This window comes from Rhinatrema bivittatum, chromosome 9 (genome assembly GCF_901001135.1).
Source record: "Rhinatrema bivittatum chromosome 9, aRhiBiv1.1, whole genome shotgun sequence".
Lineage (NCBI taxonomy): Eukaryota > Metazoa > Chordata > Amphibia > Gymnophiona > Rhinatrematidae > Rhinatrema > Rhinatrema bivittatum.
The window spans coordinates 55,609,108-55,753,286 of NC_042623.1; the positions used below are offsets into that span (position 1 = coordinate 55,609,108).

Below are 144,179 nucleotides of genomic sequence, written 5' to 3' on the forward strand. Positions count from 1 at the left end.
ACTTCAGGCCATTACTGCATCATCGCTAAGGACCCTCACCCGTGTCTCTGCACCTCGGACCACTACTGTACCATCTCTAAGTGAGGAATCCCTTGGTGTACCCGGCGCTGCAGGCCACTACCGCATCACCACTATGGAGAGAGTTCTTCGGTGTACCCCGCTGTACAGGTCACTACCAGATCTCCATTCTGAGGTATTCCCTCTGGGTATACCCTTCTACTCTTCTACTTCTCCTGCACCTCCCGTTCCACGGGCTGTGCCTTTTCTAACTCTCTAATAAAGACTCTATTCCACAGCTGTGTCCGACATCCACTGAGACCACGCCTTCCGATGGTGAGGCTCACAGGCCTCCTCCCTGTGGGTGGTACCATCTTTCATCTCGGCCCAGGGCCCACACACCTACAAGTCATAACACAGTCCCTTTAAATAAAATAATAAAAAACTGATATATGCATGGTATATATAATTATCCAAAATTGTAAGAAACCACACACTTGGGAAACTTATAACTCTTCAAAAAGTGGACGAGACCTCATATATAAGCGATTGGTGGTACTCTGTTTTATTAACGTTCAATTATTTGGTGGAATACTATTTTTTTACATCACCAAAGTGACTCCACATCTGCTTCATGATATAATCATAGGACTCCCCACTTTTTCTTTTCTTAACGCTACAAATCTTATTTTATTTATCTCTAATAAAGAACAAAAGACACTTATCATTTCAAATGGTTCATAATACACTGACCAACATGGCTCATGTTTCGAAAACCTTCCTCTGGGGCCTCAAAAATAAATGTTTTCCAAATTCTAAAACTTAAAAACATAATGAAACATTATAAGAATTGTTATGTCCAACAAACCAAACACAATCTACTTATCTGCGTACATACGTGTCTTAGTTCCAAAACCCATACCCGCATTTAAAATGTGGCCATAGCATTTCCCTGAAGGATCTACCATTTTACCTATCCTGGTTTTTAAACCCTCATTGTCTTAATCTCAACCAATCACTGACCAGAAAACATTACTACAACGACCAATAGGACAACACTTCCTTCTCTTTAAATCAACGACATCCACTCAATAATGTCATTCATTTCATGAGGAAATTGTGATGATATATTATAAATCCAACATTGCTCTTTATAATTTAAATGAGACTGTATGTCACCCCCTCAAATTGATGTTTGTACTACGTCTAATACAGTACAACGTAACTGCTCAAATGTGTGTTTATTTTGTAAGCAATGTTTAATGATTGGTGCTTCTACATTCTGAGTATGAAGACAAATCTGATATTCTCTCAAACGTATCCTGACTGATCTAGATGTACACCCAACATATAATTGGGGACAAGTGCACTGCAATAAGTAAACCACATTTCGAGAATTGCAATTTGTTTGAAATTTCTTCATATAAATTCTCCCAGTCAGAGGATGTTGCCATGTATTGCCTTGTATCGTATATGGACATATATCACAACTGCCACATGGTTGATGGCCAAAAATGGTAGTTGACTGTGCAGCAGAGGTAAGAGCGGCACGGACAACTTGTTTTTTAAATATTGGGACCTAAGAACATGCCATACTGGGTCAGACCAAGGGTCCATCAAGCCCAACTTCCTGTTTCCAACAGGGGCCAATCCAGGCCATAAGAACCTGGCAAGTACCCAGAAACTAAGTCTATTCCATGTTACCATTGCTAGTAATAGCAGTGGCTATTTTCTAAGTCAACTCAATTAAAAGCAGGTGATGGTCTTCTCCTCCAAGAACGTATCCAATCCTTTTTTAAACACAGCTATACTAACTGCACTAACCACATCCTCTGGCAACAAATTCCAGAGTTTAATTGTGCGTTGAGTAAAAAAGAACTTTCTCCGATTAGTTTTAAATGTGCCCCATGCTAACTTCATGGAGTGCCCCCTAGTCTTTCTACTATCCGAAAGAGTAAATAACCGATTCACATCTACCCGTTCTAGACCTCTCATGATTTTAAACACCTCTATCATATCATCCCCCCTCAGTCGTCTCTTCTCCAAGCTGAAACGTCCTAACCTCTTTTAGTCTTTCCTCATAGGGGAGTTGTTCCATTCCCCTTATCATTTTGGTAGCCCTTCTCTGTACCTTCCCCATCGCAATTATTAGGCATGTGAATCGTTTTAGGACGATTAAAATTATCGTCCGATAATTTTAATATCGTCTTAAACCGTTATGGAACACAATACAATAGAGATTCTAACGATTTATCGTTATAAATCGTTAGAATCGTGAGCCGGCACACTAAAACCCCCTAAAACCCACCCCGACCCTTTAAATTAAATCCCCCACCCTCCCGAACCCCCCCCCCAAATGACTTAAATAACCTGCGGGTCCAGCGGCGGTCCGGAACGGCAGCGGTCCGGAACGGGCTCCTGCTACTGAATCTTGTTGTCTTCAGCCGGCGCCATTTTCCAAAATGGCGCCGAAAAATGGCGGCGGCCATAGACGAACACGATTGGATGGCAGGAGGTCCTTCCGGACCCCCGCTGGACTTTTGGCAAGTCTTGTGGGGGTCAGGAGGCCCCCCCCAAGCTGACCAAAAGTTCCTGGAGGTCCAGCGGGGGTCAGGGAGCGATTTCCCGCCGCGAATCGTTTTCGTACAGAAAATGGCGCCGGCAGGAGATCGACTGCAGGAGGTCGTTCAGCGAGGCGCCGGAACCCTCGCTGAACGACCTCCTGCAGTCGATCTCCTGCCGGCGCCATTTTCCGTACAGAAAATGGCGCCGGCCATACGCGTATGGCCGGTGCCATTTTCCGTACGAAAACGATTCGCGGCGGGAAATCGCTCCATAACCCACTGTCTGGACTGATCCATGGTACTTCAGGAACGAAAATTAGCAGGTAAGTAATAATTTTCTTATTTAATCCTACTCTGTTTCCTGTCTTTTAGCCAGTTTGTAATCCACGAAAGGACATCACCACCTATCCCATTACTTTTTACTTTTCCTAGAAGCCTCTCATGAGGAACTTTGTCAAACGCCTTCTGAAAATCCAAGTACACTACATTTATCGGTTCACCTTTATCCACATGTTTATTAACTCCTTCAAAAAAGTGAAGCAGATTTGTGAGGCAAGACTTGCCTTGGGTAAAGCCATGCTGACTTTGTTACATTAAACCATGTATTTCTATATGTTCTGTGATTTTGATGTTTAGAACACTTTCCACTATTTTTCCTGGTACTGAAGACAGGCTAAACGGTCTGTAGTTTCCCGGATCGCCCCTGGAGCCCTTTTTAAATATTTGGGTTACATTAGCTATCCTCCAGTCTTCAGGTACAATGAATGATTTTAATGATAGGTTACAAATTTTTACTAATAGGTCTGAAACTTCATTTTTTAGTTCTTTCAGAACTCTGGGGTGTATACCATCCGGTCCAGGTGATTTATTACTCTTCAGTTTGTCAATCAGGTCTTCCACATCTTCTAGGTTCACTGTGATTTGGTTCAGTCCATCTGAATCATTTCCCATGAAAACATTCTCCAGTACTGGTACCTCCCCAAAATCCTCTTCAGTAAACAACGAAGCAAAGAAATCATTTAATCTTTCCGCGATGGCCTTATTTTCTCTAAGTGCCCCTTTAACTCCTCGATCATCTAATGGTCCAACTGTCTCCCTCACAGGCTTTCTGCTTCAGATATATTTAAAAAAGCTTTTACTGTGAGTTTTTGCCTCTACAGCCAACTGCTTTTCAAATTCTCTCTTAGCCTGTCTTATCAATGTCTTACATTTAACTTGCCAACGTTTACGCATTATCCTATTTTCTTCTGTTGGATCCTTCTTCCAATTTTTGAATGAAGATCTTTTGGCTAAAATAGCTTCTTTCACCTCCCCTTTTAACCATGCCGGTAATCATTTTGCCTTCTTTCCACCTTTCTTAATGTGTGGAATACATCTGGACTGTGCTTCTAGGATGGTATTTTTTAACAATGACCACGCTTCTTGCACACTTTTCACTTTTATAGCTGCTCCTTTCAGTTTTTCTCTAACAATTTTTCTCATTTTATTAAAGTTTTGCTTTTGAAAGTTTAGCACGAGAGCCGTGGATTTGCTTATTGTCCCCCTTCCAGTCATTAATTCAAATTTGAGCATATTATGATCACTATTGCCAAGCGGCCCCACAACCGTTACCTCTCACCAAATCCTGTGCTCCACTGAGAATTAGAGCTAAAATTGCTCCCTCTCTCGTTGGTTCCTGAACCAATTGCTCCATAAAGCTATCATTTATTCCATCTAGGAACTTTATCTCTCTAGCGTGTCCCGATGATACATTTACCCAGTCAATATTGGGGTAATTGAAGTCTCAGATAAACTGGTGCAGGAAAGGATATAGAGTCTCATTCAAAAGTTCAAGCAGTTTTATTATCAGTCCAAAGAATCACAGTTCATTTCAGTAAGGCAACTCTATTCAGGGTGAAACGAGGTAATTTAAAGTCCCCCGACACGGTCCGTGTTTCGCGATGGCTGCATCGGGAGGGACCAGGGCATATTCTAATCTTTATAGATAACATCAGGAGTACTTGCGTATGTGCAAGGTTTGCTTCTGTGGATTATTGGTAATTGAAGTCTCCCATTATTACTGCACTACCAATTTGGTTAGCTTCCCTAATTTCTCTTAGCATTTCACTGTCAGTCTCACCATCTTGACCCGGTGGACGGTAGTATACTTCAATCACTATAGTATTCCTCGACACACATGGGATTTGTACCCATAAAGATTCAATTGTGCATTTAGTCTCATGCAGGAAGTTTATCCTGTTGGACTCTATGCCATCCCGGACATAAAGCGCCACACCGCCTCCCGGGTGCTCCTGTCTGTCATTGCGATATAATTTGTACCCCAGTATAGCACTGTCCCATTGGTTGTCCTCCTTCCACTATGTCTCTGAGATGCCAATTAAGTCTGTCATCATTCACTGCTATACATTCTAATTCTCCCATCTTACTTCTTAGACTTCTGGCATTAGCATACAAACATTTCAAAGTTTGTTTTTTGTTTGTATTTTCATTCTGTTTTTTAATTGATAGGGATAAGTTAGAATTTTTTAGCTCAGGTAAATTTTTAGTTACAGGCAATTGGACTACTTTTCTTATTATTGGAACCTCACTGTCGGGATGCCCTAATTCTAGTGCATCATTAGTATCCTTTGAAGATACCTCTCTCTGAACCATGCGCTGCTGAGCGACTGTCGGCTTTCCCCTTTGTTCTAGTTTAAAAGCTGCTCTATCTCCTTTTTAAAGGTTTGCACCAGCAGTCTGGTTCCACCCTGGTTAAGGTGGAGCCCATCCCTTCAGAAGAGACTCCCCTTCCCAAAAAGGTTCCCCAGTTCCTAACAAAACTGAAACCCTCTTCCTTGCACCATCGTCTCATCCACGCATTGAGACTCCGGAGCTCTGCCTGCCTCTGACCTGCACGTGGAACAGGGAGCATTTGAAATGGTTCCTCAGAGAAAGCAGGATACAACTGAAGAATGTTCCAATGATGATAAATACTTTGAACAATCGCTGAAGAGTTGTCAGTATGATTTAATACACAAACATTCTTAGCAGAAGGGCGTTTGGCCTGATATTCTAATAATGAGAACCGAGGTGAATATAGAGCCCTTTTATAAGCTGTATGCACTACCAACAATGGGTACCCGCGTTCAAGAAATCATATGGCTAAATCATAGGATTGCTTTTTAAATTCCTCAATAGATGAACATAATTGGCGTATCTGAAAAAACTGACTTACTGGGAGGCCATTTTTAAAAGCCCTAGGATGGAAACTATGATATATCAGTAAGTTGTTTCTATCTAGTCATTTTCGATAGAGCGTGGTTTTCAATTTAAGATCTTAATGATCAAAATATCCAAAAATGAAATCTCATGAAAGTCAACTGAAAAGAAAATTTCAGATCTGAATCAATAGTATTTAATCATTCCAAAAATTGAAGCAGGGCATTTTCACTTGAGTCCCAAAAAAACCCCAAATCATCTATATATCAGATCCAAAATGTAATTTTATTGAAAAATGGTGATTTGTAAATATGAGATGGTTCCAATCGATCCATCACTAAATTTGCGATGCATGGCAATATATGACACACATTCTTAAAAATTTACAGGATGTTACATTGTCATTGCATCAAACAATTTTGGTATCAATGGATGTTGTATCATTATATACTAATATATTGCATGCTGTAGCTTTGAACACTATTTTGGGAATGTTTACTTCCAAACCATATACACATCATGTACCCATGACTTTTTTTTGTTATCTTTAGCTCAACTGGTGTTGCAACATAACTATTTCATGTTCAATGATCATTTTTATTTGCAAATCCATGGCATTGCTATGGAGTCATCTGTTGCACCATCCATCACAAATTTAGTGAAGGATCGATTGGAACAATCTCATATTTACAAATCACCATTTAAGAAAAGAAAAAGTGGGGAGCCCTACGATTATATCATGAAGCGGGTGTGGAGTCACTTTGATGTATAAAAATAGTATTTCACCGAAATAAGTGAACTTTTATAAAAAAGAGTACCACCTATCACTTATATATGAGGTCTCCTCCACTTTTTGAAGAATTATAAGTTTCCCAAGTGTGTGGTCCTTTTAATAAGGCAAGAACCACTTGAGAATTTATCTTAACTAACAGAGCTTTTTTTTTTTTTTTTTTTGCATGACAAGTCTGTTTTCTTCAGTCAGCATTCCCAAAACAAGTCCCACATCCACAATTATGCTTCAGTTGGGCAATTCTCTTTCTGTGTATTCTGATTACTTAACTTGTCATCAGCTGAAACTTGGTTCATCTGCAGTTTAAAGGCAGTGCTAAGGAAGTAGGCAGAATGTTTTCTCTCATACACAATGAAGAATATTGTTTTCCCAATATACAACTGCTAATGTAAAGAACATTTTTACTCCAGTGCAGTTTCTTAATGCAAAAAGTGCTTTACTTTCATGTAATTCATCAACAGTGATTGTTAATTTTACACATCTTTATGCTGCTGCAGTGCAATACCCTCCTTTCTGTCTCTCCTAAAATTAGACTCCCCTGTTAGGGTCTTCTAATAAACAGCTTCGACCATTTCATCCAAGTTAAGTGTCATGGTTTCTTTGAGTGTGTAATGTTGTAGTATCTAGCTGGGTTGGGTGGGAGTGGAAGTAGAAACATGGGTGTCCAGGTTGCCCGATTACTACATTTCTCATTAGCTCTCACTCACTAGCATTGAGAAGTTGGGAGGAGAAGGCGCTGGGTGGAGATTACTTCTGGGGAGTCACTAAACCCCCACACAGATTGGCTATTAGCTGTATAAGGATGAAGGCTTTTTGCAGTCAAGGGAGAGATCCAGAAACACAACAGGAGGTGGCAAGTGTGGCCAGCCTCAAGAGCAGAGCAGGTTGGAAGACTCTCAGGATGAGGCAGAAGAACCAGCGCCAAAGGTTACCAGAGAACACAAACATTAAGCTAAGTGGATTTATTTATGCTTCTGAAAGAACCCTGAAAGATTTCACTGCTAGCTTGTGAGAGGAATTATCTTTAATTAATTAGACAAACTGTGAATTGACAGAGCAGTCAATTCACAGTTTGTCTAATTAATTAAAGATAATTCCTCTCACAAGCTAGCAGTGAAATCTTTCAGGGTTCTTTCAGAAGCATAAATAAATCCACTTAGCTTAATGTTTGTGTTCTCTGGTAACCTTTGGCGCTGGTTCTTCTGCCTCATCCTGAGAGTCTTCCAACCTGCTCTGCTCTTGAGGCTGGCCACACTTGCCACCTCCTGTTGCCACCTCCTGTTGTGTTTCTGGATCTCTCCCTTGACTGCAAAAAGCCTTCATCCTTATACAGCTAATAGCCAATCTGTGTGGGGGTTTAGTGACTCCCCAGAAGTAATCTCCACCCAGCGCCTTCTCCTCCCAACTTCTCAATGCTAGTGAGTGAGAGCTAATGAGAAATGTAGTAATCGGGCAACCTGGACACCCATGTTTCTACTTCCACTCCCACCCAACCCAGCTAGATACTACAACATTACACACTCAAAGAAACCATGACACTTAACTTGGATGAAATGGTCGAAGCTGTTTATTAGAAGACCCTAACAGGGGAGTCTAATTTTAGGAGCCGAGTCCTGTCACCATTGCCTACTCTCAACCAAAGAGCTGGTGCAGATATCTCCAATTTTCTCCACCCAAGTGCAACTGAGGGGTCTCGCTCCCTGCAAGCCTCCCCGACAGATGTCATGTCCATCTTCACCAGAGAGGTCCCGGGCAGGCCGCCATCCAGCATGCCCCACTGGAGCCCCTCCCACCTATGTCCGGCCATCGATTCATCGAGGCCCAATCCCCAGGCCTGACATTAATTGTCCATGAACAAATGCCGAGATGTGGCTCCAAGGCCCCTCTCTTCCTTACTGGCACCTCCCTGCGGCTTCTAGTGCCTTCTGTGTTACAATAACCTCTCCTGTCTCTGTCACCACCACCATGACAGAATAATAAATGATCAATAACCTGTTAACTAGCAATTTATTCTAGCTAATGAAAAGGGAGGGTTGGGCAGGGAATTGCACTGCATCTGGCCAAGGAGTAAGAGGTTGAACAAAGAATCTGGCGGGCTTTAAATTCCCCGCCAGCTGCCCCCCATGATTGACATCATCGCGCTGCTCCTCCAATTCAATCAAATGGTCCGGCGTAGGGATGCGTTAAGATAATGTCACCAAGCCCGACACCGGACCAAACAGGAGGAGTGGCATCATCAAGCAGCGCGGCCCATTGAGGAAGGAGTCCCCCCCCCCCCCCCGGAGCACATGATCCCATGATGCGGGCACCATAATGGCAGGTGGGTCCCCTGTGCCCTAGACAGGTAAGTTGCGGTGAGCTGGGGGCGATTGTCCATATGGATGCATCTGGTTACTAGCAGCACATGCACATCCATGCTGAGGGGCTGCCCATTAACCAGGCACCCAGACAGTAGACACCCATGGTTCTTTTCTGGCTCCCACCCAACCGGGCTAGATACTGCAACATTATACACACAAGAAAAATCTGACACTTAACTTGGATGAAATGGCTGCAGTCATTTATTAGAGGACCCTAACAGGGAAGTCTAATTTTAGGCGCCAAGTCCTGTCACCTACTCTCAACCACTGGACAGGTGCCAATATCTAAGATTCTCTCTGCTGAAGCAGAACTGAGGGGTCTCACTCCCTACTAGACCCCCCTGACAGGTATCATGTCTGTCTTCACCAGAGAAGTCCCGGCAGGCCGCCACACAGCAGGTCCCACAGGAGTCCCTTCCCAGACATGTCTGGCTGTCTATCCATCAAGGCCCAATCCCCGGGCTTGACGTTCCTTATCCATGGCCAAATGCCGAGATGTGGCCCCAAGGCTCCTCTTTTCCTTACTGCCAACTCCGTGGTCCTTTCTCTTGCCTCCCATGTTACAATAGTCTGCCCTGGACTCAGTCGCTGCTGCCACAGGGATCTCATCATACATGGGCCAGGAATTACCCTTCTGCCCACACACGATGAGCTTCTCCCATACAAAACATCTATGGCTCTTGCATCCAAGCAAATGATCGACCTCTGAACAGCCTGTAAAAACAGATCATTTCCCATATTTGACAAATACATTCCATCTGGAGTGTACAATTCTGCACAATGCATGTCCACCCACTCATGCCTCAAATGATAACCACCCATGTGCTGAAGGGCCTTGGCTACTTGCCGATTCAACTTGACACAGTATCTTCCCCACCATCTAATGCCCACCATTTGCTGCTGAGGTATGATTTCAGACCAACAGATTTTTAAGGCAATGCAGCTCAAGTTGTCCTTGATTGCATTCAGCAGAACGAGGCCTGTGCCATTCCCCAAATCATTGCCCCTGAGGAGTTTGATAATGAAGTCTGGTGGTACGGGACCAGCTCTTCCCAACTGTAACAGGGGCCAAAGTTGATGCCAAAGCATGCCTCCTTGACCCAACCACTTGATGGTCCAGCCTTTTCCTGACAACCCGAGGTCACGCCCAAATTTCCTGCTTGTGGCTCTTTTAAGGGTGTGCATGATGAATGAGTGGCCGACAATCCACATACAATGATGACAAATGGCAGCTGCACTTGAGAGGAAAATTTAAGTTTTGGTACGCACCCTAGCTGGCTCCAGTGCAGGGGAACTGTCATCATGCCTGATGTATGACGCGAAAGCTCTGGACCTCTATCATCCCATCTGCTGTATGACAGCCTGTGGGAGGCCGGCAGTGGTGGCACAGGAAGCAGCTCCAATGCAGAATGAGTGAGTGCCAAAGCTTTCACTCTGCAACCCAGCCTTCACCAAAGTCTTCTTGAAGACTGCCAAGAACTTGTATCTGCTTAACGGGGTTTTATCCCAGTGAAGGAAGAACAAACCATCCCCTTTTGGGCGTAAGGTTAAGTATAGAGACATGGCCACAACTGGACATGTTACTAAACCTCTAACTGACCATGTTCGAGACCGTAGCTTCTACCGAAGTGGAAAACATTATCCGAAAGATTAACCCAGCAGCACACCCCCTAGACTCCATCCCAACTAAATCCCTCAAGCTGATTCCAAACTGCCTAGCTAGACCCATCGCGGACATCACCAATCTTTCCCTTGAACAAGGAATACTCCCGGATTCCCTCAAATGTGCTATAGTCAAACCCATCCTAAAAAAATCACAACTCGACCCGACCATCCCATCCAACTATCGGCCCATCTCGAACCTTCCATTCCTGGCGAAGATCATCGAAAAGACGGTTAACCACCAACTCTCAGAATTCCTGGAAAATCACAACATTCTAGCTCCCGTCCAACACGGCTTCAAAAAATTTCACAGCACTGAATCTCTGCTACTCACCCTCACAAATACCATACTACGAGGATTTGACAGAGGCGCATCCTTCCTCCTAATCCTACTAGACATCTCCGCTGCATTTGACACCGTCAGCCATAAAATTCTAATTCACAGACTAAAAGAAATAGGCATCACCGGCACCATTCTACAATGGTTTCAATCATTCCTCACCAACAGAACCTTCAAAATAACCCTTGGAAATACAACATCAGAAAGAATACCCCTCTCACAAGGAGTCCCCCAAGGCTCATCACTATCCCCCACCCTGTTCAACGTCTATATGCTGCCACTATGCAACTACCTAGACAAAACAGGACTCACCTACTTTCTGTACGCCAATGATGTACAAATCCTGCTCCCTATCAGAGACAACATCGACAAGGCACTAAACCAATGGGAAACATACAGGACAAACATAACCACCATCCTCTCAGAAATGGCACTAACACTCAACCAGAACAAAACGGAAATACTTCACCTCACTAAAAACCCCTCAATACCCATAACAGATCCCTCCATCCTACCCAAATACAACATACTCCCGACGGTTAGAGACCTCGGAGTCATCTTGGACCAGGAACTGAACTTCAAACAGCATATCAAGACTCTGATAAAAGAAGGATTCTACAAGCTTCAAATCCTAAAGAAACTCCAACCTCTACTCCATCCCCCAGACTACCGGACGGTACTGCAATCCCTTCTTTTCGCCAAAATGGACTATTGCAACGCCCTCCTATCGGGCCTTCCCTCATCCACCCTCAAGCCCCTCCAGCTCCTACAAAATGCCGCAGCACGGTCTCTAACGAATAAGAAAAAAACAGATCACATCACGCCAGCACTCAAACAACTCCACTGGCTGCCTGTTCCTTACAGATCTCAATACAAAACACTCATGCTCATTCATAAAGCATTACATAACGACAAAGCCAGCTGGTTACAAAGACCTCTGGCCACATACATCCCTACCAGAAATCTCCGCTCTATCAACACAGGCCTACTCCCCACAAAGGAAGCACATAAAGTCTCCACAAGAGAACGCGCCGCATCCGTAGCGGGTTCTCACCTATGGAACAACCTCCCAACCGCTCTCAGAACTGACCCTTCCACACCTACCTTCCGAAAAAACCTCAAGACATGGCTCTTCAGGAAAGCTTTCACCCTAGACAAATAACACCCCCACAGTCCCCCCTCCCACCTTATTCCAGACCCCACCCTTCCTCTGTACATAGTTAATTTATTAAACTTTTTTTTTCCATACGCTATATTTATTAAACCTTTTTATATATGCCATATTAAGTTATGCCATTCAAGCATGTTATAATTGTATAAAACCGTTATTGTAACATAACCAGTTCTCAGTTAAGCTGTTGTAATGTACTATGTCATTACAAGGTTCGCCTTAGACATACTGTTAGATGTAAACCGATGTGATATACCAAATCGAATGTCGGTATAGAAAAGTAAATAAATAAATAAATAAATAAATAAATGTGCCCCCTGGTCACTCTTAGACTGTTTCAATTGCAGGGATAGAGTGCTGTTTGAGACACTGACATCCTCCCACAGTAAACCCTGTGGCTGCGATGCATTCTGCATTGGCACTGTAAATTCGCTAATGTGCAAGGCACCAAAGAATGCTAGCGCAAGAGGCATACTCTTGAACTCCTAGGCTGCTACTGACGGCAGAATGTGCTAAAGCAGCAATGGGAGGTTGTGGGTCAGTGGTCTCCAAGTGTCATGTCAAGGCAAGGACTCCCTGGGCAAGCCCAGCATCACCCTTTTAACAGCGAAATACTGTTCTGTGTGGCCCATTTTCAGCTTCAAGAAAAATGCTAGGGCAGCTAGGTGTGAGCGAACCATGTTCCTGGACAATCCCTGCTGTTTGGCGTGTATATTATATAGCTAATCAAAAGATCCTCTGGAACCCAGTGGCTGGACCAGCTGTTCCCAACAAGGAATGCCTTCATTTTTTTGTAGTTTCAGATGTAGGCATTCCATGTGGATGGAGTAAGTGATCTCTGCAGTATCTTGCACGTCGTCTGGTTACGAAGGGCCATAGCTGTTCTGGGACCTGACTGTAGATCAACAACACTTGCGGTGCCAGCTTTCTGAACAGGGACCATGCCTCACTTGCGCTACAATGTTGATGCACAAGCAGCATAAAACAAACTCCCTCAGCAACTCTGACACCAGGAGGCACTTAGAAGTATCTTTGTTTATTGATTGGACTACTGCTGCATTGTCACACCATAGCACCACCTGTTGACAACTGAGCGCTTTGCCCTAGATGTGCATGGTGATTATGATGGGGAAAACCTTGAGTAATGTGATGTTCTTGGTTTAGCTGCCTGTTGTGGTCTGGCCAATGTGCTGCACCCAAAGATTCCCTAAAATAGCCACCAAAACTGATACCTCCTGAAGCGTCCGAGTATAGCTGAAGGTTGTCGCTGCTAACCATCCTGGGAAGCCATGCTGAAACATCATTAAAGTCCTTGAGAAACTTCAACCACAATGCTAAATATTCCATAATTGGCCTGCTTATCCACAAGCAGTGGTGGTTGTGAACCAGACCTACCATGGACTGGATTCATCGCAAAGATCATAGAAAAACTAGTCAATAACCAACTGTCAGACTACCTGGAAGACCACAACATTCTTCAACCTACGCAATATGGATTCCACAAATCTTTAAACACAAAGACCCTCCTCATCTCCCTCACAGATCACCTTCTCATGGGGCTGGACACTGGTCACTCCTTCCTTCTTGTACTTCTTGACATCTCGGCTGCATTTGACACGGTGAATCACTCTATCCTCCTCAAACTTCTCGCAAACATCGGGATAACAGGAACAGCATTCAAATGGTTTGACTCTTTCCTCAATAACAGAGGATACAAAGTAAAAATCAATAACAAAGAGTCTCAGCGCATCAACTCCACAAGAGGTGTTCCTCAGGGCTCTTCCCTGTCACCCACACTCTTCAATATATACCTGCTCCCCCTCTGCCAGCTACTCACAAAACTAAAACTTAAACACTATCTATATGCAGATGATGTCCAAATCCTGATCCCGATAACCAAAACCCTTTCAAAAACACTTAAATTCTGGGACAACTGTCTTCAAGACATCAACCTCCTCCTAACGAACCTAAACCTAGTGCTGAACACATCTAAGACGGAACTGCTCCTTATTTCTCCAAACCTCAGTGATAACCTTCACCTATCCCATACCAACACCCTGGTCAGCCAAGCTAGAAATCTCGGCGTCTTAATTGATAACCAGCTAAATCTAAAGAGGTTCATCAACAACACAACCAAGGACTGCTTCTTTAAACTTCAGGTGCTAAAGAGACTCAAACCGCTTCTGTATTTCCAGGACTTTAGATCAGTACTACAAGCCATCATTTTTTCCAAATTAGACTACTGCAATTCAATTCTACTAGGTCTTCCCGCTTCCTCCACCAAACTGCTGCAAATGCTGCAAAACCCAGCCGCCAGAATCTTATCAAACGCCAACCGTAGAGACCACATCACGCCTATCCTAAAAAATCTGCATTGGCTTCCTATAAGCTTCAGAATCTTACACAAATGTCTCACCATCATTCACAAATCAGTTCACAACCAAACCCCCATCGATATCCCAATACCCACTCACTCTACACACGTCACTAAGACCAAACAGAGAAGCCTACAAGGGATCGCTTCACCCCCCCCCCACCCCAGCCAAATCCACACTCCACTCTGCCACTAAAGAGAGATCATTCTCGACAGCGTCACCGAACATTTGGAACTCCATGCCCCCTGACCTTAGATTAGAACCCTGTCTACTGACATTCAGAAAAAAAGTGAAGTCTTGGCTATTCCAACAAGCCTTCCCTTAATCTGGGACCTCCCCATCTACAGATTCACTCCAAGGCTCTCTAGTCTCCGCTTCCCCCTGGACCGCTTTTATAAATATTGCTGTATTGGCTACACTTGTAAATATTGCTGTATAGGGCTGCATTTGTAAATATTGCTGTTTATGGTTTAGTTCCGAGTTCTTCTGCCATCTGGCTCCTCTTATTCCCAGTTTTGAGTACCCCTGTTTTATTGTAACTTTTGTTTATTCTTGGATATGTTAATGTTATTCCCCCATGTTCCATGTAAACCGATCTGATTTGATCCTTATCAAGAATGTCGGTATAAAAAAACACTAACTAACTAACTAAATAAATAAATTAAATGGTACAGGAATATCCTGCCCATAGGAATACCTTGCATGGCAAAGGCCAGGCTACCTATGAGGGACCTCATGTTCCTCAGTATGACTTCCTGCTGTGCATGGTGATAGACACAAAATCAGTCAGTCTGGCTAACTTGTCGGCTGGGAGTCTGGATTCCATTCGTGTGGAATCGAGCTCAATCCCAAGAAAGTAAGAATGGTTGTCAGACCTCGAGTCTTGTTCTCTGTCAAAGGGACACCAGACCTGTGGGCCAACTCGTGAAAAGTGTCAAACAACTTAACACATTGGGATGTACTCCCCCTTCCTATAAACAGGAAATCATCTAAGTAGTGAATTAATGATCCTAGTCCAGATGCCTCCTCAGTTGTCCAATATAAGATGGTACTGAATGTTTCAAAGTAGGCGCGCGAAATCAAGCATCCCATTGGCAGACATTTGTCATAATAGAAAGCCCCCTCATAATGGAATCCGAGAAGTGGAAAACTGCACGGGTGTACTCATAGAAGGCAAAAATCAGACTCTATATCCGCTTTTGCCATGAGAGCACCCTGTCCACAGGACCTGAGTAAATTCAATGTGCTATCGAAAGACGCATACTGTACCAAGCAGTATTCAGAGGGACTATGGTCATTTACAGAAGTCCCCATAGGGTAAGAAAGGTTATGTATAAGCCTGTATTTCCCAGGCTTTTTTTGTGGGATGACTGCTAATGGAGACAAAATGAGATGCTCCAATGGGGGCTTGGCAAAAGGGCTGGCAATCTGCCCTCGCTGAGTCTCCTTTCTAAGTTTTCCCTGATGATGCTGGCCAACTTGCTTGCCGCAGGGGCACTGACCACCTAAACAGATTGCAGCTGACCCATGTGAGATATAACAAACCATCTTGGAAACTGCTCAGTAAGGTATTCACCCCCTCCCTATCCGGGTAACATGCCAACCAGGGAAGCATTGCCTGCCAAATTTATCGAGGTTTGGGCGATAACCCAGCTACGCCCCTTACTTTTCCTTTCGCTAACATTTGTTACCTGGATGAGGTGCTATGCACCGATTACAGATGTGCTTACATCTGCAATCAGTGGCAGAGCATGCTCCTCAGTTGTATCTCCAGCAAACATCGCTAGGGACATGTGTGCGCTTGGATTTCCCCCCACACACTTGCTCGCTGTGAAAGGACTACAAGTTTGCTTTGGAATCGAACACCAGCGCCATCTATTTTGTGAGCCAAAGGCTGACATCCTGCCGTCCCCAAAACACAGGAGACTTACTGGCCATTCTCTCATTCATCATAATTAAGCCATGCATACCTGCTATGCTCTTTATAAGCACCCAAGATAGTATCCAAGTATTTAAACAAGAGCTGAACGGCAACGGGTTCTGCATGAATGCGCACACCCAGTTAATAATCTCTCTTTCTGTGGGCTTGACTGCATCCAGTTTCCTCCTCCGCTTTCTTAATGCGCCCCTCTGGGGGCGCCATGCAATATTTAAATTTAAATTAGGGGGTCACATTAGCAAGGAGGCACTAGGGACACTTGCGTGCCCCTAGCGCCTCTTTACTAAGGAGAGCCCGAGTGCATCGGCCCTCTACTGGTTAGGAAAACTGATGCCGAGTTTATCGACGTCGGTTTTCCTAAACACCGCACATCCAGGAGGGTTCAGGAAACGGACGCTTCTCAATTGAGTGTCCATTTTCTGCACCTGACTGCCAGCGTTATTTTTTACTTTTTATTTTTTGGTTAAATTTATATACTATTTCCTCCTACTTAATATCGCAACGACATTAAGTAGGAGGCAGTACAGAAAAGCAGGCAGGCATTAATTTCTGATCACTAAATATGCGTCCTAGATGCACTTTTTTTTTTTTTTTTGCATCTGGAGTGAATGCCTAATAGCCTCAATCATATGCATTTGCATGTGATTAGCACTATTATATTCACTTTGCGCTGGATGTGCGTTGTACAGGCGCTAATCCCCTTATTGCATAAGGGGATTAATTAGCGCCAATACAACCCGCGTCCAACTTCGGGTTATACAGTGCGCTTGGTTGAGCGCACTGTATTTCACCGGCTTCTTAGTCTGGCTCAGCTTTCTATGCCCCTCTAACAACCTGTGTCTGATGTGATGTCAAGGGCCTTAGATACAGATTCCCAAAGTTTGTGATCTGCTCCAGACAGCTCTGAGAGCCATACAGTGTCCTCCTAGTCTAATCTTCTTGCTAAAGATGAGGAACACAAACATCTGGAAGAAGAGAAAGAAGACCTGGATGATCCATTGCATGAGGAAAATGAAGACTGCCTATGTCTCATGCACTTGCACTTATCCCTTTACTTACACTTCCTTTGAGAAAACTTATCAATGAGCCATGAAGAAGACTTACCATGCTCCTTGGTTAGCTGCAGCACTGGTGCGGGAATCTCTGTTGGTAGATTTGAAGCCTGGAGTCTGCTACCGGCATTGCTGAGATGGGGCTCAGCTGAGCACTCTAGTGATGTATACTGACTCTGATTGTATTTCTCATCCCACACAGGTTAATATGGGCTGCTTGGTGGTGCTGAAAGGGCATCCCTGTGTCCAATGTGCCTGTGCCTTTGGTATTATGGAAAGAAGTGACTGAACTCATAAGAGTCCCTACCACTACCAGGATATGTTGAGTAATCCTGGTAGTAGTGACAAGGAGATCTGAATACTGCTGGGAGATAATGAGGGCAATTTCCCACATGGACCGGGAATCAAAGTAGAAAGGGCTGTCCTTCAGATAATGCCTAAAACCATTTGGATCTCTTGGGAAATTACTGCTGTTATTTGGCCTCTTGTAGAGCCTATACCGTGAACTAGGACTTCCATGGAAACATTCGGAAGACGACTAGGAATCTGGCCAAGCTGGGGATCTGTGTCGTGGTTCTTCCCTTGGGCTGCGCATACTCCTAACACTAGCCTCACAAGAAGGTGTCAAGGTCTGTTCTATGCAGCCAATGGGGTTTTACACACCTGTTTGAAGCACTGGAGTAGGACAGAATGACGGGATGATTTCAGGTGAGAGAGCCAATTGGTCCTTGGTTGTGTCAGCTGGGAGTATCCTAGTGGTTAGAGCAGTGGGCTTTGACTCAGAAAAACCAGCATTCAAATCCCACTGTCACTCCTTCTGACTTTAGGCAAATCATTTATCCCTCTATTACCTCAGGTACAAATTTAGATTATAAACCCTGTGGGGATAGAGAAATACCTATAGTACCTGAATATAATCTGCTTTGATGTACACTATGGGGCGGATTTTCAGAGCCCTGCTCGCCTAAATCCGCCCAAATCCGGGCGGATTTAGGCGAGCAGGGCCCTGCGCGCCGGTGAGCCTATTTTACATAGGCCTACCGGCGCGCGCAGAGCCCCGGGACTCGCGTAAGTCCCGGGGTTCTCCGAGGGGGGCGTGTCGGGGGCGGGCCCGGTCGTCGCAGCGTTTAGGGGCGTGTCGGCAGCGTTTTGGGGGCGGGTACAGGGGCGTGGTTACGGTCCGGGGCGGTCCAGGGGCGTGGCCGCGCCCTCCGTACCCGCCCCCAGGTCGCGTTCCGGCGTGCTAGCGGCCCGCTGGCGCGCGGGTATTTACTTCTCCCTCCGGGAGGCATAAATCCCCGGAGAAAGGTAAGGGGGGGGGGGGGTGTAGACAGGGCCGGGTGGGTGGGTTAGATAGAGGAAGGGAGGGGAAGGTGAGGGGAGGGCGTTAGAGGATTCCCTCCAAGGCCGCTCCGATTTCGGAGCGGCCTTGGAGGGAACGGGGGTAGGCTGTGCGGCTCGGCGCGCGCCGGCTATACAAAATCAATAGCCTTGCGCGCGCCGATCCAGGTTTTTAGCGGATACGCGCGGCTCCTCGCGTATCTACTAAAATCCCGTGTACTTTTGTTGGCGCCTGGAGCGCCAACAAAAGTAGGCCAATTCGCATTATTTGAAAATCTACCCCTATGAAGTGTTGCAAAGCAGAATATAGAAATCTAATAAATAAATAAACCTTGATATTAAGTGCACCAGAACTGCCATTGCATCTCCCCTGTGCTTTTTCTCCTTGACCCCCCCCTCTGCTTTGTTGATTCAGCCGAATTCTGTTTTCTTTTCAGAGTTTTTACGACTGCTTCCCCACCTCTTCAAGACCTTTCCACATCCACCTTTGCTCCTTGAGGTGGCCCAGGTGCCCTACCTCCTCCCCGTTGGCTCTGGCTCCCATCTGGTCGGAAATGCCAGCAGACAGGGGAACTATAGGATCGGAATCTGAAGGGTCCAGCCAAATGGGCACCTCAATGATGGGGGCGCCTAGAACATCCATAGTGCACTGTGCTGAGGTCTGCCGAGCCATAGCCAAGGAGTTGGACCTCAGGGATATCTGTTTCAAATGTTGGCAGCACCTCCACTTAGAATAGGCATAAGCCTGTTTTGAATTGGCCAAATTGTAGTAAATAATGGGCAGCCTTGTCTGCGGTTCCAGCTCTCAGCTGGGTGGTAGGAAGGCTCTTTCAACCTTTGTATGGTGATGTGGAATGTAATATACTGAAATCTTAAATACTCCATTTGGAACATTGGATTTTTTTTCCTTTCCATTCAAATACAAAGTTTGTCATTTTCCAATAATTTCACCCCCTGTTGAAGCCTGTGGGGGTGAAACATTTGGCCTTTCTTGGGGTTTCTGATAGAGGGAAGATTTCTTAAGTGTACTATAGATGTTAGCATAGATTGCAGTAACAAGCCAGCTAAGGATCGATTCTTATGTGAAGACAGGATAACATCTGCATATTCAACATTAACTGTTATAAATAGTTCATCTAAGGATTGTTTTAATTGGACTCTAACTTTTTATGACATTTACACATTTTTATACTTGAAATTGTGCTATTTTGATATCTTGCATTTTTATATACTGATTTGAATTTTTTTAATATGCTCTAATAAAAGTTGCTTGATTTTTGCATAAGTGTTCTGCAATAATAATCTTTATTTTCATATGAATTTCTGAACACTTTAGGTTTTTGTTTGCTAGTTTCCTTTGCTTTACTATATATATATATATATATATATATATACCAACAAATTTCCCAACAAATTCTTGTTAGGATAGGGGATGGGATGTAATGACATCTAAAGGACATACACCACTAGTAGTCGATTAAACTGTTTATTAAGGAATGTGATTGAAGATACAACATTGAAGATAGTTGAAGTACTAAGTGGTGTATCTTTTCCATTGATCTGCTTTAACGTCAATGACAGAGGGGGGATTATTTAACTAATCAGGGTCAGCTTGAGGGTTATACTAGAATAGGATGGAGGGTTTATAAATATTAAGGTTTGTGGTGAGGTTTTTAGTAAATTGTATCTCATAATTTGTAAAACATACATTTGTTTGTAATCATAAATAAATTTTTATAGGATTAAAAATAGCCATATCCTTTGAAATATTTTATTACATGTTACAACAGTGCTTTATATCCTAACAAGAATTTGTTGGGAAATTTGTTGGTATATAAGCCTTAGCACTAGGGGAGACATTATTGCCAAATAATTTTTTGGTTTTATATATATATATATATATATATATATATACAGTAATATATATTATATATAATATGTATAATAATATATATATAATAATATATATATAGTAAAGCAATAATAATCTTTATTTTCATATGAATTTCTGAACACTTTAGGTTTTTGTTTGCTAGTTTCCTTTGCTTTACTATATATATATATATATATATATATATATATACAGTAATATATATTATATATAATATGTATAATAATATATATATAATAATATATATATAGTAAAGCAAAGGAAACTAGCAAACAAAAACCTAAAGTGTTCAGAAATTCATATGAAAATAAAGATTATTATTGCAGAACACTTATGCAAAAATCAAGCAACTTTTATTAGAGCATATTAAAAAAAATTCAAATCAGTATATAAAAATGCATATATAATTTTTTTTGGATGAGAATACAGCAGGACCAACCAGGAGGAGTGGCATCAACAAGCAGCATGGCCCATTGAGGAAGGAGTCCCCAAGTGGGGCACCATCATGGGGGGGCCAGCCTCCAGCTCCCCAAAAAGATAATCTATGGTAAGGTGGGGGCAACTGCCTACACGAATGCATCGCACGCCCGGTTACTAGCAGTACTTGCACATCTGTGCTGGGGAGGCACCCATTTCTTGAGTGCTGCCATTTCTTGTAGGCTATTCAGATCCTAATCACATCTTGCCTTCTACTTCTGATGTACCAATAATGGAGCAGGGACTAAGACAACTATTAGCGAATCCTCACAATTTCATTCACTTACATCAAGTGAGGGGAGTTAAATAGCATTCAGATATTCTATTATTTTAACCTTTTCCACCTCATCCTCAGAAGATTACAGGGATTTGTACTAATAGGGCCAGATTTTCAAAAGCATTTACTCGAGCAAAACTGGTTTTTGCTCGAGTAAATACACTTTACTCAAGTAAGTGGGCTTTTCAAAATTGCTACAATATATGCCATTGAATTGTCCATAGGATTTACTCAAGTAAGTGCACTTTACTCGAGTAAATAGCTTTTGAAAATTGCTACGATAGTATGTCACATTTACATGTGTAACTCCTTTGAAAATTACCCCCATAATGTATTTTTTCACCATCTTGACAGTATACACAGTGGGCCGGAGTTTAAAAGCCCTATGCGCACTTAGCTATTTTATAAAGGCCCAGCGACGTGCATAAAGCCCCAGAACATGTTTAAGTCCCTTGGCTTTACTAAAGGGGCAGTGCGGGGCTTTACTAAAGGGGCGGGACCAGAGGCTTCTGGTACAGCGGCCATTTGCTGCTGTGCCGGGGATTGCGCGCGCAACTTACTTCAGCCCCAGAGCTGAAGTAAGTTTTGTAGTATTAACGTGCCGCGGTATATAAATCACGAAATAATAAAAGAAAATTGAAGAGACAGGTAGGGGGAAAAGGGCGGGGGAGGGAAGGGAAGGTGGGGTAGGGAATGGGGGAAGGCAGCTCGGCTTGGCGCGTGCAAGGTGCACAATTGTGCACCCCCTTGCGCGCGCCGACCCCCGATTTTATAACATATGTGCGCATGTTATAAAATCGCATGTCCATGTGCACGCGCCGGGTAGCGCATGCACATGGGCACACTTGCGTACGTTTAAAAATCTACCCCAATAGTTTTATTGCCCTCTTTTAATTCTCTTGATAGCGAATAAGGGTTTTATTGGGATCAGGGCCTTCAGAATTTTATCACTAAAATTTAATTGAACATTGTGATGCAAATAAACCTCAACTTCCAGAAATACCCAAATAAAGCACAATTTTTTTTGGATCACATATATAACAGTATGGATCTGTGCACAATGAAGAAAATACTTTTATGAACCCAAACACAATGATCTTTGCCTAGAATCATCTACACACTGATCTGAACTTTTTGTATCCTGCGGAGGATTCTATAAGAATAATGTTTTTTCAAATCATGGAAGTATATTAATTTCTCTTTGGTATTCTTTAGCTTAACCTTCTGGGTCTTTTGTCATTTGTGGGTCAGATAAATAACTCTCACCTGGCCACTTATTTAAACTGGCTATTTGGGGACTTTTCTTATATGTAAAACCTGCTCTGTTCATCCGATATGTGAACAGATGAAAGACATTTTAACCTGTAAAGCTGATACTTGTTTATATTGAAGTAAACTTGGGTGAGTACTGCTTTCGTTGGTGTCAAGCTTTTCCTTTAGTCAAAAATTGTGACAAAGAGCCACGTTAAGATAATGTCACCAAGCCTGACGCTGAACCAACCAGGAGCAGTGGCGCAATCAAGCAGTGCGGCCCATTGAGGAAGGAGTCTGTGTGTGTCCCCCCCGGGTACATGATCCCACGATGCCGGCACCATAATGGCAAGTGGGTCGGCTGTGCACTTTTGAAAGAGTTTTCTTTTACCTCTATATTGTTCAGTGAAAGCTCTTTTAAGAAACAAGACAAGTTCCAAAGATGCAGAAATATTTATTTTTATTAATTTATTGGCAACAGTTAAAGTAAAGAGACAGCACTAAATACCCTGTTAGCAATGCAATCTCAGGTCATAAAGACTAATTAATCAAAATCTCAGGTCATAAAGATTAATAAATCAAAATGTATACACATAAAGTCCGTAAACGTTTATAATACACAACACACTTTAATTAGCACTGTTTGAGGGTAGAATAAAAGAATGAGTTTATAAATTATGGGGCAGATTTTAAAACCTGCGCGCGGGCGTAAATTTGTTCGTGCAACCCGGCGTGAACAAATCTACGTCCGATTTTATAACATTCACGTGCAGCCGCGCACATGTTATAAAATCCAGGGTCGGCGCACGCAAGGGGGTGCACAGTTGTGCAACTTGCGCGAGCCGCGCCGCACAGCCTGCCTCCGTTCCCTCCGAGGCCGCTTCGAAATCAGAGTGGCCTCGGAGGGAACTTTCCTTCCGCCCCCCGCACCTTCCCCCTCCCTTCCCGTACCTAACTTGCCTCCCAGCCCTACCTAGAACTCCCCCTTACCTTTATTGAAGAAGTTACGTCTGCCTCCTGGCAGGCGTAACTTACGCGGGCCGGCTGCGAGCATAACGGCAAATGGCCGCTGTGCTTGGAGGCTCAGGCCACGCCCCACCCCCGGACCGCCCTGTAACGCCCACTCCCCGCTCCTTTTTGTAAGCCCCGGGACATACGCACGTCCCGGGGCTTGCGTGCGCAGCCGAGCCTATGCAAGATAGGCTCGGCACGTGCAGGGGCAGGCAGAGGCAGCTTTTTGGGGGTTACGCGTGTATCTACGCACGTAACCCTTTGAAAATCTGCCCTATACCCTCTCCTCCCTTCCCCCAGCCAGTTTGGGTTAAAATGTTGACTATATAAATGTTTTTTTTTAATTTTTGCTTTTTATATCTGATTTTTGACTTATATGCTTGTATTGATTGGCAATCAACATTTCCCAATGCAAGGTTCACTTGTTCTAATATGAATTCTCAGAAACTGAAAGTTCAAACAATCTACTCATTTACAAACCATTCAGAGGGATCTACACATGGAATTCGTAAAAGTTACCAACACAGAACACACTTGAATCAGCATTGTTTGATTGCAGATTAATGATTTTAAAATGAGTTTGTTAATCACATTTGCAATTTAAATAAAAGTGATATGTGATTATAGCTTTACAGAAATAATGCTCTTCTTGGGATTACGGCATTGGCCAAACTGTGAGACATTTACAACTGGTAGTAATATTGTATTCATAATCATATGTGTCATTACTAGTCGTGTTTGTATTATTAAGAGCACATGATGTCTTTGTCATACTGGCCACTGTACAGCAATTTCCGGTTACCGATATCATTCTGGAATTGTAACTAAACCTAAAAAATAATGTAATTTATAAATAATATCAATAGCAAAGGCCATAACACATGATGATCAAACCTAAGATTATTGTTAACAGTGATAAAAAGAATTTGATATTCACAAACCAAGTCCTACATGAAAACAATAATTGGCTGATTTGTCATTAAAAGGAAACACATAGCTAAGGAAATTCAATAAACATAAATTAATAATCAATAATGCAATTGCAGAGTTGTGAGACTGATCAAGTGACACCATATACCAGAGGTGGCCAAACATTCTTTGCTAGTCTTTCTCTTTCGTCCATTCTGTTCCCATCAGTCTCTCTCAATCCTCCCAACAGTCTCTCTCTTTCTCAATTTTCCCACCCTGTCCTTGCCAGTGTCTCTCTCTGTTGGAGTCATTTTTTGTTACTTTTGCTGAGGATGTATATAGAGGGTAGACCATATGGATTCAGAGTTTTCATCCAGACACAAACTAGTTTGAAGGCCACAAGCCAACCTCGGTGTGAACTCCTATTTACTGTTTTGCACTGTGAAATGTTTATGAACAGGCAAGAGTCTGTTTAGTTATTAAGAACATAAGAACAAAAAAAAATGCCATACTGGGTCAGACCAAGGGTCCATCATTCTGCTAGGTTTATGATGAGAAAGCAGTTACATCTGAGATTTGATAAGAAATCAGAGGGAGGAAACATCAATACTTTCAAAAGCATTTTTAATGTATAAGGAGAGAGAGAGGAGAGAGTGGCTCCTGGACGTGATAGCACAGGCGGAGCTGTTGGAAACACGTAAGCTTATAAACTATCACGTCCAGGAGCCTCTCTCTCTCTCTCTCTCTCTCTGTATGCATGCATGCATGCATGTATGTATATATATATATATAAGGGATGTGAATCATTTTTCTGACGATTGAAAATATCGTACGATATTTTCAAAGTCGTCAGAAATCAGGGGCTCCCCGAAACCGATAGGAAAATCCCATGAAATTGTTCGTGGGGTTCTCTTATCGTTTTGGGGGAGGGTGGGAAAAACTGCACACAAAAGCAACCCCTAAACCCCGACCCTTTAAAAGAGATCCCTTAGCTTCCCCCACCCTCCCCCCCCCAAAACATTTTACAAGTACCTGGTAGTCCAGTGGGAGTCCCGGGAGCGATCTCCCGCTCTCGGGCTGTCGGCTGCCACTAATAAAAATGGCGCCGATGGCCCTTTGCCCTTACCGTGTGACAGGGTATCCGTGCCATTGGCCGGCCCCTGTCTCATGGTAGGAGCACTGGATGGCCTGCGCCATTTTTAAAGATGGCACCGGCTGTCCATGGTAAGGGCAAAGGGCCATCGGCACCATTTTTATTAGTGGCAGCCGACGGCCCGAGAGCGGGAGATCGCTCCCGGGACTCCCACTGGACCACCAGATACTTGTAAAAAGTTTTTGGGGGGGTTGGGAGGGTGGGGGAAGCTAAGGGATTTCTTTTAAAGGGTCGGGGTAGGTTTTTTGTTTATCGGCTTGGGCACAGCCAATTAAAAAAAACCCTGATGGCGCCGCATAAAAAAAAATTAACGATGTGAATCGGAACCGGAACGGATTCCGATTCACATCTATAATATATATATATATATATATATATATATATATAATTATTTTATTTGTTCTATCCTCCTATTGCTCAATTAAACTTACTTTCCTAAGTACCTGGAACTTTGATGTACTGAATCAAAGTTTGTGTGTGAATCTTTGTGTAGGGAATAAGCTCCTGGATTCAAGCCCCTCAGGTATAATTCCAGTAATTGTATGTTTTTATATTATGTAAGCCCCTGAGAAAATTCTGTGTGCATACAGGTAATAAGCCCCTCAGGTAGTACCCAGTGTAGACCTCAGTGAGATTAGCTCCCCAGGTCAGAGCCCCTGGGCAGAATGCTAGTGTGCACGGTCTGAACCCAGAACACTCTCTCTCTCTCTCTCTCTTTCTCTTCATCCTGTTGCCATGGTCTCTTTCAATACCATCCTGGTCTACTACTCTCTCTGCCCTACCACCCTGTTCCTACAAGTCTCTCTCTCAATTCCCCTAACCTGTCCTGCCACTCTGTTTCCACAAATTTCTCTTTCAATTCCACACCAGTTCTTCTGTCCTGCCACCCTGTTCCTAAAATTGTCTCAATTCCCCACCTGTCCCTATCTCTCACTCTGTCCTCACCAATCTCTCTTGTAGTCCCTCCACACTATACCCACCAGTGTCTCTCAATCCTAAATTGAAATACACACATACATCCTCCCACCCTGTTCTTTCCAGACTCTCTCTCCGCAGCACCAGCATAGCACCCCAAGGCTAATAGCAATATTGGGGGTTAGTGGTCCCAACATAATATTACATACCCACCCCTTTTTCCCTCTACTCCAAGCCTCTCTCTCCTCTCTGCCTCCCACTGTCCTCTCTCCTCCCCTACTTTTATGTCAAGCACCAGTACCCCATTCTCTGCTTCTCTTTTCTCTCTCTGCCTTCCCTTCATTTCCTCTCCCTGGCTATCTCTCCTACATCCTTGACCATCATCCCTTTTGGATCTCACCCCCCCTCCTTTCCATACCATACTGTGTGTTTCTGTCACTCACACACTCCTTCACAATCACACCTCTGACTTTCTCTCACACCTCCACCCCATTATACCTTTGATTCTGGCTCTATCATTCTCGCTCTCACTGTCTCATTAATTACCTCTGTCTCTCTCGCCCTCTCATACACCATTTTTGCTTTTTCACTCTCCCATAACCACTTCTGGCTTACTTTACCTTACAGACGCCCATTCTATCTTTCTTAACCTCTCCAATGTCTGTCCCCCAGTTCTTTGAAACCCCCTTCTAACCCCATTCCTGCCATTCTTATTTACCCTTGATTCCCCCCCATGCTACTTCACATATGGTCCCCCTTCAGACATGGCTCTCATGCAGCCACCTTAACCAAGCCCTCTCTCTGTCCCTCTGTTTCTTTATCCTAGCCTGGTCCTCTGACAAATGATGCAGAATATAAGTCAGCATGGACTTTGTAAACTTATACCTTCCCAGACTGTCCAATTTGCATTACTGGCTTCAGGGAGATGAGGAGGAAGATGACATTCACTCCTTCCTAACTTCCTCTATGGTATTTAGCTCCTCCTTGTGTTGTTCTCCAGCAATCAACATCTCCTCACCTCTTCCCAAAATGTATCTCTCTCCTCATCTCTCTCAACATTCACTCTTTTTCATGTCACTCGCATCAGTTTTGTTTACCTCTCACTTCCCCAAGCATTCACATCCCTAATCTCCCTAACAATTTGACAAAGTACCTCATGAGAGACTCTTGAGGAAATTAAAAAGTTATGGTATAGGAGGCAATATAATATTGTGGATTTTGAACTGATTAAAAGATAGAAAACACAACAGAGAGTGGGGTAAATGGTCAATTTTCTCAGTGGTGGAAGGTAAATAGTGCCGTGCCCCAGGGATCTGTACTGGGACTGCTGCTTTTGTAACATATTTATAAATGACCTAAAAATTGGAACAATGAGTGACATGATCAAATTTACCGATGATACAAAATTATTCAAAGTTATTAAATCACAAGAGGATTGTGAGAAATTACAGGAGGACCTTGCAAGACTAGGAGACTGGGCATCCAAATGGCAGATGTTATTTAAAGTGGAAAAGTGCAAAGTGATGCATGTAGGGAAGAGCAACCCAAATTATAGCTATATAATGCTAGATTCCACCTTGGGAGTCATCACTCAGGAAAAGGATCTAGACAGTTAACTATTCCTCTACCATTCACCCCCCCCCCCCTCTCCTATCCGTTCTTCTCTTCCCTCTTTTTCTTTCTTAGAGCAACTTTTTTAATCAATTAATTGTTATATTGTAACTTTTTTTTCCTAATTTCACTCCCTCTTCTTCCTTTGTTTTTATGTAAACTGATGTGATGTCCATACGAACTTCAGTATATAAAAGTGTTTAAATAAATGAATAAATATACATAAATAATATGTTGAAATGATTTGCTCAGTAAGTGGCGGAAGCGAAGAAAATAAATAGAATGCTAGGAATTATTAGGAAAGAAACAGAGAATAAAACAAAGGGTGTCATGATGCCTCTGTAACACTCCATTTTGAGACCACACCTTGCATATTGTGTGCAATTCTGGTCATCGCATCTCAAAAAGGATATAGTGGAATTAGAAAAGGTACAGAAAAGTGTTATCAAAATGATAAAGGGGATAGATGAATCCCCTATGAAGATGGGCTAAAGAAGTTAGGGTTATTCAGCTCTTGTCTTGCTCTGTGAAATGTTTATGAATAGCAAGAGTCTGTTAGTATAGTTGCATTCAAAAAAGGTTTGGATAAATTCCTAGGAATAAAAGTCCTTAAACAATTATTAAGGTGGAGTCTGGAAATCCACTGCTTATTCCTGGGATAAGAAGCATAGAATCTATCAATCTTTTGGGATCCTGCCAGGTACTTGTGACCTGGATTGGCCACTGTTGGAAACAGGATACTGGGATTGATGGACCTATGATCTGACCTAGTATGGAAAATCGTATGTTATTTCCCCCTCTTCCACAAAGATTCACTCTCTTTTCTTACCTCAAACCATTCTGGCCTGACTAAAGCTCTGGATGCTTCCCTCCTCTCTTCTGCTGTTAGCTGAATCCTAAGTCCTAAGAGCAAAGTGATCTGCTGGGCTTGGTGCAGTTTTACTCCATCCTCTCCCCCCCCCCCCCCCCCCAGACAGCAGAGCAGAGCAAAGCCCTCTAGTGCTGGTAGCGCGGGGTAGGAGTGGACAGGATGGGGAGGGCTAGAACAGATCTCGCCTCGCCCCCTCCATGCCATCCTCTAGTGCAATGATTCCCAACCCTCTTCTGGAGGCACACCTATCCATTCAGGTTTTCAGAATTGAAACAATGAATATGCATGAGACAGATTTACGAACACTAGGTCTCCATATCCGAAAAACCTGATTGGTTAGGTGTGCCTCCATGAGAGGATTGGGAAACACTATTGTGATGCTACTGGTTGTAGACAGGAGGGGAAGGGAGGGGCAGAGAGGAATGAGCATTGAAAAGTCTCTGCTCCAGCCCCTCCCTCCTGATCCCACAGTAGTCAGCAGCACTGGAAGGTGGTGGGGGAGGGGGGAGGAGCAGAAAGTCTCTTCTCATCTTTGTTTGCTATGTGTGCTTCTTGGTCCAGCTCCTCCCCTCTGCAGTGGTGCTCAGTTGCCATGGAGACAAGAAGGCAAGAGCCACATTTTGCACATGAAAGTGCCACATGTAGCTCTGAGTCATAGATTGGCCACTCCTGCCATATACTATGGTCATTACTTGTGGGTTTTTGTTTTTTTTTAATGAATTGTCATGTAAGAATGTTTCCAGATTTCTCCAGTCACCCAGAAAAATAGGAATCAGTTTCTTCTTTTGTAGCCAAGAATTTTAGACTTTTGGGGTTTAGTTTTCTTTTTGGTTTCCATGGAAATGTTTAATCAAGGAGTTAAATATTGTTTTTCATCCTTTTCAGTTGACTACTTTTGTCAATGATAATACCACAAATGAGCATCTAGTAGGGATGTGCAGCCAGAAAGTATTCGTTGCATTCGGGATATGTATTTTTTGGGGCCCAGATACGTTGCATTCGTTCAATGGCACCCCAATACGTTGATACGTACATTTGTTTTCCGGTTCCCATTAAAGTGAATGGGGGAAGTATTTGCAGCCTATTTTTGGCTGCGGAATTGGGGTTTTATTATCAATTTTGATGAAACTTCTGGGGAGCAATCATCAGAACAACAAAACAGCTCCAAGGTACTTAGAATGTGGCAAAGTGGCACCAAAGTGGCATGAATAGCCGAAGGTTCTTTAAAGGGGAAAAGGGGTACCAGGAGTGGCAAGAAGAGTGCTTTAATAGAGGTTCAAAGCAGCAGCAAGAGTGTCAAAAACACACCACAGTATCAAAAGAGAGCACCAATAAGAGATACATGAACCCTTGAAGGCAGCAGACAGGCAAAGCGGCAAGACAAGTGGCATCAACATCCTACAGCACAATGAAGGAGGAACATAGCAAGCAGAAAGACTAGCACCAACACACTGAGCAACCTTGTTAGTGGCCAGAACACCACAAGGAGTTGAGTGAGTCATCTGGTGTATGACAGCAAGGCACAGAGACAGAGGGTAGATACAGGCTGGCTACACCCGGGGAGAGTTCCCTTTCCTTTGTGCAGGAAAGGGCTCCCTAGAATGGGTTTGCTCCTAGAGTGGGGTGTTTCCGTTGGCATCTAGTGAGCTCTTGCTGGTCTTTTAAAATCTGGTAGAGTTAGCAGATATACAAAAGAGAATTTTCAAGGCCGAGGCGGAGGAAGTTACCATGTAAACAGCGATTCAACATGGGTCAGAGGGTAGATACAGGCTGGCTACACCCAGGGAGAGCTCCCTTTCCTTTGAGCAGGGAAGGGTTCCCCGGAATGGGTTGGCCCTTAGAGTGGAGCATGAGCCTTCAAAGTGTGGTGACCTGGATCAGGGTCTTTGACTGTGGCAAACAGAACACACTGGGGTAGATTTACAAAAAATGCGCGTTCACGTACTTTTGTTGGCGCACCAGTCGCAAACAAAAGTACGCTGGATTTTAGTAGATACACGCGTAGCCGCACGTATCTGCTAAAATCCAGGATCGGCGCGCGCAAGGCTGCCGATTTTGTGCAGCCGGCGCGCGCCGAGCCGCGCAGCCTGCCTCCGTTCCCTCCAAGGCCGCTCCGAAATCGGAGCGGCCTCGGAGGGAACTCGCTTTTGCCTTCCCCTCACCTTCCCCTCCCTTCCTCTATCTAACCCACCCCCCTGGCCCTATCTAAACCCCCCCCTACCTTTGTCCGAGGATTTACGCCTCCCGGAGGGAGAAGTAAATCCCCGTGTGCCAGTGGGCCGCTAGCGCGCCGAGACGCGACCCGGGGGCGGTTCCGGAGGGCGCGGCCACGCCCCCGGACCGCCCCGGGCCGAAACCACGCCCCCGGGCCCGCCCCCGAAACGCCGCGTCCCGCCCCCCAAACACCGACAAAAAATCCCGGGACCTACGCGCGTCCCGGGATTCTGCGCGCGCCGGCAGCCTATGGAAAATAGGCGCTCTGGCACGCAAGGCCCTGCTCACGTAAATCCGGGCGGATTTACGCGAGCAGGGCTTTTAAAATCCGCCCCTATGTGAACTTAATAGCAGGTAATGGACTTCTCCTCCAAGATCTTATCCAATCCTTTTTTAAACACAGCTATACTAACTGCACTAACCACATCCTCTGGCAACAAATTCCAGAGTTTAATTGTGCGTTGAGTAAAAAAAAACTTCCTCCGATTAGTTTTAAATGTGCCACATGCTAACTTCATGGAGTGCCCCCTAGTCTTTCTATTATCCGAAAGAGTAAATTGCCAATTCACATCTACCCGTTCTAGACCTCTCATGATTTTAAACACCTCTATCATATCCCCCCTCAGCCATCTCTTCTCCAAGCTGAAAAGTTCTAACCTCTTTAGTCTTTCCTCATAGGGGAGCTGTTCCATTCCCCTTATCATTTTGGTAGCCCTTCTCTGTACCTTCTCCATCGCAATTATATCTTTTTTGAGATGCGGCGACCAGAATTGTACACAGTATTCAAGGTGCGGTCTCACCATAGAGCAATACAGAGGCATTATGACATTTTACATTTTATTCACCATTCCCTTTCTAATAATTCCCAACATTTTGTTTGCTTTTTTGACTGCCGCAGCACACTGAACCGACGATTTCAATGTGTTATCCACTATGACGCCTAGATCTCTTTCTTGGGTTGTAGTACCTAATATGGAACCAAACATTGTATAACTATAGCATGGGTTATTTTTCCCCATAATCATCACCTTGCACTTATCCACATTAAATTTCATCTGCCATTTGGATGCCCAATTTTCCAGTCTCACAAGGTCTTCCTGTAAATTATCACAATCTGCTTGTAATTTAACTACTCTGAACAATTTTGTGTCATCTGCAAATTTGATTATCTCACTTGTCGTATTTCTTTCCAGATCATTTATAAATATATTGAAAAGTAAGGGTCCCAATACAGATCCCTGAGGCACTCTACTGCCCACTCCCTTCTACTGAGAAAATTGTCCATTTAATCCTACTCTCTGTTTCCTGTCTTTTAGCCAGTTTGCAATCTACGAAAGGACATCGCCACCTATCCCATGACTTTTTACTTTTTCTAGAAGCCTCTCATGAGGAACTTTGTCATACGCCTTCTGAAAATCCAAGTATACTACATCTACCAGTTCACCTTTATCCACATGTTTGTTAACTCCTTCAAAAAAGTGAAGCAGATTTGTGAGGCAAGACTTGCCTTGGGTAAAGCCATGTTGACTTTGTTCCACTAAACTATGTCTTTCTATATGTTCTGTGATTTTGATGTTTAGGACACTTTCCACTATTTTTCCTGGCACTGAAGTCAGTATGATAGTTTTTAATTTGTATAGATAGAATTTTTAAGTATTGTGAGGATTTGGAGATATGTTCATTAATAAATAATATTTAAATGGTGAATACAATATATTGATGTAAGAGAAAATATATTGTGCTGCCATTGTCATCATTACCATTTATCTTATGTGGATGACATTACCATTTATGTTATGTGGATGACATCCAATTTACTCTGAATTGGGAATGTAATGTAATGCTAGGCTGAAAAAATTGACAATGTTTAGTTTCAATAAATAAATGGATATCTTGCAATAGGCTTCTGTTAAACCCTCAAAAGACAGAGAACCTTTGGATTTAGAAAGCTTCTATGAATGTGATTCCATCCAAAATTTAAAAACTAAAGCCCCCACACCCCTAGGCTTCTGGCCTTCCTTCGCCTCGTATCTTATCCAGGATCCATAAGTCCAAATGAGCAGGAGTGATCCTTGGGCACTCCTGCCCTGCTGGATTAATACTTACTAATGGCACTGACCATCCCTGAAATTCTGCAAAATGGTACTGTCCTCAGGACTGGTTGGCTCCATTTTTATTGAAATACAATATTTTTACTGAAGTACAATAAAATGTTGCCAGAGTCAGGGCCAGCAAGTAACATTTTTAAATATTGACCTGGGAAGCTCCAGAAGCTCCTTGGGACTGGATCCCACAGATAGGGAAGATGGGTCCGGGTATATAAGGGGGATAAGGCTTAAGTTGGGGAGAGGGCTTTAAGTTTTAATTTTGGTGTGCCAGCACTGAACTTTTTTTCAGCAAGGCCTGGGCTCGGACTGAAGTCATCTTGTTTAAAAATGAAAGAAAATGAAAATAACTGAAACTTAATTTGTTCTACTTTTGTTTTCAAAATGAAATGAAACAAGTGCATCCCTCATGTGATGCAATCATTACGTTGGATGTGTGTGTGTGGAGGAGGAATTGGTGTTAAAAACTGGGGAAAGTTCTTGGGTAGCTGTGAATGAAGGCTCAATGTACTAACAGAAGCTGGTTCAGACTGCGCTGGAAGTTCAAAGGAGCAGGAGAAAAATAGCAGGCCAAAAATAATTAGAGGGCAACGTGTACTGAGTATGATAATTTAACAAATATAATCAAGAGGGTATGAAGGCATGGGAGTCTCAATGTTGCTGAGTGGTAAATTAACATTATATGAAGCTATCATGTAAAACACTTGAGCAATCACAAACTCGTGTTTCGTATCTGCTTGTAGTCAACATATTCTTAAATACTGTATTTATTAAAAAATATCCAAAGCCAGATTTATTTTTAATTAAAAATCAAATACTATTAATATGGAAGAAAAAATAGGTAGATATTTAAATTCTTACGTCAGTCCTGGTTTGCATGTACCGATACAACGTGCCAATGGAACATTTCCTTTATATTTGTTGTTTTCTTTTGTATTCTGATTGGAAACAGTAACCGTTGCCATCATAAGCATTGCTTCAACTCTGCAGGTATCATTACCTACAAAAAGTGAAACATCAGATATGAAACTTTGTAATGAAATACAGGATTGCTAGAGCTATGCTATTTCATATTTCTCTCTATTTCCTCACTGCTATCCCTTTCCTGCCTGTAATGGAATTACTTGGGCTGAGTCTGACTCCAAGGATTTTCTCAGACGTTAGGCCTTTAATGAATTCAGAATTTTTAAACAGACACATTTCACATGACTGTATCTTCTGTGAGAACAGAAGAGGCAAACTCCTGGTATGCAAACGAGCTCGGGGGGGGGGATTCTTGACTTGGACTGTGTTAAGGAAAACATCCTGCTTTTCTGCTAATATGATTCCATATATGCAAATGGAAGGGTATAACTGGTAGAGACAGGGAAAGAAAAATGTCAAAAGATACAGACAGCAAGAAAGAACCTTCACCGAAACAGAGAGAACAGCTTAGTAAAACAGTTATCTTCTCAGCTTATCTCCACAACACTTATCTTCACCACTTAGTAAAACACTTCTCTTTTACCCACACCCAACACAAGACAGTGTTTCGATGTCTGCTTCAGGGGTATCAGAGCATGGCATTTACTCATCCATAACGGCATGTCAGGTATGGGTGCAAGAACATTGTATCAAAGATAAATGTTTTACTAAGTTAATTTATATGTAATTCAAAAATAAGTACAACACTATATGCAACAAAATATGGCCAAATATGGAGACCGATGATTATAAAGAAGAACAAGTGTTTTGGTGATTTACCTTCAGGACTGATGGTCTCCTTGTAAACTATTTTGATATGTTTGTTTTAATGGTCATTTTTGTGAGATAGTCTACATTTTACCACTGTTGGTTTTTCTTTTTCACACTGAAAAAATATCCAACAAGGATACGTAAAATCGCCAAATCTGAATTTGAGTAGACATGCCCAATTTGCAGCATCTGCAGTAATCAAACTCAACACAGGTTGTTGTAGATTGGTAAATCCAAAGCAAATCCATGTTGCCTCTATTGGATTTCATCCAAATTCACTGGGAACAATTCTAACTCGTTTTCATAGGGATTCTGAAGAGAATTACTTTTAACTTGATAATGCTTATACTTTCCCTACTTTCTTCAGCTGGATCCTTCTTCCAACTGAAGAAAGCATTTTCGCTAAAACAGCCTCTTTTACCTCACCTTTTAACCATGCTGGTAATCATTTGACTTTCCTTCCACATTTCTTAATGTGTGAACTGTGCTTCTAAGATGGTATTTTTAAACTATGTCCACATCTGTTATATACTCTTAACCTTTGCAGGTGCACGTTTCAGTTTTTTTCTATTTTTCTCTCCAGTGCCTTTGAAGAGCCTCTAGTGTTATCGCCTGTGGGGAGAGCTGTATAGATTCTCTTTCTAGCCACAGTTCTTCCTCTAAAAGGGATTTTTCACTAGAATATGCTAGGTTTTTACACAATGTCTTCTGTGCTATACAGAGGGCCTGGTTATGGAGGGGGGGGGGGCCCTCTGGAAACTCGAGTTCAGGCTATTCAGCTCCTGGATGGCCTCAGTGAAGTGGAATAGATTATCAACAGTACTTAAAGGTGCTGAGAGTGTTTCTGAGAAGGTGTTCCCTCCTTTGGACCTGGAGGGAATTTTTGCTGACAGCTGTGGCTCCATGGAAGATGGCAATTGATCTTTAAAAAGGGAAGGTGATTCAAATATCTGCCTTTTTACAAGGATGAGATTTTTTCGCTCATATGTCATGCAGTGACCTCTCTCTGGATTTTGGATTCCAAAGCCGAGAAAGTTCCAGTGTGAGATTTTATCCTTCAAGGTATCAGAAGTTGACACCTTAAATACTTTCCACTTTATTTGGAAGTGGAAGGTATGCTCCTTAAAGAGTGAGAGATACCAGAGGCAAAGAGTGGTCTCAGAAGTGTCAAAGCTTTTAACAAGCTTTACCCCTTACTGCCAAATGACACAAAATGGCTTTTTCAGCTACTATGGGCTGATGCCTTGGTTTCAGTGACTTCCTGCAAAATGGCCATCCTAATGGAGGGCAGCATCTTCCATAAAGATCTCCAGAATATGAAGACTGTGGTGCTTCTGAAGCTTGCCTTTTTTTCCCCACAGCCTTGATGATGCAGATCACTATCTGTGCTGGTTGTGTGGCTTGTGATATTTTGTGCTGGGTTACAGGAGTTTTCCGTAGGTCAAGAAGCAACCAAGGTAAGATCAGGTGCTGCTTAGTAGACACTTTTTATGATCTTATTAGGATTTCTTCAAGGTCTGTAGCTTCTTCTGTGGTGACAGAGAGACTTTTATGGTAGCAACATTGGGCAGTGGGATTATCTACACCTTCTGTGGTCCATGGCAGCTACCTTAGCTCTAGTTCCATAAACCAGGGCCCACATCGAAGCACTCCCATCTTTCTTGTTGGTCCCTTCAACTTCAGAATTATCAAGTGTTGCTTCTGTTCCCAGCATTGTTGAGGTACAGCCTGCCATGTTAGTTGATGCCTTCAAATCTGCTTAGAATAATGACTCTGGGCTCACTCCAATGGGTAATCCTCACCTCAGGGCAAGTTTGGCAGAGAGGAGAGCTTATTGTCAGGATCAAATGACTCAAGACCTATGGTCACAATCAAGCTGGCACTAGTACACTTCCTGCTGTTAGTGAAAGGAATGGCAATCTGAGTACTTCCCAATAATGCCATGGTAGTGGCATATGTAAAGTGGCAGGGAGGCACTCAAAGCCCTGGAGTGTCCAAGAAGATCAATCTTCTCTTTTGATGGGTGGTGCAGAATCTTGTACAGCTAACAGTAGCACATACTATAATTCTTTTTTTTTTAATTTTATTTTTAATAGATTTTACAATTTAAACACAAGAATCCCTTGTACCAGAAAATATGAGAGATGTCATATCATATACACTAATAGTGTCATATCAACATGAAAAAAGAACACAAAATATATTCGTTCATTTCTCAAAGTCATAGCAGAAAAAGGAGAGACCAAGAAAGAAAAGGAGTGAGTAACACTGAAACAGAGAAAAAAGAAAAGCATTCCAAAACACCATCATTTCTAAATTGCCATACCATCCTAAAGAGCTAGATTAGGTGTACAAATCCAGGAATAATCTCAGTTGAGAAGGTTCTCTCAGTATAAACTGTGCATCTAATGACAAAACTATGGATCACATAGAAAGAAACTTCTTCCTGCGATCTAGGGTTACTCTAGTAATATCAGAAAATATCCATATGTTCTGACCATAAAATGGTAATAACCTGTTATGAAATAAAAATCTAAGAACTGAATTTCTATCATTCAAAAAGGCAAAAGAAACCAATAAAGTTCCCTTTTAGATACTAGAACTTCTTGTGATGATTCAAGGAGGTCCATTAAATTTAAAGAAGAATCTTGCACTTCATCTTTAGTAAATCCTGCCGCCTGCTGTGGCAAATAATATGCCTTGGTAATAACTGGCATTGCCTCCATTGGAATCTTGAGAACTTGTGAAATATAGTTCTTAAAAAAATACAGTGGTGAAATCAATTTGATAACTGGAAAATTAAGAACTCTCAAATTCAGATTTCTCATAGCATTCTCAATGTTCTCTAACTTCTTAAGAGTGAATCAGATCAGACTGAACCAAGCCATGTTGAATCTTTTCAACTGTAGATCCTCGGGTATCAAAAACTTAAATTTTTGCCTCAAGTGAAGCAACCAGTTTTTCAGTAGCCAATACACACTGATTAGTATCCAAAGAAAATTTAGTTAAAGAGGAAATAGAAACTTCTAATGAAACTAATGCATTCCAAATAGCTTCCAATGAAATAACTGCTAGCTTATTTAAAGTTACTTTTGGAGCCAAGCTTATTCTGATTTCCAGACTGCCTTCACTCCGTAAGGAGTTGTTTCTGGCAAAGTCCCCTCCAAATGCCATCAAGGGAGCAACTGATGTAATTTCCTCAACAGGAAAAGAAAAAACTCCTCCAATTGGTTCCTCCATTGAGGCCACAGAACTATGGCCTATGTCTGCCGCTGTAGTGGTTCCCCCAGGCACCAGGATTACTCAATTAACTACAGGGCTTACTGGTCTCGGCTCCACTTCCATGGGTGTTTTGCTGAAAGGATGAGATGGCATTGTAGGCACGCTGGGGTTCAACGATGTTTCCTCGGCCAGTTGTGTCGGTGTTCGCTTCAAGTTGGCATCCGATTTGGCCCTCATACCTGGCGAAATTATTGGTGTTGGGGCAAAAAAGCCCTCAATCTGAGGCTGAAGCCAGTCAGTTGAGGGGGAAGCCTGGGCAATATCTCTCAATTTGGTTTTTCTTTTCGTATAAGGCATTTTGAGAAATAAATGTGAGACAACGAAATAGAGAGAACTGTAGCCCAGATTCTTAGTGAGCCATCTTGGATCCCCGCTACAGTTCTAGAGAATGTCCAAATTGACTTTCACAGCAGAAATATATCAGATCCTGGTGAGTGGGATCTGAGTCAGGAAGCCTATCAAAAGATTATGGATCAATTGGGATTCCCTTACATAGACTTAATGACAATTTTCAGGAATACCAAGACTCCTCCAGTTTTTCAATCAACATAAAAAGTACAGCTTCAAGGGTATAGTTATTCATTTAAAATCACTTGTGTGGGGAACATCTTGTTTCCCTTACTAAAAGGACTATACTAACTTGTGGGGAGGTTCAGAGCTAAACAGAAAAAAGAGATTTGCGGTTTACTCCCAGATGTGGGAGCTGCAGATGATGTGTTCAAGCTGTTTATCATTCTCAAGCACCATCTTTATTTTTTCTAAAATATCCTATAAGGAATCTATGCTTTTTCCTTTTGTGGGTCAGCCTGAAGCCTGACCTACTTTGGATTATTGTTTGCTCTTTTAATCCAATTTTGGAGACTACTATTGTGAAATCCTTGTGTGAACTGTGCCCAGTAGATTGGGCCATCCCTGTACTTGGTTAAATCAAGGGTAGGGAAGACCTGCTGCTTACTATTCCTCCTCCAAGGTGTAGATTTGACAGTGACCCGATGCAGAGTAGTTTGAACTATAAATTATTAGGGATGTGAATCGTTTTAGGACGATTAAAATTATCGTCCGATAATTTTAATATCGTCTTAAACCGTTATGGAACACAATACAATAGAGATTCTAACGATTTATCATTATAAATCGTTAGAATCGTGAGCCGGCACACTAAAACCCCCTAAAACCCACCCCCGACCCTTTAAATTAAATCCCCCACCCTCCCGAACCCCCCCCAAATGAGTTAAATAACCTGCGGGTCCAGCGGCGGTCCGGAACGGCAGCGGTCCGGAACGGGCTCCTGCTCCTGAATCTTGTTGTCTTCAGCCGGCGCCATTTTCCAAAATGGCGCCGAAAAATGGCGGCGGCCATAGACGAACACGATTGGACGGCAGGAGGTCCTTCCGGACCCCCGCTGGACTTTTGGCAAGTCTCGTGGGGGTCAGGAGGCCCCCCACAAGCTAGCCAAAAGTTCCTGGAGGTCCAGCGGGGGTCAGGGAGCGATTTCCCGCCGCGAATCGTTTTCGTACGGAAAATGGCGCCGGCAGGAGATCGACTGCAGGAGGTTGTTCAGCGAGGCGTCCGGAACCCTCGCTGAACGACCTCCTGCAGTCGATCTCCTGCCGGCGCCATTTTCTGTACGAAAACGATTCGCGGCGGGAAATCGCTCCCTGACCCCCGCTGGACCTCCAGGAACTTTTGGCCAGCTTGTGGGGGGGCCTCCTGACCCCCACGAGACTTGCCAAAAGTCCAGCGGGGGTCCGGAAGGACCTTTTGCCGTCCAATCGTGTTCGTCTATGGCCGCCGCCATTTTTCGGCGCCATTTTGGAAAATGGCGCCGGCTGAAGACAACAAGATTCAGGAGCAGGAGCCCGTTCCGGACCGCTGCCGTTCCGGACCGCTGCTGGACCCGCAGGTTATTTAACTCATTTGGGGGGGGTTCGGGAGAGTGGGGGATTTAATTTAAAGGGTCGGGGTGGGTTTTAGGGGGTTTTAATGTGCCGGTTTTGCGATTTTTTAGATTTTTCACGATTTTTCACGATTTTTCACGATATTTTACCCCCCCAAACGGCAACAATACGATTCCCTCCCCCTCCCAGCCGAAATTGATCGTTAAGACGATCGAGGACACGATTCACATCCCTATAAATTATGTCTTTAGTGACTATCTCCTCAGTTGGAGGACAAGGAAGTTTTTCCACCCTTCTCTGCTTTGATTGTTTTCCTTTTTTGGAGTTAAATACAATTTTTATTTTTGGAACTGCATGCTCTTGGTACCAGGGATTCAGTTACCAATCCTTTGGGAGTGAAGTGTCTTTCATTCTGGAAGAACCTGCAGTGTGAAGGAATTCATCTGTGAGAAAAGGATCCCTGCCAATGGCAAGAGGGGGGAAAAAGCTAATGGTATTGTGTGAGAACTATATATGTTGCTGACTCAAGAGAAAGGTACTTGAGAGGACAGTGCCCATCTGGTACATCATAAGGAGATCTAAAATATTTAAGAAGACTTCAGAAGAGGTATGAGAACTGGGACTTAAGGTAACTGATAAAATATTGGGACTTCATTCTAACCTCTCCACAGTGGGGAGAAAACAGAGATACAAATTTGGGAATTGAAAAGAAGATTGAACTATCTTCAATCTGGATAATTTGAGTAACTGGGAAGAGAAAGAGATCAAGTGTTAAGAAGTGTGCTTCCAAAGGAATTAAGAGATCTTTGCTAAAAGAGTGAGGTCACAAGTTTATTGAATTTTCTGCTGTCCTTTTATTTATTGACTTCATTTAAATGCAGAATTGAGAGTTGTAAATATTCTTCAGTCATGAAATCAACTATCAGTAAAGAAGTTGGCAACCACATTGCTTCTCAGTGTGCTTTTTGGATATAAAGACTGTGAAGTAGATATTCAAAGCTGGCTATGTAAGTAACTTAGCTGGTGTTGCGGAGCACTCGGAGAGCGATCCCACTTCCTGAGAGAGGTGTGTCCTTGGGCCGCGGCTCGACCCCAGAGGATTCCGAAGAGGGCCGCGGGAGGCGTGACATGCCCGAGCATGGGTAGGACGGAAGCAAGACTGGAGTGATGACCAGGCGACAGGCCCTCCTCCGGACCTGCACGCTTCGGAAGACCCAACAACACAATGTTGGTCTTGTGAACAGTCCTCCAACCGTTCCCAGCCCTTTCGGACCTGCCGCAGGGTACGGCACGAAGCGGCAGGCCGGACAGAGGCCAGGACAACGAAGACTGGAACATAGATTCAGACGAGACTCAGGAACAGGGTACTGGAAGTGCAGACGTAGACTCAGAAACAGTGTACTGGGAGTGCAGACGTAGACTCAGAAGTAAGATACTGGAAGTGCAGACGAAGACTCAGAGACAAGATACTGGGCATGCTGACGTAGACTCAGAAGCAAGGTACTGGGAGTGCAGAGGTAAACTCAGAAGCGAGGTACTGAAGATGCTGAGGTAAGTTCTGAAGTGAGATACTGAAGGTGCAGATGTAGACTCAGGAACAAGGACTGAAGGAAGACATGAGCACAGTCCCTCAGGGCACCCTGCTCAGACCACTCCTGGGACTGAGTCAAGGGCCACCCTGTCCCACGTGTCCCCAACACTGCCTTGGAGGGCAGGTCACGGACCACGCAGAGAACGGGAGAATGCAGGAGAGATCTAGGCGAAGCGAACTCCGAAGCTGGGATACTGACATCCGAAGCCCCGTCGGCTGGCAGGAAGGGAAGCTCCAAAGCACAGGGACGAATCCCACCTGTTGGCCACTCCAGGGCCCAACAGGCCAGAAGGCTCAGGAGCCAGACGAAGATGAAGGGCAGAACATATGGGACTGGATCTGGAACTGGATCTGGCACCGACATCAAGGTAACAGGGAAGAAGCTGGTTTGCTGCACACCGGCAGCCAAAGCAGGATTTGCTGCACACCGGCAGCCAAGGCAGGAGACAGGGTCAGGAACAAGGACTTCTCAGAGACTTAGAAACGAGGTACATGGCTTGCGTCACAGATGGCCCTAATCAGCCCGCCCCGAGGGCTGGTCACGGACCACGGCGTGGCTTGCCACGAGATACCAGGACATTGGAGGACAAGGTGCTAGCTTTCAAGAGGTTCAAGGGCAAGGTACTTAGCTTTCAGGCGAGTTTCAGGAACAAGGTGCAAGGCTTGTAATATCTGGACTGGATCATGGATACCGGATAGGAATCAGACCTCAAGGCAGGAACAGGAACAAGCGAACATCAGGACTGGAACAACTAAAGACATCAGGACTGGAACAACTGGAAACATCAGGACTGGAACAACTGGACAAGAAGCTCCGACGGAAAACATAGAACACTTAGACCTTGCAGAAGGCTGGAACTCAAGGCAGCTCCTGGAACGAGGGGCTCAGGAGTGACCAACTCCTTGCGAAGGCAAAGACAGACTGAACGTTGAATCCCTTTGTAGAGCTGAGGTGGACAACGCCCAGGGAGGAGCCAGCAGGGGGCCACACCTGGCTGGCCCTTGAAGAACAGACGAGAGGCGCGCGCTCGCGCCCTAGGAAACTGGAGAGAAGAGTGCTGGAAGCTGGCGGCATCCTCGGCCACATGGAGGACCCATGGAAGCAGGCAAGCTGTGAAGCAGGCCTGCCCTGGAGCTGGAGAAGTGGCAGGCTGCTGGAGTGGCTTCCAGCTACGAAGACAAAAGCAGGAGAGCAGGAAGAGAGCTGGAGAAGGCTGACTGCAGGAAGAGCAGGTAGCTGTAGCAGGCTGCAGGCAGAGAGGTAAGGCTGGGTTGCAGGGGAAGCAGGGGGCTGTAGCAGGCTGCAGGTACTGCTCCACGCTGCAAGGCTGAAGAGAGAGAAGTGCTGGCTGCAGGCACCGGCAGGGACGGCTTCCCTGCCAGGCAAGGACCTGGGCTGAAGCAGGCATTGGGAGGGACGGCCTCCTCTGGCTGAAGGTCCCAGGATCGTAGCAGCACGTCGCGGAAGGCAGAAACAGGAGCAGAGGAGCCGGCCGCATAGCAACAGCTGTGGGGACGGCCCAGCTGATTCAGGGAAAGACAAGCAGCAGCGTCAGCAGCCCGACTGGCTGCGAGAAGGTAAGAGCCTGCCCGCGCTCCTCGCGGGCAGGATCGCAACAGCTGGTTATAACTTATCTGGTTAAGTTAGTTGCATATGTAGTGGCATAGAGAAGCCACTGAATATGCATGTATATATAATGCACTTAGCCGGATAAGTCTAACCAGCTAAGCATAAACTTACACAAGCGATAACTGAACATCGGGTAGTTAGCCGTACAAGTTATATAGTACGGCTAACTACTCCCTATCCACCCAGTACACTCCTACTTTTTGTGCATGTAACTTTGAGCTGTATAAGGTATTTATATGGCTAAGCGATAGCTGCTGAATGTAGACGTATATTCTAGGGGTGTGCATTCGTTTTCGCCATATCGGCGATCGGCAACGCATATGGCGATTTTCGTTATATTCGTGGGGAGGCGAAACGAATCGCGACTCCCCAAGAATATAACTAATCATCCTTTTGATGCGTTGCGCGGCGTGTGTTTTGAGGGAGGGCAAAATGGCACACAAAAATAAAACCTAAACCCACCCTGACCCTTTCAAACAAATCCTTTAGCTTCCTCCACCCTACAGACCCCCAAAAAACTTTTTAAAAGTACCTGGTGGTTCAGTGGGGGTCTAGGGAGCAATCTCCCGCTCTCAGGCTGTCGGCTGCCAGTAAACAAAATGGCGCCGATGCATCGCCCTTTGCTGTGAGTCACAGTGACTCACAGGAAAGGGTCAGACAGGTTGGCATGGATACCAGAATGCAACGTATCAGCGCTGACATTTTGTGAAATGCACTGAATGTAGCCAATCATGCTGTCATTCAGTGCTCTCTGAGTATTTTATTGATCAGCCAGCACTATATATACATCAGCAAGAGGCGTGTAATGCACTTTCTTTGCAGAGATGGTGGGGAGGTGGCTTTGTGGAAGGAGGCTGCACGGAGAGCAAGTTTGGCTAGTTAGGAAAGAGATAAAAAACTAATTATTCTTTATTTGGTGCAGTGTCTGTGCCAGCTAGCCCTGTTTGTGTTTGTTTGAAGTAGTTTATTTAGGTGATCTGACTGAGACACTGTGCCAGGGAGAGAAGAAGCTGCTAGCAGTGCCATTTTTTTTCATTCACCCTCTGGGCTAGTCTCTGCAAGCAAGGTGCTTTGTTGTGGCTGGGAGAGAAATATTTTCATCCATTTTCCTGGTGTGCCAAGAATTCCAGCTTTTTAAAGCAGAGTTTGTTTAATTCAAGTCACTCAGTCTCTCTGTGCACTGGGCTTCAGTGGGCAGTGGGTAGTTGAACAGACTAAACTTTATTATTGGGACGGTCTGTGCAGTCAAGTGCCCAGTCTGCCTCTTTTGTGCTTACAAGCAGGCTGCGTGTGTGTGCACACCACATGTTACATTATTGCATAGCAAGGCACCATGACAGAGGGCAGTGGGTAGTTGAACAGACTGAACTTTATCATTGGGATGGTTTGTGCAGTCAAATCCCCAGTCTGCCTCTTTTGTGCTTACAAGCAAGCTGCATGTGTGTGCACACCACAAACTTTACATTAGTGAATAGCAAGGCACCATGACAGTGGGCAGTGGGTAGTTGAACAGACTAAACTTTATTATTGGGACGGTCTGTGCAGTCAAGTGCCCAGTCTGCCTCTTTTGTGCTTAAAAGCAAGCTGCGTGTATGTGCTCAGCACACACGTTACGTTAGTGCATAGCAAGGCACCATGACAGTGGGCAGCCGGTAGGCACTAGGCAGAGATATTAAATCCATAATGTCAGGGAAAGCTAGATGTAGTCGAGTGATTGGGCTGGCAGAGGAGGCACTTCAAAAGACACTAGTGCCACTCCCCCATTAAAGTTAAAAAAGCACTTGTCGCAATCTAAATTCTTTGTAGGGGCAGGCAGTTCCATCCTGAAAGAAATGAAATCTGACCATGATGCATCGCCATCGCCACCACCTGTTTCTGGCCCTGTAGTTTTGGAGGTGAGGGAAGGGGAGGCTGAGTCATGCCAGACAAAATGTCGACACCCAAAAGCAGCAGGGGGACAGAAGTCTCGACTAAGACTTAGCATTGACAATGTAGCACAGTCACTGTTTGCTTCTGATTCAGATGAAGAATCATCTTGTGTGGGATTCTCATCCAAAATGGAAGAAGTAATAGTTGATGAATCTTTGGCAGGATCAGTTAGTCCTGTCTCAGCCGCCACCTCAGTGCAACATGGGAGAGATGAAACTGATGAGGAGGAGGAAGAACAGTCAGCGCAGCCGGAGGCACAGAGGGTGACTGAGGCCCCTGGCATTGCTCCTCAGGGTGTACCCACTACCTCAGCTCCAGTGCCAGCAACTACCCCAAGGCTTTAGAGAAGGGAGGATCACGAAAGACATCTGCGATCTGAAGCCACTTTAAAGTGATGGATGTCCCGCATTTTGCTCAGTGTAATTACTGTGGCAGGGATATTAGCAGAGGCAAGCAAATGGGACATCTATCTAATTTTGGCATGACACATCATATGAAGAAGCAATACCCAACAAGATTACTGCTATCTGGGGATGGTGGCAGTACCAGTCAGGGGACCCCTTCCAAGCAGCATAAAGTGGTTGAAAGACAGCAGAGTCAGCCCATGCCCTCATTTCCTTCTAGCAGTCAGGTGGCAGGCCAGCAACCCTCTGAAATTTGGCAGAAGCGACAAACCACCATGGAAGAAATGGGGTGGAGTGTGGTAACGCTATTCCAGGGTAGGAGGCAGGCAGCCTCAAATGTTGTAACCAGGACCATTGGGGAAATGATTGCCCTTGATGACCAGCCCTTGCAGTTAGTGGAGAATGTGGGTTTCAAGCGTTTACTGAAGTTTGTAGTTCCAAATTACAAAGTCCCCTCCAGAACCACATTTAGCAGAAAGGTCATCCCCAGCCTGTATAAGCAGTGTCGCAGTCACATGCAAGCGCTGCTAGCTAAGGCAGAGGGGAGAGTGCATTTCACCTGAGATATCTGGACCACCATGAATGCTGCACTCTCTTACCTCTCCCTGACAGCACACTGGTGGGAGCTGGCTGAGGCAGGGGCAGCCAGCAGCTCTATTACTAAACAAGTATCAGGGTGGAGGTGGGCTTTACTGCACACCCACCTGACAGACCAGGCCCATACCGCAGCCAATATTCTAGCATGCATCATACAGATGCTGGAGGGCTGGCAACTACACCAGCGAGACAGGAATCATCAGGCAGGGTTCTTTATCACAGACAATGGTGCAAACATGGTTAAGGCAACAAACAACGGGCGCTTTAAAAACATCCGATGTTTTGCACACACTCTGCACCTGGTAGTGAAGTCAGCTCTGGAGTTGGATTCCAATGACAAAGAGAATGAATACCTGCATAGGTTAATACAGAAGTGCAGGAACATAGCAGCGCACTTCCTCAGAAGTGTGAAGGTGGGGCAGGTTCTCTGACAAAAGCAGACTGATTTGGAGATGCTTCACAAGCTTCTCATGCAAGACATTGCCACCCAGTGGAATTCCACCTTTCTGATGCTGGAGAGGTTAGTGGAGTTGCAGATACCCCCTTCATGAACTTTCTGGTACAATGGACATAGGTGTGCAGAATCCCCTAGGGCATCATGATTGGTTAGTCATGAGTCAGCTGGTAAAAATCCTGCAGCCCTTCAAGGATGTCATGGAGCAGCTGAGTTCCAGAAGTGCCACCTTCGCTGACATCATCCCTATAGTTAATCTCCTGGATGAACATTTGGAGGCCTTTAAACGGGAAGAGGGAATGACAGTTGAGGTGCTGCAGTGTCTGGACATTTTGCAGCAGTAGGTGAAAGATAGATTAAAGCCTTTAACAGCACAGAACACATACATGCTCGCCACAGTCTGTGTTCCCCGTGTGAAAGGGAAACTCGACCTACAGTCCAATTGTCTCTCATTTGTGAAGGAGCCACTGTTAGCAAAAGTCTGTTAATAGGAGCACCATAGGCAGAGACAGATTAGCAGAGGTGGAAACAGCAGGCACTTCAGAGATTTGTGCTGCTAGCCCAAGAAGGAGCAGCACTGTGTCAGCGACAGATAGTACCTCATCCTCCACTTCAGAACGCCAAAGGCATGTTGCCCATAAAGATTCATCTGTTGTGCGACGGGCGAGAGAGAAAGCAGCTGGCATGTGTGACTCTCAGCCCACCCAAGCAAAGGAGACACCAGCACAGCTGTCAGTGACACGGTATCTCTCAGAGCCGATAGAGAACATGCAGACAGATCCGCTGGCATATTGGCACACAAGTCCACTGTCTGGCCACACCTAGTCAAAGTGGCTCAGCGATATATCTCATATCCACCAACCAGTGTGCCCAGTGAACGTGTTTTTCAATGACAGGGGATATCATGAGCCCTCACCGCTCAAGGCTGGCACCAAAGTTGATGGAAATGCTAGTGTTTTTGAAAGTAAACCTGCCTTTGCTTGGTTTTCCAAATTTTACCTGTGAATGGCAAGATGAATGAAAGCAATTGAAAGCCTTGCAGCAGCTCCAACTGCCTCCTATGTCTCAGATAGATAATATACGCACTGCAGCTCATGTACCTGACCTGAAACGCTGTGCCTGACCATCCACTGTCCAGGCCATACGTCCCTACAAGGGTTTGAACTCGACTGCTTTGCCTGCCAGTCCAGGCCTTATGTTCCTACAAGGGTTTGACCTCGATTGCTGTGTCTGTCAGTCCAGGCTTGATGTTCCTATAAGTGTTTGACCTTGACTGCTTTGCCTTTCAGTCCAGGCATTATATTCCTGCAAGGGTTTGACCTCGACTGCTGTGCCTGTTCGTCCAGGCCTGATGTTCCTACGTGGGATTGACTCTGTCCTCAACTGCTTTGCCTGTCAGTCCAGGCCTTATGTTCCTACAAGGGTTTGACCTTGATTGCTGTGCCTGTCAGTCCAGGCCTGATGTTCCTACAAGTGTTTGACCTTGACTGCTTTGTCTGTCAGTCCAGGCCAATTGTTCCTAAAAGGGTTTGACCTCGATTGCTGTGCCTGTCAGTCCAGGCCTGATGTTCCTACAAGTGTTTGACTTTGACTGCTTTGCCTGTCTATCCAGGCCTTATGTGTCCCTATGTGGGATTGATTCTGTCCTCGATTGCTGTGCCCTTGATGACCTGCCCTTGCAGTTAGTGGAGAATGTGGGTCTCAAGCGTTTTCCGAAGGTCGTAGTTCCATATTACAAAGTCCCCTCCAGAACTACATTTAGCAGGAAGGTCATCCCCAGCCCGTACAAGCAGTGTCGCAGTCACATGCAAGAGCTGCTAACTATGGCAGAGGGGAGAGTGCATTTCACCTGCGATATCTGGACCGCTATGAATGCTGCACACTCTTACCTCTCCCACTGGTGGGACCTGGTGGGACCTGGCTGAGGCAGGGGCATCCAGCAGCTCTATTACTGAACAAGTATCATGGTGGAGGTGGGCTTTACTATACACCCAGCTGATGGACTAGACCCATACCGCAGCCAATATTCTAGCGTGCATCACTCAGACAGATGCTGGAGGACTGGCAACTACTTACTTTGTGCCTTTATTGAAGCACTCTTCTTGCCACTCCTGGTACCCCTTTGCCCCTTTAAAGTACCTTAGGCTATTCATGCCACTTTGGTGCCACTTTGCCACAGTCAAAGTACCTTGGAGCTGTTTTGTTATTCTGATGATTGCTTCCCAGAAGTTTCATCAAAATTGATAATAAAACCCCGATTTTGCAGCCAAAAATAGGCTGCAAATCCTTCCCCCATTGACTTTAATGGAACCGGAAAATGAATGCACATATCAACGTATCGTGGCGCCATTGCACGAATGCAATGAAAATGGCCCCCGACGAATACGTATCCCGAATGCAACGAATACTTTCTGGCTGCACATCCCTAGTATATTCAGCAACCTCTGCTTAGCTGCACAAGTCCCTCGATTCTGGCTAAATAGCACTGAACAGTCTTTGAATATCAGGCCCTGTGATTTTTATTAGTGCTGTTTACAAGAAAAGAAAGGGGCTTGAATAAAAATAAGACAAATACAAAAGCAAACATTTGGACAGGGTGTATCCAGGAGCCTGATAATTATATAGAGATTCTTGAGAGGCATTAAGTGCCTGGGCTGGATTTTATTAGATCATGAAAGGCATTGTTAAATAGAACTGTTTTGAGGACTTTTCAGAAAAATTTTGGGTTATTAATGCTATGGAGATATATGGGTAATGAATTCCATAGCGTGGGACTGCAATTGTAAAGGCAGAATATCTGGTGGAGCCATGACAGGCCAACTCAGAAGAAGGGATTTCAACAACCTGCTAATTAGAGAAGCACAAAGATCTACTGGGAGTGTATATTTTAAGGGTAGTGTTTGTTCTTGGGAAGAGATATTAGGCATTAGGGATGTGCATTCATTTAATACGAAACTGCAAAATGCAACAAGTAAGGCTAATTCATTTCATTCAGGGGACCCTGAACTGAATTGGGGGTCCCCTGAATGAATGTTTGTTTCATTTTTTAAAAACACATCAGGCCTAGTTCTAGGCCCGAAGCTGGGACCTCGCCTAGGGCGAGGCCCAAAGCACAGGGGCTGTGGCCTATGCCCTAGGTAAGGCCCTAGCTTCGGGCCTAGGCCGAGGCACCAGCGTCATGTTCGGGCATAGGCTGAAGCCCAAAGGAGGGACTGTGTCCTAGGCCCAACTGTGACACTGGGATCTCAGATGAAGCCCCTGAAAAAAAAAACAAAACATAGAAATGAGGGCAGAAAAGGACCAAATGTTCCATCTAGTCTGCCCACCAAACTTATGCTACTAACTGCTGCATTGTGCAGGTTACCCCATGCTTATCAGTTTCCTAGACCATAAAAGTCAGGGCTTTCAGAGAGCAATGTTGGAGTTGCATCAAAAGTATCAGACTTAGGGCCAGATTTAAAGCTTACGCGTGTAAAACCCTGGGATTTACGTACATGCCTGGGCCTTACGTGCACCAGGCCAATTTTCAAAGGGCTCGGCCATGCGCATAAACCCCCAGGATGCGTGTAAGTCCTGGGGCTAGACAAAGGGGCAGTCCGGGGGGCGGGGCGGGGCTAGAGGTGCCCGGCACAGCGGCCACTGTGCGCTGTAACTTGCTCCTGCTTAGAAGCAGGAGCAAAAGGTAAGATAAGAAATTTGGGGGTATTTAGGATAGGGTTAGGGGGAGGGCAGGATAGGGGAAGGAGAAAGGAGGTTGGGAAGTTCCCTCCCAGTCTGCTCTTTAAATGGAGCGGACTGGGAGGGAATTGAGGAAGGCTCCAATGTGTCGCCATGTGTACTTGCATTAGTCTACTCCGTCTTCTGCGCATTGACCCAAAATTTTATGACATGTGTACACCATCGCGCGCATGTTATAAAATTATGCGTCCATGTGTGTGTGCATGTAATGTTTGAAAATCTACTCCTTTCGGGCCGATACAGTAAAATCGTGGGAGAGCGGGCATTCGCCCGCTCTCCCACGCAAAGGCCACTCTCCTGTGCGCGCGATACAGTAAATACATTTATTTAAATTAGGCCTGGCAGTAAAAAGAAGCGCCAGGGACACTAGCGCATCCCTAGTGCCTCTTTTCAGACAGGAGCGGCGGCTGTCAGCGGGTTTGATAGCCGACGCTCACTTTTGCTGGCGTCGGTTCTCGAGCCCGCTGACAGCCACGGGTTCGGAAACCATACGCCGGCAAAATTGAGTGTCCGGTTTTCAACCCGCGAGCCGCGGGCCTATTTCAAAAATTTTTTTTTAAACTTTTTTAAACTTTTGGGACCTCCGACTTAATATCGCCATGATATTAATTTGGAGGGTGCACAGAAAAGCAGTTTTTACTGCTTTTCTGTGCTCTTTCCCGGTGCCCGGAGAAATTAGCACCTACCTTTGGGTAGGCGTTAAATTCTGAAAGTAAAATGTGCCGCTTGGCTGCACATTTTACTTACTGAATCGCGCGGGAATACCTAATAGGGCCATCAACATGCATTTGCATTTGCATGTTTGCAGATCATCAGACACTATCACACCAAGGTCCCTCTCCCAGTTCATGCTCATTAGTCTTTCACTGCCCATTACATACAGCTCTTTTGGATTGACGCACACCAGATGCACGACCCTGCACTTTTGGCACTGAATCCCAGCTGTAAAATCTTCTGAAATCACTTTTCATTCTCTCCACTCCTTCAGACATGTTCACTCTGTTGCAGATCTTATTATCATCCGCAAATAGATAAACTTTACCGTCTATCCCTTCCACCAGGTCGCTCACAAAGATTTTTATTTATTTATTTATTTAACATTTTTCTATACCGAACTTCATGACAAGCTTCATATCAGGCCGGTTTACATCGAACTTAGGGATTAACTGAACAAAACCATATAACAGGAAGGCCGAAGCGCAGATACAAATAACAGGGAGAAAGAACTTGGGGGCTAGAGTAGCCAGGAAATAAAGGACAGAAAAAACTGGAGCATGAGAACGTATGAATATATAGTGGCTGGGTATATATTGAACAGATATTGAACAGAACAGGTTCCAAAACTTATCCCTGTGGCACTCCACTTAACACTGTTCTTTCTTCACAGTAAGTTACATTTACCATTACATTCTAAATCCTGTCAGTCAACCATTTTGAAATCCATGCTACTACCTTGCCATCCATTCCCAAGCTTCTCATTTTGTTCACAAGGCTCGTATTTGGGCCATATCAAAAGCTTTACTAAAATCCAAGTAAATCACATCCAGTGTTCTTCCTTATCCAATTCTCTAGTCACCCAATCAAAAAAATCAATCAGATTTGTCTGACAGGACCTTACCTGATCCATAGAATTCCTTCGAAGGCCAGGACCCAAGGCCAGGGCCTGATGCCACAACTGAACTTGGAGGATAAGACCTGGTGCTGAGGCCTCGGACCAGACCCAGGCCTGATGACGCAACCCGACCTGGAGGCTGGGTACAGATGATGGGACCTCGGCCTGGACCCAAGACCAATGTTGTGATCTGACCCGGAGGGCGGGTCGTGACACCAGGACCTCAGCCTGGAGGTTGGGTCTTGACACTGGGGCCTTGATCTAGGATGGGGCCCAGACCCAGGATCAATGCCGCAACCTGACCCGGAGGCTGGGTCCAAAAGCCGGGGCCTTGGCCACAATGCCGTATATCAAAATAGGTGCTGTTCGCTGGGGTGAATACGCCAGAATGAATTTCCAACAGTGGCTAATCCAGGCTATAGGGATGTGAAGAGGGACGCCATACGTTGCATTCGTGATTCGGATTCGTCAGGCAGCAGATATGTTACATACGGCCGTATGGCGCCCTGATGCGTTAATACTGCGATTTCTATTCATGTCCCAGCTAAAATTAAAATTAACTACAACCCCCCACCCTCCTGACCCCCCCAAGATTTACCAAAACTCCCTAGTGGTCCAGCGGGGAGTCCGGGAACCATCCCCTGCACTCTCCCACCCTCAGTACCGGTTTCATCATGGCGCCGATAGCCTTTGTCACAGGGGCTACTGGTGCCATTGGTCAGCCCCTGTCACATGGTCATCGGCGCCATCTTGTGCTCCTACCATGTGACAAGGGCTGACCAATGGCACCAGTAGCCCCTGTGACATAGTATGGGCAAAGGCTATCTGCGCCATTTTGAGTACTGGCATCGGATGGCTGGAGTGCAGGAGGTCGTTCCGGGACCCCTGTTGGACCCCCAGGGACTTTTGTCCAGCTTGGGGGGGCCCTCCTGACCCCCACAAGACTTGCCAAAGTCCAGCGGTGGTCCAGGAGCGACCTCCTGCACGCCGGCAGTCCGATGCCAGTACTCAAAATGGCGCCGATCGCCTTTGCCCTCACTATGTCACAGGTACCGACCCTGTGACATAGTGAGGGCAAAGGCAATCTGCTGCCAGTACTCAAAATGGCACCGATTACCTTTGCCCTCACTATGTCACAGGGGCCAACCGTCGGTACCTGTGACATAGTGAGGGCAAAGGCGAGCGGCGCCATTTTGAGTACTGGCATCTGACGGCCGGCATGCAGGAGATCGCTCCCGGACCCCCGCTGGACTTTTGGCAAGTCTTGTGGGGGTCAGGAGGCCCCCCTCCAAGCAGGCCAAAAGTCCCTGAGGGTCCAACGGGGGTCCCGGAGCAACCTCCTGCACTCCGGCCAGTACTCAAAATGGCGCTGATAGCCTTTGCCCATATAATGTCACAGGGGCTACCAGTGCCATTGGTCAGTCCCTGTCACATGGTAGGAGCACAAGATGGCGCCGATGGCCATGTGACAGGGGCTGACCAATGGCACCGGTAGCCCCTGTGACAAAGGCTAATGGCGCCATGATGAAACCGGCAATGAGGGTGTGAGTGCAGGGGATTGCTCTTGGACCCCCTGCTGGACCACCAGGGAGTTTTGGTAAGTCTTGGGGGGGTTCAGGAGGGTGGGGGGTTTGTTTAAATTTGTATTTAGGTGGCCGTATAATTCAGCGAAGATTTGTGTATTCGTGGGGAATCACGATACGTTTCGCTTCCCCACGAATACTACGAATAGTGCAATACACGTTGCGGATCGCCAATACGGCGAAAATGAATACACACCCCTACCAGGCTATAAGTATCTAGCAAGTACCCAAAAACTAAGTCTATCCCAATGCTACTGATGCTAGTAATAGCAGTGGCTATTTTCTAAGTCAACTTGATTAATAGCAGGTAATGGACTTCTCCTCCAAGAATTTATCCAAACCTTTTTTAAACCCAGTTATACTAACTGCACTAACCACATCCCCTGGCAATAAATTGCAGAGTTTAATTCTGCATTGAGTGAAAAAGAATTTTCTCAGATTAGTTTTAAATGTGCTACATGCTAACTTCATGGAGTGCCCCCTAGTTCTTTGGGTGAAGATCCGAAGAAAAACGATGTCAGATGGGGAATCTCCCAGGTCTGGACACTGAGGCCTGGGCCTGATGCCCTGGCCGAGACCCAAGCATTAGGACCTGGCTTCGGGCCTGGGTCTGGGCCTAGACTCCAGTGTAGGGACCTGGCCTCCAAGTCAAGTTGTGATTTTAGGCCTGGATTTGGGCTGAGGCCCCTGTATGGGGTCTTGGCCTCTGGGTAGGGCTGTGGCTTTAGGCCTGGGTCTGGGCCAAGGCCCAGGTGTCCGGCCTGGGTCCAGCCTCTGGGCCAGGTTGTGGTATCAGGCCTGGGTCTGAGCCTTGCCCTAGGCTGAGGCCCTGGCATCTGGTCCCGGCCTCCAGATTGGGTCACAGCATCAGACCTGTGTCCGGGCCCTGGCATTGGGACCCAGCCTCTGGGTTGGGTCATGCGTCAAGCCTGGGTTTGGATCCTGGGCCTAGGCTAAGGTCCAGTCATTGGGACCTTACTTCCGTGTCAGGCTGAAGCCTCGGCTTTGAGTAGGCCAAGGATGTGGCAACCTAACGTGCCCTCAGCCTATGCAAGGCAGAGTCTTTGGCCTGGACCTAGGCTGAAGTCAGTGGATCTTCACCAGACCAGTTAAGTGGGGTCTGGGGGAATCCTGGCCCTGACATTTTTGTGGGTGGGAGGCCTTGGGAACCCTCGTTTTTAAATTTTGGTCATTTTTGTAGGTTTTTAAAAATTTTTTGATTCGTTTTTTCTTCATGAATGAAAATGAAATAAACAATCCACAAACCAAAATTTGTGGGAAAAAACCTGAAAACGAGCTGAATAAAAAACAAATTTTTTTTCTCTGCACATCCCTATTATGCATTAGGTTGTGGAAAATCAATACAAGCTTATATTGAATGCACCATTGTCCTGGCAGCCAGTGTAATCAAAAAAGTACTGGTGTAATATGGTCTCAGATGTTGGAGCCGGTTAAAGCTTTGCAGCTGAGTTTTGGGTGATCTGAGGGCCACAGCTAGTGTACAAAGAATTACTGTAGTTTAGAGAAGAGAAAATGAAGGATTGGCGGACTCTTCTGAAATTGGTAGGGTTGAGGAATTGTTTCAGGTGTTGCAGCAGTTTTAATTTAGTAAGAAATTTTGAGTGAGAAATGTGAGGTTTCATAAAGAGTAGTGGGTCAAGAATTACGCCTAGCTTCCGTATTTTATTAGAAATGGGGAATATCTAATTATAGTATGTGAAAGAATCTGGAATGCCAAATTTAATGCAACAACCCAGGATAATAATTTCAGTTTTCTTTAAATTTATGTCAAGGGAATTATGAGAAAAACAACTTTTGATGCTGGAAAGGCACAGTTATCTGTCGTTAATGGTAGAGTTCCAGGAAGATTGTAAGAAAAAGAAAAACTGTATATCTTCTGCATAAATCTTGTAAGAGAGTCCTTGTGTTGAATTCAAGCGACAGAGAGGAGCCAGGTAAATGTTAATGAGGACTGCAGAACGCCAGTGGTTATTGCGTGCCTTGAAGAATGAGAAGAGGCAATTCTGTCCTATTGGGTTCTGTAAGAGAGATAAGAAGAAAACTAGGCGAAGACCTTGCTAGCAATGCCGGTGTCTGAAAGGTGTGAGAGTAGTATATTGTAATTTATAGTATCGAAGGCAGAGCTGATGTCTAGAAGGATTAACATAACATGTTCTTGAATCAAAAACCTATAATATGGAGTCAAAACTGGAGAGTAAGAGGGTTTCAGTGTTATGATGCCGACAGAAACCAAATTGGTATTGATCAGTTACTAAGTGTCTGTCCAAAAAATGTCAGCTGGTTCAGGATACAGGATTCAATTACTTTTAAAAGAAAGGGAAATGAAGAAATGGGAGAAAAGTTTGATGGGTTGCATAGCAGTTTAGATCTGAAAAGTAGCATTTTGATTTTTTTTTTTTTTTTGCAGACTTGGTGGCTGTTCTGTACGGAGAAAATAGATCATGGTAGGTTTTGAGATTGAAAGTAGATGTGTTTTGTTTCTTTTTAGCTTCTGATCCATGAAGTGTTTGTTTCTGGTTTATGAGGGACTATGTGAACCATCTTGCTCATTGTGATTGCATTCAGGTGTAAAGCTTCAGTGGGGAGAGTGTATCAGTTAGAGTCTGAATTGATTTGTTCCAATTGGTGACCATGAGATCCAGAAAGTTATCAGGGAAATTGGTTATAGATAGTGGGAGATGTTCTTTAAACTTTGTGAAGTCAATATGAGCTTGCTTGACATTGGGAACAGCCATGGTCAAAGGATTGGCTGTTGTCTGTGTTTCCTGCCTGGCCATTAATAGAGAAGATCCTGAGAATGATTGAACAGCATGGCTCGCTCATCTTTCTGGTTAGTTTTTGGGTACTTGCCAGGTTCTTATGGCCTGAATTGGCCACTGTTGGAAACAGGATGCTGGGCTTGATGGACCCTTGGTCTGACCCAGTATGGCATTTTCTTATTTTCTTATGGTGGTTCCAGATTAGCCAATGAGACCTTGATATGCAAATCTAGTATGAATGCAAATTGGACCTCCAATTAATTTTCACGTAACTAAAGGCTCTTGATTCAGGTTCCGATTATCATGGAATATCTGGCTCCATTTTATATTATGGCCTGACTTTTGAAAGTAAATACAACATGCATACCCTCTGAAGTTACAAACTTCAGTATGTTATAAATCAGAGTCCCAAAACAAAATCTATGCCCTCATTTTATACTTTATTGTGTACATCATATGTTCAAAAACAACAAGTTTTTAGGCATAGGGACCACAAACAACATGTGACTTTCACACACACAAAAATTTATATCACTATAAACTTTATTACCATTTGTCATACCCAAAATGACTTACACCTCATATTCACACTCATGCTTTACCCTTCATTCACACAATCCATACCACAATGCACACACCACATTCCCCATGTTTAAAATTATCCCACCACATCTTTAAAACAATTCTGTCGTATTTGGTTAATATTTCTAATATATTGCCTATTTAAATGCTGTAACTATTACATTGAACTATCCCTTTAACTTTTATACTAAACTGTCCATTGAACTATCCCTGTTATTATTGTGTTGAACTATCTGATGAGAGCCTCGTTTAACCCCATGTCTCGGGGCTTCCTCAGGGAAATCAAGCGATAGTATTATTCTTCATTCATACCCCCAGCGCTTATTCTTATACTTTCTTCAACTTCTTGTCAAGATTTATTCAAACATGTTCCATTACTCCTGCTATCTGCTGAGATCCATTATGCGTACAGGCATCAGTGCATAAGAACATAAGAAAATGCCATACTGGGTCAGACCAAGGGTCCATCAAGCCCAGCATCCTGTTTCCAACAGTGGCCAATCCAGGCCATAAGAACCCGGCAAGTACCCAAAAACTAAGTCTATTCCATGTAACCATTACTAATGGCAGTGGCTATTCTCTAAGTGAACTTAATAGCAGGTAATGGACTTCTCCTCCAAGAACTTATCCAATCCTTTTTTAAACACAGCTATACTAACTGCACTAACCACATTCTCTGGCAACAAATTCCAGAGTTTAATTGTGCGTTGAGTAAAAAAGAACTTTCTCCGATTAGTTTTAAATGTGCCCCATGCTAACTTCATGGAGTGCCCCCTAGTCTTTCTACTATCCGAAAGAGTAAATAACTCTATTTATAGCTCTAGGAAATTTCATATCAGCTCATTTCCAGTATGTTTAAACGAACATCATATTCCCTTCTCAGGCTGACTTCATCACTCTCTTAAAGATATCGCATAACATTTCACAAAAAGATATCGTCTCTTCCTTAGTCATTTCAATACCAAGTCTTTATTCAAATCATTCAATAACCACAATACTCAGATTTTCTAAGGACGGCCACATGGTATCTCACAGACCCCACAGAGGACATACAGACAGATCCACTGGCATATTGGGCACACAAGTCCACTTCTGGCCACACCTAGCCAAAGTGGCTCAGAGATATCTGTCATGTCCACCAGCCAGTGTGCCCAGTGAACGTGTATTTTCAATGGCAGGTGATATTATGAGCCCTCACCGCTCAAGGCTGGCACCAGAGTTGATGGAATGCTAGTGTTTTTGAAAATAAACATGCCTTTGATTGGGTTTCCAAATTTTCCCTGTGAATGGCAAGATGAATAAAAGCAATTTAAAGCCCTGCAGCAGCTCCAACTGCCTCATATGCTCCAGATAATATCAACACATGTACCTGACCCCAAACGCTGTGCCTGTCTGTCCAGCCCTTACATCTCAACAAGGGCCTGACCTCAACTGATGTGCCTGCCTGTCCAGCCCTTACATCACTACAAGGGCCTGACCCCAAACGCTGTGCCTGTCTGAGTTTAGTTCTGGTATTTTTAATTTCAGTTTCATGTATTTTTGTATTACTTCTTTCCAGAAAATTCTTTGTCCTGTTTTGCAAAATTTGAATGTAAGAACATAAAAAGCTGACTTAAGATGTTTGGAGCTTGCATATTTCATATGCTCAATAGTTTTCATGACCTTCATAATATGGGCCATTTTCCCTAAATCTTTCTTAGGTGCCAAAATTAACGTTTCTAGTTCTATAGAAAATTGGTGGTAGTTGTACTCTAGTTCATCCTCTGCATTCCCATTGTTTACAGAGACACTGTGTAGGGTACAAAGTCAACATAGGTTGATATTGTAGATTTGGATTGAGTAGCAGTTTTCTTATTTCTGAGAGCTCTTCAAGTTCCTTTGTCATCAGCTGAAGTGCATAAGTACAATCAGTTAATAGCTTCTAGGTATTCACAAATAATCTCCAGCTCAGTTCTTGCTTCACAAATGGCAGTCTATATTGCTCTAAATGCATCCTCTGTTGAATTATCTTTCACAAATGAAAAAGATGCCATTTTCTTCTGGCTGTGAGCCAGTTCAGGAAGAAGTGACAGATCAAACCACAACATACCTACACAAAGAAAAGGGAACTCTCCCTGGGTGTAGCCTTTCTCTTAGTACCCGCTGACACATGTTGAAACAGAACCACTGTTCACATGGAAACCTCCTCCATGTCGCCACACTTTGAAGGCTCGTGACCCACTCTTGGGGCAAACTCATTTCAGGGAGCCCTTTCCTGCAGAAAGGAAAGGGAACTGTCCCCGGTTGTCACCTATCTCTTAACACCTGCTGACACATGTTGAACTGCTGTTCACATGGAAACCTCCTCCATGTCGCCACACTTTGAAGGCTCGTGACCCACTCTTGGGGCAAACTCATTTCAGGGAGCCCTTTCCTGCAGAAAGGAAAGGGAACTGTCCCCGGTTGTCACCTATCTCTTAACACCTGCTGACACATGTTGAACTGCTGTTCACATGGAAACCTCATCCACGTCACAACTCTTTCTGAGACTCGTGCCCCACTCTGGGGCGAACCTATTTCAGGGAGCCCTTTCCTGTGCAAAGGAAGGGGAACCTTCCTGGGTTTAGCCTATCTCTTAATACCCGCTGACACATGTTGAACTGATGTTCATATGGAAACCTCCTCCACCTCGGCCTTCAAACTTCTCATTTGTATATCTGCTTCATCCACCAGATTTTAAAAGACCAGCGAGAGATCACTAGATGCCAATGGAACCACCACACTCTAGGGGCGAACCCATTCTAGGGAGCCCTTTCCTGCACAAAGGAAAGGGAACTCTCCCCGGGGCTCTTGTTTGAATATTTGCTACTACCACCAAGATCTACACACGCAGCAGCTCCACCCCACCCAGGCATAGTTCAGCATGTTTAAGGTCCTAGCATGTGTGTTAGACTCCTTAGTCCGTGTTTCAAGATGGTTCGGGTGGACAGTACGCCCTGGTTGACAGTTGCGCTGCATGCAGGGGGCCCCGTCCCCCTTCACCCCACTCCCTTCTTCTTGGGTTCTATCTGAGAAGCTTGTTTGCTGTTTGAGCTCTCTCAGAGTGTCTCAAATCTTTATTCAATTGCTATTGCTAGTTTGCTATAATTAATTTTCTATTGCTGAAAAAGATATTTGTTCTTTTTTTGCTGCTGTGCCTGCCAGGCAGCTAGGCTTTTTTTTTACTGCACTTTTTATTATTTAACTACTTGTTGACTATCAGTCTTGTGCCGGTATTTAGCCTTAGATGGAGTTTACTACCCACTTTCGGCTGCATTCACAAACAACCCGACTCCGAGAAGACCTGGTCCTGGCGCGCTAGGAGCCACTACTACTGGCCTAGTAACATCTGTGGGCTGAGCCTCATCTTGTCTTGCCTCCTTGTCTTTCCTCTATCAAAACCACAGCGACCTGACTACCTCCGCTCTGCCAGCCTGTCTTGCCCCTATCAACTTTCTGCCACTCTACCTTGCTGCCATACACCAGATGACTCACTCTACTCCTTGTGGTGTTCTTGCCACCATCATGGTTCCTCAGTGTGTTGGTGCTAGTCTTTCTGCTGCTTTGTTCCTTTATCGGTGCCTTGCATTTTTTTCTGACACTCTTTCTGCTTGCTATGTTCCCCCTTCATTGTGCTGTAGGATGTTGATGCCACTTGTCTTGCCACTTTGCCTGTCTTGCTGCCTTCGAGGGTTCATGCAACTGTTATTGGTGCTCTCTTTTGAAGCTGTGGTGTGTTTTTGACACCCTCGCTGCTGCTTTGCACCTCTGTTAAAGCACTCTTGCCACTCCTGGTACCCCTTTGCCACTTTACAGTACCTTAGACTATTCGTGCCACTTTGCCACAGTCTAAGTACCTTGGAACTCTTTTCTCGTTCTGATGATTGCTCCCCAGAAGTTTCATCAGAATTGATAAGAAAACCCCAATTCTGCAGCCAAAAATAGGCTGCAAATACTTCCCCCATTGACTTTAATGGTAAACAAAAAATGAATTAAACTAATAAACAAATTGTTTTTTTCCCCTATGAAACTAATGAAATGAATTTGGGTCCCAGCAAAATGAAAAACAAAACGAAACAAATTTTTCCCTTCTGCACCTCCATAGTGTATGATGTGGTATGGATGGTGTGAATGAGGGTAAAGCATGAGTGTGAATATGAAGTGTAAGTCATTTTGGGTATGACAAATGGTAATAAAGTTTAAAGTGATATAAATTTTTGTATTTGTAAATGTCACATGTTGTTTGTGGTCCATATGCCTAAAAACTTGTTGTTTTTGAACATATGTTGTATACAATAAAGTATAAAATCAGGGCATAAATTTAGTTTTGGGACCTCTGATTTATAACTTAATGACTTTTGAAAGGTCATGGTTGCACAAAACGGGATTTTCTTCAGTAGTGATAACTATTCTATTAAAGGCACTTACTGTAAATTTTCCAACATGCTGGTTTATGTGCAGATTAGATGACTGTTTGAATCTTGCTGTAAAGATTGGTCTGTATTACTGTGGAAGTCAGATATCTCCAACATCTTGACTTTTCTTCCAATAGGATTGGATAAGAGTTTATTCTTCAATTCTCTAAAAGTTCAGGTGGCTGGTATCTCTTGCTATAGAGGCAGAATTGAAGGGGTTTCTGTTGCTGCCCATCTGGATGTATCTTGTTTTCTTTGGGGAGTGAAGCTTGAGCAGCTTTCCTTGTTAAGATCCCTCCATGGGATCTTAACATGGTCCTGAAAGTCTTAGTAGACTGTCCCTTCGAACCTCGCATGCATACTTCAATGAAGGACATTATGTTGAAAATGATTTTTTGGGCCATCCTCTCAGCTAGGTGTATTTTCAGGGATACTTTTCTGGTCATTACTTAAGATTTAGTTTTGCTTCGACTAGTTCCCTCTTTTTTCAATAAGATGATTTCAGCATTCTATTTAAATCAAATAGTTTCTTTTCCAGCATTTTCAGGGGGTGGGTATCATGGTGAACGAAAGTAACATTGGTTATTGGATGTCCGTCGTGAAGTAGCTTCTAAACAATCTTTATCTTGATGGATTAAAGAGATTATTTCTTCAGCTTATCTAGCAAAGGGTCTTCAGATTCCAGAGGTTCTTTGTGATCATTCAATGCGAGCTCAAGCTTCTTCTTTGGCAGAATTTTTGTCTGTCATTCCAGAAGATATTTGTAAGATGGTACTTGGACCTGGATTCTCTAAGGTCGCAGACCTTAGAGAATCCGGCGGTAACGGGGGGCAAAGCAGGGGGCGGGCCTGTGAAAGCCGGCAGCCATCGCATCACTGCGGTGCGCTGGCTGCCGGCTTTCGCATTGAATAACTACACCATAAAAGGTATAGTTATTCGGCGCAAAACTGGCGACGATAAGGGTCCTTACCTGTTGCCATCAGCGATGTCTTCATGGCGTCTGCCCCGGTGCCGCCCCAACTCCTCCCCTTCCGGTGCCAACACCGCCCAGACCCCGCCCCAATTTAGGTATCACACACGAAAAGGGACTTTACCCTCCATTGCCTCAGGTACAAACTTAGATTGTAAGCCCTCTGGGGATAAGGAAATATCTACGGTACCTGAATGTAATCCACTTTGAAGCGCTGAAAAAAGTGCGAAAAGCAGAATATAAATCTAAATAAATAAATAGAGAATGACCCCCTTGGTCTTCTTTACATTCTTTCACTAACAGGGTCATTCATAAAAATGCGTTATGGCATTAACGCATGCGGTAACATGTTAATGCACACATTAATGCCATAACGCATGTGATAATCGTATTATTGCATGGTGCGAATGCAAATTTTTTGAAGGGGTTGGATTGGGGAAGGGTTTGGGTGGGGTTAATTAAAATGAAGCGCAATATCCCACTATGTGATAGAATAATGCATTATAGTGCATGGTTTTAATGCCGAAAATAACTACACCTTTTTCCTGACGTTAAGCTGTACGATATGCCTGAAATGGCTATATTGCAATTTGTGATAAATTTTGCAAATTGCATTTTGGCCATTTCTGGACTTGGGGAGAGAGGGGAGGGGAGAGTAGAGAGAAAGAGAGCCTCTGGGCAGGATGTTACAGTATTCAACTATTTATATCACTATAGGAGGACCACCTATTAGCTCGCTGTGAGGTGTTGGTGGTGGCTTAGGGTTTAGGGGACAGTTTTACATGCAGAGTGAGACATACAAACAGCACAGTACACCTCAGTGAAGATTTGACGTCATTTGGAGTGCGGAAAGTCTCACAAAGATGAGATTTCTACTATGTTATCTCGTCCAAGCTTGATGGACTCTATAACAGGGTATGTCTCACTCTGCAGGTAAATCTTGGCTCTACAGCACCACCAACACCTCACCCCGAGCTATTAGCTGACCCTCCTATAGAGATATAAATACTTGACTACTATAAAGGCCTTATAGAGTGTCTTGCTTTCTCTCTTTCACGCTCTCTCTCTCTTTCCTCCCCAGGCATTGTAAGCTGCAAAATAGAGGTATTGCAGGGGGCAAAAACCTTACCATGCCCTACAATATACTAGGGATGTGAATCGTGTCCTCGATCGTCTTAACGATCGATTTCGGCTGGGAGGGGGAGGGAATCGTATTGTTGCCGTTTGGGGGGGTAAAATATCGTGAAAAATCGAAAAAACGTAAAATCGCAAAACTGGCACATTAAAACCCCCTAAAACCCACCCCCGACCCTTTAAATTAAATCCCCCACCCTCCCGAACCCCCCCCCAAATGAGTTAAATAACCTGCGGGTCCAGCGGCGGTCCGGAACGGCAGCGGTCCGGAACGGGCTCCTGCTACTGAATCTTGTTGTCTTCAGCCGGCGCCATTTTCCAAAATGGCGCCGAAAAATGGCGGCGGCCATAGACGAACACGATTGGACGGCAGGAGGTCCTTCCGGACCCCCGCTGGACTTTTGGCAAGTCTTCGTGGGGGTCAGGAGGCCCCCCACAAGCTGGCCAAAAGTTCCTGGAGGTCCAGCGGGGGTCAGGGAGCGATTTCCCGCCGCGAATCGTTTTCGTACGGAAAATGGCGCCGGCAGGAGATCGACTGCAGGAGGTCATTCAGCGAGGGTTCCGGCGCCTCGCTGAACGACCTCCTGCAGTCGATCTCCTGCCGGCGCCATTTTCCGTACGAAAACGATTCGCGGCGGGAAATCGCTCCCTGACCCCCGCTGGACCTCCAGGAACTTTTGGCCAGCTTGGGGGGGGCCTCCTGACCCCCACAAGACTTGCCAAAAGTCCAGCGGGGGTCCGGAAGGACCTCCTGCCGTCCAATCGTATTCGTCTATGGCCGCCGCCATTTTTCGGCGCCATTTTGGAAAATGGCGCCGGCTGAAGACAACAAGATTCAGTAGCAGGAGCCCGTTCCGGACCGCTGCCGTTCCGGACCGCCGCTGGACCCGCAGGTTATTTAAGTCATTGGGGGGGGGGGGTTCGGGAGGGTGGGGGATTTAATTTAAAGGGTCGGGGGTGGGTTTTAGGGGGTTTTAGTGTGCCGGCTCACGATTCTAACAATTTATAACGATAAATCGTTAGAATCTCTATTGTATTGTGTTCCATAACGGTTTAAGACGATATTAAAATTATCGGACGATAATTTTAATCGTCCTAAAACGATTCACATCCCTACAATATACTACCTATGCAAACTGCTATGTTACTGTGCAGTGTGGTAATTCTAAAATTACCATAAACACACCCTTTTTTCTTACTGCGGGCATTATCCATGCATTATTATAGCATTTTGATGAATCTACGGTTAAGGCTGAATGTACTTGGCAAGAATTATGCGGCTTTTGAAGCTGGCATTCTTCGAGCAGCACTAACTTCTTCCCAACCACAGTAATACAGCTTGGGTACTTCCTGCTTACTTGGACTGGTATAGCAGGATGATAAGAGAGGTGAAATTTGACTTACCTGGTAATTTACTTTCTAGTTCAGGACCCACCTGAGAAGTTTGGACTGCAATTATGATTTACTGGGTGATTTTTGGGTTTATGGCAGAAAAGAAATTACTTCCTTGAAGGGAAGACTTGAGATTCATCAAATTTGTATGTTTTGTTCTCTTATTGTTTATCCTCTCTACATCTGGGATATAGAGAGGAAGTTTCTTGAAGATCCTTTCCAGTTTTCTGAAGGTTATATATACATTTGGAAGCCCTTTCTTGAAGATCCTTTCCAGTTTTCTGCAGGTTATATATAAATTTGGAATGCCATCTAATAAAATTGCCCGCCCAATATGTGGAGAAAACTATGTACGTACATGTGCTTGCATATTTTTCCCAGTATATCAGAGAGGCTTTCCAAGGAGTGGAGTCTGGATAGGATCATACTTACACACTAAAATTCCACTGGGGGAGAATACTCACATTAGCAAATGTAAATGTGTATGTGTACTTTAGCCAGGGATTATTTTCAAAGCACACAGACTTTTGCTTTGAAAATTAGTATAGTCTGTGGGTAAAAAGAACTCACAGACTTTTCACTGGCTGAAAATTACTCCCTAAAAGTATTCCTTGGAGCTGAAAATGCTGGAACTTATGCTGAAGTTGGAGCTATAACACTGGTGACTCCCGTAAAGTATGGGAAACTATTAAAGTATGGGGTAGGGTTTATGAGAAGGTAATCCAGACCTGGTTTTACCCCATGACATGCATGCAGTCCTGCTTTTCCTGAGGAATATAGAACCAAAAGACTGTGCATGAAATAGGGATAAACCAGGACTAGTTCAGCTTGTCCTGAAAATATGGAGCCAGTTAACAACCCTAGAGTAAATTCATACTTAACTATAGTTGAGGTATAGAAAAGTGAGCATTGATATTTTATACAGAGCTGCTAAGTTACCCAGTTCCAGAAGAGAGACTTACATCCTGGAGCAGAGTGGTATTTCCAGTCTCCAGATCTAGTCCCTGAATTCAGTGCTAAAGGTCCCATAATGCATCAGGGTGGGGGTTGTCAGAAATCCAAGACTGGCCTGAAATCTCCCTCCCAGAATCATATAATTTGGCAGCTCTGCTTTACATAATAGCACTTTGTGCAAACACAAATAAATAATTAGCTGGAATGAAGATCAGCAGTAGCTTGAGTCCCATCGCTTTCTGCTTTGCCTTGCTGTAAAACTGTTATACAATTATAAAACAAATCAAATATACGTACAAGTATAGCAGCATTTTTGGGTATCATATGTTCTCACGTCCTGTATAAGAAAATAAACAAGAATTAATTGAGCATGCTGTTTTGTAATGATAAAATTACCACTTTATATAAATTTTATTTTTTCTCTTTATAGTTTTACATGCAAAATATAGAAGGCAAAATGATTTGGCTTAAAGAACATCAGAAACAATAATTAAGGTATAATATTCTTCATTTTAAAAAAGCCATGAAGCACTTGATGAATTTATAAATTAATGAAAATGTAGAAATGTTTTAACAATAGTTTCAACATTTAATTTAAAATGATCTTTTTAGACAAGTCAAGAAGATTAGAAAATAAGACATGCAGGGCTATGAAAATTGAAGATGGCTAGTTGGGTAAAAATATAATACATATGTATATTAATACTGAGATTGGAAAGATCATACTAAATGAGGAGTAGTAATACTACGAAGAACAAACCAGAGAAGGTAGAAAACAATCTCAAAATATTGACAATATCCTCCCACACTTAGGGCCTCATTTTCTAAAGTATCGCACGCCTGCGATACTTTAGGAAATGAGCGGCGGGGGGCCGAAATGGGGGGGTGCGATCGATGCCGGTTTTCGCACCCAATAGCGCCACCATAGAAGGTGTAGCTATTGGGCACGAACTTGGACGTGAAAAGGGCCTTACCTTTTCGTTGTCTGCGGCGTCTTCGCGGAGTCGGCCCTGGTGATGCCCCAACTCCTCTCTTCCGGGGCCGACTCCGCCCCCATTTCGGTATCGCACGCGATAAGGGACGTTTCACGTGTGAAACGTCCCTTATCGCGTGCAATCCGTTTAGAAAATAAGGCCCTTAGAGAAATGTTTTTCTGGAATTGAGTGACACCAATACAATTTCAAAGGTAAATACAAAAATAATTGCAAGATCATCATATATGGAATGCCATTACTTTTGTAGTGTATTGCTAGTGTAATGGTTCCCCAATATAATCATACGTCTTTCTTGCAGTCTCTTCTTTTGTTATTTTTTTGTTTGCCAATAAAACAGTTCAGCAAATAAAATGGGTTTTTTCAAAATTGACTGCCTGATATATGGGTAAAAGTAAGCGCATAGGACCTCTATGTGCGGACTTTAACCTGCAGCTTGAACAGGTGCTCTTGTGGGTAGGGAAGGGGATAACTCACATACGTTGCATTTTCAAAACTATGAACATAATTTTTCCCAGAAATGCTTTGGGCCTGATTTTCAAAAGCATTTACATGTGTAAAACTGGGTTATGTGTAAGTGGGATTTTGAAAATTGCTACACTACATGTCCATTGGATTTACCTGCATTACTTAAATGGCTTTTGAAAATTGGTACAATAGTATGTTACATTTACATGTGTAACTCCTTTGAAAACTCACCTGTATACATATATATTGGAGTGGAGGAGTAGCCTAGTGGTTAGAGCAGCAGGCTATAAACCAATAGACCAGGGTTCAAGTTGCTCCTTGTGACTGTGGGTAAGTCACTTTACCCTCCATTCCCTCACGTACAAACTTACAGGGTCATTTATTAAATAGTATTATGGTGTTTTTGTATGCTATAAACATCATAACGCATGGTGTGATGAAACATTTTAAAAGGGGTGGGATTTTCAGAAAAAGCAGGCTGACTTCACGAAGCATAGCACACAGTTTCAATGCTGAAAATAACTACACCTTTTTCAATTACATTAATCTATGCAATGTCATGTGTTATGCCCATAATGAGATTTGTGATTTTTCACAAATTCCGTTTTGGGCATGTTTAGTATGGGGAAGGGCCTGAGATGAAGGAGAGAGGGGGGGAGGAAGGGAGAGAGCGAGCCTCGGGGGGAGGGGGGGAGCACCTATTTATGCTACTATAGGAGGCCCACCTAGTAACTCAAGTTGAGGATAAGTTATAGTGTAGGGGGTTAGGGTCCAATTTTACATGCAGAGTGAGACATACGAACAGAACAGAATTGTGAAGATTTGATGTCCTTCAGAGTGAGGAAACTCACACAACACTCTGAAGGACATCAAATCTTCACAGGAGTATACTGTTCTGTTCGTACGTCTCATTCTGCATGTAAAAGTAGCCCCTAACCCCTAAACTATTACCTAAACCTCACCTTGAGTTTCTAGGTGGGCCTCCTATAGAGATATAAATAGCTAGCTGCTAGCAGAGCCTTGTCGATAAGCCTCTCTCTCTCCCCCCCCCCCTCCTCTCCTGTGGTGAAAGGAGCATGTAGGAAAATGCATACCATTATGTAGGCATTACTGCAAAGTGCAAAATGTTAACACACTTTGCAGTAACATCTACACATAGCACAGATTGTGATACATAGGCAATTACCATAAAACACATACCTTTTTCAATCCATGTGATATTTACAGCAAATTGATAAATCTAGGCCTTAGATTGTAAGCCCTCTGGAGATAGGGAAATACCTACAGTATCTGAATGCAATCTGCTTTAAGTGCGAAAAGCAGACTATAAAAATCTAAATAAATATAACGTTAGTAGTTGTAAATGCATGCAGGTAGTTTTGGAGGGATAATGTTCAAAGAGAAAGTAGATGTGCACTTTTCCTTTGAAAACTGGTGTAAAATCTGCAGGTAAAAAGTACTTTTTACACCAGTGTGGGCAATTACAAAATTCTCACAACAGAAGAAAATGTTCAGACAGATTTAGCTGGCTAACGTGAGATCTGTTAACTAGTTTATTTGGATTCAATAATAAATTTTTGCTTCCTTAATGGCGCCAGCACAGAGTCGTGGGAGCAGCCGCTTGTTTTTCACGGAGCTTCACAGACCGCTAAACAAACCTAACAAGTTGAACATTGCTGGCACAGTAATCAAATTCACTGTCACAACATCTAATGTTTCACTGGAATACCAGTCTCTCTTGCGCATATCCAGCCCTTGAAGAAGGAGCCAGCCTCCGAAACATCAGGATGTCGGCTGAGGCAAGACCGACTACAATTTTGAGATAAGTGAATATTGCAACAGTATCCACGTGATCATTTCAGCAACAATTGCACAGTGGACAGTGAGCACTACAAAAGTTTGCATTCCAACACTGGGGTACCTAATGATTTTTAAAGCCTACACATAGGCTTCACAGTCACGATAGCCGTATTTTTTTACAGCATCGTATGAAGGTACACTCAGATTATTGACATCCATATAACAGGTCTCTTTTTGAATTCATAATTTTTTCATGTTATATTGTTTGGGTTTATAAATTTAGCCGATAGAATGGATGGCATTTTGTGATTGAAGTTGGGAACTTACGTTTATATGGATTTTTATAAACAGTGAGCAGAGATAGTGCAATTAGAGCCTTTAGCGGGTTGTGATTTGGGTAGTCTCATTTTTAGGGACAGATTGATGTTGAGTATTTCTAATTGGTGGATAAATTTATTAGTTCTGAGTCTATGGGGTGATTTGGCAACTATTAATTGTTTAAGTGCTCATTTTCTGGTTATATAAGAGTGGGGAGCGTCAACGTGTTTAAGTCATCATTTGCAGTTTGATTTCGTCAGTTCCAGTTTTGATGTGAATATAGAGCCAGTCGGGCGTTTGTTCAGGTAAGGGTGCTTTTTGGTGAATTTTATTAAGTATTGTCTTTTTTGGTTGCAGTTTCTGCGACCGGGAATAATGATATGAAACATTGGATTTGAAGCAATCTTTACTATATTTACATTTTTGAAGTCATGATGTTACGTTTGAGACCGGCGTTTAAATGATCCAGCAGTGTGAAAACAGGGCTGCAATGTAAGGTATATTTTGAATTATAATGTGTTAGGGAGTGGATATGTGTATTCTTTAGGATTTTTTCATTGTTGTTTTTTCTTTATGTAGAATTGGTGGCGAATATAGCATTGGCGAGATTTTTCCCTGATGAAGCCTGGTGTGTCCGGGTGAAACAAGGATTCCTTGTCGGATGAGTCCATTGGACGGTGCCGATTCTATATGTGGATACCGGATATTGGAAAAATTCAGTGTGGGACCATGTTTTGAGGAGATTTAAACGCATTAGAGAGTGCTGCTTCTACATATATTTATTTGCTATAGGGGGATTAAGGATATTGTAGCTCCAGTAGTATCCAAATTGTACTTAGATATATACAGGTATTGTGCAATATATTGTGTGTTATTTTAGTGTGTGGGATTGAATGGTTTGGCTGTCATGGGATGTATGAGCTAGATAGTATTTATTGTCTAGATAGGGCTGTTTTATTATATGGTCTCATAAATAAAGAAAATATACTTGCATGGATTAAGGTGTGAGAAAGTTTGTGTGTTCTCTTATGTGGATGTGATTGTATAGGTAGAGAGAACCTATTGTATAGTTTACCCTCAGTGTGTATTACATTGTTTCTCAGAGTACACCCACTACCTCAGCTCCAGTGCCAACATCCAACCCCAAGGCTTTAGAGAAAGGAGGATCACGAAATACATCTGCGATCTGGAGCCACCTTAAAGTGACGGATGACCCACGTTTTGCTTGGTGTATTTACTGTGCCAGGGATATTAGCAGAGGCAAGCAAATGAGACATCTATCTAATTTTGGCATGACACATCATATGAAGAGGCAACACCCAACAAGATTACTGCCATCTGGGGATGGTGGCAGTACCAGTAAGGGGACCCCTTCCAAGCAGTGTAAAGTGGTTCAAAAGCAGCAGTGTCAGCCCACATCCTCATCCGCTTCTAGCAGTCAGGTGACAGGCCAGCAACCTCCTGACATGTGGAAAAAGCGACAACCCACCATGGAGGAAATGGGGTGGAGTGCGGTAATGCTATCTCGGGGTAGGAGGCAGGCAACCACAAAAGTTGTAACCAGGAGCATTGGGGAAATGATTGCCGTTGATGACCAGCCCTTGCAGTTAGTGGAGAATGTGGGTTTCAAGCATTTTCTGAAGGTCGTAGTTCCAAATTACAAAGTCCCCTCCAGAACCACATTTAGCAGAAAGGTCATCCCCAGCCTGTACAAGCAGTGTCACAGTCGCATGCAAGCGCTGCTAGCTAAGGCAGAGGGGAGAGTGCATTTCACCTGCGATATCTGGACCACCATGAATGCTGCACACTCTTACCTCTCTCTGACAGCACACTGGTGGGACCTGGCTGAGGCAGGGGCAGCCAGCAGCTCTATTACTGAACAAGTATCAGGGTGGAGGTGGGCTTTACCGCACACCTACCTGATGGACCAGGCCCATACCACAGCCAATATTCTAGCATGCATCAGACAGATGCTGGAGGGCTGGCAACTACACCAGTGAGACAGGAATCCTCAGGCAGGGTTCTTTGTCACAGACAATGGTGCAAACTTGGTTAAGTCAATAAATGACGGGCGCTTTAAGAATATCCAATGTTTTGCACACATTCTGCACCTGGTAGTGAAGTCAGCTCTGGGGTTGGATTCCAATGACAAAGGGAATGAATACCTGCATAGGTTAATACAGAAGTGCAGTAACATAGAAGCGCACTTCCACAGAAGTGTGAAGGCGGGGCAGATTCTCCAACAAAAGCAGACTGATTTGGAGAGATGCCTCACAAGTGTCTCATTCAAGACATTGCCACCCGGTGGAATTCCACCTTTATGATGCTGGAGAGGTTAGTGGAGCTGTAGACACCCCTTCATGAACTTTCTGGTACAATGGACATAGGTGTGCAGAATCCCCTAGGGCATCATGATTGGTTAGTCATGAGTCTGCCGGTAAAAATCCTGCAGCCTTTCAAGGATGTCATGGAGTAGCTGAGTTCCAGAAGTGCCACCTTGGCTGACATCATCCCTATAGTTAATCTCCTGGATGAACATTTGGAGGCCTTTAAACAGGAAGAGGGAATGACAATTGAGGTGCTGCATTGTCTGGACGTTTTTCAGCAGCAGGTGAAAGAGAGATTAAGGCCTTTAACAGAACAGAACACATACATGCTCGCCACAGTCTGTGTTCCCCGTGTGAAAGGGAAATTCACCCTACAGTATGATTGTCTCTTATTGGTGAAGGTTAGCAAAAGTCCGTGAACAGGAGCGCCAGATTAGGTGTGAAGCAGAGGTGGAAACAGTGGGCACTTCAGAGAGTTGGCTGCTAGCCCAAGCAGGAGCAGCACTGTGTCAGTGACAGATAGTACCTCCTCCTCCACTTCAGAATGCCAAAGGCATGTTGCCCATAAAGAATCATCTGTTGTGCGATGGGTGAGAGAGAAAGCAGCTGGCATGAGTGACTCTCAGCCCACCCAAGCAAAGGAGACACCAGCACAGCTGTCAGTGTCACTGTATCTCTCAGAGCCAACAGAGGACATGCAGACAGATCCGCTGGCATATTGTGCACACAAGTCCACTGTCTGGCCACACCTAGCCAAAATGGCTCAGTGATATCTGTCATGTCCACCAACCAGTGAATGTGTCTTTTCAATGACAGGGGATATCATGAGCCCTCACCGCTCAAGGCTGGCACCAGAGTTGATGGAAATGCTAGTGTTTTTTGAAAGTAAACCTACCTTTGCTTGGGTTTCCAAATTTTCCCTGTGAATGGCAAGATGAATAAAAGCAATTGAAAGCCTTGCAGCAGCTCCAACTGCCTCCTATGCTCCAGATAATATAAGCACTGCAGCACATGTACCTGACCTGAAACGCTGTGCCTGACCGTCCACTGTCCAGGCCGTATGTCCCTACAAGGGCCTGACCTCAAACGCTATGCCTGTCCATCCACTGTCCAGGCCATACATCCTGACAAGCGCCCGACCTCTAACGCTGTGCCTGTCCGTCCACATTTGGAATGTAAGAACATAAAAAGCTGACTTAAGATGTTTGGACTTTGCATATTTCATATGCTCAATATTTTTCATGACCGTGCCAACATTAATGATTCAAGTACTATTGAAAACTGGTGGTAGTTGCATTCTAGTTCATCCTCTGTGTTCCCATTGTTTACAGAGGCACTGTGTAAACCACAAAGTCAACATAGGTTGATATTGACTTGATTAGCGGTTTTCTTATTTCTGAGAGCTCTTCATGTTCCTTTGTCATCAACTGAAGTTTATATTTAAGTACAGTTCATAGCTTCTGGGTATTCAAAAATAAACTCCAGCTCAGTTCTTGCTTCATAAATGGCAGTCTCCATTGCTCTAAAAGCATCCTCTGTTGAATTATCTTTCAGAAATGAAAAAGATGCCATTTTCTTCTGGCAGTGACCCCACCCAGTTGAGGAAGAAGTGACAGGTCAAACCACAACATACCTGCACAAAGGAAATCCTCTATTGCTGTGCCTGTTTGTCCAGGCCTTATGTCCCTAAGTGAGATAGACCTCTGTCCTCGACTGCTGTGCCTGTCAGTCCAGGCCTTATATCCATACGTGGGCTTGACCTCTGTCCTCGACTGGTTTGCTTGTTTGTCCAGGCCTTATGTTCCTACAAATGTTTGATCTCGATTGCTGTGCCTGTCAATCCAGGCCTTATGAACCTATGTGGGATTGATCTCTGTCCTCGACTGCTTTGCCTGTTCATCCAGACCTTATGTTCCTGCAAGTGTTTGACCTCGATTGCTTTGCCTGTTCGTCCAGGCCTTATGTTCCAACAAGTGTTTGACCTTGATTGCTTTGCCTGTTTGTCCAGGCCTTATGTCCCTACGTGGGATTGACTCTGTCCTCAACTGCTGTGCCTGTCCATCCAGGCCTTATGTCCCTAGGTGGGATTGACTCTGTCCTGTATTGCTGTGCCTGTCCGTCCAGACCTTGTGTCCCTATGTGGGATTGACTCTGTCCTCGATTGCTGTGCCTGTCCGTCCAGGCCTTAAGTCCCTACAAGGGTTTGACTTAGATTGTAAGCCATCTGGGGATAGGGAAATACCTACAGTACCTGAGTGTAATCCACTATGAAGTGCTGGAAAAGCTTGAAAAGAGGAATATAAATAAATAAATAAATAAAAATTGCTGTGCCTGTCCGTCCAGACCTTTTGTCCCTATGTGGGATTGACTCTGTCCTGTATTGCTGTGCCTGTCCGTCAAGGCCTTATGTCCCTACATGGGATTGACCTCTGTCCTTGACTGCTGTGCCTGTCCTTCCAAGCCTTATGTCCCTACGTGGGCTTGACCTCTGTCCTCTACTGTTGTGCCTGTTCGTCCATGCCTTATGTCCAGTCCTAATGGCTGAACCCTCGTTGCAAAGGGAAATCTCAGTCTCTGGCAATTCAAACTAATAATGTTTGTCCCATAATAATCTCAGTCTCTGGCAATTCAAACTAATAATGTTTGTCCCACTGTGTTTTGCTGCCTGCTCTACCTTCAACTATGCCACCCTACTCATGTAACTGCCCCTCCTCCAATCAGAGAAAATACCCCTCAAAACTTTCCTTCTCCCTCTCCAACCCTCCCACTCCATTACATAGGCGACTTACCCCTATTCCTATATCCCCCTCCAATCAATTCCTCAGCCGGTCCCTTATCTCCCTACTTCTTTTCAACGCCCAGTCCCTGCAAAAAAAAACTCACCTACTCCACGATCTGCTTACTGACTCCAAACCAAAAATATGTGCCATAACAGAAACATGGTTTAAACCCTCTGATACTCCCCTTATCAATCAGCTTCCCGCTGAGACCTATGATATTTTCTCTATTCCTCGCAAAAAGAAAAGAGGAGGAGGAGGACTACTCCTCATTGCCAAAAAGGAACTGAAACTCACTCCTCAAACATGCAATATCTCCAACCAATATGAAGTAGGCCTCTTCAAATCAAACACTCTACAAATCTGTCTGATTTACACCCCTCCGAGACTACTAGAAAAAGACACCTCTCCCCTCATTGAATTCCTCGCTGACTCTCTCTCTCCCGACACCCCTACAATTCTCCTTGGCGATTTCAACCTTCATGTTGACTCAATACCACAATCTCCATCATGCGAAGCGTTCATCTCCTCCTTAGATGCAATGGGACTCACACAAATCATACACACTCCGACCCACAAGGCCGGACATACCCTCGACCTGATCTTCACTAACTCCGCCATCAACACCATCCACTCCCCATCCTGCCTCCCCGTCCCTTGGTCCGACCACTCCGTCATTAAAGCTACTTTTGAACTACACCTGCCATCCCCCTCCACCTTCTCTCAACCCAAATCCTTCCAGTTCCGTAAGACCTGCTCTTTAGACGCGCTCACTGCAGCTTGCTCCGACATCCCCAACCGTCTCGACCTAGATTCAGCTGACAACGCTGTCTCCTCCTGGTCAGATACCACCCTCAACATTGCAAACCAACTGTGCCCCATCTCACAAAAAACTGTTACTCCAACCCATACAAACAAAAAACCTTGGTTCTCCCCTGAACTCAAGAACCAAAAAATCCACCTCAGATCAGCCGAAAGACAATGGCGAAAGCACCCCTCTCCCGCCACCAAAACCATCTACTACCAACTTATGCATGAATACAGGAAAGCTATTCAAAAAACAAAAAAAGAATACTACACCAAGAAAATTCACCACTTACAATACAACGCCAAGGCCCTATTTACCTTAATTTCCAATTTCACCAGATCTAATTCGACACCTCCTCACGAACCCTCATCACAAAAACGGTGCAACGAAATAGCTCATTTCTTTAAGAAAAAAGTGTCCTCCATCACTGCGAAATTCTCGCCTAACACCAACAATATAACACTTCCCATCTTCAACATATCCGCCTCTCTGTCATCCTTCGAACTCTCCTCTTCCCTCGAAATCGAAAATATCTTAAAAAAGATGAGACCATCCTCCCATCCCCTTGAAACCATTCCCACTAAACTCTTACTCTCTATTCCCAAAACCATAGCCACACCACTTTCCAAAATCGTGAACTGCTCTTTAGAACAAGGCACAGTCCCAAACTCTCTGAAACAGGCTGTTGTCAAGCCTATCCTGAAAAAACCCTCCCTTGACCCCTCCAACCTATCTAATCTCAGACCCATCTCTAATCCCCCTTTCCTTTCCAAAGTCCTGGAGAAACTGGTAAACTCTCGCCTATCTCACTATCTAGAACAAAACAATATCCTCCCACCCACACAATATGGTTTTCGGAAACACCTCAGCACGGAAACCCTACTCCTCTCCCTAACAGACTCACTAATTAAAGGAATGGACGCTGGAAACTCCTATCTCATCGCTATGCTTGATATCTCCGCCGCCTTCGACACCGTCAACCACAACATCCTCTTCAACATTCTCTCCAGTATAGGGATCTCTGGAACTGCTCTATCCTGGATAAAATCATACCTCCAAAACTGATGTTACACAGTCACCACTGATAATAAAGAATCCAACCCTGTAAACCTTGATTGTGGTGTCCCCCAAGGCTCTTCCCTCTCTTCTACCCTGTTTAACATTTACATGCTTCCTCTCACCACCCTTCTTTCTAAGCTTGGTTTCATGCACTTCATCTACGCAGATGATGTGCAAATCCTCATCCCTTTCACAAATTCCTCTCTCACCGCTCTCCAAAACTGGGAAACTTGCCTTGCCTCCATTAATGTGAATTGTTTACTTACACTATAAACTGTTATATGTAAAGTTGTTACTAACTTATATTTACGTTACTGTTTACTTATTGCATAAACTGTTTAATGTAAAGCCTGTTGCTAAAATTAATGTTTACTGTAAACCGAGGTGATGTATATCTATACGTACCACGGTATATAAGAATCTCTAAATAAATAAATAAATAAATACATAATCAGCTCCTCACTAATATGCACTTGGCCCTCAACCCCCAAAAAACTGAACTCCTTTTCATCTCCTGTAAACACTCATCAATCCCTATTCCTCCTGCCATTTCCGCATCCACTTTCCCTACCCACACACGAAACCTAGGTGTCATACTAGACAACCAACTCACCTTCAAACCCTACATCAAATCTATCCTCAGCAACTGCTATTTCAAATTGCAAACCCTTAAAAAACTCAAACCTCTTCTATACTTTTCTGACTTCCGTACAGTACTCCAGTCCATTATTTTTTCCAAATTAGATTACTGCAACGCCCTTCTCCTTGGCCTCCCTGCTACCCACATCAAACCATTGCAACTCCTCCAAAAAGCCACTGCACGCATCCTCACAAACTCCAATAAAAAGGACCACATTACTCCCACCCTGATTGAACTTCACTGGCTACCAATGCAATCACGCATCCTCTACAAAACTCTGACCCTCATTCACAAAAGCATTGCCAATGAGCATTACCACTAGATAAATCCCCCCCCTCCTTCCTCGAACCTCCACAAGACCAACACGCTCCTCCCTCCAAGGAACCCTCTGCACCCCCTCTATAAAATCCACTAGACTCATCTCTACAACAAACAAAGCCTTCACGCTTGCTGGCCCCACACTTTGGAACTCTATGCCCCCTGACCTACGCACTGAAACTTCCACACCCAAATTTAAAAAAAAACTTAAAACGTGGATCTTCCTTCGAGCCTACCCCTCTTTATCCACCCACGCTAACCCTACTCCTTCTGTGACCTACTAATAAAAAACACCCCAGAAACCTTACAACCTTACAATTTTCTTAGACAAACTACTCCTAACGACTACTCCTTCAATCCTTAGCAGTACCCCTTTAGGCCCTACATTCTGTCCTGCGTTCACCCGATAAAACTGGGCATTTTTTAGCGAATGCACCTTTCTGCACCTTTTGTACATAGCCTTCCCCTTTTTTGCACATAGTTGTACCCTCCTCTCCTAACTTATGTTTACTCCCAGTTGAATGTACTAACCTAAGTTCTCTGTTTCCTGGTTATACTCCTTTTTGTTTTCTGTTCTTTGTAAAGGCTATGCCTAATTTATATTTATTGTTCTAAGTTATCTGTAAACCGATACGATGTGCAAACGGCTGTCGGTATATAAAATCTTTAAATAATAATAATGATAATAATAATAATAATAATAATTCTTCACAGAATGGATCCTTAAATAAAACAAACAGTTTCTTTAGTTTCAGGGCAGAGAAGAGAACTTCCTCCGTCTTGCTTATGAAGTCATGATCTGTTTGCAAATGCTTAAATCCTAACAATTTGTACGATTATACACTCTATGGGCCAATCCATTCCATGGAACCCTTTCCTGCTCAAAGGAATGGGAACTCTCCCCATTGTTGCAGCCTCTCTCTTACCACCTGTTGACCCATGTTCAGAACAAGAAAAGATCTCCAAGGTACTTAGACTGTTGCAAACACAACACAGTGAGACCATGCTCACAGTGAGACCCTGCTCCAGGTCGCTACGGTTTGAAGGCTTGTGCTCCACTCTAGGGGCCAACCCATTCTGGGGAGCCCTTCCCTGGGTTTAGCCAGCCTGAATCTACCCTCTGCCTCTGTGCCTTGCTGCCATACACTAGATGATTCACTCAACTCCATGTGGTGTTCTGGCCACTATCATGGTTGCTCAGTGTGTTGGTGCTAGTCTTTCTGCTTGCTATGTATGTTCCTCCTTCATTGTGCTGTAGGATGTCAATGCCACTTGTCTTGACGCTTTGCCTGTCGTGCTGCTTTCGAGGGTTCATACATCTCTTATCTGTGCTCTCTTTTGAAGCTGTGGTGTGTTTTTGACACTTTCGCTGCTGCTTTGTGCCTCTATTAAAGCACTCTTCTTGCCACTCCTGATACCCCTTTGCCCCTTTAAAGTACCTTAGGCTATTCATGCCACTTTGGTGCCACTTTGCCACAGTTTAAGTACCTTGGAGTGTTTTGTTGTTCTGATGATTGCTCCCCAGAAGTTTCATCAAAATTGATAATAAAACCCCAATTCTGCAGCCAAATATAGGCTGCAAATACTTCCCTCATTGACTTTAATGGGAACCGGAAAATGAATGCACGTATCAACGTATCGGGGCGCCATTGTATGAATGCAATGAATATGCCCCCCGATGAATATGTATCCCCAATGCAACGCATATTTTCTGGCTGCACATCCCTTCCCTCTATTGCTCATACCCCCTAGGTGACCGCCCTTTTCCTTATATTAAGGAATTTAATCACATTGTATGTACATTGTTGTCTTCTTGTTATGACCTCTTGTTGATTTCTTGTTGTTTAATCTATTTTCCCTACTGCCCTAGGTTAACCCCCTGCCCAGTTCGCCTACCTTGTTGAAATGTACTTCTAAACCTTTTTGTTAATATGTGAACCGGTATGATGTCCCCACTAATACCGGTATATAAAAGTTTCTAAATAAATAAATAAATAAATAAATAATTTCCACTGCAGTCATCCCTTCTATCTGTCACATCTTCAATCTATCACTCTCCACTGCTTCTGTTCCTGCTGCCTTCAAATGTGCTCTAATCATACCACTCCTTAAAAAACCCTCACTGGATCCTACCTGTCCTGCCAACTATTATCCCATATCCCTTCTCCCTTTTGCCTTCAAATTCTTGAATATGCTGTTCACCGCCACTGTCTTGACTTTCTTATATCTCTTTTTGATCCATTCCAGTCTGGTTTTCACCATCTACATCAACTGAAACAGCCCTTGACTAATGACCTTTTTATGGCTAAAGCCAAATGTTTTTTTTCTGTCCTTATCCTCCTTGACCTGTCTGCTGCTTTTGACACTGTTGATCACTACCTACTGTTTGATACTCTATTCTCGCTTGGATTTCAGTATTCTGTTTTGTCTTAGTTTCTTCTTATCTCTTCCATTGCACTTTTAGCATTTCCTTTGGTGGTTCCTCCTCTACTGCCATTTCTCTATCAACTAATGCAACTAGATGCAGTTCCAACACTGCTCTCTACATTAATGGTGGGGGTGGAAGGGAAATAGAATAAAAAAAGGTTACTAAGAGCCAAGAGAAACAGATAAGTATGTGAGAGAGAAAAAAAGTGTGAAAGCTTGCTGGGCAGACTGGATGGGCCATTTGGTCTTCTTCTTCCGTCATTTCTATGTTTCTATGTTATGTAACTAGTGTGCCTTAGGGTTCCATCTTAGACCCTCTTCTCTTTTCGCTATATACTAATTCCCTTGGTGCTCTGATTTCCTCTCATGGCTTGCAGTACCATCTTTATGCTGATAACTCCAAGATCTATCTTTGTATACCACAAATTTCACCAGAAATCCAGTCCCAGATCTCAGCTGGCTTGTCTGACATTGATGCCTGGATGTCCTGCCATCACCTTAAGCTCAACATGGCCAAGACGGAGCTCTTTATCTTTCTCCTCAAGCCCACTTCCCTCTTCCTCCTTTCTTTGTGGATAATGTGGTCATCAACCCAGTCCTATTAACCCAAACCTTGGAGTCCTCTTTGACTCCTCTCTCTCCTTCTCTATGCATATCCGAAACACTGCTAAAACGTGTTGTTTCTTTCTTTATAACATTGCCAAAAGTTGTCCTTTCCTTTCTGAATACAGTACCAGAACCTTTACCCACTCTCTCATCTGCTCCTGCTTAGGCTATTGCAAATTGCTCCTCACAGGTCTCCCAGCAAGCCACCTCGTTCCACTGCAATTTGTCCTAAATTCAGCTGCATGATTTATCTTTCACTAAAGTCGCTATGCTCACATAACCTTTCTTCTGAAGTCACTGCATTGGCTCCCTATCCATTCCCACTTACAGCTCAAGCTCCTCCTTCTCACCTATAAATGCTTTTACTCTGCAGCACCTCACTACTTCTCCTCTCTTATCTCTCTCTCTATACCCTTCCTCGTGCAATCCACTCATTGGATAAGTCACTCCTATCTTTGCCCTTCTCCTCTTCTGCCAATTCCAGACTCTGTGCTTTCCACCTGGCTGCACCGTGTGCTTGGAATAGTCTTCCTGAGCTGGTGCATCATGCTCCCTTGCTTGCCATGTTTAAATACCATCTAAAGACCACTCTTTTTGAAAAAGCTTTTAAATCTTATGCCTGATTGTCTGCTTTTAGTCTTGTTAACTAACTTTCTTTTCTTTTTAACCATCGTCTTGCTTTATGAAATACTCCAAATCTCTTGTCCTGAATGTTTGTCTTATTAGATTGCAAGCTCTATTGAGAAGGGACTGTCTTTTTGTATGTTTGTTCAGCACTGTGTATGTCATGTAGTGCTATAGAAATATTAAGTATAGTAAGAGAAGATAGGGCTGCTTCGAGAATGCTTTCCTGGCCTTCACATAGAATCCCCGCACCATCTCCAGTTTCTACCAAGACCAATACCACTTATCGGGTTCAAGAAGTACTCGATGTCCGGAGAAGGGGGTCGCCTTTGGGAGTATCTTCTCTCATGGGAAGGTTACGGTCCAGAGGAAAACTCCTGGGAACCGGCTTGTAACATCCTGGACAAGGGACTCCTCCTCTAGTTCCACCGTGCCCATCCGGGCAAGCCCAGACCTCCAAGAAGGGGGCAGAAAGGGGGGGGGGGTACTGTTATGTGTCCCGGTCGTGGTTGGCCTCACCCAGGCCTACTCACCCCAGGTATCCAGCAGCCAGCTCCAGTTTGCCTTCGCTCGCGGCAGTGGGCAGCTGCCTCCATCCCCAAACGCCTGCAGCTCTCTTTGCCACTTCTGACTCCTCCGCAGTTCCTCCCTGCACCCAACAGGTCTCCCCATGTGGGCCGCGGAGTGACGCCACCGTCCTGCTTCCTCTGGATCCTGGCTTAGGAGCGGTGTGCAAACGCGCACTGTTAAAGGGGCCGCGGTGGGAAAGCAGCCTGCAGCCCCGGATGATGACATCACTGGGGCTCTGTATAAAAGACAGGAGCCAGCCACTTGTTCCCTGCCTTGGCAACAGGTCTCCATGATTGTTCGTGTGCTCATTGCTCATTCCTGGTTCCTGTTCCTGTCATCGTTCCTGACTCCTGTTCCTGTCATTGTTCCTGGTTCCTGCTCCTGCTTGTTCCTGCGCCTTCTCCTTGCTCCTTCGGACAGATTCTCTGGTATTGACCCCTGCTTCACCTGGACTACGCTCGGACTGATTCTCTGGTATTGACCCCTGCTTCGACTGGACTATGCTTGGATTGATTCTCTGATATTGATTCCTGCTTTGTCTAGACTACGCTTGATCTGACCTCCTGGCTCTGACCTTGGCTCTGCTTCCTGGTACCTTGCCTCACTGCTGCCTGCCCTGACTCCAGCTTTCCTTGGACTCTCCTTCAGTATCTACAGACCTGGCCTCTCAGGGTTCGGCCTATCTTTATCTGGACGCCCCTGCCTTACTCTGTTCGTGTTTGGCATCTGGATCTTTGGAACCCTGCCTTGTCCAGACCATCCTTGGCCCTCTGATACCTCTGCTGGTTCTTGGAGTACCCTTGTCTACACCAACTGGGAGTTGTCCCACGGAGGCCCGCCTAGGTCCAGCTAGCCCCTGCACTGCATCTGTGGGCAGTTTTGCAGACTCACATATATTGGGACAGCAGTGCTCTTTGAAGCCAAATCCCTAGTAGGCCTCTTTTGTAGTTACAAGTTTGGTGTGTGCACATACAGTGGTCCCAGTTGTAGTGTATATCAAGGCACTGCATCGTGTGTCTTTGGGCAGTTTTGCAGAGTCACATATATTGGGACAGAGGTGTTCATTCACCAATAAAGGAATAATTCTTTTAACTGAAATCCCTAAAGGGCACTAGTCAGTGACATTAAATCCTTGATGTCAGGGAAAGGTAGACATGTTGAGTGATTGGGACTGGCAGAGAAGGCACTTCAAAATGCAGTGCCAGTCCCCCATTAAAGGTAAAAAGGGAGCTGTTCCAATCAAAAATCTCTGGAGGGGCAGGCAGTTCCATCTGGAAAAAACTGAAATTTAAAGATGTTGCACCGCCACCACCTGTTTCTGAACCTGTACTTTTGGAGGTGAGGAAAGGGGAGGCTGAGTCATACAAGACTAAAGGGCGAGACCCAAAAGCAACAGTGCAACAGCAGAGTCGACTTAGCGCTGACAATGTAGCGCAGGCACTGTTTGCTTCTGATTCTGATGAAGAATCATCTTGTGTGGGATTCTCATAATCAGAAATGGAAGAAATAATAACTGAAGAAGGTTTAGGAGGATTAGTTAGTTCTATCTTAGCTTCCACTTCAGTGCTGCAGGGGAGACATGAAATTGATGATGAGGAGGAGGAGGAAGAGCAGTCAGCGCAGGCACAGAGTGTGACTGATGCCCCTGGCATTGCTTCTCGGGGTGCACCCACTACTTCAACTCCAGTGCCAGCATCCACCCCGAAGGCTATAGTGAAGGGATCACGAAAGAAATCTGTGATCTGGAGCCACTTTAAAGTGACAGAGGACCTCCATTTTGCTCAGTGTAATTACTGTGCCAGGGCTATTAGCAGATGCAAGCAAATGGGACATCTAACTAATTTTGGCATGATGCCTCATGTGCAGAAGCAACACCCAGCAACAGTACTGCCATCTGGGGATGGTGGCAGTACCAGTCAGGGGACCCCTTTTTCCAGGCAGCGTAAAGTGGTTGAAAAGGAGCAGAGTCATCCCACACCCTCAGCCCCTTCTAGCAAGCAGGTGGCAAGCCAGCAGCCCCCGCCATGTGTCAGAAGCGACAACCCACCATAGAGGAAATGGGGTGGTGTTCAGTAACGCTATCCCAGTGAAGGAGGCAGGCAGCCTCAAAAGCTGTAACCAAGAGCATCGGGGAACTGATTGCCCTTGATGACCAGCCCTTGCAGGTAGTGGAGAATGTGGGTTTCAAGCATTTTCTGACGGTCTTAGTTCCAAATTACAAAGTCCACTCCAGAACCACATTTAGAAGAAAGGTCATCCCCAGTCTGTATAACCAGTGGCGCAGTCGCATCCAAGCGCTGCTAGCTAAGGCAGATGGGAGTGTGCATTTTACCTGCGATATCTGGACTGCCATGAATGCTGCACACTCTTACCTCTCCCTGACAGCACACTGGTGGGACCTGGCTGAGGCAGGGATAGGCAGCAGCTCTATTAGTGAACAAGTATCAGGGTGGAGGTGGGCTTTACTGCACACCCACCTGATGGATGAGGCCTATACTTCAGCCAATATTCTAGAATGCATCAGACATATGGTGGCAGGCTGGCATCTACACCAGCAAGACAGGAATCTTCAGGCAAGGTTCTTTGTCACAGACAATGGTGCAAACATGTTAAAGGCAATATGCGACGGGCGCTTTCAAAACATCCGATGCTTTGCATACACTCTGCACCTAGTAGTAAAGTCAGCTTTGGGGTTGGAGTCCAATCAGCAAGAGAATGAATACCTGCATACATTAATACACAAGTGCAGGAACATAGCAGCGCACTTCCACAGAAGTGTAAAGGCGGAGCAGGTTCTCCGACAAAAGTAGACTGATTTGGCGATGCCTCACAAGCGTCTCATTCAAGACATTGGCACCCAGTGGAATTCCGCCTTATGCTGCAGAGGTTAGTGGAGAAGCAAACACCCCTTGATGACCTTTCTCTGGAAATGGAGATAGGTGTGCATAGTCCCCTAGGGCGTCATGATTGGCTAGTCGTGATTCAGCTGGTAAAAATCCTGCAGCCCTTCAAGGATACCACGGAGGAGCTGAGTTCCAGAAGTGCCACCATGGCTGACATCATCCCTATAGTTAATTTTCTGGAGGAAAATTTGGAGGGCTTTAAAGAGGAAGAGGGAATGAAAGCAGAGGTGCTGCATTGTCTGGACTTTTTGCAGAAGCAGGGGCAAGAGAGATTAAGACCTTTAACATGCTCGCCACAGTCTGTGATCCCTGTGTAAAAGGGAAACTCGCCCTACAGTCCAATTGTCTCACATTTGTGAAGGGACCTGCTGTTAGTAAAGGTCCGTGAACAGGTGCGCCATAGGCAGAGACAGATTAGGCATGAAGCAGTGGAGGAAACAGTTGGCACTTCAGAGAGTAGTGCTAGCCCAAGCAGGAACAGCACTCTGTCAGTGACAGCTAGTACTTCCTGCTCCACTTTTGTGTGCCAAAGCCATGTTGCCCGTAAACAAGCATCTGTTCTGGAATGGCCTAGAGTGAAAGCAGCTGGCAAGAAGGACTCTCAGCCCACCCAAGCAAAGGAGACACCAGCACAAATGTCAGTGACACGGTATCTCACAGAGCCCACAGAGGACATGCAGACAGATCCACTAGCATATTGGGCACACAAGTCCACTGTCTGTCCACACCTAGCTAAAGTGGCTCAGCGATATCTTTCATGTCCACCAACCAGTGTGCCCAGTGAACGTATATTTTCAGTAACATGGGTTATCATGAGCCCTCACTTCTCAAGGCTGGCACCAGAGTTAATGGAAATGTTAGTGTTTTTGAAAATAAACATGCCCTTGCTTGGGTTTCCAAATTTTCCCTGTGAATGGCAAGATGAATAAAATCAATTTAAAGCCTTGCAGCAGCTCCTACTGCCTCATATGCTCCAGATAATATCAGCACATGTACCTGACCTCCAAGGGCCTGATCCCAAACACTGTGCCAGACTGTCCAGGCTTTACGTCCCTACAAGGGCTTGACCTCAAATGCTGTGCCTGTCTGTCCAGACCATATGTCCCTACAAGGGCTTGACCTCAAACTCTGTGCCAGTCTGTCCACTGTCCAGGCCTTTTGTCCCTACAAGGGCCTGACCTCAGATACTGTGGCTGTCCATCCAGGCCGTACGTCCCTACAAGGGCTTGACATGAAACCCTTTGCCTGACCGTCCAGGCCTTACATCCCTACAAGGGCCTGACCTCAAATGCTGTGCCAGTCTGTCCACTGTCCAGGCCTTATGTCCCTATAAGTGCCTGATCTCAAATGCTGTGCCTGTCTGTCCAGCTTGGAGCTTGGATATTTCATACGCTCAATAGTTTTCATGACCTTCATAATATGGGCCATTTTCCCTAAATCTTTCTTAGGTGCCACCATTAATGTTTCTAGTACTATAGAAAAGTATTGGTAGTTGTACTCTATTTTATCTTCTGTGTTCCCATAGTTTACAGAGGCACTCTAGGGTACAAAGTCAACATAGGTTGATACTGTAGATTTGGTCTTGAGTAGCAGTTTTCTTATTTCTGAGAGCTCTTCAAGTTCCCTTGTCATTAGCTGAAGTGCATAAGTACAGCTTCTGGGTATTCACTAGATGCCAACTGAAGCACCACACTTTCGGAGCCAACCCATTCCAGGGAGCCCTTTCCTGCGCAAAGGAAAGGGAACTCTCCCCGGGTGTAGCCAGCCTATTTCTTAGTACCCGTTGACCCATAATGAACCAGAACCGCTGTTCACATGGAAACCTCCTCCACGTTGACTTGCCACACTTTGAAGGCTCTTGCTCCACTCTAGGGGCCAACCCATTCTAGGGAGCCTTTCCTGCGCAAAGGAAAGGGAAATCACCTCGGGTGTAGCCAGCCAATCTCTTAACGCCTGTTGACCCATGTTGAACTGCTATTCACATGGAAACCTCCTCCACATTGACTCGCCACACCTTGAAGGCTCGTGCTCCACTCTAGGGGCCAACAACCCATTCCAGGGAACCCTTTCCTGCGCAAAGGAAAGGGAACTCTCCATGGGTGTAATCAGCCTATCTCTTAACACCCGCTGACCCATGTTGAACCGCTGTTCACATGGAAACCTCCTCTGGCTCGGCCTTCCAAATTCTCATTTGTATATCTTTTACATCCACCAGAAGACCAGCGAGAGCTCAATAGATACCAATAGAACCACCCCACTCTAGGGGTAAACCCATTCTAGGGAGCTCTTTCTTGCACAAAGGAAAGGGAACTCTCTCTGGGCCAGCCTGTCTTGCCCCTATCAAAACCACAGGGACCTGACTACCTCAGCTCTGTCAGCCTGCCTTGCCCCTATCAAAACCACAGGGACCAGACTACCTATGCTCTGCCAGCCTGTTTTGCCCCTATCAACTTTCTTCCACTCTGCCTTGCTGCCATACACCAGATGACTCACTCTACTCCTTGTGGTGTTCTTGCCACTATCATGGTTTCTTAGTATGTTTGTGCTAGTCTTTCTGCTGCTTTGTACCTTCTTCGGCACCTTGTGGTTTTTTATGACACTCTTTCTGCTTGCTATGTTCCCCCTTCATTGTGCTGTAGGATGTTGATGCCACTTGTCTTGCCACTTTGCCTTTCGTGATGCCTTCGAGGGTTCATGCAACTCTTATCAGTGCTCTCTTTTGAAGCTGTGGTGTGTTTTTGACACTCTCGCTGCTGCTTTGCACCTCTGTTAAAGCACTCTTGCCACTCCTGGTACCCCTTTGCCCCTTTACAGTGCCTTAGGCTATTTGTGCCACTTTGCCACAGTCTAAGTACCTTGGAGCTCTTTTCTCGTTCTTATGATTGCTCCCCAGAAGTTTCATCAGAATTGATAAGAAAACCCCAATTCTGCAGCAAAAAATAGGCTGCAAATATTTCCCCCATTGAATTTAATGGGAAATGAATAAAACTAATCAACGAATTGGTTTTTCCCCCTGTGAAATTAATGCAATGAATTTGGGTCCTGGCGAAATGAAAAATGAATCGAACAATTTTTTTCCTTCTTCACATCCCTAGACAATGTGACTTAAGCTCATAAGCAGGGCTCTTGGACTGGCCAAGCAAGCAAGAATCAGAAAGACCCCCCTCCCTTGGGGGGGGGGGGGCAGTGTGAGATGGAGAAAAATGCTGACACTGGCAGACAATTTGGCATACAGATGTAGAAGTTCTCCCCTGAAGAAATGGGGAGGGGGAAGAAGACATGCAAAATGGCAGGACCCTCCCCCCCCAAAGTAATTGGGAGAGGTAAAAATACCTGCAATGTGGCAAAGGTCTCTCCACCGACCACATGGTTATGCATGATATTATGCATTTTCATCAGCTGTGAAATATAAGACAGGTAGGCAAAGAAGAAGAAGGAGGTTAAGAAAAAACCCTGAAGGACAATCCTGAGAAAAAACCCTGAAACCAGAGAAGGGACCCCTGAACGAAAAAGAAGGGGAACCTGAAGCAGACCAGCAGCCCTGCTATCGAGGAGGGAGAAGACTAGGTGTGGCCAAGAGATCAGGGCAGGATATCAGAGAGAGAAGACACCCCCGGCTCAGGTGCAGTGAGTGGCACGGAATCTGGGATAATGAGGGGACAGAACAAACCAGATAACCCAGCAAGTATCAGATCCAGAAGGAAGTCTCCTTTTGGGGCTACCTGACTGCTCTAAGCCCATGGAAGCAAGCTTCTCCTTTACCCAAATTCTCCAAATCTCTAGCCAGTGTGTGCTTCAGAGGTGAACAGAGTGATATTGCCTGAAGCTGGGACCAAGGGTAAATAAGTTAGCCATAAGTATTAATATAATAAGCAGGCTAAGGTTTATGGCATGTGTGAAATCACCAAGGCTGCAGAACTTTCTTTAGGGAAAACTGATGCTTAGTGGCCACAATGTTAGAGACAGGAATTGTTATTTTCTAAATGCTGAACCCTGCTGAATCTAATAAGTAAAGGTCTGTTTCTGAGGAGAATATATGTTTTCTTTTCCTGACTTAGGATCGCAAGTAAGGTGGGAGAGCAATTGGAAGTGTTCTGTAGCAGACAGGTCCCTACACCCCTAAACTTGCTTACAGTCACATTTCATCTTGCAGTTTTCAGCTGAAAATGTATCTAGTCAAGCTATTTTGCCACTAAGCAGGGTATTGAAAATTATATTAAACAGCCTCCTTGCAATTTCTATGTTCAAAATGTTCAAAACATAGTCACAAAGTACATCACATGGCATGGTATCTGGTTGGAACTCTTTGTTGTGTCATTGACGACATCATAACTAGTACAGATTAATCACATCCAGAATGTGTGAGATATTTTGTGACACCATTCTGAACATGATTGTTCACAGGAATTTATAATTAATGAATAGGTTTTGCATCACTATTTTCATATATAGTGTTAAAATCCTGAACAATACACAGTAGGTACTGTTTTCTTTTAACTATAATATATTGCAGTGGTGTGATGCCTTTTGTCACTTGCACATTATAATTCTGGAAGAGAATGCAATATAGCAGTCTCAAGGGTGGGATTATCTTTTCCCAAGGAGGAGGGCTTTAGGATGAAAACTATAATCAACTTCCACCCCTGCAGCCTGGCCTCAACTTGATGATAATTTCTACAGAGCTGATACCCCTTTTAGTGAGGTTCAAGTTTTGGGAGTAAAGTCATGATAATATGCTGCTCATGAACGGGCCTGACTGTAGACTGTAGCTGTGTATAAGGTTTCTTCATTCTTCATCACAGGATGTGGTACCCAGCAAAGCTAATAAACTGATTCTCTTTTCTACCTGGATTTGTGAGGAAAATGGATTGGAAGGCTATTCCTTCCCTATGGGAGAGGAGAAAACTCTGCACTATGGGAGACTAATTAGGGATGTGAATCGTTTTTCAACGATTAAAATTATCGTCCGATAATGTTTATATCGTCTTAAATCGTTATAGAACACGATACAATAGAAATTCTAACGATTTATCGTTAAAAATCGTTAAATCGTGTTAGTGCGCACTAACTCGAGTTAGTGCGCACTAACTCCCCGTTAGTGCGCACTAACTCGATTTAGTGCGCACTAACTGAAAATGATACAAATAAACACTTTCCAGGTCACTGAAAGGTCAGTTAGGAATGAATATGTGTTCCTATTGGCTGGCTGCCCTCTTATCTATTGATGTTACCAAGGTTACCACTGAGGTGATGGTTGGGGGGATGGGAAATGGAACTGGAAACTAACGAACACCAACAGAAAATGAAACAAAATGTTCACACTTCCCAGGTCAGTAAAGGTCACTTAGGAATGAATATGTATGTATGTATTCCTATTGGCTGGCTGTGCTCTTATCTATTGATGTTACCAATATGGTTGGGGGGATGTGAAATGGAAACAGTTGGAAGCTTGACAAAAAAAGTAATGTAATGATCAGCACTCACCTGACTAGAACTTGTTTGTTTATTATTTTTGTTAGCAGGCACCTGAAATGCTAGTGCATGTTGAATTTGCCAATCACTGTGCATTTTAGAAAGGTGGTCCTGGCTGGAACTGTACACAGTTCAAATATATGTAATTGATTGTTGGTAAGTGTATTTTTTAAGTAGCCACACTGGCACCAGTATGTTTACTTTTCCTCCTACTTAACTCACTAGCTCAGCTTTGTAAGAAGGGCTTCTCTGCTTGTGTGTTGTTTTTGTTTGGTGTGAGGAGAGCAGAAACATCAGATCTTTATTCAATCTACTACAGTCATCTCTTACAGTGCCCTATCCCTATTAATACCAGGAGTGTTGTGATCTTCCTGCACACAGTGCCCTAACCCTGATACCAGTCTGAGACAGCTCCCTCCCTGCATTACTAGTGAGAGGCTGGCTTCACAGACAGGGGGGAGCTGCCTGACCCTCACTCCTGACTTCCCCCATGTCCCAGCTAGTGAATGGTGTGTGGGTGAGGGGGGGGGGGGGAGGATGGTGAAGTCTGAGACAGCTCCCTCCCTGCATTACTAGTGAGAGGCTGGCTTCACAGACAGGGGGGGAGCTGCCTGACCCTCACTCCTGACTTCCCCCATGTCCCAGCTAGTGAATGGTGTGTGGGTGAGGGGGGGGGGGGAGGATGGTGAAGTCTGAGACAGCTCCCTCCCTGCATTACTAGTGAGAGGCTGGCTTCACAGACAGGGGGGAGCTGCCTGACCCTCACTCCTGACTTCCCCCATGTCCCATCTAGTGAATGGTGTGTGGGTGAGGGGGGGGGGGGGGGGATGGTGAAGTCTGAGACAGCTCCCTCCCTGCATTACTAGTGAGAGGCTGGCTTCACAGACAGGGGGGAGCTGCCTGACCCTCACTCCTGACTTCCCCCATGTCCCAGCTAGTGAATGGTGTGTGGGTGAGGGGGGGGGGGGAGGATGGTGAAGTCTGAGACAGCTCCCTCCCTGCATTACTAGTGAGAGGCTGGCTTCACAGACAGGGGGGAGCTGCCTGACCCTCACTCCTGACTTCCCCCATGTCCCAGCTAGTGAATGGTGTGTGGGTGAGGGGGGAGGTGGATGGTGAAGTCTGAGACAGCTCCCTCCCTGCATTACTAGTGAGAGGCTGGCTTCACAGACAGGGGGGAGCTGCCTGACCCTCACTCCTGACTTCCCCCATGTCCCAGCTAGTGAATGGTGTGTGGGTGAGGGGGGGGGGGGAGGATGGTGAAGTCTGAGACAGCTCCCTCCCTGCATTACTAGTGAGAGGCTGGCTTCACAGACAGGGGGGAGCTGCCTGACCCTCACTCCTGACTTCCCCCATGTCCCAGCTAGTGAATGGTGTGTGGGTGAGGGGGGGGGGAGGATGGTGAAGTCTGAGACAGCTCCCTCCCTGCATTACTAGTGAGAGGCTGGCTTCACAGACAGGGGGGAGCTGCCTGACCCTCACTCCTGACTTCCCCCATGTCCCAGCTAGTGAATGGTGTGTGGGTGAGGGGGGGGGGAGGATGGTGAAGTCTGAGACAGCTCCCTCCCTGCATTACTAGTGAGAGGCTGGCTTCACAGACAGGGGGGAGCTGCCTGACCCTCACTCCTCCGGGGTATTGTGATCTTCCTGCACACAGTGCCCTATCCCTGATACCAGGGGTGTTGTGATCTTCCTGCATGCAGTGCCCTATCCCTATTAATACCAGGAGTGTTGTGATCTTCCTGCATGCAGTGCCCTATCCCTATTAATACCAGGAGTGTTGTGATCTTCCTGCATGCAGTGCCCTATCCCTGATACCGGGATGTGTGCAAGAAGATCACAACACCCCCGGTATCAGGAATAGGGCACTGTGTGCAGGAAGATCACAACACCCCCAGTATCAGGAATAGGGCACTGTGTGCAGGAAGATCACAACACCCCTGGTATTAGGGATAGGGCACTGTGTGCAGGAAGATCACAACACTCCTGGTATTAATAGGGATAGGGCACTGTTTGCAGGAAGATCACAATACCCCTGGTATCAGGGTTAGGGCACAAGTTCTAGTCACATTGACTGATCACATTACTTGTTTTGTCAAGCTACCAACTGTTTCCATTTCCCATCCCCCATATACTGTCAGTAGGAAACTTGGTAACAAGAATAAATAAGAGGGCAGCCAATAGGAATACATATTCATTCCTAAACTGACCTTAACTGACCTGAAAAGTGTCAAATTGTATCATTTTCAGTTAGTGCGCACTAACTCCCAGTTAGTGCGCACTAACTCCCGTTAGTGCGCACTAACTCGAGTTAGTGCGCACTAATCGGAAAAAACGATTTTTAACGATTTTTTAACTAAAAAATCGTGCCTAAGACGATTTTCTTGCCCTGCCACACGATTTCTATCGTTAAGACGATATGGAAAACGATTCACATCCCTAGAGACTATACGTCCCACAATATAAATAATATTTTGAAGTGTATCTTCTGCAATACATCTTGAATGCCTGCATTTTTTCAAACTTCTTAAATTAATGTCATTTTGATGCAAACTACTGGTTAACAATATTGTGATTCATGCCATAATTAATTTTACAAACTGTTTCAGCAGATGGCTGAACCCTTCCTTCACTGAGATAGAGAAGTTCAAATATTGTTTTGGAGGCTTTTTTTAAAAACAAGTATGCTGATATATAAGAAAATGTTTTGGTTTGTGTAGAGAGAGCACACAATGGAGAAAGACACACAGTCAGTCTTTTCATTTCAACTGTTAATTAATAGAGTCCTCTTCATCCTGATAGTAGCAGTGGTAAGTGCTCCCTCAATATACACCTGTTATAAATTTTAATCTAGTCTGCTTATCCCATAGGTAGGTAAAACTGCAAACGAATCTGTAAACCATGAGTTTAAATATACATAAGTTTGCTGTTGCTAAAAAGATTTTCATCTCCAGATAAACTAGCATACACAATCTGTATTTTGATAAAAACAGTAAAGCACAATATTTTTCTTGAGAAAGAGTGTGGTTAAGAACCAGAAATTTCATTACATGGTTGCTCTACATGTTTCACAGCCATGCATAAGAGGTTGTAATGAGTCACTTAATTTAATTCCTCATTAAGTGTATAATAAATAAATAAAATGGTTCTGTAGTAAAAATTGCTATGTTAATTAATAAATATTTCCTTGATTTGGTGTCTTCTTCTATTCCCAAATAAAATACAAATTTGCATCATGACAATTGTCATTCCAGTAGGCATGCTTGTATAACATGCTGGTGACAATTGGCAAGCTATGGTAAATCTCTGCAAAGACAGGTGTTCTAGTCCAAGATGCAGCCCAAATAGGGACAACAAATACATGAAATGTGGAAAACATGTAGAGTGCAAATAATTTGAAAGCAAACTTTTGCCTTATATTTTCAAAACTGCCAATTCTTTTTTTTTTTTTCAGGTGACAATACAATATTAGATAAACTTTACTTTTTCTCTACTTATACCCACCGCTGTACAGTATGTCTGAGTGGAGCAGGGATTATATTGTGGGATTAGGCCAGATGTAGTGCAGGTGAAGTTAAGACATGGATCATTTGTGGCTTGAATAATGGCGCCAACCTATAACATCAACATAGTAAGTAAACATTTTTATCACAGGATTTTTTTTTTTTTAAAGAACTGTTTATTGACACCAATATCAGAAACACAAGAACATGAAAGATAGAGATTCGATGTTTTCAATATTTCCCCAAACCCCCTTCCCACTCCCTACATATAACAAAGGAAAGAAAAATCGCTGAGTAGGATACATGAAGAATTAAGCAGTATAAATTTGGAGACTTTAACAAATATGAAAAAAAACTATACATTTTTGTCTCAACTGGATCCAAATTCTATAGAAAGGGTTCCCATATAACAGAATAAAAGTTTTGTGCTTTTTCAGTTTACAGGTCTGCAGTTCCATATTCCATAGTCATCAAATCAAATATTTGGGATTACCATATCTCTCTATCAGATGGAAATAATTCCAGCCAGCACTTCGCCAGTAAACAGGCCTTAGCAAGCAAATATTTATGAGCCTTCCCCACCACTGCTCTCTGAGAGACATGATATAATATAGCAGTACCACAGTCTATGGGTATCGACATTTTAGTTATATTAGCTAGTAGTTGAATAACTGGGTTCCCAAATGACAATATCCATGTACATTCCCACAAGCAATGAATTAGAGTGGCTGCTGACATAGAACATTTCTTGCATCCATCAGAGACAATGATATTCATATGTCTAGTTCGTACAAGTCAAATTATTGTTCTATGTAAAATATGAAATTGTAAGTCATGTAGTAATGCAGTCTCAGTGGATTTATACATGATAGCAATACATGTTAACATGTTCCCTTTATCTAAGTCACTATGTAAATCATTTTACCATATTGTTGCTAGTGTTTCAAAAGTAGTATGTGCATCTAAATTATGCAAAAAGTTATATAAAGTAGTTAGAGAATACCTAGGCTTATGACACATCTTTTTTTTTTTTTTTTTAATCAATTTTCAACTTAATAATCAAGCAGTCCTTGATATATAACAGATTTTATGGTTTCCAGAAATTCTTAATATATAGATTTATAATAATCACATTGAATTCTTAACCATACATTTTCAAAGTCCACAAAAAAGGAGTTCACCTTAAATTATTTGAAGGTTATAAAAAAAACAACTAACAAAATACTTAAGAAATTAACAACACAATCCTAACTGGAGAGTTTATTTTATAATTGAGAACCAATCGCAACACTTAAGCGGTTGCTAACACCAAGCTTTCATCCTTACTTCTGTCTGTTACACATTTTGTCAGTTGTTAAGGTTGGAAAAACAATACCTGACATTTTTATAGCATATACTACATTTACAGGGAAACCTTAGTTTAAACAAGGCTCCCATCTGCACAAGTTTTTGTCTCATTAAAAGAAATTGCTTTCTTCTTGTTTATGTTTCTTTAGTGATATCTGTAAAGATCCTCACATTTAATTGACAAAATTTCTCTTTAATATTTCTAAAGAATAGCCTTAAAACCCAATCTCTATCTGTGGTTAGTAGAAAAGAAATGATCATTGTAGCAGGCTGGGCCTCCCCCAAGTTAGATGACTCTAGTATTTCTGATACATTCAAAGGAGAAATCTCTTGAAAATCCTGATCTTTTCCTATCACTTTCTTCCACGAGGGAAGGTAATAAACTTGATTCAATGGAGGTATAGCCTGCTGAGGAATTTCTAAAAACTCCACTGCAAATATGTTCCACATTTCTTTCACGGAAATGGCTGGTATTTGGTAAATTCTCCTAAATCTTAAATTATTATTTCAGATCCGATTTTCAAGGTTTTCCATTTTTCGAATAACATATTGATTTTCTTTTATTAACATTGCACTCTGTTCAGCTAATTGGTTTATATATGCCTTAGTAGACACTATAGCCTGGTCTGTTTTAACATCATCCAATATTACTGTTACGTGCCCCGTCCGATAACGTCCCACGCACGGGCCTGCTCACCTTCATGGTTCCACAGCAGGTCCTGGGTTGGCCTCCCTAGCGGCAGCTGCTAGTACTTCCAGGCCCCGGTGTCCTGCGGAGGTGGTCGCCGGGCCTTCTACTGTGAACCAGGCTTCACACCGGAGCTCAGTGTCTTTGGTGCTGCTGGCCATGCCCCTACGCGTGGTGCGTGGGCCGCCCAGCCTCTTGTAGGGCCAAGGGTGGGTCTTAGCTCTGCGGCGCGCCCTGATTGATTCTACGTTATAAGAAAGTCCCTGCCTGCACTTCCTTGCCTTGACAATCGGGTCGGTTGCTAGATTGTCTCTGCGCTTGTACCTGTTCCTGTCTTGTTCCAAGTCTCGTTCCAGGATCCTTCTGTTCCAATTCTGTTCCTGCTTCCTAGTTCCAGTGTCCTCCTGTTCCTGCTAGTCTCTTCGTCTCCCCAGGTAGTACCTCTGGACTGATTCACTGGTACTGACCTCTCTTTGCTACTTGACCTGTCTGCTTGCCTGCCTTCTGACTCCAGTCCGTTCCTCAACCTGCCTGTCTGCTGCCTGCGTTTTGACTCCAGTCTGTTCCTTGACTTGCCTGCCTGCTGCCTACCTTCTGACCTCAGCCTGCTTGTGACCTCACCTGACCTCTAGTACCTGACCTTAGCTTTGCTGATCACTCCTCAGACTGACGCCTGGACTCTGACCTCTGCCTGCTTGACCACGTCTGCAGATTCTGGCTTTGTTCCTAGCCTTGTCATCTCCTACGCTGATCTGGTCCTCCTTGCTCCATCTGACCTCCAGTCTCGAACTTGACCATGCTCTCCTCCTGTCTGTGGGCATGCTGGACTTCCACTCTCCCAGGAGGCCCTACAAGGCTCACCTAAGTCCAAGCGGCCCGGGTCCCTATGGGCTCCTCCCGAGGGGACCTTGGGCTTCCAGTGGTGAAGCTTTTCCTAGCCTCTGTCTCCTTCCATGCTCCGCCCCCTGGGGGCAGTGGCCTCCTGGTCCCTACCAGGAGGCGCATCTCCACTGCCACAGACAAAAGTCCACCCCTGAGTGCAACAGGTTGTCAAGGCCATGGACTCGGTGGAGTCTCCCAGCTCCAGGGCCCTACCGGGTTTGGCCGCCACAGTTAAACATTATCAAGCCTTGGAAATGCTGGCCTCTTCAGTAGAAGAGCTCCATTCCCAACTACAAGATACAGCTTTGGCCAATCCTGTGGGCCTCTCGGCCACCATGCTTCCCAAAGCATCTTTGGCACTTCCTGCACCTCCTCGATATAATGGGGGCCCACGTTCCTGTCGTGGCTTCCTTAATCAGTGCTTTATGCAGTTTGCACTGCAACCCTCCCTGTTTTTGAAGGAAATTACTAAGGTGACCTTCATTCTGTCTCGACTGGATGAGAAGGCCCTTCCGTGGGCCTCTCCCTTATGGGAACGTTCCGATCCTATTCTTTCCAAGTTATCTGAATTCATCGCTCTCTTCAAGCAGACCTTCGTAGACCCAGGCCGCCAGGCTGTTCCTAGCCACAATTTACTCCACCTCCATGAAGGGGCGAGAACCCTCTCTGAGTACACGGTGGAGTTTTGAACTCTAGCCACTGAGCTTCGGTGGCAAGAAGATTGTCTGCAAGCCATCTTTCTAGATGGACTCTCCTGTGCTCTCAAAGATGAGCTCTCCATCTGTGAGACTCCTACGTCTATAGAGGACCTGATTTCCCTGGCCGGGAGGGGATTGATCATCATCTCCGGCAAAGATTGATCATTGTCTCCGGCAAAGACGCCTAGAAGTAAAGGCTCCACGCTCTCCTATAGTGCGTCCCACAAGTACCTCCAACCCTCTGGTGAAGAATTCAGCACCACTACCGTCCTCCGTGGTGGAACCTATGGAGGTGAATCATGGGCACCTATCTCGACGGAACAGTTATGTCGGTGGAAGGAGGGTCTTTGCCTTTACTGTGGCACTTCTGGACATCGTCTGCAGTCCTGCCCAGTGCAGCTGGGAAACTGCAATGTCTAAGCCCGGTGGGGGTCCCGAGCTTGGGCACAACTGTTACTGGCCCTCAACTCTTGCTTCCTGTTTCCCTGGGCATTAAGGCCCACACCTTTGCTACCACCGCTCTTGTTCTTATGGATGACATCGTCAAGTTCTTGAACATCCCTCTCCAACCATTGGAGGTAAGTCTCCACATTGCCTCCATTCAGGGGGATCATCTTCCAGGACTCATTACTCACCGGACAGTGCCTGTCCCTCTTACCGTGGGTACCCTTCACGAGGAAGAGATGTCTTTCTATGTACTGAATTGATCAACGCACCCAATTATCCTGGGTCTGCCATGGCTCCAGGTTCACGAACCCCAGTTTGACTGGCAAACCCTACAGTTGGTACAGTGGGGCTCCAAATGCCAGAAGACTTGTTTGCATTCCGTAGTTCCAGTTGTTCCTGTCCTGAAGTCTGTTACCTTACCTGGTTTGCCTCTGCAGTATTCTGACTTCAATGGTGTCTTTTTGAAGCAGAAAGCAGATACCTTGTTTCAGTTACACAAGTTCAACTGTCCCATTGAACTCCTGCCGGGCACTATACCTCCCAAAGGCTGTACTTACCCATTGTCTCAACCTGAGACTCAAGCTGTGTTGGATTATATTAAGGAGAACCTAGAGAAAAGTTTCATCCGTCCGTCTGACTCCCCTGCTGGTGCGGGGTTCTTCTTCGTCAAGAAGAAGGATGGCAGCCTACGCCCCTGTATCGATTACAGGGGGCTCAACACCATAACTCGCAAGGACCGATACCCATTGCCCCTCATCAGTGAACTGTTCAATTGCCTTGAGGGGGCATGAATCTTTTCCAAGCTTGACCTGAGGGGTGCGTACAATTTGATACGTATCAAACCTGATGATATATGGAAAACCACATTTAACACAAGGGATGGTCACTACGAATACACTGTGTTGCCCTTTGGGCTATATAACGCCCCAGCGATCTTTCACCACCTTATGAATGAAGTCTTCCAAGACCTTCTGTATTCCTTCATAGTCATATACCTTGACAACATCTTGATCTTTTCAAAAGACCTGGAATCTCATAGAGATCACGTCAGGATCATATTGCAACGTCTACTAGAAAAGCACTTGAACACCAAGCTGGAAAAATGCCTGTTTGAGCGGAATCGCTTACCCTTCCTAGGGTATATCATTTCTGACCGAGGATTTTCCATGGACACCGAGAAAGTCCAGGGGATTCGCGACTGGCCCCAGCCAGTAGGTCTCCAAGTCTTGTGATGTTTTCTTGGGTTTACCAATTATTACCGGAGCTTCATTGCTAATTATTCCTCCCTAGTTGCCCCACTTACTGCAATGACTAGGAAAGGGGCCAACACCCGGGTCAGACACCCAAAGCAATTGCTGCCTTCCAGACTATCAAGGAAGTGTTCTGCTCCGGCACCTGCTTGCAGCACCCAGACCCCACATGTCCCTTCGTTGTGGAGGTCGACACCTCAGCAATTGGCGCAGGAGCCATCTTGAGCCAGTTTTCCCCCAAGGGCAAACTGACCCCCTGTTCTTTCTATTTGCATACGTTTTCCCCCATGGAACAGCATTACACCGTTGGTGACTGTGAACTCCTCACAGTCAAATTGGCACTTCCTGGTTGGAAGGGTAACAACATCAATTTAATGTCTTCACAGACCTTAAGAACCTTGAGCTTCTGAAAGAGGCTCAACTCCTGAACTCTCGACAGGCCCAATGGGCACTTTTCTTCGAACGATTCAACTTCACGCTTTGTTTCCGCCCTGGCTCTAAGAACCTTTGCGCTGATGCGCTGACCAGATCCTTCGAACCTGAAGATGTTCCTGAAGCTCCTAGCTTCATTATTGATCCTGCCTATATTTCCCTTGCCGTGACCACTACAGTTCCTACTGGAAAAACTGTCGTTCCTAAGAGGTTACGTGAACGAGTTCTGAAATGGGCCCATGACTCCAAGTTGGCAGGCCATCCAGGCCGTGCCAGAACTTTAGAGATATTACAAAGACACTATTGGTGGCCCAGTATGGTGCAAGACTCTCGAAACTCTGTGGACTCATGTCCCATCTGTGCTCAGCAGAAGCCGCCAACTGGAAAGCCCTGGGGCTTACTGCAACCACTCCCAGCACTTACTGAACCATGGTCAAGCATCTCGACGGACTTTATCATGGACCTGCCTCCTTCTCAGAACAACACGGTGATTTGGATCATCATCGACCATTTTTCGAAGATGGGACACTTTATTCCTCTGCCGGGCCTCCCTTCAGCCCCAGGACTAGCAAAGCTGTTCTTAAAGAATATCTTTCACCTTCATGGACTCCCCAAGGAGATCATCTCCGATCGGGGACCACAGTTTGGAGCCAAGTATTGGCGTTCTCTATGTAAGAAGTTCAATATTTCCTTAAGCTACACATCGGCCTATCATCCACAGGCCAATGGATAAGCTGAAAGGACCAATTGAACCCTGAAGACATTTCTCCGCTCCTATGTAAATGATCAGTAAGGTAATTATTCTGATCTTCTTCCCTGGGCTGAACTGTCTCACAACACGCATGTTGCTGCAGCCACTGATGTTTCCCCATTTTCTGTAGTATTCAGATGGCAGCCCCACCTGCCTCTTCCTGTTCCCTTGACAGTCCTATCTCCAGCGGCTCAATCAATGGCTCACACCATTCATCAGATATGGAACCAAGTAAAAGAGCGTCTTTCCCAAGCCGCTGAACACTCCAAGGGTAACTCTGATATCCATAGATGTCCTGCTCCACTCTTCTGTCCCGGCCAAAAGGTGTGGCTAAGCGCTCGACACATATGACTGAGACTTCCCTCTCAGTGCTTGGCTCCAAAGTATATAGGACCATTTCCTGTAATCCGAAGAGTGGGAGCGGTATCATACCAACTCAGCTACTCGTGACATTTCATGTGTCATTGTTGAAGCCATTGGTCCTCTCCTGGCCTTCGCGCAGAGTTCCCTCTCCTCCACGGGTCTCCGCTGAGCATGACTCCTCCCTCCAGGTAAAAGAGGTCCTTGATGTTCGACGGCGTCAAGGAAATGGGAATACCTCTTAGCCTGGGAGGGTTATGGGGTTGAGGAGAATTTTTGGGAACCTTACCATAATATCCTTGATAAGGAGCTCCTGAAAGCCTTTCATAGGGCTCATCCTGACAAGCCACAGCCACGAAGGAGGAGGCCTAGAAGGGGGGTAATGTTATGCATTGCATCTGCTCCCATCCCATGCAAAGGCCTGCTCACCTTCATGGTTCCACGGCAGGTCCTGAGTCGGCCTCCCTAGTGGCAGCTGCTAGTACTTCCAGGCCCCGGCGTCCTGCGGCGGCGGTCGCCGGGCTTTCTACTGCGAACCAGGCCTCACGCCGGAGCTCGGCGTCTTCGGCACTGCTGGCCATGCTGCTACGCGCGTGAACGCGGACCGCCCGGCCTCTTGTAGGGCCAAGGGCGTGTCTTAGCTCCGTGGCGCGCCCTGATTGATTCTCCATTATAAGGAAGTTCCTGCCTGCACTTCTTTGCCTTGACAATTGGGTCGGGTGCTAGATTGTCTCTGCATTTGTACCTGTTCCTGTCTTGTTCCAATTCTCCTTCCAGGATCCTTCTGTTCCAGTTCTGTTCCTGCTTCCTAGTTCCAGTGTCCTCCTGTTCCTGTTCATCTCTTCATCTCCACAGGTAGTACCTCCAGACTGATTCACTGGTACTGACCTCTGTTTGCTACTTGACCTGTCTGCTTGCCTGTCTTCTGACTCCAGTCCATTCCTCGACCTGCCTGTCTGCTGCCTGCCTTCTGACTCCAGTCCGTTCCTTGACTTGCCTGCCTGCCGCCTGCCTTCTGACTCCAGCCTGCTACTCGACTCGCCTGCCTAATGCCTGCCTCCTGACCTCAGCCTGCCTGTGACCTCGCCTGACCTCTGGTACCTGACCTTAGCTTTGTTGACCATTCCACGGACTGACTCCTAGACTCTGACCTCTGCCTGCTTGACCACATCTCCAGATTCTGGCTTTGTTCCTAGCCTTATCATCTCCTACGTAGATCTGGTCCTCCTTGCTCCATCTGACCTCCAGTTTCGAACCTGACCGCGCTATCCTCCTGTCTGTGGGCACGCTGGACTTCCACTCCCCCAGGAGACCCTGCAAGGCCCATCTAAGTCCAAGAGGCCTGGTTCCCTACGGGCTCGTCCTGGGGGGACCTCGGGCTTCCAGTGGTGAAGGTTTCCCTAGCCTCTGTCTCCTTCCTTGCTCCGCCCCCTGGGGGGCAGTTGCCTCCTGGTCCCTCCCAGGAGGTGCATCTCCACTGCCACAGGACAAGGGTCCACCCCCGAGCGCAACAATTACTTTATTAACTTAGGTATCCAGACTTTCTATTCTTTTCACTAAGGGGCGGATTTTCAGAGCCCTGCTCGCGTAAATCCGCCCAAAATCGGGCGGATTTACGCGAGCAGGGCCCTGCGCGCCGGGAAGCCTATTTTACATAGGCCTCCCGGCGCGCGCAGAGCCCCGGGACTCGCGTAAGTCCCGGGGTTCTCCGAGGGGGGCGTGTCGGGGGCGGGCCCGGTCGTCGCGGCGTTTCGGGGGCGTGTCGGCAGCGTTTTGGGGGCGGGTACGGGGGCGTGGCTACGGCCCGGGGCGGTCCGGGGGCGTGGCCGCGCCCTCCGTACCCGCCCCAGGTCGCGGCCCGGCACGCAGGAGGCCCGCTGGCGTGCGGGGATTTACGCCTCCCTCTGGGAGGCGTAAATCCCCCGACAAAGGTAAGGGGGGGTTTAGACAGGGCCGGGCGGGTGGGTTAGGTAGGGGAAGGGAGGGGAAGGTGAGGGGAGGGCAAAGGAAAGTTCCCTCCGAGGCCGCTCCGATTTCGGAGCGGCCTCGGAGGGAATGGGGGTAGGCTGCGCGGCTCGGCGCATGCCGGCTATACAAAATCCATAGCCTTGCACGCGCCGATCCAGGTTTTTAGTAGATACGCGCGGCTCCGGGCGTATCTACTAAAATCCAGCGTACTTTTGTTTGCGCCTGGAGCGCAAACAAAAGTAGGCTATTCGCGCGCCTTTTAAAATCCGCCCCTAAAGGTTTCAAAGATAAGGTAACGTTTTTATTTATTAAAAGTTTCCCAGATAGTCTCTAAGGAAAAGACAGGCGGTCTAACTATAGGCACAAAGTCTGCGTCACAAATTATTGTATCAGAGGAAATATTGGGCTTTACTTGGTGTAACAATTGCCCCTCCATTGCTATCCCATCTGGGTCTCCAACAAAAGTGGTGCCTCCCGCAACTGGTATCGTTGATGTTCCAGGGTTTCCCTCTACTTCCACCAATGGGGGAGTGGTTTCCACAAGAATGGTGGTTAAATAAACAATAAATTAAACTAAACTAAAATCTGGAGTCAGGCAGAAATAGCTAAGCATGAGCAAGCTAAGTAGGCTTTATGAAAGAAATTAGCTGTGGGGGAAATAGCAATTATATAAAAGGTAATAGAAATACTTTAAATGAGATAAAGGCTGGCAAAGACTTTTTTCATTCATAAAAAATATGCATTTCTGTTAGATTGCACTTATGAGTCTGCTAGGTCATGATTGCCCATAGAGCATCCTTCTGTGAGTGCTTAGCAAGGTCTGTCCAGTCCATTCCTATTTTTCACTTACTTTGGAATTAAACATTGGAAGACAGATGCAGAGCATACCTGATAAACAGTGTTGTTATAGAGACATGTTATTGGTTCTGTAAAAAAAGAAAAAAAAATACACAACAATCAGTTTCTGATATCTGTATTTTCAGCATTAAGTACCATTCTGCATCAGCTTATCACAGATAGTGATAAGGATTGGGGAGAAAATAAAAAAAAGACCAGGGATAGGTAATTCCAGTCCTCGAGTGCCACAGACTGGTCTGGTTTTCAGGATATCCACAGTGAATATGCATGAGATATATTTGCATACAGTGCAATGCAAATGTATCTCATGCATATTCTATATGGATATCCTAAAAACCAGTGCATGCAAATGTATCTCATGCATATTCTATATGGATATCCTAAAAACCAGACCTGTTTGTGGCCCTCAAGGACCAGAATTGCATAGCCTTGCAGTAGATATAAGGCACAAAAAGCACCACATACTGTAAACAAGACAGGATATGGTATTGGCAGCAAATTCATTCTGTTTCAGTTACAAGAGTCACTATAAATGAGCTTATAGTTATTTGATACATACCACAGTATCCACAGCAGGAACCATCAGAATTATAGGGTACTGTTCTCTCATTACTATTGCACTGCAGACTTTGGTCACACTGAATAGGTGTGCAGTTTGTACCTGTGAGGCTACAGGTACATTCATTACATCCATTTACAGTCCAAGGCTAAAGATAGAAGAAAATATACAGAGATCAGATCCAGTGGTACTAAAGTAATATATAATTGATCACTCGATAATTCAATAGTAGAATACTTACAGCTGTCTGTTGTCCATTTCCACAGTAGACTGTTAAAATAAAACAATTGATATTTAGTGAGAACAACTTTACAATAATTGTGTAAATGAAATACTCCTAAATATATGTCTATGGCCTGGATTTATCAAAATGCGGTACTTACCGCATGTGATAGCAAAAGGGGTGTGTTTTATGCTAATATAGGATTTATTGCAATTTGTGCTAATTACCTGTGTGAAGAGCTAAGTTAGTGCAAATTGTGATCCCATTTCAGATTCTGTGATAAGTGCCAGACCTGTTGTATTTCCTGCATTCAACCACTGGGAGACCATTTTTGAGAGAAAGAGTGAGAGTGAGAGAGAGAGAGCCTGGCCATAATATCATGGCCCATAGGCAGGTATTTGTATCCCTAGGGTAGGCCCACCTAGTAACTCGAGGTGGGGATTAGGTAAGTGTGTAGGGGGTTAGGGGCCACTTTGACATGCTACGTGACACCTACGAACAGAACAGTGGTCTCTTGTGAAGATTTGCTGGCCTTTGGAGTGAGGAAACTCACTCCAAGATGAGATTTGGGCAATGTTCTCTCAACCTAGCTTGATGGACTCTCTACCTGGGTAACATCAAGCTAGGTTGAGAGAACGTTGCCCAAATCTCATCTTGGAGTGAGTTTACGATATGGTGCTATCGCATGCGGTAAACACGTTTTCGCATGCGTGAAAGGCCTATCGCATGCGAAAACGGGGCTTTTCGCATGCGATAAGCCCTTAACGCATGTGAAAATGCCTTACCACATTTTGAAAAATGACCCCCTATGTATGCTATTAGTAATGGGGCAGAGGATGGCAGAAAAAGACCTCTTGGCTCATCCAGCTTGCCCAGTTATTCGTGTCTATACTTTTTCAGGCCTGATTCTCACTCAGTAAGCGTAGATAATGCACTCACAGAGTACCTCCGGCAGAAACAGTGCAGAACACTGTGATGAGGTACCTCCGGCAGAAACAGTGCAGAACACTGTGATGAGGTACAGCAGGGAATTTAACTTTGGCTGCAATGGCAACAGGACAGGAGCCTTCAGTCTGGTACCGAGACCTGAACTACATACAGTGGAGCAGACAGTGTACAAATGACACCTAAAAACTAGAGTAAGAGCCTGAGTTATAAGCAACAGGTGTGAATTTTATACATAATACATTTTATACATAATATTTTCTGCCTACTCATTTTCTCATTTCAGAAGTGACTTTATTATTAGAATATATAAGGGATTGGGGGAGATAGGGCATAGACAACAAATCCTCTAATCCTAAATTACCTTTCTGCCATTATTTTATTGAAGAGTTATATTATTAGAAAAAATGTGATATTCTTAATTAGATTATGTAGCAACAAAAAAAAACAAGCTGTCTATTTAACAGTGCTGGTATGGTTTTTATACCATGTCTCCAATGCTTTTTATACATATGGCCAGTGTGTTCCATATTCTTTGATCTTAACTATCAAACATTTTTTGACGTAGTTTTCCTCTCTTTTATTATTATTTTTTGACGCATTTTTCGAGTTAACACCTATTCCGTGTACCCATAGATATGCTTTGGTCTAACACCAAGTTGTCTTTTTTAGAATACCTTACAATATGTATGTATACCATTGCTGATCGTTGACTGAAGTGCGTACTTATCAAAAGTTCTTCTGTACAGGTATTCAATTTCATTACATGTGCTGTCATAACCCTTCACCAGTTTGCTTCACATGTGTGTGACCCATTTCAGTATTCATCTTTGTTATCTTTAAGTACCATTGTGATGTCTTCGCACACATATAATCATACATTATTAGATATTTAAATTACATGGTTACACATTCTGTTCTTTATGTACACATATCCATGTATGTTCTTATTATTTTTTATGTGCTTTTTATATTTCTTATATGTGTGTTTAATTTGATTTCAGTAGCCCCTGAGGCAGCTCTATATGAGAGTGAAGCACGGCCAGAGTCAGGCAGGAGTATTTTAAGAATAAAGGTCTTTTTTACATACTGATCTCCTTTTTTCTTTTTTTTGTTACATAGTCTTAATTAGATTATCACATTTTTCTAATAATATAACTCTTCAATAAAATAATGACAGAAAGGTAATTTAGGATTAGGGGAATTGTTGTCTATGTCATGAATTGAGATAAGAAAAAGTATACATGAAATGCTATTGGTCCTTAAGAGGTCCATATTCAAAGAGATTGTCCAGTTAAGACAAACCCTAATGACTCAAATGTCGGATTTTAATAGATACGCACGTAGCCGCGCGTATCCTTTAAAATCCGGGGTCGGCGCGCGCAAGGCTGTGGAAAAGCGGCAGCCTGTGCTCGCCGAGCCGAGCAGCCTGTCTCCATTCCCTTCGAAGCCGCTCTGAATTCAGAGCGGCCTCGGAGGGAACTTTGCTTCCGCCTCCCCCCACCTTCCCCTCCCTTCCCCTACCTAATCCGCCCCCTAACCCTATCTAAACCCCCCTACCTTTATTTGAAGAGTTACGCTTGCGCCGGCTGCGCGATTCCCCGGCCCAGGAGTTCTTTCGGCGGCCTTGACCACGCCCCCGAAATTCCCCCGGGCCGGAACCACGCCTGCGGCCCCGCCCGCAAAATGACGTTCCGCTGCGACATGCCCCCAACACGCCCCCCCAGGAAAGCCCCGGGACTTACGCACGTCCCGGGGCTTGTGCGCGCCGCTGAGCCTACTCAACATAGGCTCGGCGTGTGCAGGGGGAACTTGGGCCAGGTTTTCGGGGGGTATGTGCGTACCCCTTTGAAAATCTGGCCCTCAGTGTCTAAATTTTGTGTGGGAAAATTGTTTGTCAATTTTATTTTGTGTGGGTAGATTGCAGGCCTGAATTCACCCAGACAACTCTGAGTAACTTTAGACCAGATATTTGGCACTAAGCCATGCCAGTTGAGTATCTGATCTAAAGTTATCTAGATAAAGTTGCCTGGTGACTGCTGGCCAAACTTGGCTCTCTAGGAATCTGGTTGTACTATTATTTAAGAATATTAAATATTCTTCCAAAATAAGCCAGATAAGTTTATATATATAAAAATTATATACAGGGACAGGAGTAAAGAATTCAAAACTGTTTATGATAGCTACCACAAAGTAACACAAACCAATAGCAATATTCATGTCAGTTTTAAGAAAGATGGCAACACTAAACTGAATGAAAGCTTGCTGTTAAAGCTTTAAGGTAGCACGCTGTTAAATTTTAATGGGGTTATTTTATAACAGTCCACATAAATTTGCAGGATACTATACACTTAGATGCACCAATTTTCAAAGCAACCATATGCATATAAGGTTGCTTTGAAAATGACCCCACTAAAGCTGCTCACAATGGGCCAGATTTTCAAAAGGTTAATCGTGTAAATCCGGAGGATTTACATGCGCCGGGCCTATTTTAAAAAGGCCCAGGAACGCATGTAAGTCCCGGGGCTTTACAAAAGGGGTGGTCTGGGGGCAGGGCGGTCCGAGGGCAGGGGTGTGGTGGGGGTGTGGCCAGAGGCCTCAGCACTGTCGCTGGGCCGGGGATCACGCCCTGGCCAACTGCCGGCGAGTGCAACTTACTTCAGCCCCGGGGCTGAAGTACGTTTTAAAACAAAAAAAAAGAAGTCATCAAAGGTAGGGGGGAAAGGGTGGGGGGAGGTAAGGGAAGGGAAGGTGGGGTGGGGGAGTAGGAAAGTTCCCTCCGAGGGCGCTCTGATTTCGGAGTGGCCTGGGAGGGAACGGGGGAAGGCAGCGCGGCTTGGAGCGGGCTCGGCATGCGCAAGGTGCACAATTGTGCACCCCCTTGCACGCGCTGACCCCGGATTTTATAACATGTATGCACATGTTATAAAATCGGGCATACATGTGTGCGCGCCGGGTAGCACCTGCACATGTACGCCCACATGCTCCTTTTTAAATCTACCCCAATGTTACCCCAGCTGCTTTGTATGGGGAAAAGGTTTTGGGGAAATTTATGCGTTCACTTTTTGAAACTGACAAGTACGTGCAGCCCCCGAACGTCTTTTCCTGGTGCAATTAAAATTAAACATGTACAGAGTGTATGCGCATAGGGCTGGATTTTAAAAGGGTTACGTGCGTAAATCCAGAAGATTTACGCACGTAACCGGACTTATGCGCGCCGGGCCTATTTTAAAAAGGCCATATTTGCTGCTGTGCCGGGGATTGGGCGCTGGCAGTCGGCTGGCAGGAGCAAAAGGAAAAATAAAGGTCGGGGGAGGGGGAGGGGGGGTTAGAGTAAGGCTGGGGGGGGGAAGGTAGGGGAAGGGGTTGCTTTTCTGTACACCCTCTGACTTAATATCATAGTGATATTAAGTCGGAGGCCCCCCCCCAAAAAAAAACAAATCTGCCCGCTACCCGCGGGTTGGAAAACAGACGCTCAATTTTGCCGGCGTCCGTTTTCTGAACCTGTGGCTGTCAGCAGGTTCGACAACCGGCGCCGGTAAAATTAAGCGTCGGCTGTCAAACCCGCTGACAGCCGCCGCTTCTGCCAATAAGGAGGCGCTAGGGATGCACTAGTGTCCCTACACCTCCTTTTTACAGTGGGCCCTCATTTGCATACAGAATCGCGCACCCAGGAAAGTGGGCGCTCGCCTCGGAGTCCCGGCTCTCCCGCACATTTTACTGAATCGGCCTGAAAGTGTTGGGATCGGAGGGAGAAAGAAGAAGAATGTCAGGGTCATTTCTGGAAGGGGGAAATGTAATGGTATTGGAAGGGGAAGAGAGAGAGAGAGAGAGAGAGTGTGTGTGTGTGTTGTGAGGCGGGGGGGGGGGGGGTGTAGAATAGAGAAAGCTGATATGCATTATTCTGCCCTTATCCCTTGCTCATCAACAGCAATCTCAGGGTGACTACAGCTCACAAGTTCCCAAATAAACCAATTTTTCTGGACAAAGTGCTTTGAAAATTATCCTCTTTGTATATATGTTTTCATTCTACCCTTTTAAAACATCCAATCAGCCATTACAATGAATTTCAAGGGCTTATATAGATGGGGTTAAAGTCATGTCAAAATCTTATGAGTGTTGGCAAGGATGCGCTAGGGTCGCCTCCTTGCTAACGTGACCCCCTAATTTAAACGTGCCCCAGGTGCCCCATTGGGGGCACCTGGGGCACGTTAAGAGAGCAGGCACTGACTGTTCAGCACCCGCTTTCTACGCGACTTTGTTGCATCGGCCCCTATGTGTGGCATGGCTTGAATTAACATTTGTAAATGAAAGCCTGGATAGCACTAAGCAGAGCATAGCGTACCAGACCAAAACAAATATGTCCTTTACTGCCTTAGCCAGGCTCTATGGGCCCAATTTACTAAGCATTTTTTCCACAGACATAAAATGAGAGAAAGCCTTTAGTAAATAACCTCCTAATTAAATAGATTCCGGTGGTTCCGACTTTTTTTTGCATTATAAATTATCTAAATATTTGAAATTTTAATTTAATCAAATATTTTCCTAAAAGATCTTCAAATAAGATAACATAAGGGTTGTTTCTAAATATGGATTTCTTAAAATAAGATACTTGAAATTATCCTTAGTTATTTTGTAAAGGTGATGCAATTTATTTCAAGCTCATCTTCTAGCATTTTAAGATTTTTATCCAATGAATAAATGGACATAAAGGACAAGGAACTCAGCTGGTACTGTTTTCAAGATTAAAATCTTAAAATACAAGTAATCTTGCAGAGATTTTACTTATTTCAAGTAAAGGTTCTGGAATTTAGATATTTTATATAGCAGATAAGTAAGCCCAAGTTTTAAACTATATTGGTCCTATATCCTGGATTAAAAATGTCAGATATCTTAAACTATGTAATATGATTTCTATAAGTTTATTTTATTAGCCGTATGTTCAAAAGAATATCTTGTGCAGTTGACTGGGTCACACATGTGTTGCTGCCATTAGCAGTGAGTTTCTGCTATGTGCCAAATGTTTCCAAATTGAAGCAAGCAAAAATAAGTGTGCCAAGCCAATCCCAAGCACATGAGAAAGGGTGAGTTTTGGAGGCAATCCCATGGATTGGAAGAAGTATGGCACAGTTATCGAAATACACACAGTGGGCATCGGTGTTTTCTAAAAGTAAGAAAAACAGAATACAAGGTTGGTCCTTTAAAACTGCAGCAATTTTGCAGCAACTCATGAATTTGCACAGCAAGGCACAACATTTTGTTTGATTTGAAGAGGGCATATAATGCTTGAAATTAGTGTATATGCTAAGAGTTGTGTATTCATTGGTCAGTTGTTTCATTCATTGTACGCATGTATCTTTAGTACGTGCTTAAATGCCCAATTGCTTGTACAATGGAAAACAAATGCCTGAACTAGATATGCAGGTACCGCAAAAACAAATAAAACAAATGAGCAATGAATGTACAGCCCTACTGGTGGACCTATGTTTGTAATCCTATTGTTTCCTTTATTTTAATTTTTAGGATTCCTTTGATTTTAATGCTGGGCTACAATAAAATATATTTTCTTGAATAAGATATGCTTTTTACTTTGTCATCATTGTTTTATGAATTTATCGGTTGTTTTAGTCATTGTTTGGTTTAAGGTTTTGTTGTTTACTATACATATTTCTATGTTATCTGCTAATTTTGCACAATTCCCAAAATACCGTATAAACTATTTTGATATTAGCTATTAAATACATGATAAAAGATGACTATAAAATTGGAAGAATGGTTTTCAGTTTTGGCAACTGGATTTTCATTTAAAAAGAAAGCAAATCATGTATTTGGGTTAAAGAAATCTTTTGGAAGGGAAGAACTAGCATTCACCAAAAAGGAAAGAGACCTTGGGGATTATCATCTCTGATGACCTCATGGTAGCCATTCAATGTGAAAAAGCAGTTGGGAAACCTAATAGTGTACTTGGGTATATAAGGAGAGCTTTCACTAGTACAAAAAGGGAAATAATATTTCTTTGTGAGTCTCTGGTCGGACCCCCACCCTTCAGTGCTGGGTGGAAGTCTGGAAACTAGACCATCAAAAGGATACTGACAAGATGGAGGTAATTCAAAGCAGGTTCCATCACTATGTTGCATGGCCTGCAGTATTAACCAGATTTAAAGGGAGGGATTCACTAAGACTGAGTGAAGGTAGCATAAAGTTTGCATGTACCTTTTATGCATCAAACTTTACCACCAGATTTTCTAAGTAAACTTATGGGCATAAATTTGCTTTGAAAACTTGTGTGCGAGTGCCTGAGTATGCTCACAGACCCAACCACACAAAGTTACATTTGTGCTATGGAGGGCATAACTTGTGTGGGTGGACTTACATGAATAACTTTTTACCATCAAAATGTACACATGCCAGTCCAAATTCTGATCCATCTGTGCCTCCAGAATGCTTCTTGTCAGTAAGCATAAAAGTACGTGCAAAACCAAGTTACACATGCTTTTTTAATTGAAGTGAATTCCAGGCTACTTTAGTGCTTTCATTTGCATGAAAAAAAATAAATTTTACATATGTAAATGGCTTTGAAAATTCAGCCCTATATGTTTATTAGGGTTATACAGGGAAATAAAATTTGTTTTCGTTTTGCTTTTGGAAGGTTTTTCCTGACGTGCGGGAATCGTATTTTATAATATGTTACGCTTGTTATAAAATCGCTGTATCCATGTGCATGCCGGGAACCACAAGCAATGGTTGCTAGTGTGCTTCTTTGAACATCTACCCCACATGGTGTGTTTGCTCTACAGCAAACATATGTATTTATTGACAATAGCACATGAACTGTATCACCACAGCACATATATCTCACTGTGAAAGCATGTATATTCTGCCACCATATTGCATCTGTTGTGCCACCACAACATGTATACTGTGATGGTACAGTGTACATTCATTGTGAATAAAGCATAAGTTAATTACCTGTAGCAGATGTTCTCTGAGTATAGCAGGATGTAAGTACTTACAAGCAGGTAATGTCATCAAATATAGCCCCATTCAAAAGCTTCAACTTTGCATCTTCTAATCTAGACTCTTCAGAAGCTCTACTCACCACGTGCAGGATTGTCCCTCATCATGGATATTGTGCAGGGACCTTCTCAATTATTTAAATAAACTAAATAAAAGAAGCCAATGCCTAGGAAAGGCAGGTGGATTCTGTAAAGATTTATGTCTGGCTGCCCTCTGAGAATACCTGCTACAGATAAGTAACTTACGAATTCTCTGAGAACAAGCAGGATCTGACTGTCCTCACAGTTGGGGAATCCCTAGCTACAGGTTGCCTTAAATGAAAAAAGGGGATACAAGATGAAGAGCACCAATGATGCAAAAATGTTTCATTTGGCAAATAACCTTTATGCATTTTTTTTCTTTTAGGCAATCTTAAAATAAAAAGAATGGGTGCTTGGGGGGATGGGGTGAAGTTGGATTCTAAACCTCAAATAGACCTTTTAGAACAAATTAAGCTGCTGTCATGTCAGGAGGCCCTGTCTAATAAGTAAAGAGTTGTGATTGTGTGGATTGGTCTCCATGTTGCAGCCTTGCATATCTTTTCCATGGAGGGTAATCTCAGGTGGGTCACTAACGTCACCATGGCTCTAACATTATGAGCCTTGACATGCCCTAAGTCAAGCCTGCCTAGAGATATAGATGGCTCAGACTTATCATGCCAAGACACTTCTATGAGCTCTAGATGGGTTTGATGGCCTCTAGAAGTCACCTTCCTACATGTGGAGCATTCCAAGGTGTTGTGGTGGTGCCCCAGGCACAACATGCATTTGTCATACGGATTTGTAATCAACATAATAAGGTTGCACTAGGGGCAGTTTGAGAAGATGCTGGTCCTCTGTTCAGTAGGGGTGTGCATTCGGATTGACCGCATTAGTAAAACGCAACTCATATTTTTTTTTAACTTAAAAAATTGATTCGACATAAACGATCGGATTTCCCACATATCGAACATAGATATGTTCGATATGTGGGAAATCGCGATTGTTGAGCCAAAATAAAAATATAAACCCCCTCACCCTCCTTAATCCCCCCCCCCGACTTACCACAACTCCCTGGTGATGGAGCGAGGAGTGAGGACGCCATTTCTGCAATCCTCGGCGAGAAGCATGTGACGTCGGCGGCACGTCGAGTGACGCCGGCGTCACGTGATTCCCGGCGAGTTCGCGCCGGACGGCTCCTTCGGCCCAAAAATAACTTTTGGCCAGCTTGGGGGGGTCAAGCTGGCCAAAAGTTCTTTTTGGGCCGAAGGAGCCGTCCGGCGCGAACTCGCCGGGAATCACATGACGCCGCGTCACTCGACGTGCCGCCGACGTCACATGCTTCTCGCCAAGGATTGCAGAAATGACGTCCTCACTCCTCGCTCGATCACCAGGGAGTTGTGGTAAGTCTGGGGAGGGGATTAAGGAGGGTGAGGGGGTTTACATTTTTTTTTTGCACATATGTACATATACCCAACTCATTGGATTTTTTTTATGTCCATATTGGCCGCAAGTGGGACCCCCTTTCGGACATAAGAAATATGAACATAAAATTTTGCTCTGCACATCCCTGCTGTTCAGTGGACATCAGATGAAAAATAGCCAATGCAAAATGGTTCAATATGAAAAACAAATAAAATAGCCTGACCAATGCCAAATGATGTACTGATACTGGTGTTGATGCAACAGTTGAAAAATAAAACTTAGAAAAAGGTAAAAAACAAAACAAAACACCTTACTAAGGCAATAAGAATCAGACAAAAAATGCCCAGACTAGAGGGTCTCATGCATAAAATCATGGAAAGGGAAGTTTCTAGGAGGTGAGAAAAGGTCAGTGAATAGTGACTTTGCTAGTTTCAAAGAAAGCTCAGTTACAAAAAAGTAGAATGCTGGGTGATGACAACAATGATCAACAAGTTGCACCCAGAATAATTACTAAAGCACATATGATTTGTTGTGGAGGAAAAACTTCAGATGCCAATATCTAGGCAATACATGCCTTAGATAACATAAATTAAAGCACCATCATGAGTTAAAAAACTTCTTCAATTAATATTTTTTTTGCTTCTTTTTTATCCTTATTCACTTTTTTTTTTTATTTTTTAATTTTCAACAGAAATTCATGCTTAGATAGCTTGGTAAGTCGCTACTGATATTGTTTAAAAATAGGGTATGCTTTCCATCCAATTGCTACTAATGATGTTCAAAAAATGAAGTGTACTTTCTAATATTCAAAAGATAAGATGCACTGTCTCAAAACTTATCTTTAAGTATTTCACGCCATCAAAATAACATATCCAAATGTTCTATCCGACGCTATCAGCATTTTGCCTGACAAGGTCTGCATCAGGGGTTCCTGCAGCGATTCTTTGCAATCTACAAAACACATTAAAAAAATATCAGTTACAAAGGCTGAAAACATATCAACGATGCTAATAATTGCTATTTCAACTTACCAATATCGTTCCGACATATACACACCAACTTTCATCTGTGTCCCATGACTACACATTCTTGAAATAATAAACATGGCTGAATGGTGTCTTGATGAACTATATATGTTTAATTTGAAAATGCTCCTACCCAATGGAAACAAAAACATTTGATCAAGTAATTCAAAAGATGAAAATAAAGGACAATAAAAAATATCCCAAGCTGTCAAATTAATTTTACTCATACAATTGTTTACTAATGCTTAAATGTGTTTTGAATTCAAAAAAATCTCTCTTAATAAAATATATTTTTGATAAAACATAGGCTCATTGAATGTCTGAGAGCAATCTCAAATCACAAAAAGTGATGATAACCTTCAGTAGGCCAATGTCATTACCTCTACCATGCATACCATCAGTGACTAATATAGACAAGCAAATACATTTGAACTTCTATGCCTAAAGTGGAATCCTTGGATTCCTTGCTGCGATTGTATCTTAAAAATTCAAATTAGTGAGCTCTAAATATATCTTTTCGAGACATAAAAATATTTTTGTTAAGTACTCAATTTCTAGTTTTATAACAAAATCACAAATTTGCATGGTTTATCCCTGAAAGATGAAAAATCAACTAAATGGTCAATAGGCAAAAAGATGATCATTCTAAAAGAGCTGTCCCCATTTTATACTAATATTTAGCCCTTCAGGTTGCAACTTCTTAATTGATATATCCATTTTTGTTCACATTGAATTAAAAGTTTGTCTCAATCTCTCCCCTAGGATGTCTAAAGATGGTATCAATCACAAAAAAATCTGTATTCCGCAAACAAATGTGAAACCTCTACTGAGTGTGCCACCAGTGTTGCTTCTAGATGGGCAAATTTATGTGACATTCTGTATGTAAAGCAATATTTTATGTGTGATGATAAAGTGCAATACAATAAATAAATTGTTAATGTTTATAGACCAATGTACTGAATATGTGCTTGATAAAATTATTAAGTAGAGTCATGTTTACATAGTATACTTGATAAACAAACGGGTTGTATGATTTATTGTGATTCCCTGTTGTATTGGCATGGTGTGATTATAGGGGGATATTTGATTTCTCTCAGAGTTTTGTGCCAGATAAGGCCTGGATTCACTATTCTATTGCAGAATGGTGAATCCAGCGAAAACGGGGGGTGGGGGGTAAAGGGGGGGCAGGCCTGTGAAAGTCGGCAGCCTTTGCACCACCGCGGTGTTTTCGCTGCTGGTTTTCGCAACCAATAATGCCACTGTCAAAGGTGGTGCTATCGGGTGTGCTACTGGTGACAATAACATTATTAACCTTATTGCCGCCAGCAAAGAAACTGCTGAGTCTGCCTCCTCGCCGCCCTGACTCTGCCCCCAGCATGCTATTGCACACAAAAAGGGCCTTTTCACTTGCAATAGAGGCTTATTGCATGCGATAAGCCTTTGAAAATGACCCCCTAAGTTAATTAACTGGCCAGCACTCAATATTGGGCCTATAGATTTTTTATGATATAATTTCCAAACATAATGGGGTAGATTTTTTAAAAAAGCGCGTTCGCGTACTCTCTTTCGCCCTCCCCTCACCTTCCCCTCCCTTCCTCTACCTAACCCACCCCCCCGGCCCTATCTAAACCCCCCCCCCCTTACCTTTGTCCGTAGATTTACGCCTGCGAGAAGCAGACGTAAATCTACGCGCGCCAGCGGGCTGCTGGCGTGCTGTCCTCCGACCCGGGGGCTGGTCCAAAGGCCTGGACCAAGCCCCCGGGCCGGCACCACACCCCCGGTCCCGCCCCCGAAACGCCGCGCCCTGCCCCCGAAACGCCGCGTCATCGGGTCCCGCCCCCGACACACCCCCGACATGCCCCCTTCGACAAACCCCGGGACCTACACGTGTCCCGGGGTTCTGCGCGTGCAGGCGGCCTATGGAAAATAGGCGCGCCGGCGGGCAAGACCCTGCTCGCGTAAATCCGGGCGGATTTACGCGAGCAGGGCTTTTAAAATCTGCCCCAATATGAAGATTTTATTAATGTTCATAAAAAACTGCTCCAATAATACATTATTTCACTAAAATTTTAGTACCTTGATTGTGACACACTGAGCAGGTGGTGATCCCTTGGGCTGTTGTCAAGTTGGCACAACCTATTTTGGAGAAGCACAGAATAGGCCTTGGCAGGTGACAGAAGAGACACCATGGGCAATATTGTCTGCCTAGCCAACCATTTCCTCTTTGGGTTTAGTCCTTGGGTTTTGGCAGCTGGCAGGACTTATAATGTGGGTTGAGTTCTGTTCCGAGGTTGAGGCAGACTGGGAGCAAGGTGAGATGAAGTCCAATCTGGGGTCAAGGTAGGCTTAGGGCAAAGCATAGTCAAGTTCTGGTCCAAGGTTGAGGCAGTCTTAGAGGAAGGTGCGGTCAAGTCCAATCCAGGGTTGAGGTAGCCTGAGTGCAAGGTGAGGTCATATCCAAACTGGACTAGGACCAAGGACAGTAAAGAACACAACAAGATAGGCCTTGGCTGGAAACAGGAACTGGACTGGAAAGGTCAGGACCAGAAGGACTGGACAAAACTAGACAAGGACAAGAGCAGGACTAGGACATGCAACAATAAACAAGAAGGCTAAATCAGGGCACAAAGCTGACTAGGGAAACCTAGAATGTCCGAAGACCACAAGGTAGAACAGGAAGGCCTAGAAGGCCACTGAGCAAGGCAAGAAGACCTGGAAGGCTGTAAAGCAAGACAGGGGAGGCCTGGAAGGCCACAGAGCAAAACAAGGATGCCTGGAAGGCCACAAGGCAAGGCAGGAGGCAGAGATTACCACAAGGCAGGAAAGCACGGCAAGGATGGCCAGGTGGAAAGAGCCAAATTACTCATTAAAGAGGCAATGACAGACTGGACAAGCTGGAGTAAGTAGGGCTGGAGACACCACCTTATGTGATCAACAAGAGGGCAGCTAGAACGGCTGTGAGTGAGGTTCGCTGATAACCTTTGCTGCTGTGGGGGCTGCATAGCAGGCCAGATCATGACAGTTCTCCCCCTTGTAATACCGCTTCCTCCTAGGTCCCATTTGCCATGGTAGCTATGGCCATTAGGTTGGTTGCTCAAGGCAGGAACTTTAGGTGTCTGGCAAGCAGATACTGGGTTTTCTGGGATCACAGGCAATGCAGTCCAGGTCCTGGGGGAAGAGGAGGCCACTAAACTAGAATCTCTTTTAAACTGAGGTACTGGAGCAGAGTCCCTCCTGACCTGAAGAATTAGACTGAAGTCTTTCTGGGACTGAAGTGGTGGATCAGAATCTTTATGACACAGGCATGTTTTATCAGAGTCTCTCTGGTACTGGGTTGCTGGGTCAGTCTCTTGGGTGCCGAGTTGCTTGTCCAGAGTCATTTGGGTGCTTGGTTGCTGGCCCAGAGTCTCTTGGGAGAGGAGTTGTGGGAGCGGGCTCCTCCTGGAGTAGGTCAGTGGACCAGGCTCCTCATGGAGCAAAGTAGATGCACTTGGCTCCTCCTGGAGTGGAGCAGATACAGTGGATTCTTTCTGAAGCAGAACAGATTGACATTGCTCCTCTTGGAGTGGTTCCGCTAGACCAGGGTTCCTCTTGAGAGGACTTGGTAGACCGCAGAACCTCAGAAGTGGATCCATTGCAGGGACTGGCTCATCTGGCTATAGAGATAGAGCAGGAACATATGTAGTCAGTGAAACTATGGGTCCCACCAGTGGCTGAAAGAAGACTGTTGGGGTCATTGCAGAAACTGCAGGCAGAGTGAAGTCAGGGAGGGTCCTGGGAAAAGTTGTTTAGCAATCTGGAGCAGATTCTGAAGAGGTGGACTGGAATTAGCTTCTGAACCTGATTAAATTAAGAGGGATCCTGAGAGGACAGGTATGGGGAAGGCATATACTACCCTCCTTGGAGTCAGAGTTGACCTCATTAAGGTTTTGCTGCAGGCAGCTTAATGAATTTGAGATCCAGAGACTGAACTGAAGTCATCCCTCTGATTCAGTACTCCTGCAGTCTGAAACAGAGGCACTGGAGTAGGATTTCCTTCTTGCAGGTATTTATTTATGATTATTTTGGCTGGTCTTTTCTAACAAAAGGGTTTGCAGTACTAGTGTCTGAGTCACAGAAACTGGTTTTAAAATTTCTGCACAGGGCAGAAGAACAGAGGGAGCACTAGATCTTGAAGCAGAAATTATCTTTACAGGTGCTGGCTTAAAATTGCTTGGATGTGATGTGGTTTTCAGGAGATCTGGTCTGAGAGCTTGCTGAGCATCAGATTTCATGCTGGCAGACACTGGTGGTTGTAGATTGGGGGCAGAAGTACCAGCATTTTTAAACACAGAAACGTCTGTAGCTTGTGGTTTGCCAAGCTCTATTCCTTCATAGGCTTACTGGGCTGGTGCTTGTAGCTGGAACACATTTTAAAGGAGCCAAAGCCAAAAAAAACTATGTGAACTGAGGGTTTGCAAACTGGCATTCTTTACATACCCACATGGCATAGTTAGGGAAATGGCATTTAAAACACTCTGGAAAATTTGGCGGGTTCCAAATTTGGCAACTTGGAAATAGATAAAGAGCAGCATCACTTTTGGCTTTAGGCACTGAGGCAGAGGAACAATCAATATTGCCTGCAACTAGAGTAGGTAAATTCTTCCTGGACTCAGCGGGTGTTGGAACTGTGGACCCTTGGACTGGGACGAGAGTTGGTGCTACCACTGAGGGATGGCCTCCAATGGTCCTCGTTGCTGGAAGGCAGTGCAGTTGAGGACGACCTGGCTGGAGCTTCACCTATACCAGCCCTCGTTCCCCTCAGGTTGAGCCCTTGGGTACCGGGGTTGGCAGGGTTTAGGTGTGGGGTCTCCTCGATGAAGATAGATCCAGCGGCAGGCAGAGGCAGTCAAGAGTCTGGGTTGTGGCTGGCAGCGAAGGTGCAAAACGAAGATCCAAGCTGAAGGTCAGGGGCAGCTAGCAGGTGAGCAGAGACGAGGTACCAGGCCAAGGGTCAAGACGGGCAGCAGATGAGCAGAAACGAGGAAACAAGCTGAAGTCAGAACCAGGAGATCAAGCTGAGGAAGATGACACAGATACCAAGGACAAGGAAAGGCACGGAGTCAGGAGCAACAGGAACAGTCAGGAACACAGGAACTGGAACCACCGGAACAGGAATCAGCAATCAGGAACTGGAATCACAGGAACCAGAAGACAGCAACTAGCCCTCTGAAGACATGGACCTGTTGCCTAGGCAAAGAACTGAGGTCTGAGCCAGGGTTTAAATACCCCTCAGTCCTGACGTCATCATTAGGGGCCAGACCGTGGTTTCCTGCTGCGGCCCCTTTAAGAGGGGTTGAGTCGTGAGCGTGCACACGCGTGCCTAGGAAAGCACCTGCAGCGGGAAGGTTGGCGGCATCCTGGGCCATGTGGAGACCATGCCGGTGGAGACTCGGAGTTGGAGCATGCCGTGCCGGGGAACAGAGAGCTCGTTGAGTGTTGGGGCAGGTAGGGGGGACCAGCCATGGGTTGCCACGGCCTTGAGCCCCAATAGTATCCCCCTTTACGCTCCCTCACAGAAGGACCAGGCTTGTTGGGGTGCATTTGATGGAAATGCTGAAGCAGGGACTTGTCCAAAATGTTTGAAGCCGGCTCCCAGGAGTTCTCCTCCAGATTAAATCCTTCCCAGGATATCAGATACTCCCAACTCCCAACACCTATGATTGCATCTTACATCCAGAATCTGTCCAACTTGATAGACTAGATCTTCTTCAGAGGAGATAACCAGGGTCTCAGGAGGTGCAGACTGGAACATACAGAGTACCAAGGGTTTTAACAAGGACACATGGAAGGGGTTGTGTATCCTTAAGCTGGCAGGCAGGCAGAGATGATAGGAAACTGGCCCCAGCCACACGCTGACAGAAAACGGTCCAATATATTTAGGAGCTAGTCTCATGGAGGGCACTTGAAGGCATATATGGTGTGTGCTTAACCACACCCAATCTCCAGGTCTGAATAGAGGGGCCGGATGATGGTGTTTGTCCATAGTCTGCTTGCAGAATTGGCAGCTCTTTGGAGGTTAGCCTGTGTGGTATTCCACAGAGCATGGAGTTGCTGAGCAGTGAGTTGGGCCTCCGAGGAAGGCACAGCCAGAGGAAGAGGCAGTAGAGGTTTTGCCTGCTTATCGAAGACTACCTGGAATGGGGAAGTCCCTTTGGCAGAGTGAACATACATGTTGTGCGAGAATTCTGCCCAAGGCAATAAAGATGCCCAGTCGTCCTGATGGCTCGTGACAAAAGAACCGATGAAGGTTTTCAGGCTCTTATTGATCTGTTCAGCTTGGCCATTTCCCTGAGGGTGAAAGGCAGAAGTAAAATCTAGTTGTACTCCGAATTTCTTGCATAGAGACCACCAGTATTTTGCCGTGAACTGGGGGCCATGGTCAGATGTGATATGCTGTGGAAGACAGTGGAGGCGGAAGATGTGCCGGGTAAAAAGCTGGGGTAACTCGGGCACTGAGGGCAACTTGGGCAGAGGAATGAAGTTTGCCATCTTGGAGAACCTATCGACCATGACCCAGATTACCTGGTTCCCACTAGACGAGGGCACGTCCACCACAAAGTCTGTGGAGATATGTGTCCAAGGTTCTTGAGGCACTGGGAATGGTTGCATGAGTCCCCATGGCCGACCCGGCAGTGGCTTCCGCTGGGCACAGGTTGGGCAGAAGGTGACATAGGCCCGAATGTCCTGGGACATCTGAGGCCACCAATAGTAGCGAGACAGGAGTTCCAGAGTTCTGGTGTTGATAGGTAGACCCAAGAAACAAAATTATTATTTTATTATCATTTAACAGTTTTTCTATACCGACATTAAAATACACATCATATCGGTTTACATGATAACAAAAGGTGGAAATTACAAAAAACAGGGGGGGGGGGGGAGGTGGAGAACTAAGAGTAACAGGGGGTCGGAATGGGGACCCCAACAAAATAGAGGAGGGAAAGAGAACAAGAGGAACGGTAACATCTAAGTATCTAAGTAACACAGGTTAAAATATATAAATGCTTAAATAAGGTGCAGGGGTGCAAAAATACAAGGGGTGCATGAGTCCAGAGTTAGAATGTACAAAATGTATATGGTAAGATTAAATGTGGAAGTACAAAGATATACAGGGGTGGGGGAGTACAGAGTAGAAATGAAAGACCGAAAACTAGGTAGTGGGGGCAGGTATGGAGATATGCAAGGGATATGAAGCGGACCGGGGGTAGAAATAAAAGCTGGAGTGTCAAGGGAAATGAGGTGGACCGGGGGTAGTAATAATAACTGGAGTGTCAAGGGAGTTAATCTGGGAAGGCTTGATGAAAGAGCCACGTTTTTAGCAGTTTTCTAGATTTGAGAGCGCAGGGTTCCATACGAAGATTGGGTGGTAGGTCATTCCAACGTGTGGGGCCGGCAATTGAGAAAGCGCGACTTCTTGTGACTGAGAGATGGGCTTTTTTGAGGGGGGGGGGACGAGCAGGGTACATTTATGAATTGTTCTGGTAGGGCAGGAGGATTGTGTGGGTTGGAGGGGTTCATTGAGCCAGGAGGAGTTGTGGTTGTAGATAGCTTTGTATAAAATGGTGAGGGTTTTGAAAAGGATACGGAAGGAGATGGGGAGCCAGTGTAGGCTTTTAAGGGTCGGGGTAATGTGATCAAATTTGCGAGTGTTGCTAATGATTCTTGCTGTGGCATTTTGCAGAATCTGGAGAGGTCTGATGGTGGAGGAAGGAAGGCAAAGATAAAGGGAATTGCAGTAATCTAGCTTAGATGTTAATGTGGCATGAATAACGGTTTTGAGGTCGTGGGTGTGGAGAAGTGGCTTGAGCTTTTTTAAGACCATGACCTTGTAAAAACCTCCCTTAATTATGGAGGTGATGTGGTTTTTGAGGTTCAGTTGTGGATCGATTAGGACCCCTAAGTTGCGGACTGAGGGTTGCGAGAGGAGGGACGTGGTCAGAGGGTCAGTGGGTGTGGCCAGTTTAAAGGTTTGGTGGTTATGTATAAGGAGTAGTTCGGTTTTGGCAGAGTTGAGGGCAAGTTGCATTGAAGTGAGTAAGGTGTTGATATTGGAAAGGCATTTTTCCCAGAAGCTTAGGGTGGAAGCAAGAGAGTCGTGAACGGGGATGACGATCTGGACGTCATCTGCGTAAATATAGAATTTGAGTCCAAGTTCCGTTAGAAGGTGACAGAGGGGGAGGAGGTATATATTAAATAGAGTAGAGGAAAGGGAGGAGCCCTGGGGTACGCCGTGTGAGAGGGTGAAGCGTGAGGATTCAGAGGAGCCAAGTTTAACGGAGAAGCATCTGTTGGATAGATATGATTTGAACAATAGAAGGGCAGTACCAGAAATGCCAATGTCGGTAAGGCGGGCAATGAGGAGGTCGTGGCTTATAATGTCGAATGCGGCGGATATGTCGGGGAAGGCAATAAGGAAATTGTGTCCGTGGTCGAGGCCGGTGAGGAGGAAGTCTGTGAGGGATAGAAGGAGGGTTTCGGTGCTCAAGATTTTGCGAAACCCAAATTGTGCTGTGTGGAGTATGTTGTAGTCCTCGAGGAATGTCATGAGCTGGGTATTGACTACCTTCTCCATGATTTTTGAAATGAAAGGGAGATTGGAGATGGGACGGTAGTTGGTAGGGTCTTTGGGGTCTAGGGAGGGCTTCTTGAGCAGGGGTTTAACTATCGCATGTTTAAGAGGGTCAGGGATGGTACCTGTGGAAAGGGAGCAGTTGATTAGGTCGGCTAGTGATGACGCAATGGTATTGGGGATGGATGTGAGATTTTTAGTGGGTACGGTATCAGAGGGGTGGGATGCGGGCTTGGATTTTTTAATGATAGCCTCTATTTCCATAGGTGTGGTGAGTTCTAGGGAGTCGAGGGGGGAGGGATTATGGTGGGTTGTGAGGGGGTGGGGGGTTTGGGGGGTTGTGGGGGGAAATCAGAGGAGTATGTTGGCGATTTTATTGTGGAAGAAAAGGGCAAGTTCTTCGCATTTCGTGCTGGTGTCTTCTTCAATAGTATTCGAGGAGAGGGGGTTGGTGAGGGTTGCTACATAGGAGAAAAGGGCTTTGGGGTTGAAGGTGTATTGGTGGATTTTGGAGGAGTAGTAGTCACGTTTGGTGTTTTGTATGGCTAGGCGGTATGCGTGTAGAAGGGATTTATAGGAGGTGGAGCGCTGAGGGGTGGGGTCTTTATGCCATGCTCTTTCTTTGAGTCTAAGGTTGTGTTTCAGGTTGTGTAATTCTGTAGTGTACCAGGGTTTATGATTGGAGTGGGGGGTGCGTTGTAGGCGAGTGATGAGGGGACAGATTTTGTCAGCTATGTCTTGGGTGGTCTTGACCCAGGAGGTGAGGGCAGAGTCAGGGGAAGAGAGGGTGAGGTTAGACAGTGAGTCGGAGAGGGCTGTGGAGAGCTCATCTGATGAGCAGGCTTTATGGTATGAGACGGAGGTGTTGGTGTGAGGGGGGTTGCAGGAGTTAGATGTGTCAAGGGTGAGGTGGGTCTCGATGAGGGCATGGTCAGACCATGGTACCGGGGTGCAGGTGGGGGGAGAAGGGACGTGAATATAAGAATTGGTGAAAATGAGATCAAAGGTGTGTCCCATTTTGTGTGTGGGGGTTGAGATGGATTGAGAGAAGCCTAGGGCTTGGAGGGCCGTAAGGATGGTCTCACAGGAAGGGGAGAGGGGGAGGAGTCTACATGGGGATTGAAGTCTCCCAGAAGTATGGCGGGCTTTTCACAGTTTATGTTATTGGAAACAAGTTCAATGAGTGGGGAGGGGTTTTGTTCTAGGAGGCCAGGGGGGGCGTAGATGAGGCAGACTTGGAGGTCGGGGGATTTGAAAATCCCAGCTTCCAGTTTGGGAGGAGGGTTAATGTTCAGGGATCTAAGTTTGAGGGGTTTTTTGGCGATAAGGAGGATACCACCATCTTTCTTTTTGGGTCTGGGGAGTGAGAAGATGTCGTGGGAGGAGGTGGGGAGCTGGTTCAAGATGACGGTGTCAGTGCACTTAAGCCAGGTCTCAGTGACTGCGCAGATGTCTGGTTGGTGGTCATGAAGGAGGTTGTCAAGGATATGGGTTTTTTTGGTGAGTGAGTGAGCATTGAAAAGCATGAGGGATAAGGTAATGAGGCCAATAAGTTGAGTCAAAGGGGAGGCAAGGATGGGTATGAGGGATTTGCGCTGGGCTGGGGGGAGTAGAGGGACAAGGGTGGTAGTATGCACACGGGGAGGTGAATACGAGGGATGGGGAATGTAATGGGATCAGGATGGGAGAAGGGGGGCATGGTGGAAGGTGGAAGAGGGCCTGAGGGTTGAAGTAGGTGGGCAGAGAGAGGGGTGTGGACCAGGCTCCCAGGTAGAATTGGGGAGGCAGGTTGAAAAGGAGAGCAATAGATATAGTGATATACAATATAGTACAGTACAATAGAATGCAATGCTATATGGTACAATTGAGTGCAAATTAGCGCGGGATAGAGCAAGAAATGTAGACTTGAAGGGGACGAACGAAGGCGCGCACAAAGGGGCCTGCCACTTTGGCGTGCTTCTGCGGCACACGGCGCGCGGCGCCGGGCAGGAGCAGCAATTTAAAGCCCTTCAAGGGCTTCCTGTGATTGGCTGTCCGGGGGAAGCTGTTCAGGAGGGCAGGCGCACGTGAGGTAGGAGGTCCGGTTTCGGGCGTCTGCGACGGGCCTCGGGATCGCGGCAGTGGCGAACAGAGGGAGGCTGAAGAGGAGTGGAGAGAGCCTCGCGGTCGGCGCCTGGATGGCCGCGGGTAAGAGGGATGTTAGATCTGGCCTTACCCCGGCGGGTCTGGGCGCCGAAAGCGCAGGCCTACCTTCTCCCTCGGAGCCTCTCCTGGCTTGAAAGGGTAGGCGATCTAAAAAAGCCATTAGGAAAACACAAAGGATAGATGCCTGTGTCTTTTTCTGAATGTTTATTGAAGTAGAGACGTGTTTAAAATGTACTGCCCGACTCAGGCCGAGTTTCGCAGCTTTCACAGCTGCTGCCTCAGGGGATTGAACACTTTTTGTATTCAAATTCGTTAAGGTTGATTAACCTCTTAACCAACTATCGTTTGTAGGTAATCAGCAATGGTAATAAATCTTGTCCTAATCAGATCAGATATTAGTGACTGGAAAAAAAAATTTGGTTTTGCTTTCTGAGAGTAGAGACAAAACATCTGACGGTACAGCACAAGGCGTAATGAGATGATCCAAAAAAGATTTTTCTATAAATTTTTTCCAGTCACTATCGGGTGTGAATAGGACAAGATTTATTACCATTGCTGATTGCCTACAAACGATAGTTGGTTAAGAGGTTAATCAACCTTAACGAATTTGAATACAAAAAGTGTTCAATCCCCTGAGGCAGCAGCTGTGAAAGCTGCGAAACTCGGCCTGAGTCGGGCAGTACATTTTAAACACGTCTCTACTCCAATAAAGATTCAGAAAAAGACCAGGCATCTATCTTTTGTGTTTTCCTAACAGTGGAGGTAGAGTCAGGTCCCTCTGGTGTTGATAGGGGAAGACAGGCAGGCACAGTGGAGTTAGAGTTAGGTCCCTCTGATGATGATAGGAGCAAGACAGGCAGGCAGAGTGGAGGTACAGTCAGGTTCCTCTGGTGTTGATAGGGGCAAGATAGGCAGACACAGTGGAGGTAAAGTCAGGTACCTGTAGTGTTGATAGGGGCAAGACAGGCAGGCGCAGTGGAGGTAGAGTCAGGTCCCTCTGGTTTTGACAGGGACAAGACAGGCAGACACATTGGAGGTAGAGTCAGTTCCCTCTGGTGTTGATAGGGGCAAAGTAGGCAGGCACAGTGGAGGCAGATTCTGGTTCCCCTGTTGCTGATAGGGGCGGCAAGACAGGAAGGCACTGTGGAGTTAGACAGGTCCCTCTGGTGTCGATGGGACAAAATAGGCAGGCACAATGGAGGCAGAGTCAGGTCCTACTGGTGTTGATATGGGCAAGACAGGCCGGTACAGTGGAGATATAGACAGGTCCCTCTGGCTTGATAAGGTCAAGCCAGGCAATTACAGTGGAGGTATAGTCAGGTCCATCTGGTGTTGATAGGGGCAGGACAGGCAGGCACAGTGGATTTCTAGTGAGGTCCCTCTGGTGTTGATAGGGATAAGTCAGGCAGGCACAGTGGAATTAGACAGATCCCTCTAGTGCTTGATAGGGGCAAGACAGGAGGTACAGTGGAGGTAGAGTCAGGTCCTACTGGTGTTGATGAGGCAAAATAGGCAGGCACAATGGAGGCAGAGTCAGGTCCTACTGGTGTTGATAGGGGCAAGACAGGCAGGCAAGGTGGCGGTAGAGTCAAGTCCCTCTAATGTTGATTGGGACAAGATAGGCAGACATAGGGGATGTAGATTAAAGTCCCTCTAGGGTTGATAGGGGCAAGACAGACAGGCACAGTGGAGATACAGTCAGGTCCCACTGGTTTTGTTAGGGGCAAGACAGGCAGGCACAGTGGATTTATAGTCAGGTCCCTCTGGTGTTGATATGGGCAAGACAAGCAGGCACAGTGGAGGTTTAGTCAGTTCCCTCTGGTTTTGTTAGGAGCAAGACAGCCAGGCACAGTGGATGTATTGTAAGGTTCCTCTAGTTTTGTAGGGGCAAGAAAGGCATGTACAGTGGAGGTAATCAGGTCCCTCTGGTTTTGACAGAGGCAAGACAGGCAGGCACAGTGGAAGTACAGTCAGGTCCCTCTGGTGTTGATAGGGGCAAAGCAGGCAGGCACTGTGGATGCAGATTCAGGTCTCCCTGGTGCTGATAGGGGCGGCAAGACAGGAAGGCACTGTGGAGTTAGACAGGTCCCTCTGATGTCGAAGGGGCAAAATAGGCAGGCACAATGGAGGCAGAGTCAGGTCCTACTGGTGTTGATATGAGCAAGACCGGCAGGCACAGTGGAGGCAGAGACAGGTTCCTCTGTTGTTGATATGAGCAAGACAGGCTGGCACAGTGGAGATATAGTCAGGTCCCTCTGGCTTGATAGGGTCAAAAGAGGCAGGTACAGTGGAGGTATAGACAGGTCCATCTGGTGTTGATAGGGGCAGGACAGGCAGGCACGGTGGCGGTAGAGTCAAGTCCCTCTAATGTTGATTGGGACAAGATAGGCAGACATAGGGGATGTAGACAGGCAGGTACAGTGGAGGTAGAGTCAGGTCTCTCTGGTGTTGATAGGGGCAAAGCAGGCAGGCACAGTGCAGGCAGATTCAGGCCCCCCTGGTGCAGATAGGGGCAAGAAAGGCAGGCACTGTGGAATTAGACAGATCACTCTGGTGTTTGAAATGGGCAAGACAGGCCAGCGCAGTGGAGTTAGAGAAGTCCCTCTGGTGTTGATAGGGATAAGACAGGCAGGCACAGTGGAATTAGACAGATCCCTCTAGTGCTTGTAAGGGGCAAGATAGGAGGTAAAGTGGAGGTAGAGTCAGGTCCCTCTGGTGTTGTTGAGGCAAAATAGGCAGGCACAATGGAGGCAGAGTCAGGTCCTACTGGTGATGATAGAGGCAAAGAAGGCAGGCACAGTGGAGGCAGATTCAGGTCCCCCTGGTGTTCATAGGGGCAAGACAGGCAGGCACTGTGGAGTTAGACAGAGTCAGGTCCTACTGGTGTTAATAGGGGCAAAGCAGGCAAGCACAGTGAAGGCAGATTCAGGTCCCCCTGGTGCTGATAGGTCCAAGACAGGCAGCGATCCTAAGCACACACTTGTTACAAGCGTTTAAAGAAATCACAACAAGTTTGAAAGATAAGTGCATTACTGTGGCGGGGATTAGAAGAACAGACTTGTTTAAAACATATCAGATTGTTACAAGTCTTTAAACTGAGTGCTACATTGCTAAAGGCAAAGTAACTAATATTTAAATCTATGTTACATTGTTTAAGGCAAAGAGTTACAAAAGCCATTTTGCCTGTTTCAATTCGGGCTGGACATTTAAGTTGATATGGACATTGCTTTTTAAAAAAAATTTTGTGACGTGAGCAAGTAAAGAACTTTTCCAGTGAAGAAACTCTGGTTAAAACATACATTAAAGTTAACCAGTGGCACACGAGCCAATTATGCTAGAAATTAACAAGTAAGAGAAAAATTGGCTGTGTTAACAACGGCAGCACAAACCACATGGGAAGTTCATTTCAAATATAACATGCTAAGTTTCACCAAACATTAAGAAAATCACGATAAATAAGATCAATTTTTTAAGAAAAAATATAAAAAAGAGACAAAGAGAAACCTATGATTGAGCTTACTGGTTCTTAAAAAACCATTGTAAAAAATAACAAGGTTTACCAGTTCTGAGGTTTCTGTCTCTATATAAAAATTGTTTTCTAAATCCAAGACCATAGTACAATAAAGATTGGTTTTTAAATGACTATGTCTGTACCACTTGCTACTTTATACAGTTGATAGGGATAAGACAGGCATGCACACTCTGGGTTTAGTCAGGTCCATCTGATGTTGATAGGGGCAAGACAGGCAGGCACAGTGGAGGTAGAGTCAGGTCCATCTGATGTTGATAGGGGCAAGACAGGCAGGTAGGAAAGGCTGAAGAGGTTAGGGCTGTTCAGCTTGGAGAAGAGATGGCTGAGGGGGGATATGATAGAGGTCTTTAAGATCATGAGAGGTCTTGAACGAGTAGATGTGACTCAGTTATTTACACTTTCAAATTATAGAAGGACTAGGGGGCATTCCATGAAGTTAGCAAATAGCACATTTAAGACTAATCGGAGAAAATTCTTTTTCACTCAACGCACAATAAAGCTCTGAAATTTGTTGCCACAGGAGGTGGTTAGTGCAGTTAGTGTAGCTGGGTTCAAAAAAGGTTTGGATAAGTTCTTGGAGGAGAAGTCCATTAATGGCTATTAATCAATTATACTTAGGGAATAGCCAATGCTATTAATTGCATCAGTAGCATGGGTTCTTCTTAGTGTTTGGGTAATTGCTAGGTTCTTGTGGCCTGGTTTTGGCCTCTGTTGGAAACAGGATGCTGGGCTTGATGGACCCTTGGTCTGACCCAGCATGGCAATTTCTTATGTTCTTATGTTCACAGTGGAGGCAGAGACAGGTCCCTCTGTTGTTGATATGTGCAAGACAGGCCAGCACAGTGGAGGTATAGTCAGGTCCCTCTGGCTTGATAGGGCCAAGACAGGCAGGCACAGTGGAGTTAGAGAGGTCCCTTTGGTGTTAATAGGGACAAGACATGCAGACCCAGTGGAGGCAGAGATAGGTCCCTCTAGTTTGATAGGGGCAAGAGGAGCAGGCAGAGTGGATTTAGACAGGTCCATCTGGTGTTGATAGGGGCATGACAGGCAGGCACGGTGGCGGTAGAGTCAAGTCCCTCTGATGTTGATTGGGGCAAGACAGGCAGACACAGGGGAGGTAGATTCAGTTCCCTCTAGTGTTGATAGGGGAAAGACAGACAGTCACAGTGTAGGTTCAGTCAGGTCCCACTGGTTTTGAAAGAGGCAAGACAGGCAGGCACATTGGATTTATAGTCAGGTCCATCTGGTGTTGATATGGGCAAGACAGGAAGGCACAGTGGAAGTAGACAGGCCCTCTGGTTTTAATAGGAGCAAGACAGGCAGGCACAGTGGAGGTAGCTATGCTCCTCTGGTGCTGATATGGGCAAGACAGCCAGGCACACTGGAGGTATTGTAAGGTCCCTCTAGTTTTGAAGGGACAAGAAAGGTAGGTACAGTGGAGGTATAGTCAGGTTCCTCTGGTGTTGGTAGGAGGAAGATAGGCAACCACAGTGGAAGTAGACGGGCCCCTCTGGTGCTGATTGGGGCAAGACAGGCAGGCACAGTGGAGGTAGAGGTAGACAGGTCCATCTGGTTGATAGGGGCAAGACAGGCAGGTACAGTGTAGGTATAATCAGGTCCCTCTGGTGTTGCTGGGGTAAGATAGGCAGGCACATTGGAGGTATAGTCAGGTCCTTCTGGTGTGGATAGGGACAGGATAGGCAGGCTCAGTGGAGGCAGAGTCAGGTTCCCTCTGGTTTGATAGGGGCAAGATAGTCAGGCACAGTGGAGGCAGAGTCAGGTCCCTCTGGTGTTGCTAGGGGTAAGACAGGCAGGCACAGTAAAGGTATAGTCAGGTCCATCTGGCTAGATAGGGAAAAGACAGGCAGGCAGAATGGAGGTAGAGTCAGGTCCCTCTGGTGTTGATGTGGGCAAGACAGGCAGTCACAGTGAAATTAGACAGGCCCCTCTGGTGTTGATAGGGGAAGATAGGCAAGCATATTGGAGGTATATTCAGGTCACTCTGCTGTAGACTGGGGCAAGTTAGGCAAGCACAGTGGAGGTACAGTCAGGTCTCTCTGGTGTTGATAGGGGCAAGACAGGCAGGCACAGTGTAGGTATAGTCAGGTCCCTCTGGTTTTCATAGGGGCAAGACAGGCAGGCACAGTGGATTTATAGTGAGGTTCCTCTGGTGTTGATAGGGATAAGATAGGCAGGCACAAGGGAAGTAGACAGGCCCCATTGGTGTTCATAGAGGAAAGACAGGCAGGCACAGTGGAGGTAGAGTCAGATCCTTCTGGTGTTTGATAAGAGCAAGACAGGCAGGCACAGTGGAGGTACTCAGTTCCCTCTGGTGTTGATAGGGGCAAGACAGGCAGGCACAGTGGAGGCAGAGACAGGTCCCTCTGTTGTTGATATGGGCTAGACAGGCAGGCACAGTGGAGGTATAGTCAGGTCCCTCTGGTGTTGATAGGGCTGACAAATCAAAAAATGTTGGTTTAACTGGTCTAGATTTTTTAATATAATGATTAAGCCATCATGTTTTGTAGGCCCCTTACTCTTAGGGTCTGTGATCAAGGGGATGGGACAAGGACAACGAAAAGATGAGTAACTGTTTGTGATTATCAGTCATAAGACTTCCTTGAAATATAGTGGAATTGGTGGCCAAAATTAGAGTAAGACCTGTGGTTCGTCAGCATTTTAATCAAAAATATAAAAATAAAAAAATTGCATAAAAGTTAATTTAAATAAATTAAAGTGACCCTATACCAGAATTGAGTCTGTTGTGGATCACAGACCCTAAGAGTAAGGGGCCTACAAAACTTGATAGCTTAATCATTATATTAATAAATCTAGACCAGTTAAACCAACATTTTTTGATTTGTTGGATACAGTTTTGGTAACTGGAATACACTTGGTGTGTTTTGGGGTATTGTTTGTGGTTGATAGGGACAAGACAGGCAGGCACAGTGGAGTAAGAGAGAGGTCACTCTTTTGTTGATACAGGCAAGACAGGCAGGCACAGTAGAGCTAGAGTCAGGTCCCTCTGGTGTTGATAGGGGCATCAATCACAACCTTCTACCCATTTACAACTGTACTCCAGTGTACCTTCAATGTGTCCCACAAAATCAACCCAATCGTATCACTGGTAAATATATCAACATTCACAGGTCAATGCCAAGTACTGTATGTAGGCCTCTCACTCACAGGGTCTGCATCATGCAACAGACTCCTAATTAGGTACAAGGCCACCTTGCTTTAATTGTAATATTTTTGTTGGAATTTTTCATTTTTTGCATATTAAAACTGCCCCATATCGATTCTTCAATAGTCCTCTTAATTTTCACACTCTATACTCCAAAGATATGAGAGAAACGATAACTACTTATCTCGCCAATTTTGGTTAGTCACCCGACACGCGCGTGTTTCGAACCATCGGTTCTGCTTCAGGGGAATTTTCTTCCGTATCCAGTCTCAGAGACGAACTTCTGAGCTTCCATTCCGTGAATTTGAGGCTTCCATATGTCTTCTCTTGGCTCAATTACCACAATTTTTAATATTGCCACGGCTCCCTTACGCCGTGTCCATCTTTGAAAGGCACACCAACTCGAGTGATCCTATTATAGCCCAGACCGGAGCCTACGTCATCCCAGGCAGTTTCCTTTCACGTCCGGTCTTCTCGTTTGATTTTCTCATTTGAGATATACAGACTCCGCAAAAGACACAACTGTTCTCATTCTGTATACGTAACGCGGTGTTCCAGAGGAAAATAACCATGTTCATTCTCTTTTTTGCTGCTATTGCTATCTCGACCGGGCGGCGTTCTCCATCACGTCCGCTTCAGCGTCACTAGCAACTTAATCACATGATGGATATCACATGATGGATATCACATGATATCACATGATAGGGTATCACATGATGGATATCATGTGGAGAACGCCGCCCAGTCGAGATAGCAATAGCAGCGAATATATATAAAAAAAAAAAAAAAAAAAGAGAATGAACATGGTTATTTTCCTCTGGAACACCGCGTTACGTATACAGAATGAGAACAGTTGTGTCTTTTGCGGAGTCTGTATATCTCAAATGAGAAAATCAAACGAGAAGACCGGACGTGAAAGGAAACTGCCTGGGATGACATAGGCTCCGGTCTGGGCTATAATAGGATCACTCGAGTTGGTGTGCCTTTCAAAGATGGACGCGGCGTAAGGGAGCCGTGGCAATATTAAAAATTGTGGTAATTGAGCCAAGAGAAGACATATGGAAGCCTCAAATTCGCGGAATGGAAGCTCAGAAGTTCGTCTCTGAGACTGGATATGGAAGAAAATTCCCCTGAAGCAGAACCGATGGTTCTAAACACGCGCGTGTCGGGTGACTAACCAAAATTGGCGAGATAAGTAGTTATCGTTTCTCTCATATCTTTGGAGTATAGAGTGTGAAAATTAAGAGGACTGGATTTGATATGGGCAAGACCGGCCTGCACAGTGGAGCTAGAGTCAGCTCCCTCTGTTGTTGATACGGGCAAGACAGGCAGGCATGGTGGAGGTATGGTCAGTTCCCTATGGTGTTGATATGGGTAAGATAGGCAGGCACAGTGGAAGTAGACAGGCCCCACTGGTGTTGATAGAGGAAAGACAGGCAGCACAGTGGAGGTAGAGTAAGGTTCCTCTGGTGTTGATAGGTGTAAGACAGGCAGGCACAGTGGAAGTAGAAAGGCCCTCTGGTGTTGATAGGTGCAAGACAAGCAGGCATAGTGGAGGTATAGTCAGTTCCCTCTGGTTTTGTTAGGAGCAAGACAGGCAGGCACAGTGGAGGTATTGTAAGGTTCCTCTAGTTTTGTAGGGGCAAGAAAGGTAGGTACAGTGGAGGTAATCAGGTCCTTCTTGTGTTGATAGTGGCAAGACAGGCAGGCACAGTGGAGGTATAGTTAGGTCCCTCTGGTGTTGGTAGGAACAAGATAGGCAACCACAGTGGAAATAAACAGGCCCGTCTGGTGCTAATAGGGGCAAGACAGGCAGGCACAGTGGAGGTATAGTCAGGTCCCTCTGGTTTTGACAGAGGCAAGACAGGCAGGCACAGTGGAAGTACAGTCAGGTCCCTCTGGTGTTGATAGGGGCAAAGCAGGCAGGCACAGTGGATGCAGATTCAGGTCCCCCTGGTGCTGATAGGGGCGGCAATACAGGAAGGCACTGTGGAGTTAGACAGGTCCCTCTGGTATCGATGGGGCAAAATAAGCAGGCACAATGGAGGCAGAGTCAGGTCCTACTGGTGTTGATAGGGGCAAGACCAGCAGGCACAGTGGAGGCAGAGACAGGTCCCTCTGTTGTTGATATGGGCAAGACAGGCTGGCACAGTGGAGATATAGTCAGGTCCCTCTGGCTTGATAGCGTCAAGACAGGCAGGTACAGTGGAGGTATAGACAGGTCCATCTGGTGTTGATAGGGGCAGGACAGGCAGGCACAGTGGATTTCTAGTGAGGTCCCTCTGGTGTTGATAGGGATAAGACAGGCAGGCACAGTGGAATTAGACAGATCCCTCTAGTGCTTGATAGGGGCAAGACAGGAGGTACAGTGGAGGTAGAGTCAGGTCCCTCTCGTGTTGATGAGGCAAATAGGTAGGCACAATGGAGGCAGAGTCAGGTCCTACTGTGTTGATAGGGGCAAGACAGCCAGGCACGGTGGCGGCAGAGTCAAGTCCCTCTAATGTTGATTGGGACAAGATAGGCAGACATAGGGGATGTAGATTCAAGTCCCTCTAGTGTTGATAGGGCAAGACAGACAGGCACAGTGGAGGTACAGTCAGGTCCCACTGGTCTTGATAGGGGCAAGACAGGCAGGCACATTGGATTTATAGTCAGGTCCCTGTGGTGTTGATAGGAGTAAGACAGGCAGACACAGTGGAAGTAGAAAGGCCCTCTGGTGTTGATAGGGGCAAGACAAGCAGGCACAGTGGAGGTATAGTCAGCTCCCTCTGGTTTTGTTAGGAGCAAGACAGGCAGGCACAGTGGAGGTATAGTCAGCTCCCTCTGGTTTTGACAGAGGCAAGACAGGCAGGCACAGGGAAGTACAGTCAGGTCCCTCTGGTGTTGATAGGGGCAAAACAGGCAAGCACAGTGGAATTAGACAGATCTCTCTGGTGCTTGATAGGGGCAAGACAGGCAGGTACAGTGGAGGTAGGGTCAGGCCCTACAGGTGTTGATAGGGGCAAGACAGGCAGGCACAGTGGAGGTATAGTCACGTCTCTCTGGTTTTGATAGGGACAGGACAGGCAGGCACAGTGGAGGTACAGTCAGGTCAATCTGGTGTTGATAGGGGCAAAGCATGCAGGCGCTGTGGAATTAGACAGATCCCTCTGGTGCTTGATAGGGGCAAGACAGGCAGGCAGGCACTGTGGAGTTATAGTCAGGTCCCTTTGGTTTGATAGGGGCAAGACAGGCAGGCACAGGGGAGGTAGAGTCAGGTCCCTCTGGTGTTCATAGGGGCAAGTCAGGCAGGCACAGAGAAGTTAGAGAGGTCCCTTTGGTATTGATACGGGAAAGTCAGACAGGCACAGTGGAGGTATTTAATTATTTATTTATTTGGCAGATTTTCTGTACCATTGTTCAGACAAGGTATAGTCAGGTCCCTCTGATTTGATAGGGGCAAGAGAAGCCAGCACAGTGGAGTTAAAGAGGTCCCTCTGGTGTTGATAGGGACAAGACACGCAGGCACACTGACAGTACTGTCAGGTCCCTCTGGTGTTGATAGGGGAAAGGCCGACAGGCACAGTGGAGCTAGAGTCAGGTCTCTCTGGTGTTGATACGGGCTTGACAGGCAGGCACGGTGCAGGTAGAGTCGGGTACCGCTGGTGTTGATAGGGGCAAGAAAGGCAGTCACAGTGGATTTATAGTGAGGTCCCTCTGCTGTTGATAATGGTAAGACAGGCAGGCACAGTAGAATTAGACAGGCCCCACTGGTGTTGATAGGGGCAAGGCAGGCCATCACAGTGGAGGTCACTCTGGTGTTGCTAGGGGCAAAATAGGCAGTCACAGTGGAGGCTGAGTCAGGTCCCACTGGTGTTGATAGGGGCAAGACTGCCAGGCATAGTGCATGTAGAGTCAGGTCCTTCTGATTTTGATAGGGACAAGACAGGCAGGCACAGAGGAGGTATAATCAGATCCCTCTGGTTTTGATAGGGGCAACACAGGCAGGCAGGGTGGAGTTATAATAAGGTCCCTGTGGTGTTGATAGGTGCAAGACAGGCAGGCACAGTGGAGGTATAGAGAGGTAACTCTGTTGTTGACAGGGTCAAGACAGGCAGGCACAGTGGAGCTAGAGTCAGGTTCCTCTGGTGTTGATAGGGGCAAGACAGGCAGCACAGTGGAGGTAGAGTGAGATCGCTCTGGTGCTTGATACGGGTAAGAAAGGCAGGCACAGTGGAGATAGAGTCAGTTCCCTCTGGTGTTGATAGCGGCAAGACAGGCAGGTACCGTTGAGGTAGAGTTAGACAGGTCCTTCTGGTTTTGATAGGGGCAAAATAGGCAGGCACATGGAGGCAGAGACAGGTCCCTCTGGTGTTCATAGGGGCATGACAGGCAGGCACAGTGGAGGCAGAGACCGGTCCCTCTTGTTGATACGGGAAAGTCAGACAGGAACAGTGGAGGTATAGTCAGGTCCCTCTGGTGTTGATAGAGGCAAAACAGGCAGGCACCGTAGACTTAGACAGGCCCCACTGGTTTTGATATGCCAAGGCAGGCCATCACAGTGGAGGTCACTCTGGTGTTGATAGGGGCAAAATAGGCAGTCACATTGGAGGCTGACTCAGGTCTCGCTGGTGTTGATAGGGACAAGACTGCCAGGTACAGTGCATGTAGAGTCATGTCCTTCTGATTTTGATAGGGACAAGACAGGCAAGCACAGTGGAGGTACAGTCAGGTCCCTCTGGTGTTGATTAAAGATGGTGCTGGCCAGCCAGTGCTCCTACCATGTGACAGCGGCCGGCCAATGGCACGGATACCCTGTCACATGGTAAGGGCAAAGGGCCATCGGCGCCATCTTTATGAGTGGCAGCCGATGGCCTGAGAACTGGAGATCACTCCCGGGACCACCACTGGATCACCAGGTAATTTTAGAATGTTTTGGGGGGCTTGGGAGGGTGGGGGAAGCTAAGGGGTCATTTTTAAAAGGTCAGGTGAGTTGTTTTTTTTATCGGGCCATCGGCGCCATTTTTGAGTGGCAGCCAAAATGGCGCCGATGGCCCAGGAGCGGGAGAGCGGTCCCCGCACACCCACTGGACCACCAGGTACTCGTAAAAAGACTTTGGGGGGTTTGGGAGGGTGGGAGAAGGTAAGGGATTCGTTTTATAGGGTCGGGGTGGGATTAGGGGTTGTTTTGGTGTTCCAGTATTCCCGCCCTCCCCCTCCCCCGATTTACAATTTTTCACGATAAATTGGGGGAATTTCTATTGTATCGCGACTTTAACGATTTTTGACAATTTAAAAAAATCTGACGATTCTTTTAAATCGTCAAAAAAAGATTCACATCCCTAGAGTTAGGCAGGTCCATCTAGTGTTGATAGGGGCAAGACAGGCATGCACAGGGGAGATAGAGTCAGGTCCCTATGGTGTTGATAGGGGCAAGACAGGCAGGCACTGTCAAGGTAGAGTTAAACAGGTCCCTCTGGTATTGATAGGGGCAAAACAGGCAGGCACAGTGGAGGCAGAGGCAGGTCCCACTGGTGTTGATAGGGGCAAGACTGGCAGGCAAAGTGCAAGTAGAGTCAGGTCCCTCTGATTTTGATAAAGACAAGACAGTCAGGCACAGTGGAGGTAGAGTCAAGTCCCTCTGGTGCTGATAAGGGCAAGACAGGCATGCAAAGGGGAGGCAGAGAGAGGTCTATCTGGTGTTGATATCGGCAAGACAGGCAGGCACAGTGGAGTTTTAATCAGGTACCTCTGGCTTGATAGGGGCAAGACAGGCAGGCACAGAGGAGATATAGTCAGGTCACTCTGGTGTTGATAGGGGCAAAATAGGCAGTCACGGTAGAGCCAGAGTAGAGTCAGACAGGTCCCTCTGGTGTTGATATGGGCTAAGACAGGCAGGCACAGTGGAGGTACATCCAGGTCCCTCTGGTGCTGATAGGGGCAAGACAGTCAGGCACAGTGGAGGTAGATTCAGGTTCCTCTGGTGCTGATAAGGGCAAGACAGGCAGGCACAGTGGAGGCAGAGACTGGTTCCCACTGGTGTTGATAGGGGCAAGACTGGCAGGCACAGTGCAAGTAGAGTCAGGTCCCTCTGATTATGATAAGGACAAGATAGTCAGGCACAGTGGAGATAGAGTCAGGTCCATCTCGTGCTGATAAGGGCAAGACAGGCATGCACAGGGGAGATAGAGTCAGTTCCCTATGTTGTTGATAGGGGCAAGACAGGCAGGTACAGTGGAGGCAGAGAGAGGTCCATCTGGTGTTGATATGGGCAAGACAGGCAGGCAAAGTGGAGTTATAATCAGGTACCTTTGGCTTGATAGTCAGTTCCCTCTGGTGTTGATATAGGCAAGACAGGCAGTCACAGTGGAGTTAGATAGGCTCGACTGGTGTTGATAGAGGCAAAACAGGCAGGCACTGTGGAGGTATAGCCAGGTCACTCTGGTGTTGATAGGGGCAAAATAGGCAGTCACGGTAGAGCCAGAGTGGAGTCAGACAGGTCCCTCTGGTGTTGATACGGACAAGACAGGCAGGCACAATTGCTTTATAATAGGTCCCTCTGGTGTTGATATGGGCTAGACAGGCAGTCGGAGTGGAGTTAGACAGGTCCCTCTGGTGTTGATAGGGCTAAGACAGGCAGGTACAGTGGAGGTAGATCCTGGTCCCTCTGGTGCTGATAGGGGCAAGAGAGTCAGGCACAGTGGAGGTAGAGTCAGGTCCCTCTGGTGTGATAGGGGCAAGACAGACAGGCACAGTCAAGGTAGCGTTAGACAGGTCTCTGTTGTTTTGATAGGGGCAAAACAGGCAGGCACAGTGGAGGTAGAGTCAGGTCCCTCTGCTATTGATAGGGGAAAGACAGGCAGGTACAGTGGAGGAAGAGTCAGGTCCCTCTGATGTTGATACGGGCAAGAGAGGTAGGCACAGTGGAGTTAGACAGCCCCACTGGTGTTGATAGGGGCAAAACAGGCAGGCACTGTGGAAGTATAGTCAGGCCCCTCTGGTATTGATAGGGGCAAGACAGGCAGGCACAGTACAAGTAGACAGGCCCCACTGGTGTTGTTAGGGGCAAGAAAGGCAAGCACAGTGGATTTATTGTCAGGTCCCTCTCGTGTTGATAGGGGCAAGATAGGCAGTCAAGGTGGATTTATAGTCACTTCCCTCTGGTGTTGATAGGGGTAAGACAGGCAGGCACAGTACAACTGGACAGGACCCACTGGTGTTGATAGGGGCAAGACAGTCAGGCACAGTGAAAGTATAGTCACGTCACTCTGGTGTTGATAGGGGCAAAATAGGCAGTCACAGTGGAGGCAGAATTAGGTTCCAGTGGTGTTGATAGGGGCAAGACTGCCAGGCACAGTGCATGCAGAGTCAGGTTCCTCTGGTGTTGATAGGGCAAGGCAGGCAGACACAGTGGAGGCATAGTCAGGTCCCTCTGGTTTTTATAGGGGCAAGACAGGCAGGCACAGTAGAGTTATAATCAGGTACCTCTGGCTTGATAGGGGCAAGACAGGCAGGCACAGAGGAGATTTAGTCAGGTCAGTCTGGTGTTGATAGGAGCAAAATAGGCAGTCACGGTAGAGGCAGAGTGGAGTCAGACAGGTCCCTCTGGTTTTAATACGGACAAGTCAGGCAGGCACAATGGATTTGTATTCATATATTCATATATTTATGTTGATATGGGCTAGACAGGCAGTCAGAGTGGAGTTAGACTGGTCCCTCTGGTGTTGATAGGGCTAAGACAGGCAGGCACAGTGGAGGTAGAGTCAGGTCCCTCTGGGTTTGATAGGGGTAAGACAGGCAGGCACAGAGGAGGTATAGTCAGGTCACTCTGGGTTTGATAGGGGCAAGACGGGCAGGCACCGTCAAGGTAGAGTTAGACAGGCCCCTCTGGTTCTGATAGGTGCAAAACAGGCAGGCACAGTGGAGGCAGAGACAGGTCCCACTGGTGTTGATAGGGGCAAGACTGGCAGGCACAGTGCAAGTAGAGTCAGGTCCCTCTGATTTTGATAAAGACAAAACAGTCAGGCACAGTGGAGGTAGAGCCAGGTCCCTCTGGTATTGATAGGGGTAAGACAGGCAGGCACAGAGGAGGTATAGTCAGGTCACTCTGGTGTTGATAGGGGCAAAATAGACAGTCACGGTAGAGGCAGAGTGGAGTCAGACAGGTCCCTCCGGTGTTGATACGGACAAGACAGTCAGGCACAATGGATTTATATTCAGGTCCGTCTGTGTTGATATGAGAAGACAGGCAGTCAGAGTTGAGTTAGACCGGTCCCTCTGGTGTTGATAGGGCTAAGACAGGCAGGTACAGTGGAGGTAGAGTCAGGTCCATCTGCGGCTGATAAAGGCAAGACAGCCATGCACAAGAGAGGTAGAGTCAGTTCACTCTGGTGTTGATAGGGGCAAGACAGGCAGGCACAATGGAGGCAGAGAGGTCCATCTGGTGTTGATATGGGCAAGACAGGCAGGCAGAGTGGAGTTATAATCAGGTACCTCTGACTCGATAGGGGCAAGAAAGGCTGGCACAGTGGAGTTATAGTCAGGACCCTCTGGTGTTGATATTGGCAAGTCAGGCAGTCACAGTGGAGTTAGACAGGCCCCACTGGTGTTGATAGAGGCAATATAGGCAGGCACTGGGAAGGTCAGGTTTCTCTGGTGTTGACAGGGGCAAGACAGGCAGCACAATGGAGGCAGAGACAGGTCACACTGGTGTTGATAGGGGCAAGACAGGAAGGCACAGTGGAGGTAGAGTCAGGTTCCTCTGGTGTTGACAGGGGCAAGACAGACAGCACAGTGGAGCAGAGACAGGACCCACTGGTGTTGATAAGGGCAAGACAGACATGCACATGGGAGGCAGAATCAGGTCCCACTGGTGTTGAAAGGGGCAAGGCAGGCAGGCACAGTGGAGGTATAGTCAGGACCCTCTGGTGTTGATATTGGCAAGACAGGCAGTCACAGTGGAGTTAGATAGGCTCGACTGGTGTTGATAGAGGCAAAACAGGCAGGCACTGTGGAGGTATAGCCAGGTCACTCTGGTGTTGATAGGGGCAACACAGGCAGGCACAGTGGAGGTAGAGTCAGGTTCCTCTGGTGTTGACAGGGGCAAGAAAGGCAGCACATTGGATGTAGAGTCAGATATCTCTGGTGCTTGATACGGGCAAGACAGGCAGGCACAGTGGAGGTAGAGTCGGTTCCCTCTGGTGTTGAAAGTGGCAAGACAGGCAGGAACAGTTGAGGTAGATTTAGACATGTCCATCTGGTGAAGATAGGGGCAAGACAGGCAGCTACAGTTGAGGTAGAGTTAAACTGGTCCCACTGCTGTAGGTAGGGGCAAGACTGGCAGGCACAGTGCAGGTGGACTCAGGTCCCTCTAATTTTGATAAGGACAAGACAGGCATGCACAGTGGGGGTAGAGTCAGGTCCCTCTGGAGTTGATCGGGGCAAGACAGGCAAGCACAGTGGAGGTAGAGACAGGTCCTTCTGATGCTGATAGCAGGAAGACAGGCAGGTATAGTTGAGGTAGAGACAGGTTCCACTGGTGTAGATAGGGGCAAAACAGGCAGGCACTGTGGAGGTATAGTCAGGCCCCTCTGGTATTGATAGGGGCAAGACAGGCAGGCACAGTACAAGTAGACAGGCCCCACTGGTGTTGATAGGGGCAAAACAGGCAGGCACAGTGGCAGTATAATCACGTCACTCTGGTGTTGATGGGGCAAAATAGACAGTCACAGTGGAGGCAGAGTTTGGTTCCACTGGTGTTGATAGGGGCAAGACTGCTAGGCACAGTGCATGTAGAGTCAGGTCCCTCTGGTGTTGATAGGGCAAGGCAGGCAGACACAGTGGAGGTATAGTCAGGTCCCTCTGGTTTTTATAGAGGCAAGACAGGCAGGCACAGTGGAGTTATAGTCAGGACCCTCTGGTGTTGATATGGCCAAGACCGGCAGCACTGTGGAGGTAGAGTCAGATCCCAATGGTGTTGATAGGGGCAAGACAGGCAGGTACAGTTGAGGTTGATTTAGACAGGTCCATCTGGTGTTGATAGGGGCAAGACAGGCAAGCACAGTGGAGGTAGAGTCAGGTCACTCCGGAGTTTGATACGTGAAAGAGAGGTAGGCACAGTGGAGGTAGAGACAGGTACTTCTGGTGTTGATAGCAGGAAGACAGGCAGGTATAGTTGAGGTAGAGACAGGTTCCACTGGTGTAGATAGGGGCAAGACTGGCAGGCACAGTGGAGGTATAGTCAGGTCCCCCTGGTTTGATAGGGGCAAAACAGGCAGGCACTGTGGAGGTATAGTCAGGCCCCTCTGGCATTGATAGGGGCAAGACAGGCAGGCACAGTACAAGTAGACAGGCCCCACTGGTGTTGATAGGGGCAAGAGAGGCAGGCACAGTGGAAGTATAGTCACATCACTCTGGTGTTGATGGGGCAAAATAGGCAGTCACAGTGGAGGCAGAGTTAGGTTCCACTGGTGTTGATAGGGGCAAGACTGCTAGGCACAGTACATGTAGAGTCAGGTCCCTCTGGTGTTGATAGGGCAAGGCAGGCAGGCACAGTGGAGGTATAGTCAGGTCCCCCTGGTTTGATAGGGGCAAAACAGGCAGGCACTGTGGAGGTATAGTCAGGCCCCTCTGGTATTGATAGGGGCAAGACAGGCAGGCACAGTACAAGTAGACAGGCCCCACTGGTGTTGATAGGGGCAAGACAGGCAGGCACAGTGGAAGTATAGTCACGTCACTCTGGTGTTGATGGGGCAAAATAGGCAGTCACAGTGGAGGCAGAGTTAGGTTCCACTGGTGTTGATAGGGGCAAGACTGCTAGGCACAGTACATGTAGAGTCAGATCCCTCTGGTGTTGATGGGGGCAAGACAGGCAGGTACAGTTGAGGTAGATTTAGACAGGTCCATCTGGTCTTGATAGGGGCAGGACAGGCAGGTTTAGGTGAGGTACAGTTATACAGGTCCCTGTGGTTTTGATAGGGTCAAAACAGGCAGGCACAGTGGAGGCAGGAACACGTTTGAACTGGTGTTGAAAGGGGCAAGAAAGGCTGGCACAGTGCAGGTAAAGTCAGGTCTCTCTGTTTTTGATAGGGTCAAAACAGGCAGGCACAGTGGAGGCAGAGATAGGTTTGAACTGGTGTTGAAAGGGGCAAGACTGGCAGGTGCAGTGCAGGTAGAGTCAGGTCCCTCCGGTTGTTATAGGGGCAAGACAGGCAGGCACAGTGGATTTATAGTCAGGTCCCTCTGGTATTGACAGGGGCAAGTCAGGCAGGCACAGTGGAGGTAGAGTCAGTTCCCTCTGGTGTTGATAGGGGCAAGACAGGCAGGTACAATTGAGGTAGATTTAGATAGGTCCATCTGGGGTTGATTAGGGCAAGACAGGCAGGTTTAGGTGAGGTACAGTTAATCAGGTCCCTCTGGTTTTGAGAGGGTCAAAACAGGCAGGCACAGTGGAGGCAGAGACAGGTTTGAACTGGTGTTGATAGGGGGCAAGACAGGCAGGCACAGTGGAGGCAGGGAGAGGTCCATCTGGTGTTGATAGGGGTAAGACAGGCAGGCACAGAGGAAGTATAGTCAGGTCACTCTGGTGTTGATAGGGGCAAAATTGGCAGTCATGGTAGAGGCAGAGTGGAGTCAGACTGGTCCCTCTGGTTGATACGGACATGACAGGCAGGCACAATAGATTTATATTCAGGTTCCTCTGGTGTTGATATGGGCAAGACAGGCAGTCACAGTGGAGGCAGAGTCAGGTCCCACTGGTGTTGATAGGGGCAAGGCTGCCAGGCACAGTGCATATAGAGTCAGGTCCTTCTGATTTTGATAGTAGCAAGACAGGCAGGCACAGGGGAGGTAGAGTCAGGTTCCTCTGGGGTTTATAGGGGTATGACAGGCAGGCACAGTGGAGGCAGAGACCGATCCCTCTTGTGTTGATACGGGAAAGACAGACAGGCAGAGTGGAGGTATAGTCAGGTGCCTTTGGTGTTGATAGAAGCAAGACAGGCAGGCACAGTGGAAGTAGACAGGCCCCACTGGTGTTGATAGGGGCAAGACAGGCAGGC

At 45.5% G+C, this 144,179-nt stretch overlaps 1 protein-coding gene and 1 long non-coding RNA gene across 2 annotated transcripts; both read right to left on the reverse strand.

The window, feature by feature from the left end:
• Positions 1-24,125: 24,125 nt before the first annotated feature.
• On the reverse strand, positions 24,126-105,109 carry LOC115099552 (integumentary mucin B.1-like). The gene is made up of 8 exons (XM_029617287.1): positions 105,098-105,109; positions 104,265-104,360; positions 104,024-104,171; positions 103,495-103,532; positions 93,785-93,895; positions 66,469-66,508; positions 34,336-34,474; positions 24,126-24,526 (listed from the first exon to the last, which is right to left on the reverse strand). Exons 1-8 carry the CDS (start codon positions 105,107-105,109, stop codon positions 24,352-24,354), a joined length of 759 nt encoding a protein of 252 aa, XP_029473147.1. The 3' UTR covers positions 24,126-24,351.
• An 8,770-nt stretch (positions 105,110-113,879) lies between these two features.
• LOC115099387 lies at positions 113,880-121,453 on the reverse strand. The gene is made up of 3 exons (XR_003858763.1): positions 116,752-121,453; positions 114,682-114,804; positions 113,880-114,601 (listed from the first exon to the last, which is right to left on the reverse strand). It is a non-coding gene; the product is annotated as an uncharacterized LOC115099387 (long non-coding RNA).
• Positions 121,454-144,179: the final 22,726 nt, after the last annotated feature.

What these genes read in the sequence shown, in the direction of transcription:
- LOC115099552 (XM_029617287.1), bottom strand. An exon ending in CTCAGACATACTGTACAGCG is followed by an intron (nt 66,509 to 93,784) that starts GTGGGTATAAGT and finishes TTTCTTATACAG; the next exon opens with GACGTGAGAACATATGATAC. An exon ending in ACATGCAAACCAGGACTGAC is followed by an intron (nt 24,527 to 34,335) that starts GTAAGAATTTAA and finishes ATTATTTTTTAG; the next exon opens with GTTTAGTTACAATTCCAGAA.